This window comes from Zingiber officinale, chromosome 7B (assembly GCF_018446385.1).
Source record: "Zingiber officinale cultivar Zhangliang chromosome 7B, Zo_v1.1, whole genome shotgun sequence".
Classification (NCBI taxonomy): Eukaryota; Viridiplantae; Streptophyta; class Magnoliopsida; order Zingiberales; family Zingiberaceae; genus Zingiber; species Zingiber officinale.
The window spans coordinates 3,329,710-3,473,594 of NC_055999.1; the positions used below are offsets into that span (position 1 = coordinate 3,329,710).

The 143,885-nt window shown below is 39.0% G+C and overlaps 8 protein-coding genes across 11 annotated transcripts; 2 read left to right on the forward strand and 6 right to left on the reverse strand.

The window, feature by feature from the left end:
• Positions 1–6,007: 6,007 nt before the first annotated feature.
• On the reverse strand, positions 6,008–7,789 carry LOC122003500 (WRKY transcription factor 22-like). Its single transcript, XM_042558609.1, has 3 exons — positions 7,219–7,789; positions 6,980–7,096; positions 6,008–6,876 (listed from the first exon to the last, which is right to left on the reverse strand). The coding sequence occupies exons 1-3, from the start codon at positions 7,641–7,643 to the stop codon at positions 6,201–6,203; spliced, it is 1,218 nt and encodes a 405-aa protein (XP_042414543.1). The 5' UTR covers positions 7,644–7,789; the 3' UTR covers positions 6,008–6,200.
• Positions 7,790–15,815: 8,026 nt separating this feature from the next.
• Positions 15,816–17,310, reverse strand: LOC122007410 (indole-3-pyruvate monooxygenase YUCCA2-like). Its single transcript, XM_042563277.1, has 4 exons — positions 16,585–17,310; positions 16,254–16,502; positions 16,067–16,189; positions 15,816–15,992 (listed from the first exon to the last, which is right to left on the reverse strand). The coding sequence occupies exons 1-4, from the start codon at positions 17,308–17,310 to the stop codon at positions 15,816–15,818; spliced, it is 1,275 nt and encodes a 424-aa protein (XP_042419211.1).
• A 19,805-nt stretch (positions 17,311–37,115) lies between these two features.
• Positions 37,116–43,610, forward strand: LOC122005067 (proline-rich receptor-like protein kinase PERK1). The gene is made up of 8 exons (XM_042559976.1): positions 37,116–37,880; positions 38,456–39,007; positions 39,334–39,420; positions 39,524–39,594; positions 40,095–40,171; positions 42,492–42,639; positions 42,733–42,897; positions 43,088–43,610. The coding sequence occupies exons 1-8, from the start codon at positions 37,166–37,168 to the stop codon at positions 43,397–43,399; spliced, it is 2,127 nt and encodes a 708-aa protein (XP_042415910.1). The 5' UTR covers positions 37,116–37,165; the 3' UTR covers positions 43,400–43,610.
• A 2,462-nt stretch (positions 43,611–46,072) lies between these two features.
• LOC122005068 (rhomboid-like protein 11, chloroplastic) lies at positions 46,073–51,524 on the reverse strand. Of its 2 annotated transcripts, none has more exons than XM_042559977.1 (7): positions 51,180–51,524; positions 49,576–49,700; positions 47,242–47,327; positions 47,016–47,056; positions 46,748–46,914; positions 46,597–46,659; positions 46,073–46,377 (listed from the first exon to the last, which is right to left on the reverse strand). In XM_042559977.1, the coding sequence occupies exons 1-7, from the start codon at positions 51,385–51,387 to the stop codon at positions 46,183–46,185; spliced, it is 885 nt and encodes a 294-aa protein (XP_042415911.1). In that variant the 5' UTR covers positions 51,388–51,524; the 3' UTR covers positions 46,073–46,182. The 2 variants fall into 2 exon arrangements, with proteins under 2 accessions (XP_042415911.1, XP_042415912.1); XM_042559978.1 differs by having other exon boundaries at positions 51,083–51,206.
• An 87-nt stretch (positions 51,525–51,611) lies between these two features.
• Positions 51,612–52,492, reverse strand: LOC122005069 (sigma intracellular receptor 2-like). Its single transcript, XM_042559979.1, has 2 exons — positions 52,077–52,492; positions 51,612–51,926 (listed from the first exon to the last, which is right to left on the reverse strand). The coding sequence occupies exons 1-2, from the start codon at positions 52,398–52,400 to the stop codon at positions 51,750–51,752; spliced, it is 501 nt and encodes a 166-aa protein (XP_042415913.1). The 5' UTR covers positions 52,401–52,492; the 3' UTR covers positions 51,612–51,749.
• A 6,472-nt stretch (positions 52,493–58,964) lies between these two features.
• Positions 58,965–61,169, reverse strand: LOC122005070 (peroxiredoxin-2C-like). The gene is made up of 3 exons (XM_042559980.1): positions 60,915–61,169; positions 60,389–60,468; positions 58,965–59,362 (listed from the first exon to the last, which is right to left on the reverse strand). The coding sequence occupies exons 1-3, from the start codon at positions 61,067–61,069 to the stop codon at positions 59,109–59,111; spliced, it is 489 nt and encodes a 162-aa protein (XP_042415914.1). The 5' UTR covers positions 61,070–61,169; the 3' UTR covers positions 58,965–59,108.
• Positions 61,170–74,173: 13,004 nt separating this feature from the next.
• Positions 74,174–76,868, reverse strand: LOC122005072 (transcription factor bHLH68-like). Of its 3 annotated transcripts, none has more exons than XM_042559982.1 (8): positions 76,733–76,868; positions 76,479–76,645; positions 76,109–76,385; positions 75,943–76,020; positions 75,758–75,823; positions 75,488–75,553; positions 75,195–75,257; positions 74,174–74,763 (listed from the first exon to the last, which is right to left on the reverse strand). In XM_042559982.1, the coding sequence occupies exons 2-8, from the start codon at positions 76,637–76,639 to the stop codon at positions 74,617–74,619; spliced, it is 858 nt and encodes a 285-aa protein (XP_042415916.1). In that variant the 5' UTR covers positions 76,640–76,645; positions 76,733–76,868; the 3' UTR covers positions 74,174–74,616. The 3 variants fall into 3 exon arrangements, with proteins under 3 accessions (XP_042415916.1, XP_042415917.1, XP_042415915.1); XM_042559983.1 differs by having other exon boundaries at positions 76,479–76,648; positions 76,733–76,856; XM_042559981.1 differs by having other exon boundaries at positions 76,479–76,815.
• Positions 76,869–82,981: 6,113 nt separating this feature from the next.
• On the forward strand, positions 82,982–86,498 carry LOC122005073 (auxin-responsive protein IAA17-like). Its single transcript, XM_042559984.1, has 5 exons — positions 82,982–83,605; positions 84,476–84,702; positions 85,733–85,874; positions 86,075–86,136; positions 86,278–86,498. The coding sequence occupies exons 1-5, from the start codon at positions 83,154–83,156 to the stop codon at positions 86,313–86,315; spliced, it is 921 nt and encodes a 306-aa protein (XP_042415918.1). The 5' UTR covers positions 82,982–83,153; the 3' UTR covers positions 86,316–86,498.
• Positions 86,499–143,885: the final 57,387 nt, after the last annotated feature.

Sequence of the window (143,885 nt, forward strand, 5' to 3'; positions counted from 1 at the left end):
GCATCTGGAAGTTAACGACTCGTATCGGATGAATGAACACTCAGCTAGCAGCAATGCGCGACACTGTCCCGCTCCCTTACTAGTCAATCGCTGCCCACTGTCCGAGAATTCCCAACCCAGCTGCCAAGGCATGCAGTAGCTTCGAGTAATTTATAGGTTTAATAGCTGTTTTTTTTCTGTAGACGTTGATTTCTTCAGAGCTCAATACGGTTAGCAACACGTAGCACAACGCACAAGGATTTATAGAAAATTCTCTAATGCAACAGCAATCCATGGTATTGGTAGGACCACGTTAGGGAAGGATAAGGCCACACATGAAGCTCGCTTGTATCATTCCAAAAGCCCCAAAAAAACAGAGACTTTGTGGTGGAGCAATTAATCTCATCGAGGCTTCAAATTAATTTTCGTAGAAGTAGAGGCTTAGATATGGGACACGCCGTAGTTATAATTGAACCGAGTATTAAATGATAATTTATTAGGATTCAAAATGAAAAACACAGATATTGTCAGTCAGACGACAGAAAGCAAATTATCTACCAGTTATTTCTTCCGGCAAAACAAAACGTTTTTAGCTGATGGGACTTAAACTACAAACGTGGGTTTGCATGAATTATTGGGCTTTCTGTGAGCCATCAAAAATTTCTCAGCCCGTAACTTTTATATATATATATATATATATATATATATATATATATATATATATTCCCGTGGGATGTACGGTCGGTTACGAAGGATACATAGAGAGATGAATATCACACATTAAAAATTTTTCCTTTTCTCGTAAAAATAAGAGTAGTGTAGCAGAAAGTAACGAACACGTTTCGATTATTTGATTCGGAGTCTAGGTCGACTCTTACTCTAAGACTTGCGATTCTTGATCGCATCGTTGGATAATTTACTAAAACTCTTCTTTCCAAATTTGTTGAAAAGAAGCAATGCGTACAATATAAAGAATGTAAGATAGTAACACACTATTATCTTTTGAAAATTAAAACAATGCAATCTTAAACAAAAGTTATACCGACACTAGGTAGACGATGAAGCTCGGTCGACACTTCTGGATGAAGCCATTTGTTTGTGAAGGTGAAGTGTAGGGTAGCAGAACGAACAGGAGCTTTGCACGACGTTGACTCGAAAATGGATGATCTACCTCGGACCTCGAGCTCTGCTTATATAAGCCTTGATCGATCGACTGATAACCGTTCGGTCGACTGATCAGTTCGGTCGACCAAACTTCCTATCAATCAATTGAACCTTGTGCTTTCCTTCCTTGCTCAGATCCAATCTTCGCGCATTTATGAACTTTAATGGTTTAGTCGATCGATCACCTTGTTCTGTCGACCGAACAGTAAACTTTCCTTGTTCACCGAGATTCACACTTAATGTTTCATTAATGAGATGATCGTTCGGTTGACCGATCATCCTGGCTTCCTTCTTTGTTTTAGCTTGATCTGATCTGCGCTCAGTGTCACATCATCAAGGTTCGGTTGACCGATCTGCTAGTTTGGTCTACCAATCAAGTTTTGATCTAATTCTGCTTTGTTCTGCTCTGATATGATCTATGGTATGAGTCGATCTAGTTTGGTCGATCGATTTCCTGGTTCGGTCAACTGAACAAGCCGGTTCTTGTAAAACAGAGTTAAACTATATATATATATATATATCCCTGCAAAACAAAGGTTAACAAAAGTTATATGATGCATGAGTAGTATTTGACAATAATACTATTTTGATCTCAACTTGGAAACCTTCCTCGTTTCTTCAATTGGATCAGCTACCTAGGGTTTGTTCCTTTTCGGAATACGACCTCACTGTCGCTCCTCTCCAGTTGCTTATCTCAACCTACCTGTCAAACATTGGTCCTCTAGACCTGTTTGGACTTTACCGCTTAGTATTAGATCAGCTCACTAAGACTTTCCCTTGATCTTCAGCCCTCCAAACCTATCGAGTTTCCTTGCCAAGTATCGGGTCCTCTCGACCCACTTGGGCTTCTTGCCTGGCTTCCACGATCTGCTAAGACTTTTCCGGTTGAATAAATAGTTTGCACACTTAGTCAACTTGTTTGATCACAACAAGACTTAACTTTAACCTTTGACAACATCAAAACTTAGGTTCAATTCTGATGAACCCTGCACTAACAGGTTATATGTGTGAGATCCAGTAGTGGTCCGATCTGAGAGAATAAAATGATGGTATTACATCGTTTCGGTGAAGTTGAGGTTAGAGTTGAGCTCTATTATCTCGTTAAGATAAATTTGCTCCGCGTACGATGCTCATGAAACATGGCAATCGTCTCACAAGATAATATGACTTTATATTTGTTAGGACTAAAAGAATTAAGATATCTTTATAGTGATATGATATTGTTTACTTTAGATCTAAGTCCTTATGATTTTATTTTTAGACATTACCCAAAATGCCTCAAAGAAATATCAATAATACTGCCTCAAATGAAGGACCGCCCCCTCAAGCCTATCCGCTTGTTGTCATCTGATCTTTGACCTACTAGGACTTCCTCACTAAGATACAACAGTTTTATCTTTGTTAGGACCAAAAGAATTAAAATATCTCCATAATGGTATGATATTAATATAAGTACCCCGGGTTAGTTTTGATATAATCAACCAAGTCAAGCTAAATCCTGTTGTGTTTGATGTCTTATGTCTAAGTGTGCAAGAGCTTAGGAACACAAGAAGTTGAGCCGAAGACGCGACTAGCGAAAAGGATGGTACGGGAAGTGAGTCGACGGGTTCAGTGCATCTGAGGGACAAGGTACTACGAAAGTACACTGGTGGACGAGAAAGACATGTGCGATGTTCAAGAGACGAGAAGCCGATGAGAAAGTTTGTTCAAAGAGAAAGATGAAGTTTGGTTCAGGTAAACTCAATTCTGGATGATCGAAAGATCACCCAGGCACGCACGAAAGTGGATAGCCAACAAGGATATTGATCATTGGATCAGCTGCCTCAAATATGAGGCATGGAGGTGCCTTAGATGAAAAGGCGGGGAGGCGCCTTGGTTGAACTGAGGCACCTCCATGCAAAAGTAAGCCATAGTAATGGCTACTCACTGGAGGCCCCTTGGAGGTAATGCAGATGCCTCCATGCGTCTAGAGTCGTTGGATAGATTAGCATTGATCAGATAGAGTTTGTTGATCTGGAGGCGTCTCCCGTGCCACATAAGACAATGATAGAAAGTGTTCAAAGCACTATAGAAAGAGGAGATGTCTTCTAGCTCAAATACAACTCTTGTATTCACTTTCTTATTCTTTTTTGTGCTTTAAATTTATGTAAGAGACTACTCTGCTTTCAACGAAGGAATTTTGATAGTGAGTTTTTTAATCGTTTTGGATTAACAACTATTTAAGTTGTAACCAATTAATTTTCTGTCTCTTTTTATTTTATGAGTTGTTATACTTGTTTGATTAACTAAGTGTGTATCATTACTTAGGTTAGATAGCAAGAGATTTTCTCTAACTCTAATTATAGAATAATTCATCCTCCTCTTGCGGCTGCACCGGTCCAACAAATTGCTCCTATATAGATACATCGATTTTTTTAAAGATTTTTTATATTTTTTATAATGTCTAAATCATTTTAGATGTTGGACTACAATCGTGAAAGGAGCCTTTAGATCTCCCTTAACATAAATTGCTAATGAAAAGAATACAGATTAAATCTAATATATATAATCAGAATGCATCGACTCCTCAGACTGGACAACACTCGGATTGTATATTTTTGAAAAGAAAACAATGCTCAACTTATTGAACTCAAACATTGTCTGATCTACTAATTCCCAACAAAATGACCTTCGATTTCTTTTTGAAAAATAAAAAAAAAATATTTCATCTAATCATTTCCGAAAGTGATGAAAATAACTGGTTGAGGATATAATTCTACAACATATGAAGATTATTTTCCGCTCTGTAAAATTAAGAGCGTTAGTATCGGATCAGGGAAGAGGTCCCCAGCGTTATCCCTATACTCAAGTCAGTTATCGGCAACAATGAAAAATAAAAAGAACTATAGCAGCAACAAAAGCGTAAACACAAATAATGCATACCTCCTCCGGTACATGGACCTCTTTTATATAGTGGTCTTGTAACATACGTGCATACTTCTCAAAGTACGTGCACATTTTTCCATTTTTCCTTTGAAAATATAAGTAAGAAAAGTATCTTTAATACATTCCTTAACAGGACATACAAATTTTTGATATGACAGTGGAAGTAGGGGTGTCAAAAATGAACCCGACCCGACGACCCAACCCGAGTTGACCCGAAAAAAATCGGGTTCGGGTTGGGCATTTTCGGGTTCGGGTTGGAGGGTTGGAGAGTAAAAGAGTCTCGGGTTGGATCGGGTTGGGTTCGGGTTGACCCGGGTTGACTTAAATATAGGGTTTTGTGGGTTTTTTTGGGGTTAAATCAAATTTTATTTTAAAAATTTAGATATTTTTATGTATATTAATATCATGTTTGTATGATAATAATGGAATATTGAGATAAAAGTGAAGAATTATAGGGAAAATAGCCCAAAAAAGTCGTTTTGAATCGGATTTTCGGGTTATATGGGTCAGGTTCGGGTTGATCGGGTTGGTCGGATTCGGGTTCGGGTTGAGGTGTTTTGGGTTGAACTCGGGTTCGGGTCGGGTTCGGGTTGGGTTTAAAAAAAAAAAAAAACTCAACCCGACCCACCCGAATTGACACCCCTAAGTGGAAGCTTCCTCATACGATTTATCAGCTAACCATGCCCTGTTATCAGCAGTACCAATTCTCAGAAGGATATGATGAGCTAAGCAAGAGGTCTCACTGTTTGGCCGAGTGGGTGAGCCACTCAGCAGGGATTCCCCACTCGGTCGCTCAAGGATGTTATTCTCCACGGTCGCTCGGCTTAGTAGCTTGTTCCTCGTATGGTAGAACAGTCGGTCAAGTCAGACTAACCCTTACAGGGTCATCATAATTGTGAACATCTGTTCTCCTCTCTTTAACTATCTGGCTATCGAGGCGTTGCCTATCGTCTGGCCGAATGATCGATTTAGTCGGACAAGTTTTCGGTGGCATCCTATTCCCGTGCCCTCCTTTCGCTAAGTGGGCGACCATGCTCGATCGGCCCGTTACCACTCACTTGGTCAACTTTGATGATCCAACGATTCTATACATTTGACCATCTTAATTTTAACTTCCACATCATTTGCTTCTTCCCTCCCTTAGATTCATCCTTGGCAGTCTTTTTACCACCGTATCATCATCTATTATACATTTTTTATCATGACATGCCCGCAGGGTGTGCTCGTTTTCTTTTGTCAAAAGCTTTTTGTGAAGTACTACTTGTTTTGCTTCTCCAATTTGGCATATGATGAATCAATCATCTCCACCGCCTCCTGACGCTCAACCTCTGTGTTGCTTTCGGTTCCAGGCTACGTGGCCTCTACCACTTCATCCTTTTCATGTGATCGTATATCACTCCATGAAAAATGAGGAGAAAAAGGATTTCGCAGCCAATGAATCACTTAACACTATCTTGTATGAACACCTAAAAAGATAAAAGGATTTGGAACGAGATAAAGTCCCTCTGTCTTTCTAGTTCATAAAAGGGACAAAGAAAAAAAAAAAAACTTAGGTGTCATGTGTATGGCAATGGAATTCATATGCGACAAAGAAGATCTGATGTACATCTGATCCCAGTGCTGGCGGCAGTTGACAATTTGACATCAGCGTGTACTTTGGTGCAAGCCCTGCCGATGACACTTCATCAGGCAGGCTATTAAAAGCCCAGTACGTGTCTCTCTCGATATCTAAACTAATAAAAAGCTAAAACAAAGTATTATAATAAGACTGGGATACGTACTACTTATTGAAGAACATGTTCTGGTCATTAACTAATTCCCCGTTGACACCTAGAGGATGCCAAATGAGTGTTTAATTTAATCAAATGTGATTATAAAAGACGCTTTTTTTTATATGAAGGAGATTCCTCGTGAAGCTAGCTAGCGCTTTGATCTCTCAATGAAACAAGGCAGCAACTCGATTAAGTCAACAGTGAATCGACTATTCCTCTATTCTCTGGACATTGTCATCGTAAACAAGGGGCACAAACTTAGAGAGAAACGGACACAGAAATTTACAACTTTGCCAACGTCAGTGCGCTGCCGTGTCCTGTAGGAGGAGGAGGAAAAGGAAGTAGCGGCCGAGATATGAGCTAAGGGAGAAATGGACGGATGAGATGCTGTCTTCCGCTGTGCTTCCTCTCTCTGGCCTCTCCCAGTGGCAAAGAATGTACAGAGAGGGAGGCATCAGCTGCAGCGGCGGCATTTGTACTGTCCGACGACCATGGCGGCGCGATGAGGTGCTCGCCGAGCCCGCTTTCGTGACCGAAGAACTCCGCCGCCTCTTCCCCGGCTCGTGGGACAGCGGCTTCGTCTGCAACACCCATGAAGAGCAACTCGTCCTCGCCCATGACCTCCATGTCCTCCACTAGCAGCATTCCCTCCTCTTCTTCCATCTCCTCGTCATCTGCTTCGTCTCCGTCGTCTCCTGTCCGCCGGAAGTTAAGGAGCTCGTCCTCCATGGAGGACGTGAGGGGCGTGGTGGGGGAGAGCCCGGCGGCGGAGGTACAGAGAGGACTGTTGGAGTGGTTCTCGGTCTGACGAGGGAATCCACCGCCGCTGGATGCGTCTCCTTCTGAGGCGGTAGCAGCGGGCCCAGGAGATGAGAATTTGTGGCGGGTGCTGCCGGCGAGGGAGTTGCGGTGAGTGGGCATGGGATGGTTGTGCTCGGCGGTGTAGGTGATGATGAACATGGAGGGGTCAGCGCGGCTGCGCTCGACCTGCTTCCGAGCGAGGCAACCCTTTGAGCTGCTACACCGGTAGTATCCCCTGTTTCCCAACGCCATGAGACGAACAACAAAGCTCAAAGTTAGCAACGTAACTCTAATGATCCTCAAAAATCACAAAGAGAGGAGGTAGATAAACTGTGTACCGGGGATAAGGAGAGCCTTTGATCGGTTTCTGTCCGTACTTACGCCACGCCCACACGTCGTCGGAGGAGAGCCTGGCGGCGGAGACGTGGCACACTATCTTCTTCTGCTGGTTTCTCCTGGAATTCCCAACCAAAATTCAATTTCTAGATCAAAGTTCAGAGTTTTGCTTCCGCTCTAATCGACATGAAAGTGGCGGAAAGGAACAGAAAGACGATGTCCCAGAGATCGAATCTCTTACCTGCGTTTGGCTCGAGGCATCTGGACAAAAGAGCGGTGAGGTTGCCTCGCCGGTTGGGGCGGCGGATGCTGCCCCGCCATAGCGGCCGCCAAAAGAGGAGAGGCGGAGGCAGAGGCGGAGGCAGAGGAAGGAAAAGCTGTCACCGGCTCAGGACCCGATCGTTGCGCCTGGTGGACTCTGATGGTCAGGAAGGGCTTGCAAAGCTCCTCCAGCTCCTGATCGCCATCGCCACCCCGGAAAAGATCCGGGAAACCTAAAAAGTAGCCACCTTTAGCTCCTTCTCTCGCGTCCCCAAACTCAATCGGTGCCTCCGAGAAGGGTAAAGCAGCAAAGTCACTCCACTCCATCGTCTTTGCCGCCGCCGCCGCCGCCGCCCGGCAGCTCCTCACTACCGCGCCAAGATCCCAGTCGTTATCGGTGGTCATTCCCACTAAAAACTCGACAACCGTCCAGATCTGAGCCAAAGATCCGCCTACGCTGCTGCCTCGGAGGCGTTGACCAGGAGAGCCAGGATGAGTTGAGAAAAGAGATATAGAAAAAGGCAAAGCGAGCGGCGCTGACTTTTTTTTTGCAGAAGAGTGGTGAGGAAGACACTAGTGTATTATATACAAGGGTTTAGTATGAAAAGATGAAGGACCAGTGCTTGGTGGTGGAAGAGAAGGGTGTTTCTCAAATCGCCTAAATCCGAGGTGGTTTTCATAAAATTTTCATTGCTTTTTGGCTATCGTCCCACTTGACTTCTTGAGCAAGTCAAAGGGGCGAGAAGATAAAAAACCAGAGAATCCAAGGGGCAAGTGATAAGAAATTGGGAGGATTAAGTTGCCAATCGATGATTAATTATAAGAGTTCGCCATAAGTAAGTTATTATAACGATACAGGGACCACACGTGTCGCACGTGAAGAAGTTCGCGTAATTGTGGGGCTGCGGACCCTCATTTTACTTGCTTCAATTATGATGCATAAAATTGACAATTTCTACCGGTATTAATTTACAAATAAAATGTTTTTCAGTTTTAAGATAAACTTGTGAAAAATGTGATTTTTCATTTTAGTTGTACTCTTTTCATTGTCTTCACATGAGTTTTATTATTATTATTTTTTAACTGTGAATTTTCCCTACTTTTCCAAAAAGAAACCAATATATTTTTAGAGTTGCTTTATCTTGGAGTACATAAAGCGTCGCTTATCTTCAATTTCAATTAAGAATGGATCGATCCTAAAATAATAAAGTGTTTTTTTTTTTGTTTTCTTGAAGAATTGAGATCTAACTTGAATGTTTTTATGATAAAAGTGCTGTCTGTTAATTTGTCTTGGAGAATTGAAGGATCTTGGATTGATGCAAAATGACAGAGAACAAAAACAGCATTGGAAGCTGTGTGGATTTATAAATGTCAAGCAAGATCTGGTTGATGTGATTATCAACGACAATTTCTCCCTGTATATTTTTTAAAGTCCATCCACCTTTATCTTTGATATATATCTTTTTCCATTAATCTTGTCCATGCTAGAAGATAACAGATTTATTAAACTGAAGGAGGGATCAATTTCTAACTCATATACATCTTGAAATTTTTGTTTTTTAAGTCCATCCATTATGGTAAAAGATGAATACACTCATCCTGAGTATCCCTGTCAACTCGTCTCAAGATCAACACGGATGAAGTAAATCACGGACGGCTACTAATCTTTGGAATAGTGACTAGCACATAAAGTAGGCATTTATCTCGGCTTTGTCGAAATTCAAACCTCAGACCTCATTATAGCAACATCTCATGCGCTAACTACTAGACCCATCCGAGGGAACATTTTTTTTTTTTAAGTTCATCTATGATCTATGTCATTATGGCTTAATTACCCCCTCGTAAAAAAATAGATTGATAATAAATAGTACAAGAAAATATATTCTTTTAATTTAATTGATGAAATAAAATAGATAAATTATTTTTCGATATTTTTTTTACAATAATGTTACAAACAATAGATTAAGAATAGGTATGTATCCGGTATAAGGGATGAGACGACTCAGTTACTGTAACCATGATCGATTGGTTTTGATCAGCTGGATATAAGTCAGGTCAGCCTTCTTCCTCAAATTTATCGTCTATTGGGCAAACCGACTACGTTTAAGTTGAGTTTTGATAGATCGACTATCTTCAAATTGAGTTTTGACAAATCAAGTGCCTTCATTTTGGCATTCACAACACCGAGTAGTAAGGAAGTTCATCCAACTAGGGTCTGAAAAGACCTAAGAAAAATGTTAGGTGTATAGGTAAGTTGGAGTTTGGCTCATCCACTCTGACATTCAAGTCAAACATTTGAAAAAAAATAGATGGAGAAAAGTAAAGAGCAAGAGAGTTATCTGATTGCTTTTTTGGATGCTATAACTTACTCCCTTTAAATAGAAAGTAAAAGGGGTAACCTTTGCATCAAAGGACACGCATCTTTCTTTCATTACCGAAAGAAACCTTTTCTTGGTAATCAAAAACATCATTAAAACCTGCTTTAATAATTGTTGAGTCAGTTTTATTGAAAATATAATCAAAGTCTCATATTGAAAATATATGAAAAATATCATGGATTTAAATGATAAAAGATATATTCATTAGTATGAGACATTTTGGATAGAGTCCAAAAATAAATCCATGAGGCCTTAAACTTAAAGTGGTAATATCATATTATTGTGGAGATATGTGAATTCTTTTAGTCCTAACAATATTTGAGATGTATCTTAAGGCAATTAACTTAAATATTGTATTATTTATTAGATAAATAAAATTTCTTATTTGATTCTGTATTTATATGTATATAATATTTATCTTAGATTCAATTAAGGAAGTCTACAATACAATGCATAAATTATAATTAAATCATAATTAGTGAGTATCTCATCATGTGAAACTATATATATATTGAAATATTCCCTAGTCGATGAATTAATATATAAGATTGAAAACCATCAATTCTGTAACACTAACATATGTTATGCTCCTTGGATTATCCAAGCAGTCGATCATCACTAGCTGGAAACATTGGCACATGTCAAGAGTTAACATATGAATACTGGTTATGGGTAACTAGTTCATTGAAAATGACTTGCTATGAGATTTCATGTGGTTCTATATATGTCAATGAAGATCACATTGCAATTCGAGTACAAATTTCTTTAAACTTGAGGTATTCAAGTCATCTTGGTCAAGTGGGCTTATACTTTGACATTTTAGCAAACATTTCCTAGGAGGTGTAAGTCTAGGATGATTAGGTATAAGTCAAGATATCCATAGGTATTTGAATATCCCACAGATAATTCATCACTTCTTTGATAGAAGAGATGTATACCCTGAAACCACTTGTTAGGATTATTATACGTAAGTCTTTGGTCAAAGCATGACACATTAAAAAGATGATCTTCTTGAACATGTATTTGAGTAATTTGAATCCGCAAGACACAAAAGTAGTACTCAAGTTAGGTGTGACATAATCAACCTAGTGGAGACTAACATATAGATCATGCCCTCAACCAAGTGGATATAAGATGAATGAAATGAACAGATATACTAATAACTGTAGCTGCTGAAGGATTCAGAATAGTTCTGATGCCAACTATGATTTTTTAGTTAATTGGAGATCATAATATACTACTAGTTGTCACTCATTATCGATATATAATTAATGGTTTATTATGGACGATCAACATAAAACAAGAACTTATTTGGCCATACACACTATGTATGAGAATATCCGAAAGACATAAAATAAGTTTGAGAATGAATTCTCAAATTGAAAGAGATTAAGTGTGGTAGAACTAGACAAAGGGTAAATATAGAAGATATTTGTTGAACTGGAAGCGATGGTGAGTCACGTCGCTTGTAGTTAAGGTTGGATCCCTTTTGGTTTAGTTATGAATCAAAATTAGTTTGATTTAATAATAAACCAAGAGTGATTTGATTTTGAACCAAGTTTAATGCTAGCGATTAGGTTGCTATTGGGTTTTGAATTTGGGAGACTACTTACTTTCTAAGTCATTGTGAAGAGGTATTTATATACCCTCCATGAGAAGAAGAGTGAATTTTGATTTATTGGAATTAAATTTAATAGTGATAAGGTTTTTCTTCTCTCCCTCTCCATTGTTGTCGATGTTGGCATTGAGGTCCTTTGTTGTCAATTTTAACGTCGACACCCCTTGTTGTCAATTTTGGCGCTGACAACTCTTATTGCTATGCTGATCCTGTCCGGAAGCTGAGTCGGACGAAGGTCGGTCGCGATGTACTAGTTGTTGACGGAGAGTCGCGGTGGCTCAAGGATGACCTGGACGTGTGTAGGAAAAAGCTCCCACGGGCGACTGATGAGGCTGCAGGTCCTGCACACACTCAGACGATCCCCCCTCACGTTAGAGGCCAGAAACCAGGGAAAAAGTCCCCGGGTCAGGCCCTCCGACGCTCAAGTCAGGTACTTTTTCCCCGGAAAGTGTAAGAGAAAAATCCGAAAAAGTGAAAGATTGGTGAGGAATGACGAGTGAGCGTACCCGCGTACGAGGAATCCTCCCCTTTTTATGCACCAGCAAGGACTTCTAGAACCTGCAAGCATGTCAGAAAACGTTAGACGCTAGGCTTTGTCATGTAGTGAATGACACCTGTCTGGCTACTATTGGCTATAAAGTCATCTTCTTGTTTAGGAACCTCCGCCTTTGCGCATATCCCCTGGTGTGTGATAATTACCCCCTGACAGGTAGTTATGATTCCCTGACTCCTTTGTCGTTTAGCTCCTCCGGTCTATTATAGACTGTATCTGTTTCACATTCCCCGGTCAGACCTGCTCCACTTTCTTAGCTTTGCCACCTAAATCGGGCCTTCGAATGTGTGTCCATGTCTTCGCGTCGTATCCTCGCAGATCTGCCAAGTCCTATCTGTGGTACCTGCCCTGTGACCTGCTCCCCAGCTTTCGAACGCAAGACTGTAGACTGAGCTGCCTTTGATCAATTCTGCCGCTCCCAACCTATACCCTGTGACTTGTGCTCTGGGCCTTCGAACGCAGGCCTGTAGATCGAGCTGTCTCTGAACAGCTCTGCCTATCTCGACCTGTATTCCTTGACTCACATTTTCAGCAAACCCGTTCTCCTGAGCTGCGGTCCCTTGCAACACTTGTCCCTAAGCCCCACCTGTCGTCGCCCTTTGTCTTTTCGCTACCTTGACCCCTTGATTGACAGGTCTGCTCGACCTTTGACTACCACATATACCTGACTCTTGACCGCCTCCTATGCTTGATATTTGACCGCCAAGTCACCTCAACTATTGACTACCACATCATCTTGACTCTTGACTACCGCATCACCTTGTCCTTTGACCGCTACATAGCCTTGACTCTTCTCCTCCTTTCTTCTGGGCCCCGCCACTACGCGCCGTATCACTATGCCAATGCGTCTTTCCACTGATTTCAGCGTTGACTCGTTCAGCCATTAGAAATAGTCTCTAGCGGCACTGGACAACAGCAAAGAGGTTGTCGTCCACCTCACTTGGTGTCGTCGGGTTGCCTTGTGCCACTGGGCACCAAGTTGAGCTAGGGTTCCTCTCTTGGATCACATCGTCTCCTTTCTTTGGCTAGTATCGAAGCATAGACGTGACTTAGAGAAGTCGTTTTGAAGGTATCTTGGTACGGATATCAATAGAGGCAATCCTTGTGATGATTGCTAGTTTCCTCTACACGTCATACGACATATATAATTTCTTTATAAAATTTTATTTTGCGATTATGTTTGCGCATGTGTGAATCCTATATGTGTGTGATGTGTATGTTGTAATAATTTAAGAATTTATTACGCTTTCGTTGCATGTTTTTGAAATGAAATTTTAAAACATGCATAGAGATATCCAACATTAGTGTCATGATGCAGACCGAATATCATATGGAGTGACCTTGAGCGAAGTTGAGGGGATGTCCGGATCAGGTCAAAAGTGACGAGATGTTTATGGGGAGGCTTGGAGCATGTCAAGAGTGACCAAATATTTACAGGGAGATTCGAAGTAGGTCAAAAATGACTGGATTCATGCGAAAAAGTCTAAACCATAAAAATAATGATGGTCCTTTGTTTGAGAGGAGGATTATTAGAAATACAAATTAAAGTCTCGCATTAGAAATACATAGAAAAGATCATCAATTTAAAAGATACAAAATATCTCTATTGATATAAGAGTTTTTAAATAAAGCCTAAAAATAAATCCATTAGGGACAATACCATATCTAAAATACTTTTGGCTCTAATAAAATTTAGGTAAAATCACATTCAGATGTGACTAGGACTAAATTGACATAAGATCGAATTGATATGATCGGAACTCTATCTAACTGAATTGTAATTCAATCAGAGTCTATTTGAACTCGATCAAACCCAAGTCATACTCAGCTTGAACGCGGTCAAACCCGATCCAAGTTGATTTTATTGAATCTGAATTTACATTGACTTCGAGTTTGACTTTAACTTTTGACTTGACTTAAACTTGATTTATGCCACGTGAGGACGGCTATCACCACAGTATCAGGTATTAACAGTGGCAATAGCATGCGAAGGGGCAGTCTTTCAAGCGGGGGCCGCAAAGGAGGGCGGTGGTTGTACACCGCCGCCTAAATCGTAAGCAAGGCAGCGCAGAATGTTAAGTACCCTATCCGTTCTATAAACACACGTAGCATTAATCATGAACTACTTTGCCCATTCGACGCTTCTAGCAGAAGGAATAATATTCAAGCAAAAACTGGCAACCTTGAATAATTTTGCATAAATCAAAGTTATAGGGGAAGAATCTCCGAGCGAAAAGAAGAAGAGCACAAGCAAGCTCTATCTCACCTTGAGATCCATTAATTCGACCATCAAAAGTGCACATGCACCAGTTCGTAGTGGAGTTGCGGCAAAAGAAGGCCACAGAATAAAGGGCGCTGTGTGTCCCTAGTTGGAAAAAAGCACTCCACATTGTCTCCATAATTTTTCAGCCTGTCGTGCCCACACAATCAGTGGCTACGTAGTCCCAGATTCCCTCCGAATATAATCATTTTCCGTCCCGGGGCTCGCAGTGATAGCTAGCTTCCTTCCAAAAGCAATCAGGCTGATGGATTTATGTTTAATGTTTAGGCAGAGGAATATAATTGAACGGGTCGCTAGCTAGATAGGCATGGCTTACCAAATATACGATCGAGTCGAAGTGTGATATATAGTAAAATATTGTCTTCAACTCAAACATCTGCATGCTTCCGGAGCTACTTTCCAACTTCCAAGCTGAGTCAAGTGGCTTAAATTATTATTTATAATAAGCAATAATTATCATTACGTAATTTTTAAACTTTTCGAATTAAATGGTATACTTCTGAAACCATTTTCACGATTTGCTTCATGCTAATTAAATTCCATATCTACTCACATGTAAGTATGCATGTAACTTGAACTTAGGCCCTGATTTTAACAACACTCAGGACTGTGCCCAGCCCAGGAACAAAAAAAGAAGTGGACGCCAAGCAAGGATATTCTCCGTGTTGCTCCTACTGCAATTTGCAGCTAGCTAGTCATGAGTTGATTCTGGGGCCTCACAACTCGACTCTGTTTCTTCCTGTTCACTATGATGAGTTCTTGCTCTCCACCTCCCCTGATTCCACTTGTAAAAGTTCAATGGCTTGTCCGAGCACCAAGGAATGGATCGTCCTCAACCAACAGCCAAGGAATGGAACATGAGGACACTCTGAGAGCCTTGGGATCCATTTAGTGCCACTACTCACCGCTGGGAGCTGCCCCAGGCCCCCAGCACAGAGACTGAATCTCACTAAGCTACAAGGCAAGAGACACTGCCAAAAGTGCTGCCACCTTCCAACAATAATTACGAAGCCCAGTGGCTATGATACCATGGTACTCGTGTAGGACAGATATTTAAGTACTAGCAAGTTTTTATTTTCAATGAATTATATTCAGATTGTTTTGTCAGAAAAAGAAGCAAAATTTGTTGGCATATAACTACATAGAGGAAGACAACTAACCAGTAACGAATTAAAACTACCAAGTTAACGATATTAATTATAGTATATTTTAGAGAGTGCTTAATTTTAAGTATAAACTGTTGACTTCCAGTTGATGGAGACGAATCACACGGTTTTGCTCCCATTGATGCTAAATATTTTCAATGGCGAATTCTGTCCGAGCCACATCAGTTGCCCCATTTGGTAGTACAAGAAGGAACACAGTGTCGTTGGGACCGCGCCCCACTGAGCCCACTTGCCTATGCATGCCGCCATCATCTCAATCATTCATATCCTCTGATTCCCTTCTGGACTCATCAGATTCCACACTGCATATATGTATCAGGTCGACATCAGATCTCCGCTCTCTCATCCCTATATATGTCTCATTAATTATCTAGAATACGTTAAGGATGAATATAATTGCACATTATATTTGAGATTTCCGATCGGTGGCGATGCCTGTGATCGATCTAGGAAGTGATTGGAGCTTGCCAGATTAAGTGCGCGTGGGTCACAATTTCACAAATGCAAGTCAGACAGATTAATTTGTAGATGACAGTACTTGACAAAGAAACAACCCTAATATCATCATCAGTCTGCTGATTCTACTTCTCAACCTTGTAAGATAACTCCACATCTTGAGCGATCCTCATGGCGTCGAGCGATGCCCCGACCAAGCCACGCCTCGTGAATCCAACGGCATACAGCCCGTTCGGCCCCTTCCATCCATTCGGAAAAGGTTTCCTCGGCAAACCATCCATCTCCGAGAACATATCACTCTCCTACATCACTAGATTTCTTAAAAAAACAAGAACTCGAACAATTTTATTATTATTATTTTTAAAATGTTTTATACCTTTAACCAACGAGGTACGTTACTCTTGTATCCGGTTGCGAAGATTGTCACGTCAAAATTTTCAATTCTGCCATCCACAAACTCTGCTCCTCGATCGGTAATCCGCTTAATCGCTGGCCGTACCTTATTAAATTTGCATGCACATGAATTCAAATAAATAAATAGAAAAGTAATGATCGATGATTACCTTAATGGAGCCGGATTTGATCTTAGCCAAGGTGCCGACGTCGAGGACGGGGGTCTTCCCGGTGAGCGATTTCAACTCTAGCGGCCCGAGCTTGGGCCGGTGCAGGCCGAGACTGGCCGTGTCGCCGAGCATCAGCCGGGCGACGGTGAGCAGGAAGCGGTCCACCGTCCATACCGGAAGCCATTTCAACAGCCACGTCGACAATCCAAAGGTGGACCGGCCCAGCATCTCACGTGGCAACATGTGAACCTATTTTCTCACACAAAACCACAAAACAATTTAGAAATTAGTTCGATTCAATTATAGCAAATTTAATGGACCGATGGCTCACGGTCTCCCGAACGACGATGGAAGGGATCGCATTGTGTTCGCATAGATCGAGGGCGACTTCCATGCCGGAGTTGCCACAGCCGACGACGAGGACGCGCTGCCCCCGGTAGGCCTCGCCGCTCCGATAGGCGCTGGTGTGCAGCACCGTCCCCCGGAAATCGGCCACCCCCGGGATCGCCGGCACCATCGGCTCCGCGTTCTCCCCCGTCGCCACCACCAGCCACCGGGTCGCGAACTCCTCCCCGGTGTCCGACCGGAGGCGCCAGAGGCCGGCGGAGTCGTCGCGCTCGGCTGAGATGACAGCCACGCCGAAGCGCGGGCTGAGGCCGAACTCGGCGGCGTAGGCGTCGAGGTAGGCCAGGAACTGACGCTTGGTGGGGTATAGCGGGAGGGCGGCGGGGAAGGGCATGAGGGGGAGCTCGCAGAGGTACTTGGGTAGGTGAAGGCGGAGGCGGTCGTAGGTTTTGAGCCGCCACGAGGAGGCGGCGCAGGGGGCGCGCTCGAGGATGAGGCTCTCGATGCCGCGGTTCTTGAAGCAGGCCGCGACGGCGAGCCCGGACGGGCCGGCGCCGACGATTATGGGACCGGCGAAATATAAAACCTCCTGCTTCCTCGTCGACTTAAACAAATGGCTGCTCGAGCACTCTTCTCCGTGATTGACGATGTGGGAGAAACCGCGAGAAGGTCGGAATGGTGTCTCCTCCTCCGCGCGCCATGCAATAGCCATGAACGATCTGGGTATGGAAGACATGCATGCATTGCAAGCGGATGGTTGAGGTCTTTTATAAGTAAGTCTATCTATCCGTAGAAGGATTAGTCACGTTGGAGTGCGCGGTAGGGCTTATCCATTTGTGGATATACGAAGAATAAATTTAGACTGGATTGGCTTCGCCGGAGGAAGCGGAAGAGAACTGGTAGAGCTGGGGGATGAGTGAGGGAGGCGAGTAACGACGTGGACGGCTGGCGGCTAATTTATGCTACATCCACTGCTTGACTGACCCAGCGCAACAAATTTAAAATAATATTTAAAAGTTTAAAAATAAATAAAATAACAAATTTAAATTTATTAAACGTGAGATGTGATAAATAATTATTCTTTTATATTTTTTTTAATAATTTTATTTTAATTCTGAAAAATAAAATCAGTTGCCAATGTTAACTGCTTCTCCCAACACATTTAGCAACAATAATTAATGTTAACGACTTAAAAAATCTAGATCATTCTAGAACTTGCAACTAAATAACTAACAGGTTGCAACTAACCTCCTAGATTAATGAAAAAGGCTATCTGCATCGCTTCAAAATCCTCCTCCAAAATTTTTGGGAACAAAGTGTTTTTATTGGCTCATACTTGTTAAGTGTTTTCATTGGACAATCCATTAATAGTGTGAATAATATAGTAATGAGATACAAGTGAACTAAAAAAGATTATCGATAATAAAGAAAGTAGGGAGAACTTGACTGCTGATTTTCGGAGGAGTGTTACAACTTTGTAGGAGATTTTTCGGAGCAGCACGATGAAATGAAAGTCGTAACACTTGATGTTCTGAAGCTGCTGGTCGAAGGCTGCTTTTATAGGCCCATCCGGGTGCCTGGATCCCCTCCCAGGTGAGGGCAGATCCTCTGGACCGCTTTTACGGTCCAGGAGATGGTCCCTTGACATGCATTGGTGGAATAGATGACATCCATTTATAAAATAGGTGAGGATCATTCATCCCCACTAATGCATGTCAAGGGGCCATCCCCTGGACCGTAAAAAGTGGTCCGGAGGATCCGGGCTCCTCCCAGGTGCCTAAATTGTGCTGATATGACGAGCTCTCATCGAATCTTTATCCTCAAAGTTTATCCACCTCAAGGCGAGTTAGATCGTTGACGTGGGTTCGACCAATCGACGCTCTCCAATTTAGCTTCTAGATGAATTTTTTAGTTCAGGCCCTTGGACCATCTCCGGATGCCCAAACCGCCCAAGTGTTTGGCCAGGCTCCCACTCGAGGAAACTAGTTCAAGCGCTCGGATCCCTTTTGGGCGCCCATACCACTCTTTTTTACCTTTTTCTTTTTTGCAAAAAAAAGTTAGTCCAAGCAACCAAAATATATTTATCTTGTAAAACAAAGTTAGCACAATAAGATAGTAGTATTAATTAGGCCCAAATTGACCTAAGTGGCTAAGTTGGACTAACGTCTATTGTTCCTTCAACGAGGAATGCGTCATCACTGGATCTCTCCTTTAGTTGCTTACCTTTTACTTATCAACTGCAATAGCTTGACTTGCTTTTGACCTACTAGATTTTCTCGCCAGTTGTTAGGTTCACAGACTCAACTAAACTTCGGTCAGTTATCACCTACGAACCCAACCGGACTTCCCATCAGATATCAGGTTGCTCCTTGATCTATCGAGTCCCACAGACCTAGTTGAATTTCAGCCTGATGTCAAGTTCTCCAAATCCATCAACTCCTGCACACTTGGTAAAGTAATTAAAGCACATACATGCTAACTTTAATTGACTTTTTATTTATCAAAATCTAAGTTAGATCATTAATGCAACTTGCACCAACACGCATAGATGAATATCGAGGGCTTTGGAGCTGAGAAATGTAGGATCGAGACGTGCTAGAGGGGGGCATGAATAACACTCGTGGCTTTCTCACTTTTTCGGAAAACACAGAATAACGCAGTAGAAATAAAAAGAAAGACAAAGAACAAGGACACCAAGGATTTAGTTGGTTTGGAGCCTATGACGACTCATACTCTAAGGCTTGTGATCGTTGATCACTTACGTTGGACAATTACTATAGTTTCAAAGAATCTTTACAAATAGAGAATTACAAGTGCAGAACCTAATTACAGTAATTTAAAATTATACTGACAACATGGAATTTTGAAAGTAGAGCTTTTGGTAGCCGGAGCAATGTTACAACTTCGTTGGAACATCTTTAGAGCAGTGCGCAGGAGAAAGATCATAAAGATAAGTTGTATTCTCGGATCTGCTTGAACCAGGCTTTTATGGACTGCTGAAGGCACCTTCAACCTCATAGAAGGCGCCTCCAGCTCTGATTCTACCCCAAATCTGCATTACCGATAAGCTCTGCTTTCTACGAACTTCATCTATTCAAAGGTGCCTTCAAGTGTTAATATTAGCCCGAAGAGTCAATTATGAGATGATTAGCTTATTGGGTTAATGACTTATTGGGTTAATGGTTAATCCAATTTTCTAAATCAACCCATTAACTTATTGGGTTAATGGTTAATCTAATATACTAATCCAACCCATTAAGAGATTAATGAATATTAATAGAGATTATAGATCATTAATCAAAGAAGACTAAGAGACATAAGAGGGTTAATGTCCATTAATAGAGATTAATGGATCATTAATCAAAGGAAAACCAAAAGCCAAATGACCTTTGGTATTCCTTGGATGAGTACAAAAGGTTTGTCTCATTCATTTTCATATAAGAGAATTTGTCTTCTTCCTCCTTGGCCGAATTGCCTCTTGGTCGAACCTCCATGTGTGGTTAGTACCAAAGTGGTGGTTCTTCTCCAAATCGTGAGTTAGTGAGATGGACGGAATGTGTTTATGTGGATACCGTAGAGGTGTGAACACTTGATGGCGCTAGGATCTGCATCCAAAGAAAAATTGTTGCCGGGATTGCGAAGGGCACGCAGCAAAGGTATAACCTCTCTCATAAAACTTAGTATATGATTTTCCTTCACATAGATCTTCTGAAAAGAATCTAGTTTATTTCTGCTGTGCTTCCTGTGTATTTAGTGCACTAGATCCTTACATCAAACTCATGGAAGACGACTTCTATATGGTATCTAAGGTGCCTTCAGGTACTTTAAAGGTGCCTCTGCACCACTTCCGCGCGGGCCTTCGACCAAGCCACCTGAGGCGCCTCCAACAACCTTAGAGGCACCTTTAACATTGTTGATTCGAACCTTTTGTGTGCTTTTTCAATCACTACAAGATATATTAGTCCAACATACCCTATAAAACAAAGTTAGTACGATAAAATATGAATAATAGAACTTCTTGACAGTCTCTAGACTGTCCAATTCTAACTTTCGAATTTCTCAAAAATTCTAGGTCGAACTGACGCCTACTGTTCCCTCAACGGGGAACGCGTCCTCACCTACTCCTCTCAAGAGAAATTACCTTTTGCCAGATCGGTCTTCCAGTCCATCTAAACTTTTGGTTAGCACCCGAGACGCCAGGACTTTATGCTGAATGTCTGATCCCAACCCATCCAGTCTTCGACCTGGTGTCCGCAATCCCCAGAATTTTCACCTATTGTCATCGACACTAGTATTTTGCCCAACATCCTCGACCCTCCAAGGTTTTGCCCAATCCCCCAGACCAGGACTTCAATTTCTAATCATAGTTAGGACTTTTCATAACCTAGGGTTATCTCCCCTTTAGGACCTGGGGTTATCTCCCCATAGAGTTTTCTACCTACCTAGAATCCACTAGAACTTTTGCCTAAGAACACTTTGGGCTTTCCTGCAAGCTCATTCACACTTGTTAGACAACAAGACAACTTAACTTTGAACCATTTGCTATTATCAAAACACAGGTTTGTTCATCTGGAGCTCTCTGTACCAACAATAAAGATTAGAATTTGTGAGATTAAGTTTAGGGTTGAGGCACCTCGGATGAGGTTGGAGCCACCCTCTATTGGTGTAGTTAGCACCAATGGCCAAACTCCAATTTGACGAATGACAAATGGATTAAAATTAAGTGTTATTAGAGATGGCAACGGGTTGGGTTTAAATCTGGCCTTGTATTAAACCCGTCCCATTCGGGGCGGGTTTAAACTCGGTCACACGGGTTACGGGGTAGGTCTAAATTCGTTGATCGAGCTTAGAACGAGTTCGGGATGGGTTACGAGTTTCAATGAACCCGTCCCGTATATATATATATATATATATATATATATATATATATATGCGGTGATGTTGAAGAGCCCTACCCCGCTGCTACGGTGGAGGTCAAAGTCAAGACGATCAACGAGTGGAAGGCATCGACCGGTCGGGTGAAACGTGCCCCGACCCGTCGTCGACTTCGACATAGGGAGTATTCAAACAACCGACGCTCAAGGGAGAATGACGAGCAGAAGCCGAGCCGAGCGGCCACCCCACTCAACCAGCCAGCGAGACCTGGCATCGATAGAGTTCAACTTCGGCCGAACGGCTACCCCGCTCAGCCTAACAACATACTCGACATCAGCCGAGCACGTAGACAGTGGACTTTCAGCTGAGCGGTTATTCCTCTCGGCCCTATAACAGACAACACGTGGACAGTGGAATTTCGGCCGAGCGGCTATTCTGCTCGGCCAAGCAACACACACTGCAGACTATCTTTCGACATCCTTTTGGGAGCTAGTGCTGCTGACAGGCGATATGGTCATATAGAAGATCGTACGACAGAAGCTTCCACTGTCATTTTAGAGATATGCTCGGCCTGTCAAAGTATTGTGTCAGAGACACTTTACTGACAAGTCTTTTCAGGGAAAACTTTGAGATGCGTGCTCACCTTAGGAAGCATGCATATGCGCTACCAAAGCTCTATATAAAGGGGGGGGGTCTAAGCTTTAGCGGAGGTATGCGATATTTTACTATTGCGCTGCAGTCTTCTTGTTACTCCGCTTGCTGCTTCTTCTTCTTCGCCGGAGACTGACTTGAGCGTCGGAGGGCCATCTCCAGGGACCCTTTCCCTGGCTCGACACTGACGTCAATTGTGTTATAGGTCAGAGCGAAGTCCACAAGAGGTCAGCGTGAGCGTCACATCCCCAGCATCCATCTCACCAACTTTCGAACAGAATTATATATATATATAGTTTTGAGTTGGGTCAGGGCTGGGCAGATTAAAAAAGTAGGCGGGGCAAGTTCGGGTTCATTTTTTTCTAGCGGAACGAGTTCTGGGATTGTTCAAACCAAGCCAAAACCCATCTCATTGCCATCCCTATGTGTTATATATATCTAACCTTGTTACCACGTGTGCAAGAATTGATGAATTTAGAGGACTTGACACTAGGTTGAAGTCCATTTATGTCTGAGAACCTAATAATTGGCTTGAAGTCTAGATAGGCTAAGAAGTGACTCAATACCTGGCAAAAAATTTAGCTAGGTCTGTGAGACCTGACAGTTGATCGAAGTTCAATTGGATCTGCGAACCTGACAACTGACGAGAAAATCTGATGGGTCATAAGATGACTCAAGAAACTACAAATGGTAATTGAGGTAAGTTACTGGAGAAGAGAGATCCAGTGAGGATGTCCCAGTGGGACTATATATGTAGTATAGAAGGCGATAGAGGGGGAGGGGTGAATTAGACTCGTGTCTTTTTCACTTTTTGAAAAACACTCGCGTAAAGAGTAGTACCCGAATAAAAAAAAGAGATGCAAAATAAGCAACACGCTAATAAATCCAAGTTTTACTTGATTCGGAGCTTATGACAACTCCTACTCCAAGGTTCGCATGTGAGAGTATTTTCATTGGGCAATCAATAGTTAATCGAAAAATTACAAAAATAAATTTACAATTTAAGTACAATTAACTTTGAAATTAAACAATACCGATGACTTAGAAGCAGATCCTGAATGTAGTTGTTGTCGGAGCAGCTTTCGAGCGTCGCATAGACCTTTTTGGAGCAGTGCGTAGAAGCGGAAGATGTTTGAAATGATGTGTTGAAGCTGTTGGTCGAAGTCTCCTTTTATAGCCCCATTCGAGCGCTTGCGCCTGGATCCCCTCCTGGGAGCTTGGACTATGTTGACATGACGAGTTCTCGTCGAAACTTCATCATCGAAGTTTATCCACATCTGGACCTCCGAACGACTGGACCGCTGATGTGGGTGAGTCAGTCGTTGTGCTCCAGCATAGTGTACCGATGAGTTTTAGCTATCGGGGCGCCTGGAGCAATTCTGGGCACTTGTACATGCACCCGGGTGCCTGGCCAAGCACCCATCGAAGGGCGTTCCTTCATCGAAATATGCCTGGGTGTTTGGAGCAACTTCAGGTGCCCCGGATTGCCAAGATCACATGGATCGCTCTGATCTCCCAGGTGCCTGGCCAGGCATCTGGCCAGGGCCACTCTTTTGTCGAAGTATGCCCAGCGCTTGGAGCAACTTCGGGTGCCTGGACCCTCTCCGGGCGCTTGGACCAACATTTTTATAAGCTTCTTTCTGAAAAATAGAGTTAGTTTAGGCAATAATATATGAAGTAAAAATAATATCTGGATAGCCTCTGGACTGTCTGCTCCTGACTTTGAGTTTCACTAAAACTCTATGTCGAACCGACGCCTACTATTTCCTCTTCGAGAAACGCACCCTCACCTACTTCTCTCAAGAGATATTACCTGTTGCCAGATCGATTCTCTAGACAGTCTGAATTTTTGCTCAGGATCCGAGACATTAGGGTACTTCGTGTTGGACGTCCAATCCCTAACCTGTCCAGTCTTCCGCAGGTGTCTGCGACCTCCAAGACTTTCACCTAGCGTCCTCGAACCTAGGATTTTGTCTAATGTAGGGATGTAAATGAACCGAACCGAGTCGAACAGTATTAGGCTCGAGCTCAGCTCGTTTAAGTTATATTCGGGCTCGAGTTCGGCTCGAGCTCGAATCGAGCTTTTATCATAAGGCTCGAGCTCGGCTCGTTTTAGAATTATCAAGCTCGCGAACAGTTTGAGCTCGGCTCGTTATTAGCTCGATTATCAAAGTTAACGAGCCTAACTCGTTAAGCGAGCTCGGGCTCATTTAGAGCTCATTTTTTGGGCTCGTTTTAGAGCTCATTTTTTTGGCTCATTTTAAAGCTCATTTTAAGGCTCGATTTAGAGCTTTTTTTGCTCGCGAGCCTATAAACGAACTGTTGGGGTTGGAAGGTTGCAAACATAGTCCCATATTAGAAACACATGGGAAAGATCATGGGTTTATAAGAAAAAAGATATCTCCATTGGCATGAGGCCTTTTGGGGAGAGTCCAAGAGCAAAACCATGAGGGCTTAAGCCCAAAGTGGACAATATCATGAAACTGTGGAGATATCTAAATTCTTTTCGATCCTACAATTGGTATCAGAGCCTGGACTGCCAGAAGGTTTAACCGCCGATTGTGCACAAGAGCTATGATCTGATTGAACCATGTGGGTACAATATTTACCTCGAACAAAGAAAGGGGAGCTCCTATGTTCGGATCAAGAGGACCAGACACCAGGCAGGAAGTCCTAGTAGGTCGAGTGGACCGAGGGGCAGGAAGACCTGGTGGGTCGAGGATCGGACGTGAGAAGCCTATGGTCCTTTGTTTGAGGGGGGGATTGTTGGGGTTGCAAGGTTGCAAACATAGTCCCATATTGGAAACACATGGGAAAGATCATGGGTTTATAAGAGAAAAGATATCTCCATTGGCATGAGGCCTTTTGGGGAGAGCCCAAGAGCAAAACCATGAGGGCTTAAGCCCAAAGTGGACAATATCATGAAACTGTGGAGATATCTAAATTCTTTTCGATCCTACACGAACATGTTCGCGAGCTCACGAGCCGAATATCCTTAAGCTCAAGCTCGGCTCGATAAAACTGTCGAGCTCGAGCTCGTCTCGATAAGATAAACGAACGAACTCGAACGAGCTTTTTACCGAATCGAGCTCCGAATAGCTCGCGAACCGTTTGGTTCATTTACATCCCTAGCCTAGTGTCCTCGACCCGCCAAGATTTTATCAGTCCTCCGGACCAGAACTTCGTTGCCTAGCCGCAGCTAGGACTTCCCACTTGCCTAGCCTCAACTAGGACTTTCCTTGGCCTAAGATCACTTAGAACTTTCTTGCACGGTTAACTTGTTAGAACAACAAGAAACCTTAAATTTGAATCCTTTACCATAATCAAAACTTAGATTCAATCATCTGGTTCTTCCTGCACCAACACTATAGGCATGGTCCAACTTAGAGCTATTTGGGAAGTCTAAGCTGAGACCATGATTAGATCTTAGTCTTGGGAAAACGGAATCTAACTCATAAATTAATCATATTTTTAATGTGCTAACTTTGTTTTGTAAGATAATTTTTGTTACTTGGACTAATGTGTTTTGTAAGGAATCAAATATGCAAAGTGACTGAAAAAGAGGCTCCAGGCGCCGGGACACAGTCCAGGCGCCCAGAGTTGGTCCAAGCGCCTGGGGAGGGGCCAAACGGGTGACTAACCAAGTTGAGGTGATGCACGCTGATTGGCCAACCTACGTCACAGTTCGAGTGCCTAGATCGGTCCGGATGCCAAGAGAAGGATAAACTTTTAGTGATAGAGTTTCGTTGAGGAGTCTCCACGTCAGCAACCCAGGGGCCTTAGTGTGGTCCAAGCGCCCGGAGGAGGATAAGTCAGTGAAGTCCTAGACCCTGTTGGAGGCGCCCAGGGGTAGTCTAGGTGCTCAGAAAGGGTCTATATAAAGGATTTCGACCATAGGCTTCAGATCCGACTTTTGTTCTTACGCGCTGCTCCAAAAAACTCTCCATGACATTGAAAAGCTACTCCGACAACCAATACTCAAACTTATATTTTACTTGTTGTCAGTACATTTTAGTTTATTACATTGTACTTAAATTCTTACAATCTTTTTGAGCTTATAGTGATGGCCCAATGAAAGTATTCAACGAGTGCAGGCCTTAAAGTATGAGTCGTCGAATGCTCCGAACCAAATAAATTAAACTAGTGTTAGCGCATGTCTCTTTGTGTTCTCATTTCTTTCTTTTCCACTGCGTTGTTTTAACTCGTATTTTTGAAAAAGCGATGAACGTTATTCACCCTCTCTAACGTCTTTTCAAGCCTACACCCTCAACACTCCTTAAAAGCCATGTTTGGCTAGCAACTTGAACATAACTGACACACAAGCTCTTACGACCATTTTGTTGCTATGACTTTGCATTGCTACCGTGTTACTATTCAACGAATTCTAACTATTGCCAGTAGACTGACAACAACACACAAGCGCTTCAACTTCAATATCATCATGTTCGGTAACATTTAATTACAAGTCATTTACTTTACTATTTTAAAGGAAGTGTAGGGTGTTACACTGTTCTATTATTATTCTTTATACTTGATTACTCTACCGGGAGTTTATCGGTAGAGGATTTTGATAGATCGAATGGGTGCGATAGAGGGGGGGGGTGAATATCGCTTTCTTTAAAACTTTTCTTTTTCTTTTAAATCAGAATCGTGTAGCGGAAAGTAAAAAGGGAGATAGGTTCATTTACTTCGTTCAGAGCCTAGCTCGACTCCTACTCGAAGGCCCGCGGTCCTTGACCGCACCGATAGTCAATCATTATAACCCTTCTTTCCGAAATCTTCGGAAAGAAGCAGATCGTACAGATACAAGAAGTATAAGATAGTAACAACCCTACTATCTTATTTAATTTTAAGTGCAATACAAAAAATTATATTGACAATAGTATGCGTAGGCTGTAGCTTGGTCGGTACTTCCAGACGGAGTGACTTGCTGAGTTGATGAAGATGTGTAGCACAATCCGTGTGCGAAGAAGCACTTTTTAGATATTCAGTAGTGTTATCTGGCCGCAAACTTTGAGCCTCCTTTTATAGGTGTACTGGACGTTCGGTCGACCGATCCCACTGTTCGGTCAACTGAACCCGCTCCCTTTCTTCCCGACTGGAGTTTGACGCTGACTCAATCTTTTGCATTTACTAATCATAAAGGGTTCGGTCGACCGATCCAACTTTTTGGTCGACCGAACAGCTTCCTTCCTTGTTCGTCGTGATTTGCCGAGATCAATAGTTAATGCACCATTAATGTTGATTGGTTCGGTCGACTGATCCCTATGTTCGGTCGATCGATCCGCTTCTTTTCCTTTGCTGCTGATCGATACTGATGAACTAATGTTAAGTCATCATGGTCCGGTCGACCGATAATACTGTTCGTTCGACCGATAAATGTTTGATCGGACTCTGATCTATTTTGACCTGATCTGAAAACTGTATTGATTTTGCCTTGTTCAGTCGACCGATCCAGTCGGACCTACAAAACAGTGTTAGACAATAAACCTGCAAAATGGATGTTAGCACAACAATAATAATGCATGAGTAATATTAGACAGTAATACTGTCTTGATCTCAACTTGAAAACCTTCCCGGTTTCTTCAGTTGGATCAGCGACCTTAGGTTGTTCCTTTCAGGAACCTGACCTCATTGTTGCTCCCCCAGTTGTTTACCTCAACTTACCTGCCAAACATGATCCTCCAGACATGTTTGGACTTTGCCTGCTCAGTGTCTGATCACCTGATCCACTAAGACCTTTCCTACAATACTATATTAGCCAACAGCAATAATAGTAATACAGAATATAATGGTAAACCTAATCCTAGATTTACCGAGATCCACTGGTCCGGTGGACCGTGCGCGGTCGACCGAAAACCGTCCGATCAACTTTGCTTGGAGTTCACTCCTCCAAGACTTCTCGTTACCTAAGGTTACCACCCCCTAGAATTTTCTCCACCTAACTTCACTCACCAAGACTCAGTATTCGGCTTCCCAGGGATCAAGTCCTCCAAACTATCCACCTGACTTCCACGATATACCCAGATTTCTCTTGCCTTAGTATTCAGCTACCCAGGGATCAGGTCCTTCAGACCTATCCACCTGCTTCCACGATATACCAAGATTTCCCTTGCATAGCTTCCAACTAGGGCGTCCCTTGCCTAGCCTATAACTAGGACTTCCTTAGATCAAGATCCATACTTAAACATATTTGTCTGATATTAAAACCTTGAAGGTCGATTGCATCAACAGATTTTAGTGGATTATCCATCGATAGGTCCAAGGGGCCTGAGTCTTAGAGTAGGAGTCGTCGAAGGTTTTGATATAACTATCCACATTTTATTTTTTTTAATTCTGATGTGCATTTTGTTCATAAAACTGATAAAAGAATGAGTTTTATTTTAATACATGTGATTAATCCCCCCCTCACGCGCTCATCAATCCTACATTTTTGTGCTGGTCTTAAAAAGACCAGCACCAATGAGACCAACACCAGTGTTATGTTGGCTGGTGTTGGTTTCAAAGTAACATGGTGTTGGTGTGGTGCTAGTCTTTAAAGATCAGTACCAATGTGGTGTCCACTGGTGTTGTTTCAAATCAGTATTGGTGCTAGTTTTGAAGACTAGTACCAACGTTATGTTGGCTGGTGCTGGTTTGAAACCAGCAATGGTGCTAACTAGTGTTGGTTTTAAATTATCGTGAAGACCAGCACCAACGTAGTACTAGCTAGTGCTAGTTTTAACTAGCATTGTGTTGGTCTCGTGTGGTCGGTACGAGGAGGGTGAATTGCCCTATTAAAAAAGTCAACACTTTCTTTTGCTTTTTGAATTTAGTAAAGACAAACAAATATTCGTTAATCAAATAAACATAAAAATTAGTAATTAGAGACCAGACTGATTTACTTGGTTTGTAATAAGAAGATTGCTAGTCTAAGACTTTGAAAGCTCTGCTAAAAATCTTCTTCTGGCGAAATAGCCTCTTACAGGAATTAAGTACAGAAAAGACTAGGAAAGTAGAAAACAGAATTTAGAAGTTCATATTAGAGTGTTGTTATAAATGAAGATAGGGGTGTAATCGAGCCGAGCCGAGCCGAACTCTTGAATGTTTGAGCTTGACTTTTTTATAATCGAACTGAGCTCGAGCTTTATTTAACGAATATATTCATGGCTCATGAGCTTATTCGAACTTTTATCGAGTTTAAACGAGTTTAATAAATATAAATCATAAATTTAAATATTCATTAAAAACTAAATTATATATTTAGAGAAAATTATAATAATATTATTAAAATTTATAATTTTATTCTAATAAATAAATTTAATATATTTGTCCATATTTTTCATAAGTAGAGTGTAAAATCTATAAATTCAATATCAAAACTATTATTTTGTTATTTAAAAGTTGCTTAATGAGCTTAACGAACGTGTTCACGAGCTAACGAGCCGAATATTGCGAAACTTGAGCTTGGTTTGTTTATCTTAACGAGCCTCATTAAACGAGCTCAAACGAGCTTTTATCGAATCGAGCTTCAAATAGCTTACAAGCGGCTTGGTTCATTTACACCCCTAAATGAAGAGGACTCTAGTCGAATTAGCCGTTTTGCTGACATGGCATCTTCGGGCACCTGGACTTGGTCCGGGCGCCCCTAGCAGTGCACTTTATCTGCTCGCAACGACTATGCAACGGTTTGAGAATAAAACTTTATCCTCGCTCGGGCGCCTAGACCCGACCCAAGCGCCTGGAGTGTTGTTGACATGGACATACGACGACATTTGTTGCAACGAGTCACCAGGGCGCCCCTGCTGCACCAGGGGAGTCCAAGCGCCCGGATCCTGTCAGGCGCCTAGTCAAGTCAACATAGTGTTGACTTGTCCGGTCTTCCTCTTTGGTCACTTGGGTGATTCTTCGGCTATCCAGAGTTGAGCTCACCTGAATCCAATTCTGACCTTCTCTCCTCAAGCAGTCTTCCGCTTTAGCTTCTCGTCCTTTGGAAGAGTCATGCGTATCCTTCTCGTCTACCGGTGTACTCTTTCGCAACATCTCGTTTCTCGGATGCACTAAGCCCGTCAACTCGCTTTCCGTGTCATCCTTCTCGCTAGTTGTGTCTCCCGCTCGACTTTTTGTGTTCCTAAATTCCTGCACACTTAGATACAAGGATCAAATACAACATGACCTAACTTAACCCGATTAATCACTGTTAGTACCCCGGGGTAGTTTTGATGTGGTCAACCAAGTTCAGTTAGGTCCTGTTGTATTTGATCATTGTGTCTAAGTGTGCAGGAGTTTAAGAACACAAGAAGTCGAGCAGAAGACGCAACTAGTGAGAAGGATGACACAGGAAGGGAGTCGATGGGCTTGGTGCATCTGAAGGACAAGATGCTGCGGAAGAGTATATCGGCGGACGAGAAGGACGTGCGTGACAGTTCAAGGGACGAGAAACAAGAGAGGAAGGTTGCTCGAGGAAAAGGTCGGAGTTAGGTTCGGGTGAGCTCAATTCCGGACGGTCGGAACATCACCCAAGCGAGTGGAACAAAAATGGTTAACAAGAAAAGTTAATCATTTTTGGATGAACAGTGTTGAATGCGCCTTCCATAAGCAGTACAAGGCGTCTTCAAAAGCTTAAAGGCGCCTTCAATGAATAATATCAGCCTAAAGTAATCGTTTGTTATCGTTGAGTTGTGAATAAAACTTTATCCACTTGAAGGCACCTTGAACTCTTTTGAAGGTGTCTTCCACCCACGAATTTGATTTTTCCAAAGCTATAAAAAGGCCTATGGAGATAGGAAATATTCAAGAACTTGAACAACAAGTATTGTACACTTTCTTAGTTTTTCTTTTAAGCTATCAATTTCTGTAAGAGGCTTCTCCGCCTGCAATAAACGAGAATTTTAGTAGAGCTTTTTTCAACGCATTAGATTAACAATCACTTAACAACCACATAAATTGTAACCAAGTAAATCAAAGTGCCCTCTTATTTTCTTTTATTTAGTCGTTCAATTAATTCATTATTATTACCGTGCTACCAATCAAAAGAACGAGAAGGAGTTATTTTTTTTAGATAATTCACCCCCTCTTGTCGGCCCCATTGGGCCAACAATCACATCCAAAATAAAAAAAAATGGTTGGATGTCGCTATCCATTCCTTAGGATAAATTATACTGGGTATATAATATATATTTTGAAAAAAAAATAGCAAACTGTTTTTTTTCTAATTGAATTGATTTCGTTTTGTGTGTTAGAAAAATTCATCAATCGGTTTCGACCAAAACTGGCTGATTGACTTAGAGATTTCAAATGAAATGAAATTTGTTCCTATGTATTTGTCTAGTTCTTCTAATTGTAAAAATACTATTAAATATCAATTTGATCCAATATATTAAGAGTAATAATTTTTTAAATATGAATATGTCCAAAAAATTAATCCATGCTCAAAAAGTTACTGTTGCTAATATATTAGGTCAAATTGATATTAGATAGTATTTTTACAATCAAAAGAACTATACGAACACATAAAAATTGGTTTTATGTAATTTCGAGATCTCTAGGTCCATCATCCAATTTTGTCAGAAATTGACTGATGGACCTAAAGACCTCAAAATAACATGAAATTAGTTTCTATGTGTTTGTCTAGTTCTTTTGACTATAAAAATACTATCAAATATCAATTTAATCAAATATATTGAGAGTAGTGATTTTTTGAATACGAATTAATTGTTTAGATATATTAGTATTTTAAAAATCACTTCTCTCAATATATCGAGTCAAATTGATATTTGAGAGCATCAATATAATTATAAAAATTAGAAAAACTCCATCAACCGATTTTGACTGAATAAACCTAAATTAGTTTTATTTAGGTTTATTCAACTATAGTTTTTTAAAAAAATACTATTCTTAATATAATTTAATATCATTATGAGATCTCTAAATCTATTAATTAGTTTTCGGTTAAAATCGACTTATGAATTTTTCTAATAGAAATAAATTGATTCGGAAAAAAACATGGGTCGCTTTTAGGGTCGGTGATTTAGATATTTTGGAAAGCTATAAAGTTTATTTTGTTTCTGTTTATAAAATTTCAAAATTCTACTAATTAAAAACCTATGCAAATTTTGAAAAATCAATTTCCTCGATAAGCAAAGTAATGATTTATTTATATTTTCACCATTTAAATTCAACAAATTAAATCTAATTCCCAATCAAATCGGCCTATACGATGATCCAATTTAATATTATTCTGGGCCTTTGGCCTATGGCTTTAAAACAATTGTACGTAGCCTCCGATACTGGCATTTTGCACAGCTCAATAAGAGGTTTAATTTAATCATGGATGGTAATGAAGGAATTAAAGGTGCTGTTATGCAGAAATAAGGGGTTTACCTTCAATTTTTTTTTCCTTATGATGCTTTGCTCAATTAATTTTATCCCTAGATTTATTGTTTTCCATTTTACACCTTTACTTTACCTAAGCGTTTGTAATCAAAACAAGAAGAAAAAACAAGAGAAAAAGTAGGGAGCTGAAATGAAGAAAAGAAAAACATTTTAAAATAAAATAAAATTAATTCTACAAAAAAAAAAAAAGGAAAAGAACTAGGAAATAAAAAAGAGAGGAAGGAGGATGTGTTTTCCACAGTCTAATCTAACTATTAATTTCCACACTAATTATGCCTTCACCCAAGCAAATTGCAAAGGAAATTTGTAATTCCTTGTGAAAATTTACGTGATCAACGCAGCAATTAGTGGATACGATGGAGGAGAACTAAGTCACTTTAAATTAAAGGGATTGAAGGGCACGAATGGCAGTTTTTGTCCGAGCGATTCCCCGAATCACGGCGCAAATGATCATAATATTCACATGAAATTAAAAACCAATAATAATAATTAGCGTAAAAGTAACACGTATTATTAAAAGACTAATGATACATAAAGTAAAAAAATCTTAGGTAAAAATTCAAGTAGACATATAAATATATTGGTCCACTATATTTTTATTTTCTGTGGATCTTATTTTTTTTATGCGTATGAGCCTTTTACTAAGATTTTACTCTATGCATATTGATCAGTCTGAATGAAAAAAAAAAAAAAAAGTTGGAAAATCGAGAATGTGCGAGGACTTCAATCTTATAAAATAAAATTAAAATTAGGAAAGGAGTTCTTAGTGTTGACCTTTCGATATTCAAGTCAGAATTAAGAGAAAAGAAAATGAGTATTTGAAAAATAGATCAATCTTGCCTTTCCTCATACTTGATGTATCCTTTGATATCTTTCTTAGTGAACGTTCATCTGCCCTAATGATATTAATTATTTGAGGAAGATTTCTTTATCTTAACTTTCGTGCATGAATGATAGATATAATGTTCTTCTTTATCTTGATTTTTTCATATTTAATGATAGATAGAGTGTTCTCTTTCCTTCCGTCTAATGTCATTCATTGCACTGGACGGGCGGTCCGAGTGGCTCGCTTTCCTGCCAACTGAAACAATCCGACTACTGGTCTGTTAATTCCTCCAACCGGCGCATGATGTCTTTTTGTCTAACCAACTGGGTGATCCACTCTGCCTATATCTTTGCCGACCGGGACCGATTGATCCGTTCGACCTATGCCTTTGTCGATCAGGATAAACGGACAGTCATCTTGGCTGAGGTTTTTCCGTAAGCCCCTACGTTGATCGTCTTGACTTTGACCAATATCGTGTCAAAGTTCTTGCGTTGACCATCTTAACTTTGTCATATCAACTAACCCGTAACAGGCGGACCCTTATCATCACATCACATATCATTTTTCTTATTAAAAACTAATAATAATAATTTTTGAAAATTTTAAAAATGTTTTTTTTTTTTTTTAATCCAGTAGGTTCTGATGGCCTTGAGTTCAATTAATCCGGGAGGAGGACAACCTCTCCTGATTTATTTATCAGATAAATTTAAAAACACAGACGACTCCTAACTCGGTAGCACATCTATCTCAATTGTTCGAGCACAATGGGCATAATGTTACCCTCTAGGAGAATCAAATTCTGGGTGCATAACTAAATCACCATGCCTTTTATCGGGCTTCTGACATGGCATCCCAAGTGTCATTTGTTTTTTTTTAATAATTCAAGTTCGCGCTCTTCAAATTAAGATGACCGATTTAATTTTACGAAAATTTTAAATTGATCATTAGAATAAATTTAGGGGGTGTTTGGTTTAGGGGACTAGGAATAGGGAATGAGAATGGGAATCATTGATTGCCATTGTTAATGTTTGGATTATAGGAATATGAATGCAAATAAGGGAATAAATCCTTGAAATTGGATAATAATTCATTTCCATGTACCTCCCCTTCAATGAGTCATTACCCTATTTTCATCAATCAAAATATTTCCTTATTCCAAAAATACCCTTGACCTAAAACTAAAATTTTCTCCCTTAATACCAAATATCAAAATTTATTTATTTATTTTTTATTTCATATCACTTCTCTCTCCTTTTTTTCTCTTATCATATTTTCTCTCTCATCATTTTATCACATACTTTCTCTCTCCTTAATCTCCCCTATCACACTCTCTTTCTTCTTTTTTTTCTCATTACACTTTCTCTCTCATCACATTTTCTCTCTCCTCAATTTCTTCCATCACACTCTCTTCCTTCTTTTTCTCTCATCATACTTTCTCTCTCCGAAATCTCTCCCATCACACTATCTTTTCTTTTTTTTTCTTATCACACTTTCACTCTCATCACACTTTCTCTCTCTTCAATCTCTCTTGTCACACTCCCTCTTTTTTTTCCCCATCACACTTTCTCTCTCATCATACTTTCTCTCTCCTCAATCTTTCCCATCACACTCATTGCTATCTTTTTTCCCCATCATACTTTCTCTCTCCTCAATCTCTCTCAGCACACTCTCTCTCCTCATTTTTCTCATTACATTTTCTCGCTCTTAATCATTTCTTATCATATTTTCCCTCACATCATATTTTCTCTCTCATCTTCTCTCATCATGATCTCTTTCATCACACTTTCTTTCTCTTCATTTTTTCTCATCATACTTTCTCTCTCTTCATTTTTCCTCATCAGACTTTCTCCCTCATCATTCTCTTTCATCATATTTTTCTTTCACATTCATCTTTCTCTCACATCTAATTTTTCTCTCTTATTTTCCTTTAAGGGTAAAAAAGAAAATTTTGATTTATTCCAATAGAAAATATGCAACTAACCAAACATTGCTTTTAAGAGTAATATTCATGCTTATACCCATTCTCATTCCACAATACAATGATTCTCATTCCGATTCCTATTCCTAGGAAAGAACCAAACACCCTCTTAAAAATAGATGAGTATCTTGTCACCTAGCATCTAATGTTTTAAGTTTGTCATCTGACTAGAAGAAAATACCTTATAGTGCTATGTAGTTGAGAATAGAATTGTGACACCATAATTCGGGGAGCAAGTAATTTTTTTTTAATTCAGGTATCAAGCTGAAGATGAATAACTCAATCCTACTAAAATTTCTCAAAAATTTCTCACTATCAAAGTAAATTGAAAAAACTCATATTCATCCAAACGATCAATTTTTTAAAAAATTTCATCATACGACAGAAAAATTTCTGCACGCCATAAAATTCAAATCTTAAACGTCTTATTAATAGCTTAGAAAATTTAATTGCTGCACGTAGCCCGGCGGCGTCACTTTTGTGTTTGATTCATCAAATCCTGTCGTTTTGTATCAACTCTTTAGATTCCCAAAAACTGAGGGCCACAAGGGCAACCTTTCGTCTGTATCCCATTGGTGTACTTCCCTTCTTCAATCCTTTTTTTTATTCAATAAATAAATAAAAGAAGAGAAGAGGAGGACCCACCTCAAATATGCCTTCCTGCACTACACCACTAGTATTCAAACTCATCCAATTTACCTAATGCTTCACAATTATTAAGGTGGTTGACTGATTCCATCTCCTATAAATTATTACAAGCGTTTGACAAGGAAAATCACAATTTCATATTGGAAAATTTATGAAAAAAAAAAGAAAACTTCACAGAAGATATTCATAGTGCTTCTTAAGAATCTTTTATTACTCTATTTAAAATTTCAGAAAAATACTTTAATCGCTCTGATAATAAAATTACCACAACCTTTAATATATTAAAAATATACGTCGATTATCAGTTCGGCCGGTTGGACTTAGACCGCATCAAACATCTCCACTTGACTTACCAAACTCATCAATAATAAATATATTTTGCCAACCAAAATTCCACCTTTCAAACTCGACACATAATTTGGACAATATTTAAATTACGCGTTTCTTTATGTCAACGAGTTTTAGAAATTGAATATATATATATAACATTAAAAATTTGCTTAAGCTGCCGATTTATTAAATTAGTAAACACGGATTTGTTAATTAATCATATGAACAGGAAATTAGTCTCCATTTGGCCTGGTCTCGCGGCGTGTCTAGCTGTTCTCACATCAAAATAAGCTGTATAAAACTGTGAACATTTCTAGCAACGCCCTACCGATTAGGAAATTCTTAAAAAGTCACCGAGGAGTTTTATGGAAAGTCGATCTTATTTTTTTATATAATTATTTGGCCATAAATGTCGATGTAATTTAAATTATCATCTATTTTAGCATTCGAAGCAAGTTGGCTTCCAGATCACATTCTCATTCTAGTTTTTTTGGTGATTATTACTAATTCCACAGTTTGTCTCATTTAATTATATTTTTATGCCAACTATCACAATGATAAATAAGGTTTAATACGAATTATCAGTACGTGGAAATTCAATATTTTTTAATACATTTAAGTGAAAAATAGAAAGAAAACAAAAGTAGGTCGTAATTAGGCTGAAATGATTTTTTTTTTAAAAAATATCTTTTTTCCATTTTTTTTTTTCAAAAAATTGAGTCTCAGGTAATTTTCATTTACGGGCGAAAAAGGTTGCCTAGGGCTCCAGCCGAAGTCTTTTTTATTTTTTATTTTTTATTTTTATTTTTATTTTTATAATCCTCTTCTCGAAGAAAATCAAAGTAAGAAAAGGAATTCCACTTCTCTACTCGCCGCCCAGACGCCATGTCCTCCCCCTCGCCCAACTCCACCCCTGCCGCTCCGCCTCCGGCCACTCCCGCAGCGCCGCCCCCGGCCACCCCTGCCTCTCCGCCTCCAGCCACTCCCGCCGCTCCGCCTCCTTCCACTCCTACCGCACCGCCTCCATCCACCCCCGCCGCTCCGCCTCCAGCCAATCCCTCGGCGCCGCCCCCGGCCACCCCTTCCGCTCCGCCTCCAGCCACTCCCGCCGCTCCGCCTCCAGCCACTCCCGCCGCTCCGCCTCCAGCCACTCCCGCTGTTCCGCCTCCAGCCACACCCGCCGCCCCGCCTCCAACCACTCCAGCTTCCCCGCCTGCCGCCGTCCCACTTCCTGCCTCCCCTCCTCCACCCGCCACCCCGCCCTCCCCCTCCCTCCCTTCCCCGACTCCTCCCTCGACCTCGCCGCCTCCCCCGCCGACCAACCCATCCGCTTCGCCGCCGCCCCCATCTCCACCCTCTTCGCATTCTCCACCGCAGCCTAAAGTGCCGTCTCCACCGCCTCCCTCTTCGCCTTCGTCGACTCGGACAGGCTCTAGCTCGATCTCGACCTCGGTTGTCATCGGTGTCGCGGTTGGTGGGGTTGTGATCGTCTTGCTGCTCAGCTTCGTATGCGTTTTTTGTTGGAGAAAGAAGCGCAGGGCGCCGCCGTCGACGGCCCATTACTATGGAGCTCCACCGCCGCCTCCAATGGCAGGGAAAGGTTAAAAATATCTACTTTTATTGATTTTCTGGGTAAAATTGTTTGCTCCCCTCCGAATAGATTGACGACTTGTATCCGTGCGGTTACGCCCATGGATTTCTATTTTTCTCTCTATTTTTCCTTTATCCGTTGATTTTCATGGAAATGTACCGCACCAAGTAACCAACAAGCATAAGTTTCTTATCTTTGAGTAGGGAGCTTTTTTGACAAGGAGATAGGAGTATGGTGGTGCGAGTTTGTGTGTATAATGATCTATATCAAAAAGTTGATGTTTTGTGAAGACAAATCGTGCGTTCTACTTCATGTCGGTAGAATCTGTTAGGACTGCAAGTCGCCCCAGATTGCAATTTGGACGCTTTCTTATATAGCATCTGCAATTCACTTTTTGTATGGTTACATAACCAATATTTGCATTTCAAAAACGTTCACCAGTCACCAGCAACTATTTTGCCAGTTTTTGTTTTGAAAGAAAAATGTTGTGGCTGTCCTCTTAGCTCTCCTATTTTAGACTTTGGTTTGGACATAATGTTCTTTCAGTGAATTGGTACCAAAATGACTTTGGGGGATGCTTTCAGGTGACATCTATGGTGAATATTGGCAACAGAATGCGCCTCCAGCAGATCATGTTGTAAAGCTTCCTCCTGGACCACTACCTCCTCCTCCATATGCTTCCCGTCCACCTCACTCTCCAAGCCATTTGCCACCTCCACCCCCGCCTCCACCGCCTATGATAAATAGCAGCGGAGGTTCTGTGTCTAATCTTTCTGCTTCTGAGAGTCCACTACCTCCACCATCTCCAGGAGTTGCCCTTGGATTCTCCAAAAGCACTTTTACTTATGAGGAATTGTCTATAGCGACAAATGGTTTTTCAGATGCAAATCTCCTGGGACAAGGTGGTTTTGGTTTCGTACATAGAGGAGTTCTTCCAGACGGCAAAGAAGTTGCAGTAAAACAATTGAAAATAGGAAGTGGCCAGGGTGAACGTGAGTTCCAGGCAGAGATTGAGATCATCAGCCGTGTGCATCACAAGCATCTTGTTTCATTAGTTGGATACTGCATTGCAGGAGGCAAGAGGCTGCTTGTCTATGAATATGTTCCTAATAATACATTGGAGTTCCACTTGCACGGTAAGGCATTATGCTACTCTTGCTTCATTACCTGCTCAAAATTTTGAGCATTCTTACTTCCCTTGCTTCTTTTTGTCTAGCCATCATTTGTGTAATCGTGTATGCATTGATTCGGAGCACACATTGGGTTCCAGCAATATATTCAAGCTATATAATGAACTGATATTAGAAAAATTTAGAAAAAAAGTAACTGAAATTGTTCCTTCTTAATTACTTGTAGTAGTTGGTCTATATCCAGAGCTTGATATACATTGTAGATCTTTTTGGTATTCTGTAACAGTTTAAGATATTTGCATGGATAGTTTATGATAATAATTCTTTTTCAGGGAGAGGCAGACCAACCATGGAATGGTCCACACGATTAAAAATTGCTTTGGGTTCTGCCAAGGGATTGGCATATCTTCATGAAGACTGTGAGTTATTTTGCATTTTTGCTATTTTCCAATGTTCACCATCACTATAGACTTGATTTCCTCATTTATAGTTGGTTCTTATAATGAGTATTCTGGTTTGCAGGCCACCCGAAGATTATTCACCGTGATATTAAGGCATCCAATATTCTTCTCGATTACAAGTTTGTGGCAAAGGTAAACAAATCTACTACATCACATAATAAAATAATTTTCAGATAGAATATAATGTCTGTTTATTAATCTAAAAAAGGGATGTTACTTCTGCATTGATATTTGTCATTTGATCTCTTTGCATTCCAAACTTGGATCTCTAAGAATTGTCATTATATATCATATGAAAATCTGCAAATTAACTGAAGGATGATATATATTTTTTTTCCCAATTGAATAAGCTATAGATTGTTTTGCAATAGGATTTTGAAAAGTTACCTTAGTGTTTGTATAGTTTTTATTTGATGCTTGAATGGCCTTACTGAATTTATTTTTCCTTAAAAAAAGAAGTGGTGAAAAATATCTGGCTGTTCTTTCCTTGTATATCTTTAGATGCAGATCATTCTTTTAGCTGAAACCTCCCGAGTAGCCAACAGTTTTTGCTGTATTATGTTTCCTGGTAACTTATTTTAGTCGATTAACCATTATGTTTATTAATTTCATCTATATCTTCTGTTTTGCAGGTTGCGGATTTTGGGCTTGCTAAGTTTGCTTCTGATAATAATACCCATGTTTCCACAAGAGTCATGGGGACCTTTGGGTAAGCTTCATTCTTGTCATTACACTTTGCATATCACTTCTTCTTATCTAGGTTAGCCATGTCGTGTGTTTTCCTTTGCATATCATTTCTTCTTATCTAGGATAGCTATGTCTTGTGTTTTCCTTTGCATATCATTTCTTCTCATCCATATTTTTCCCTGGATTTATGTAAATTATCAGTATCCTTGTTGATTTTCATTACAACAAAAGTGAGATTTACGGAGATATTTTAGTTTAACTTTAAGTCTCATGAATTTGTCTCTATGGGGATATATATATATTTTTAATTTGCCCCTAAAAAATAGTGTCTTCAAAGGCAAATTTTTTATTGTCTCTAAGAAGCTTTATAGAGACAATTACAATTGCCTCTAAAGGTCAATAATTTTTTTAAGAGACAATAATTTGTCTCTAAATATATTTGTTGACACAAATATAATTGTGTCTAAAAGTTATTAACTTTTTTAGAGACATCTATTAATTTGCCACAAAAACTATCTAGAGAGACAACTATAAATGTCTCTAACAAGCCAAAGAATTTGAATTGATCATTTTCCTCATTTTTAGAGACAATTATAAATATATCTAAAAGTCAAGAACTTTTGAGGGACAATTAACAATGTCTCTAAATATATTCATAGTGACAATTATAGATCTTTGACAAAATAATATTTCTATTGACAAATTTATTTTTAAAAATAGATAATTATTTTTAGTGATAATTTATCACTAAATTGTATTAAAACACTTCTATTTCTCTAAAAGAGTGTGAATACTAAAGTGCATTAAGTAAATACAATAATTCATAAAAGGGTTACATGGTTTATATTATATACACCAATCCACAAATATATATTAACATGAGTCGAGCAGCTATTTTAAAAAGTTGACCATGAAGCAGACTCTGCAATTAACCTTGATGGCTTAAGTCTTGTGCTAATAGGTTAATGTGGAACCCACCAAGTCTCAAAAAGATGTCTCCGGTTTCCAACTTATATTTCCATTGATCATTAAATACTATTAATTTCACTTGATTCTAGAATTCAGGAAATAAAATAAATAACAAGCATATACCAAATTGTTTATAAAATAATAGTCCTGTAAAGAATTAGTTTATCACTGTTGTCATATTCTTCGGTATAGAACATTTTCAAACTTTCTTTAATTGTAGGCACTTCCAAAAGGTGCTAGTCTGATGCTTTTGGTTATACCTGTGGCACAAAAGGAAAGCCAAGGTGCATGTGAATTCAGTGGATGATGAAACCTGCAGGTGAAATAAATAACTAAAAATTTTCTAACAAAGATAAGAATACAATGTGGTGCAGAAATTTTATCTTCACTGTAATACTCACTTTCTTCTAGAGGTCATGATATTAGAATCCTTAAATGGAAAGTAACCTGCAAACGGTACAAATAGGATGACTCCACTTGACACATACTATTACCCAAGGATCTCATGATGTCGAAGGAAGTTTTTGTAGTGAAATGGGCAGAAATCTGAACCCATGACAGATGTACAGAAAGTCATTGACTGTCCTTGTGTCTTGTCTGTTGCCAGTCGCTGAGATGAGCAGCATTCTCTGCTACATTGACAATGTTAACTTGATAAATGGTGGGCGAGCAGCAGCAGTGGCTTGTTCTCTATATTTGAGACTATCCGATAATGGATTGCAGGAGAGCCTTTCTTTCTTGTCTGCCTAACATCAATCCCAAGATCTCAGCATTGGCGCTGCCAACCACTCGATTCTCTTCTAACAACCTCTCCTTTATTCTCATTCAATCACTTGGGTAACTGCATCTTGGCTGAGGATTCTTCTCAATGGCCTTGCCAAGGGAGAGTAATCGCCTCTCGGCTGACACTGCTTACATAATTCTGATGCCCTTGCTGAGGCAGGATTTGGGAGTGAGATTTAGGTTGCTGCTGCTTCCATCGTTCACTTTGTCCTCTGCTGCATATGATGGTAATTAAATGAGAGGTGTGTTTTTCACTATGGAGAATAAATAATTCACTCCGAGGGTATATTTTAAGTAGACTATTAATTTTTTAATAATAATAATATCATTTTTAGAGATGCATATTAGAATTGTGTCTGTATGTTTCCCCCTATTATTCATTTGTATTGTAGTGTTTGTATCCTTGCATCATATGTTTGAAAGGATTCCTTTATTTACATTCTGAAATTGAGCATCATTTGTTCATTAGGTTTGTTCCTACTTGTATCTATAGCTGGCAGGAATCTTTTTTGGCCTAAATGATTTGTCAAGTTTCGATGTCATAGATTTTGCTACCATTGAATTGACCTGTAGACACTGTTTTCTTGTAGTTATCTGGCACCTGAATATGCATCTTCAGGCAAGCTGACAGATAAATCAGATGTGTTCTCATTTGGTGTAATGCTTCTAGAGCTAATCACTGGACGGCGCCCTGTTGATACATCCCAAACTTACACGGATGATAGCTTGGTTGACTGGGTCAGTTTAGTGATTGCATAACAACAGTCTTATCTGGTTCTAATCATTTCTTTACTTCCGCCTAACTTTTTCAGTTTTTTCTTGTAACTTCAGGCAAGGCCATTGCTTACTCGAGCTCTTGAAGATAGCAAATACGACGGTGCTCTTGTTGATCCTCGGTTGGGAATGGACTATAACCCTAATGAGATGGCCTGCATGATTGCCTGTGCTGCTGCATGCGTGCGCCATTCAGCACGTCGACGGCCAAGAATGAGTCAGGTTCGGTCTCTTTCCTTGGTGGTTTTGTTTATAGTTTTTTTAAAGTTTATAATTGTATACCATCTTGAATTTGTGCCTCGCATTGGTGTTCGATCACATTTTCTGCTTAGTCCATTGTTAGATTCTTGTGATCTCTCAGTCATCACAATATTACCAACCTTTCACTAACTTAACAAAGTGTAACCTACAGATTGTCCGTGCTTTAGAAGGTGATGCATCTCTCGATGACTTAAACAACGGTGTCAAACCTGGTCACAGCAGGTTTTACAGTTCCCATGACAGCAGCTCTGATTACGATTCCAATCAGTACAATGAGGATATGAAGAAGTTCAGAAGAATGGCAGTCACAACTGAAGAATTTGCTAGCAGCGAGTACAGTGCACCGACTGGTGAATATGGACAGGTTCAATCGGCTTCGAGCAGTGAAGGTCAACAAACTCAAGAGATAGAATTGAGAAATAAGAAAGACAAGTATGACTATGGTTTTGGCAGCAATTTGTGAGAAGCGCCTATATCTATTCAATTGTAAAGCCCAGCCTTGTTCCACGGCTAGGAAAACCAAATTCATCTGATACAAAACAATAACAATATTTTCATAGGTGTTTGTTTCGTTGATTCCAATAATGATGAATAGCTTACTGATTCTTTTGTGATGTCTACGTTTTTACTGATTAAATACTGAAATGAAATATATTTCTTCGACAGTTGATTTACTTCTGGTTTAAACAGTGGGAGATTAGGATTTTATCAAATGACTTGTGGCTATTAAGATTTAAATGATTTTCTTGCGAGGTTGTTCTTTAATTCTACAAATACATTTCAATCTTTAATACCGTGTTTAAAGATGAAAGAGATTGAGAAGAAAGAAAGTATGACGAGGAAAAAGAGTGAGATAGGAGAGAAAGTATGATGAGAGAGGATAAACAAAGAGAAAATATAGAGAGAATAAAGAAAGAAAGAATGTGATGAGAGAAAAAAATGAGGAGAAAGAGTCTGTGATGGGAGAATTTGATGAGAAAGAAAGCATGATGAGAGAAAAGGTGGATGAAAAAAAAATGAGAGAAGAGAGTTGATGGGAGAGAAAGAATGTGGCACCGCCACCGCCACATTAGCGGCCCCCTAGAGTCGGTTTTACAGATATGGAGGGAGGTAAATATAGGTGCACATCTAAAAGCGCATGACCGGGTCACTAACCCTAGGTAATTAGACCATCTCCAATCCATAACACTATATTTGGTGTAGCTTTAACACCAAAATGATGCAATTTCAATACCAAACACTATTTGAGCTCCAATCCATCCACATCATATCACACCAAAAAAGAATATTCTATTTTTCTTAGTAATATTTTTATATGATAATTATTATATTTAAAATTAATACTTCATTAATATTTTTAGGTTAAATTTTTTAAAATTCAATATCCAACTAATATATATATATATATAATTTTTATTTTGTATGTCAGTGTAATGGATAATGTATTTTACATTTATGCATATCAAAAATTTTAATATTTTATTATATTGTTTTTATAAAATTAGTAATATAATTTATAAATGTAATTATAATTAAAATATATTAAATAAATTTAAAATAATATTTTAATAAATTAAATATTTACAAATATACATAATAAAATTTAAATATGATATTAAATACACTTAATTTAAATTTGTAATAAATAATAATTATATTTAAATATCCTATAAGTATACAAAGGAAATAATAATTATAAATTAATTATATTTTATTAATTATATAATAAAATTAACAAAAAATAAAAACTCTCTCACACCAAATATGGTGATGTGAATAGTGCATCACCAAATATGGTGTTGCACTATTGAGGGCATCTCCAACCCATCATCAAAATACCAAATTTGGTATAAATTTAACACCAAATTACTCCAACCCATACACCAAATCTCACCTCAAATATGGTGATGTGAATAGTGCAACACCATATTTAATGTTGCACTATTCACATCACCATATTTGGTGATGGAGAGATTTTTTTTAAAATTTTTATTATATTATTATAAAATCAAATGTAATTAATTAATAATTATTATTTTCTTTATCTTTATTTATAGTATAATTAAATGTAATTATTATTTATTATAAATTTAAATTAAGTGTATTTAATAGCATATTTAAATTTTTTTATGTATATGTGTAAATATTTAATTTATTAAAATTATTATTTTAATTTTATTTAATATATTTTAATTATAATTAATTATCATATAAAAATTAATAAGAATAATAGAATATTCTAAAAATATTCCTTTTTGGTGTGATATGGTGTGGATGGGTTAGAGTTGAAATAGTGTTTGATGCTGAAATTGTACCATTTTAGTGTGAAAATTACATCAAATTTGATGATGTGGGTTGGAGATGGTCTCACCACACCATATTTGATGTGGAATTTGATATATGGATTGGAGTATTTTAGTGCTAATTTGACACCAAATTTGGTGTTTTGGTGATGGATTGGAGATGGTATCAGAGAAAATAAGAAGAGAGTATATGTGGAACCGCCACATCAGCGGCCCCCTAGAGCCGGTCCCACGGATATGGAGGGAGGTAAATGCAGGTACACAGGTGGAAAGTGCATAGCGGAGACGTTAACCCCAGGCAGTGACACCCCGGGGATCGACCCCTGGACCTTTCAGCCACAGAACCATGCACTCCCCATCTGTACTACGCCCTGGGGACAAATAAGAAGAAAGTATATGATAAGAGAAAATGAGGAGAGAGAAAATGTGATGATAAAATGAAGAAAGAGAAAGTGTGATGATAGAATGAGAAGAAATATATGATGAGAGATTGAGAAGGGAAAAAATATGATGAGAGAGAATAAGAGAGAGAAAGTGATATGAAAGAAAAATTAAACAAACCCATTAATTCTCATTCTCATTCCCATCAAAACCCAAGGAAGGAGGTGGATTTCATCAATACCCTAAATTTTAGATTTTATTCTAAAATTTTAATTTCATTCTCATCATCCAAACACAAAATTTAAAAATAAATTGATTCCCTTATTCCTAAACCCCTAAATCAAACACCACTTAAATTCTTTTCCGATTTATCATTTATTTCCATTTCCATTTAATCTTATAAAGAATTGCAGCGGCAGTAAGAAGTTAAAGATTTGACCCAATAGGATGAGGGGGGCCGGTTAGAGTAAGAGATGCCTATTCCAATTTCCAAACATCAATTCATACGTATCTATAAAACCTACAGTAGAGTCAACTTCCAACTGTTTTTACAGGAGATGTCTCAAGGTCGTTTGTTCTCATGTCTAACAGACTCGATGTCTTTCTGATAGGGTTGAGAAGGAATGCGACTCACAAGCAAAACCAAAGCAGCCCCAATGAGAGCACCAGAGAGATGGGCAATGTGATTGACTGCCATGAAAGAGCCTCTCCCAAATGTCCCTGTCAGGTTTGTCGAAGCCTGTGCAGCTTCCATGACCTACACGGCATTGCCACGAAACAACTCATTCGAAGCAAAAATTGCTCATTTGATTAATCGAAGAGTTAGTTGCCCTCGTAAGCAATACATAAAGCACGGAGGTTATTTTCAGGTCATAGCAGAACAGTGACGGAATAAAACTTGGCCAAAGTAAATCTCCCAACAAATGCATGATAACGCTTTGATTTTCATTAACTTTTTTCAAGAATCTCCACGTACCTTATCAATTACAAACTGACCAAGGATAAGAACTTCAATGATTTTCCTCCAATCCCATGACATCTGCAATAATCGTGTTTGCATTTTGTGGAATATGGATAACAATGATCAGAGAGATGCTTTCAGTGAGTAAAAATCAGTAACGAATTACCTTAACTAGGACGCTTATTGCAAATAGTCCAAAGACTGCACCAGAAGCTCCTAACGATACTGCAGATCTTGGGAGAAGTAACCATGAAACAAGGTTAGCTCCAGCACCAGTAAGAATGTATGATATCCACAATGCAAAATTCCCTTCTTCCTCCTCTACTAGTTTTCCTGATAATAAGGACAAGGTAAATACAAAGTTGTGAATATAAAGAAACTCAACACGGAAAAAGAAAATTGTAATCCTTCAAAAGCAAATTACATAATCTTACCAAATATATACAAGAAAAATAGGTTGCTAGAGAGGTGGTTCCTGTAAAGTGTGAAAAGTAAATCCTACAGTGAAGCATTTATTTTGACGTTACTAATCATGAAAGAAAAATAGAGCCATTTCATCAGTCCAAACCCTGAAACCCATTAATTACCTTGCAGCTTTGCAGGTTTCAAATACAGGGAGAAAAACAAATCACTATGGCTATGAAGTTTAGAAGGGCTAACCAGCTAGCATGGCAAAATGTTGCTGTCACAAACTGGAACCACGCTGGCAAGCCATGATACAGATACAGGATTTTGATCTCCCGAATCTGTAAAAGGAGAATATATTAAAATTTTTACTAAGCACCTGTAAGTTCCGTGGATCAGGAGAGGCTTTAGGAATTGGAGACATCTAATGTAACCCAAGAACGTAAAGAAACCCTTTCACATTTCACATAGAAAGCCAAATATCCTTCATAACACAATTATATGAGTTTCCAACCATCAAATAATACATATCCATCACCATCATCCTCACCACCAAAGCCATGTTTGTCCCAGGCTCCCAGCTAGGCCAGTTGCTCCATATAATTTATTGGTTGCCTTTGAATGTGTCATACTATCCCAATTTTTTTTTCCTTTTATCATCTATTGGTGTTACATCTAATTGTTCCTACATAATAATATATTTTACATCTATCAAGTAACTTCACATATCCATCTTAGCATTTTGATCTCCATTATATTACTTTTTTTGTACGAGCTGTTTTCTAACTCCCATAAAATATTGTAGCTAGTATGACTGTCTTATAATTTATTTTATCCTAAGGGTCACAAGATCAAATAAGACTCCAAAAACTTCTTTTAGTTCCAATCACTCATTCTTGATCCTGTCAATCTTCATCCATATAGTTTTGCAAATTAAATGTAGTATATGATACATTGAAGAAACAACATATAAGCAGACAACCTAAGCCTACATTTATAGCTCATACATTGCAATTATTTTGGTATATATTAGAAACAAAGAAGGATTACCATCACAATTTTGACAAAATCAGAAAATACAGACACTAGTGCAAAAGTGCATCAGAGTTTCTCAGTTTCAAAGAGAACAGACTAAATACCTAAAAATAAAATTCACAAAAGTCTTTCAAGTTTTGATCAATTCTAAATATATTGATGATGAATCAAATCATGTCTCTCTCTCTCTCTCTATCTCTATCTCTATCTCTCTATATATATATAGTAATTTTAGCTTGCACACCTGCGTGGGCGCCCCTCACAGGTTCGAGGGACCTTGGATGATCCAAGGCATCTCGATCAAATTTTTTTCCATATCTTTTTAAGTTCCCAGTTGTGCCAATAAGATTTTGCTTTTAAGGTTTAGGGGTTGGGTTATAGTATTAAGTAAAAAAGAAATTTTAAATCAAAATTTTTTTTGGGTGTGCAGGGATAAGGTGTGGATAAGGAATCAGATCCTCTGTTCCGAGATTTCCATATCCCTGTGTCTCCTTGTCTATCGGACGGCAGGGCCGTACCTGAGTTTTCGTAGGCTTGAGTCGAAGTGTCAAAATTGGGCTCTCTCACATTGTGCGATTAATTTTTCTTAATCAAAAGTCTTCTTCATTAATACCTATAAAATACAAAGCAAAATACTAATTGATTGCAAATTATTATGGCCTTTTGAGTTCTGTCCTTCGCTGTCCGAGTCCGACGGTCATCCATAATTTGCAAAATATAATCACATTCACTTATTGTAAATTTGCAATGTTCGGAGACCGAGAGGCGAGAGACGAGATGGTTGAAAGTTGAAATGTTTAATTTAAGACTAGCTGAAAAAAAATCATATTTTAATTTGTTAATTACATTAACAGAATATTACATATGTGGGCTGACTAAGAAAATATATAGAAGGGCTGAATACTTTTTTCTTAAGCCACTTAATACAAAAGCTCAAGATAAAATATATGTATATATAATAGACCATATTTTTTGGGACCTCCTAAGATAATGGGCCCTGAGATAGATGTCTCTCCAGACTATGCTCAGGTCCGGCTCTGTCGGACGGTCATGACAACCTCGTGATGTGCACTGCATCCTTGAGATATGATCTAGCTCGTCTGATCGACAAGGAGACACGGAGACACAAGGAATCTCGGGACAGAGGATCTGATCTCGTGGATAAGGCGTGCAAGATATCAAATCTCATATATATATATATATATATCAAATAGTTTCTCAAATCTACAATATTTTCTTTCCTATTTTAGCCGAACTAGGACATAGAATTCAAGATTTACTCATTAGATAGAATGAGTTCAAGTTTATTTTAGCCCATCAGTAAGATGAAGTGAAAGATCATTATTTGACCATTCAAACCAAGATAATAAATTTGTTTACAAAAAAAAAAAAAAAAAAAAAAGAACTAAACCAAATCAAACGTTTACCTTTACTATGTAGTTTATTTTACCATTGGTGTAAAAAATATAAATAGACAAATAGCACCAACAAGGCATGAGAAATTAACAACCATGCAAAAACATTTTGGTCTAACAAATGTACAAATAAAGTCACCTGAAGTATGTGGTCTGCCACATAAATACCGAGGTTAAGCAGTAGTATCCAGAATACTCCACTGGCGGGCCGGTTTTGTCCTCTACTCCCATCAGGCTTTGCCAGCTCCAACTCTGAAGTCATATCTAATAGAAAGAAAGAATTATAAATCAACTCAATCCACAATAACAGAAGTAGAGAACCAAGTAATGAGAATACAATCAGGTATTGTATTATCATGTCATAATCATAAAAAGAAGCCGGATTTATGAAGCAAATGAAGCGTTCTGGTTTCCTTTGCTATATTACAGTCTATTCAGAATCTTAAATTCAATAACAAAATCACCACCAGATGCAGCGCCTGAATGAAGAAAAGAGTTTTACACACACGCACAAAACTATTGAGGGGCACAACCCATTTTCAGCCCAAGTTAAAAAAAACTGACGAAAAGGCCTAATTTTTCCAGAGAAAGCTGGCAAACAGGAGATTTCTCTTCTGGCTATTAAAACAGGAGAAGCCACCTGTTCTAGTAACAAAAAAAAAAAAAAGAGTGTGTGTTTAGCAATGGAATATGTGCATGATAGAGTGAGCAATTAAAGGAGGAGAAGTCACCTCCTCTAGTAGCAAGAAACAAGAGAGTGTTGTCCCCTCAGGGCGGTGCGGTGGTTGAGGCATGGGGCGTTGCCACATGAGGTCTTGAGGTTGAAACTTGGCGCGTCCGAGCATGTCCTCTCCCATGCCTTGGCCACTTACACTAGTAGTCACTCGTGATTTACCTCCTCCGTGTTGGCCTAAGGACGGATTGACGGGGGCGCAGGGGACGAGCGAATCGCCTTTTGTCACAAGAAACAAGAAAGTGTCCGAGCGAAACTCGGCGTCCCCTCGGGGTGGTGCAATGGTGGGTGTTGCCACATGATGTCTTGGGATCGAAACTCAGCGTGTCCTCCACATGCCTTGGCCACTTGCACTAATGGCTAGTAGTCACCCATGATTTATCTCCACTGTGTTGGCTTAGGGACGGGTTGGCAGGGGCGCTAGGGGTGAGCGAATCACCTTTTGCCACAAGAAACAAGAGTGTGTGTAAGTGTGTGCTTCACAATGGAAAATGTGTGTGATAGACTGAGTAATTTGTAAGTTGTTGGATAAACATCCAGTGAACAGAGAAGGGGGAAGTAGAGAGGAAAGAAAGATAGAATGAAGGAGAAACAAGGAAGAAAGAGAGGAGTTTAATTGGACTATAAGATGGGTTGAGAAGTATATGATGTTTAACTTTCAGAGGGAAAGGAAAAAGGAAGTTGTTGTTCAATAATATGATAAGCTTCGTACCTAACAAGTCATCATGTTCTAAAGGATTTTCATATTTAAAATGGTTCTTATTTGATTTTTTTGAATTTATGTTGTAGGATATAATTGAACAGAAATTTGAGCTTCAAATGAGAACATTAGGAAATTCTTGTGAACACAAGGTAAGAGTTTAAAGTAGCACATAAACTTGTAATGTTATGTGAAGCGTGGAATTACAGATACCTTGTAATGTTATTCGAGGAACCGCAGACCCAACCAAGAAATCAAAGCGATTCTCCAATAACTGCAGAAGTGGAAGATAGACGAAGTAACAACGAACCTGATCCTTTAATTGCGAAAAGGCTCCGCCGGCGGGACAAAAGAACCACTTTTGGCCGAGAGGGGTAGCACCGGCGACCTAACGGGGCAGGGAAAACGACGGAGGGAGGACGAGAGTAGCAGAGCGCCGAGAAGCGAGTTGGGGCGACGATGAGCCCGACGCCGGCCGGCGGACCCGTCAACTGCGCGAGGCCACGAAGATGGCCCATTTCTTCCCCGATTCGGAGCGACGGAACGAAGCTAGGAGCGTCGACCGCCTGGACGCTCAGATGGTATTTTTATTTGGGCCAGAAGCTTTACAATAGCGGGCCGTGATCGAATCCCTAATGCCCGGGCTCAACGATTTACCTCGATTCGTGGCGTGTGAAATATTGAACATTTTAGAACGTTTAACCAACACATTTATGATGTTTTATACAACCAAAAACCCACCTAAAGAACTCGATTGTTCCTGAATAGTCCAATTCCATTTGCAAAGAAGATTGTTCAAACATAAAATCTAACAGGTAATTTGTCAACATCAGGATATCAAAGAACAATAAAAGCAGTAACAGGAAGCATCTATCTTCAATTAGGTCCTCTTCTTCTTGTTCCTTCCTGAAGCGGCATGAGATGTAGAAGCAGGGATACGTCGAGGAAGCAGTCCTCGTATGATTGCGAAGAAGGCAAAAACCATGAACGGAGCATACAATCGAATCAACTTATCTGATGCTTTCCCAGAACTTAGCAACTCTCCCATTATAGCAGCCTGAAAAATGATTACAGAGTTCCTAATCAACATAGAACCGCAAATTTTTGATCGAGAAATTGAGATAGGGGGTGCGGATCCATGCTAGAAGTGATATCATTCTCAAAGATGTAATTTTTAGGGTTTGGGACATATTAAGATGTCGAATACCATTGTCGTGGCGACGTTGACGCCCGCCATGAGGGAGGTGGTGGTTGCCCATGGGCGGCGAGAGACGATGCCGTAGATATTGGCGACGGAGAGGGGCCAGAGGAAGGCGATCTCCAGCCATACGAGTCCGGTGAAAAAGCCGGGCTTCTCAGCTACCAAATAGTCTCCGAACTCCTCGGCGTACCACCGCTTCAGCTCCACCAGTGGCGCCGGGTAGAGCAATTTAGGGAGGCAGGTCTGCGCGTCGAACAATGGCGCCGTCACCGTCAGCACAGCGGAGAAGACCACCACCACGGCGTCAATGAGCATCGAGATGAGCCCCATTTCTCAGTCGTGTACCCTTCGTATCTTCCCCCTTTCTGATAAAATAAAGGGGAGAAGATCCAGATTCAAGGCTGCGTTTCTCTTGTTAGAGAAAGGATAAAATAAAATATTTATCCATCAACTATTAAATAAGCTGTGCCACTATCCCTCAGTCAAATTATAATTTTGGTCATGTAACTTATCTGTTTTCTAATTTTCATTCTGTTAAGAGTTAATTTACACTTTTAGTCCCGTAATTTAGTAATATTTTTCAATTTTAATCCTTTTTCCTAAAATTAAAATTTTTAACCGGTAATAGCTAAGTTGACAGCCATTAATTACTTATGTGGAAAAAAAAATATTAAAGAACAATAAGACGATCTTAAACCTACGCTAATAGTCTACGCCGATCTCCATTCTCCCTTCTCATCCTCGACTCGCGCATGAGGCGCGCCTCGGCCTCCAGTCGCGCGCTCTCCCACTGCGCCATGTGGCTGAGGTTGGCGGCACTCCGGGAGGGTCAGGCGTCGGCGGCGGAGCCGAGGGCATCGCTCTTCGCCTTGTGCGTGCATGGGTCGATGCCCATCTTCGCCAGCCGCTTCTTCAGGTGCGTGTTCCCGTAGTTCTTGATCTCATTGTCCGTTCTCTTCGGCAAGTGTATCGCGATCGCAGACCACCTGAAACGAGGCATGCAGTTGGTCTTCCTACGCCGATCTCCATTCTCCCTTCTCATCCTCGACTCGCGCACGAGGCATGCAGTTGGTCTTCCTCCAGTCGTGCGCTCTCCCACTACGTCCAAAAGATGCTGGCCTACGTCGAGAAGCACGACCATGGGAGCTGGAGAGCTTTGCCGGCGAAAGCCGGTGAGCTTCCTCTGCCGCCGCTACCTGAATTGCGCTTGAGAACGGTAAAAAGGACGATGAAGTGTGAATTGTGGTGGTGCTTTTGCAGGGCTGCAGCGGTGTGGGAAGAGTTGCAAGTTGAGGTGGACCAACTACCTGAGGTCGGACATCAACAGAGGGGAGTTTAGTTCGCAGGAGGAGCAGACCATCGTCCAACTACATGCCCTGCTCGGGAACAGGTTCAATCTGCTCCTCGAATGCTGCATTGTTTTTCTCTGCGTGAGCATGATGTTGTTGATGGTTTGGAGGCTTCTTCGTTTCAGGTGGTCTGCGATCGCGACGCACTTGCCAAAGAGAACGAAGATGGGCATCGACCCATGCACGCACAAGGCGAAGAGCGACGCCCTCGGCTCCGCCGCCGACGCCGGACCCTCCCGGAGTGCCGCAAACCTCAGCCACATGGCGCAGTGGGAGAGCGCGCGACTGGAGGCCGAGGCGCGCCTCATGCGCGAGTCGAGGATGAGAAGAGAGAATGGAGATCGGCGTAGGAGTATTAGCGTAGGTTTAAGATCGTCTTATTGTTTTTTAATATTTTTTTTCCACATAAGTAATTAATGACTGTCAACTTAGTGATTACCGGTTAAAAATTTTAATTTTAAGAAAAAAGATTAAAATTGAAAAATATTACTAAGTTACGGGACTAAAAGTGTAAATTATCTCTTAACAGGATGAAAATTAGAAAACTGATAAGTTATATGACCAAAATTATAATTTTCTCTATGCATATGGATTGTCAACTCATTTATAATATTTTTTTAAACAAATATTTCAAAACTGATTAAAAAAAAAAATCAAAAAATGCTAAATCGAGCAAGCTTCAACTTGACAGTCGTGGTGCGGTGCCAAATCACATCAGAGCATTTAGGTTCGTCAAAGTCAACTTCTCATATCTAAGGGTAACTTGACCACCAACTTTGATCCAGCCGCGAATTCCTAAAAGGCACTCTATATATAACTTTAAGAAGTAATCTTCTAAATTTATTTATTTTTAATTTTAAAACTTTAATAAAAAATTAAAAAATGTAGAAAAGTTAATAAAACATTTAAAATATTTTTCCTATTTTTTAATATCTTCAATTTTTCTATATGTAATTATAAAAAAGTAAAAAATAAAAATAAGATTAATAATATAAAAATAATAAAGAATCATTTTTTGTTTTTTTTTACAGCACCATAGTGGTATTTATTTATGAAGACCAACATTACAGTATGAAAGTTTCAAACCATTTTATAAAATATTGGAAGAGCTTTAAAATAATAAAAGAGAATTTATTTATATTTATGTTCATCAAATAAATCTACTGAAGTTGAAATAAGCCCGATCGTAGTTTTTTAGATTCATCAATAGATTTCGATCGAAAGCCATTAATGAACTTAGACGATTTGGATTTTTAAAATTTTACAATGAGTGGAAGTGTGAAATATATAGAAGGTAGATATGATGAAAAATCTTGATCCTAAGTCTCCTAAATGAGTTATAGGCCAGTGCCAAGTTGCACAAAGTATGAAACTTTTTAAACTTTTTGAGCAATGCTGAAAATCCTTTACGATGATAATGGAGGGCACATTTGGACTCTTGGGCACTGCAGAAACCTACATGAGTTGAAATGAGCCTGATCAGAGATTTCTAAGTCTATCAATAGGTTTTCATTGAAAACCATTGGTAGACTTATATGACTTGGATTTCTAAAATTTTACAATGAGATGGAAACGTGGAGAGTATAGAAGGTTGATATGGTACGAAATCTTGATCCCAAGTCTCCTACACAAAGTTATAAGCCCGTGTCAATTTGTACAAAGTCTAAAACTTTCTAAACCTCTTGAACAATATTGGAAATCCTTTACGATGATAACGGAGGACACATTTGGACTCTTGAGCACTATAGAAACCTACATGAGTTGGAATAAGTCTGATCAAATCTCTCTAAATCCATCAATGAATTTTGACCGAAACTCATTGATGGATCTAGGATATTTGGTTTTTTAAAATTTTGCTATGAGATGAGAGAGTTTAGCGTGTAAAAGGTATATATGGTGTCCAATCTTGGTCCTAATACATGTAAGCGAAGTTATGGCCGTATGCTAACTAGCACAAATTGTGGAGCTAGTTTTTGAAGACTAGCACCATAGTGTTGGTTCTGATCACATGCTATGGTGTTGGTTTATAAAGATTAGCACCACTATGGTGCTGGTTTTTGAAAATCAGCACCGTAGTTTTTGCTAGTTAGCATGTGATCATAACTTTGTCTACGTGTATTAGGACAAGGATTGGGCACCATATTTGTTGGAGCAATCTAGGTGCCCTAGGTTTTGATGTTTGGGCAAAAGTATAAGTTAGGTTTATTGTTGTATTTGATATGCATTGTGAGTGTGCAGGATACAGGTACAACAAGGAAAGTCCAAGTGTGATCTTGGCAAAGGAGGAAAGTCCAAGAATGAGTCTTGGCGGTGTAAGTCCAAGCATGTAGTCTTGGCAACGTAAGTCCAAGTGTGACTTGGCAATGGATGAAGCCCCAGAGGTGAGGAGCCTCTTGGCAAAGGAAAATCCGACAATATGGACAAGGCCGAAGGAAGCTCCAGAAGGCAAGACGTGAAGGATGGGGCGACATCCGAGGGACGCGAGGCTGATGGAGGAGGCTAGAAGGCTAGGTCTAGGTTGGTCGGGCGAGAACGAGTGCTGAGTGAATGTACTCGAGGCAAAATTCTAAAATTAGGGTTTACTGTAGCGTTACTGTAGCAGTCGACTGATGATTGTAGCAGTCGACTGATGCACTGTAGCAGAGAGCCGTTGAGATAGCCGTTGGCACCAGTCGACTGGTGCATTGACCAGTCGACTGGTAACGGGCAAATCGGGTTCTGATTTGTTCCAAGCTCTATAAGAAGGAGCTTGGTATGGCCGGCCAAGGTGACGAAATTAGACTTGGTTAAAGCCTAATTAGTAGTCACCAAAGTGCTCAAGAGATCTTTGTGCCAAGAGGTCTTGGTTGGAGTTGTGGTGAGGTTTCTCCACCCACAAGGAGGTTGAGCTAGCCGGAGTTTGCCGAGGACTAATCCACCGACGGATTGAGGGATCGTCCACCTTACGGACACGCCGTGGAGTAGGAGCAAGTTATCTCCGAACCACGTACACGCCTTGTGTTAGGGTTTGTGTTTGGTTTGTTGTCTTCTTCCTTCTTGTTTTAGGTTAACTTTCGTATTTGTTAGTTTGCTTTTGTATTCCGCTGTGCACTAACATTATAGGAAGTAAAGTTTTGGGTGAGACGCTATTCACCCCCCCTCTAGCGGACGTCAAGGTCCCAACAATATTTATCTTCTACACATTTCATATTTTTATCTCATTGTAAAATTTCATAAATCCAAGTCCTTTAAGTTCATCAATGAGTTTCGGTCAAAACTCATTGATAGACTTAGAGAGATATGATTAGACTCATTCCAACCCCGGTAGATTTTTATAGTTCCTGAAGTCCAAGGGTGCCCTCCATTATCATCACAAAAGATTCTCAGTATTGCTTAGAAGTTTAGAAAGTTTCAGACTTTGTGCCAATTGACACGGACCTATAACTTAATGTAAAGACTTAGAACCAAAATTTCTCACCATATCTATCTTCTACATACTCCACACTTCAATCTCATTATAAAATTCAAAAATCCAAGTCATCTAGGTATATCAATGGGTTTTTGTCAAAACTAATTAATGAATCTAAAGAGCTCTGATAGGACTCATTCCAACTCTCATAGGTTTCTATAGTTCCCTAGAGTCCAAGGGTATCATCTGTTATCATCATAAAAGATATCCAGCATTGTGCTTAGAAGGTTTAGAAAGTTTTAAACTTTTTATCAATTAACATGGTCTATAACTTCGTGTAAGAGATTTGGGACCAAAATTTATTACCATATCTCCCTTCTACACACTCTACACTTCCATCTTATTGTAAAAAATTTAAAAATTTAAGTCATCTAGGTTCATCAATAGATTTTGATTGAAACTCATTGATGGACTTCTAGGACTCCTATTAGCCTCATTCTAATTCATATACGTTTTTGCAATGCCCAATGTCCAAATATGCACTTTGTTATCATCGTAAAGGATTTTCAACATTACTAAAAAGAGTTTAAAAAGTTTCAAACTTTTTGCAAATTAACACATGCCTATAACTTCATGTAAAAAACTTAGGATCAAGATTTCTCACCATATCTATCTTTATACATTCCACATTTCCATCTCATTATAAACTTTTAGAAATCCAAGTTATCTATATATGTCCATCAATGAGTTTCAATTGAAATTCATGGATGGATCTAGAGATCTCCGATCAGGATCATTCCAACTTCAATGGATTTATTAGGTGAACATGAATCCAAATAGATTCTCTTTTACTAGTTTAAAGCTCTCCTAACAATACTTAAAACGATTTAAAACTGTCAGAACATAGTACTAATTTTTAAAGATTAATACTACTATGATGGTCTTCAAAAACTAGTATCACTATGGTGCTGGTCAAACCAGCACCAAAGTGATTTTTTTATTATTTTTATTAATAAAATCAATTCTTGCCATTAATCTTATTTTTATTTTTTACTCTTTTATAAAAACATATTAAAAAATTAAAGATATTAAAAATTTGAAAAAAAAATATTTTAAATGTTTTATTAACCTTTATTTTATATATTTTTAAAATTTTTATTACATTTTAAAAGTAAAAATAAATAATTTTATAGGATTATTTATTAAAGTTTAAATGGTGTTTAAATTAATTAATTTAGGAAGAAAGGCATACATTCAAACATGTATGCATACAAGTAAAAGTATAATTTGTGGGGCTGGGTAAATCCTTTGAGCATGGGCGGAGCCACCCTTGGTAGGGTGGGCTCCAGCCCTATCAATTTTTTTTTAAAAAAAATAAAATTAAAAAAAATTCAGGCCCATAATTTTTTCTTAATTGTTTTCCTGTTGCACGTTCCTGCCGCATGCGCTTTTTATTAAATCAAAAACTTTGATTTGATTTAATTAAAATTCAAAGCACACCTCACTTTATTAGAAATTTTAATTAAATTAAAAATTTTGCAAGACCCTTCGCTTCCGCGGAGCCATAGGTATGAAAGATTTTAGTTTTGATCATGTTTTTTTTTCACTAGGTTCGAGTAGATGTGTTTATCTTTGAAATAGATTTCCTTCAAACTCCTTTCTTGACCGCGTAATCTTTTAATTTCTTGAAAATCTTTACATTATCATTCACATGATATTTTATATTCATGTATTGTACAAACATTCGACAGTGACTCAACGAATACAATCACGACATCCCTTCTTTTAAATAGCATATGATATCGGTGCGACCATCGTCATAAGTTTATATCTCGACAATCAGTCTCAGATAAATTTAAATTCTGACTACCCTCCTACCTTTGAGGATCATAATTTTACCCCTACCTTTGAGGATCATAATTTTAAAATTTCACGTGTGCTGTTTGAGAATTTACCGTTGATCCTGCTCCATCAATCCACTCAGAAGATACGAGCCATCGATCAGTTTACAGATGAAATCAAAAGCAGTACAAGTTAAACAATTCTACAAAAAATTGCCCCAAGAGTTGGTGTCTCTTGAACTGTCAGCAAGACTGATGGCTCCTGAGTAACAACAGAATGACTAGCAGAAAGCAAATTTACTTGTTTTAAGTTCAGTTGCTCAAAAACAGATCTTTATTTAAGCGATAGTTGCATCAGTCACACGTCATGATTCATAAAGGAAACCACCACAAAACATTGCTAGGTTGACCCAACTAGTAAACTTGACGTACAGACACAAACAAAGTGACCATAATGATCTTAGAGGGCCTTGAGGATCTCTTCTGCACCGGAGATGGTGAATGCTCCTCCTTCTTCAATGTTTGCAACCTTCACCACGAGGTTATCGACAAGGAGAGCAAACCTTCGTGACCGAATCCCCAACCCTTTATCTGCAAGATCCAATTCCAAGCCAAGAACATGGGTGTAGCTTGCAGAGCCGTCAGCTAGGAATTTCACATGCTTATTGTCGGGATATGTCTTTGCCCACGCCTTCATAACAAAGGGGTCATTAACTGCAAGAGATTTACACAAATAAGAAAGAGCTCAAATCACTTTTCTATAGCAGAATGTCAGTCTGAATTATAATCAATTCAATGCCTTCAAACTGGAAGGACTTGCATATTTGATTTAAGTGACGTGTGCAGATCATATTGTGCTAAATGTTTAAGATGCGGGCAGTGCCAAAGAGGATTTTTCATGTAATCAAGCTTCATATCCTTCATGTTGAACAAGATTGCCAGTAATCTCAAGAGCAGCTTTGATGTTTGAAAGAGAACAAGTAGTTTTTGTGGACTAATCTAGTGATGAGATTTTGTTTTTCATACTTTGCCTAGTAACTTAACTTTTCCACCAATAAATGTGTTAATAGATACTTCATCTTATGAACGTGTTCTATAAGAGTTGTAACTACTGCATCATTGGTTGTCACTTCGCTTTCTTAGTTCTTGCTACGCGATTTCTTTCACTTCATAAAGCTCGCAACAAAAATATATTGGTCCTTGATGCTTGTGAATTTGCTAAACAAGCCTAAGTCATACAATTGTTTATATTTTTCATATAAATGCTAAGAGACCCATATTGTAATAATAGAAAAACTTATATTTCTTTCACGTTTTATCTACATTTTGTCTTTATTATAAAAAAGAACATTAAGTTTAACGAGTGTCAAACTATTTGATCATGAGGTGCAAGAACTATGACAAAGTTAATGAAACCTGAAAAAAACAGAGAAACCAACTAGTTAACTAAGACAGAATCTGCAAGTTGTTTGATCAATAAAATTGCATTTTGTCAGAGGCTCCTTAATTCTTTGGGATTGGAGACCTTCCAATCCATTGTAGCATAGAAGTCTTCACTTAAAAGGTAAAATTCTTTCCTATTAAGTATGAAACCAAAAGTATTACGATGAACACACAATCCAAAACATGTGAAATTAATCTCATCTAAATTGAATACTAGTGCATCAGAACTAACGCAATATTGTCAAATTGTCCGTCAGTGTGAATCATGCTCGCTAAGAAGATAAAACAGATGATTACCGCTGATGAGGAGGATCTCGTCAACGCCCTTGGATTTAAGTTCCTCGGCACTTTCAATAAAGCCAGGCACATGCGTCATGCTGCAAAAGGAAAAAGGATAAAATCAAAGATCTCCTGAGGAAGCGCAAATGTCACGAGCAAGATCGCGTAAAGGTTCGAGCATAATAAGCGTCCTGATAGTGGCGATCTTGACTGGCCGAAATTAATTTCTATGACCTTTACATTCCCCCACTTTTTTCCCTTCAATTCCTTTAAAACATTTTTCCGCTTGCATATGAAGAATATCTCTCACGCCAGAAAAAAAAAACAATCACAATCCAAAGAGGGCAGAGGAAGCCCATGGCTTTGACATGCTGGTGATTCGTCTGGTAACTGAGCGTCGAACAAAGGATTCGAAAGTGAATAAAAAAATTAAAAAACATCAAAAAAACCCAAAACAAACAAACAATCTTTTGCTAAGAGATTTGGGCATAGAGCATCTATTGGACAGAGTACTGGGAGATAAGAAGGGAATCGGTATGCTTACCTGCAGGTAGGCGTGAAAGCGCCGGGGACGCCAAAGAGGATGACCTTCTTACCGGCGGCGAGGGAGTGGACCGACACTGGCTGCAGCTGGTCGTTCTCATCGAACCACGCCAACGTGCCGTCCGGAAGCGCATCTCCAACAGCGATTGGAGCCATTCTCTTCTCGATCTCGATCTTGCTCTCGCTCTCGGTCAGCCGATCTCGCTCTCGATATCTGCGATAAATTTAACGGAGGTTGTTTGCCGCAAAGCATGCCGTTCCTTTATTACTTGCCTTTTAATGTGCGGGTTTTTCCATAACTCTTCGCAGGCAGGAAACATCAACCTCTGATAGCGTGATAGCTCTCGTGACGTCATATTTCGAAATAACAAAGAGTAGGTTGGAAAAATATGATGTTTCGTATCTCATACCAGACAGGCCATTTACATTTACCCTGGCTCCAGCGCGGACATCGAGAAGAGAGCGAGTTTTTTGGACTTTTGGAAACGACTGAAGGACGGCGATGAACATTACACATGTATTATATTTTTTTTCTTTATTTATTTATTTTTAATGCCTTCGGTCCAATTAATCGGTGGATAGATTAATGTCCCAGATTTTATGCCCCACGTTTGTACCCACAACTGGTTAATTTCATTTAACACATTTCGATTTTACTCGGGAATAAATTTCTACTGACATGAAAACTAAATATAAAGTTTCAATTAAGAATTTAAAGATAATTTCCAGTTTAAACTATTTAACTCTACGACATTGTTTAAAAATGTGTATTTATTTATGAATAAAAAATTGATTCTATTTAGTAAGAATAAAACTCCATACCGAGGCTATGTATGTATGATCTTGAATATCTTTAAATTTGATAGGTCGTACATATCCCATTGGTTTAGTTGCCTAGTTTTCTCTTATATAAAAATTTATTATATACCATCTTTAATAAAAAAATAAAAATAAATAATTACCTTACGATTTCTTTTACTTATCACCTAAAAATAATTACCATTTATATAGGACCATATAGGTAAGTTTTTCAAAATTATTAAATTATGTTTCATAATTTTCAAATTATTAAATTATATATCCATTATTATTGGTTCAAATTGATATTTGAGGGTATAAATATAAATATAAAAATTAGATGAACTCAGAAAACCTAATTTCACATGATTCTGAGTACTTTAGGTTCATCAACCAATTTTGATCAAATGAAACTTAAAAGTTTCGATCGAAATTGACTGATATAGTTAGAGATCTCGGAATGATACGAAATCAGTTCATATGTATTCATTTAACTCTCTTAGTTGTTAAAATACTCTCTGTTGGTGCAATCATGGCCTGGAAGTTTCAATGTGTTGACAATTATTTAAGTTTAGGTTAATACGTTGGAACTAACATGCATTGTGAGTTTGCAGGAGGAGTTTCTTGCAGGTCGGAAGACCAGATGCAAGAGAAGTCCAAGAAGGTCGAGGACTGGATTTTTGGGAAAAAGATTTCTTGCAGGTTAGAAGACCAGATGCAAGAGAAGTCCGAGAAGGTCGGGGACCGGATTCTTGGCAAAAGAAGCTCCTGTAGGTCACAAGATTATATGTGTGTTAGGCTCACTATCAGAGATCAATTGGTGAATCGATTCAGACATGACTGTGAGGCAGAATGCCTTTGAATTGATCAGCCGATCGATTGAAGGTAAGTCAATCGATCGGCCGATCGATTGGAAAGGATCTGCGCGAAGCACCGAATGCTTCTGAATCGATCAGCCGATCGATTCAAGTATTGAATCGATCGGCCGATCGATCCGTGAACATTCTGTGCGAAGCATAGAACCCTTCTGAATCGATCAGCCGATCGATTCAAGGTATTGAATCGATCGACCGATCGATCCGAGAGCATTCTGTGCGAAGCACAGAACCCTTCTGAATCGATCAGCCGATAGATTCAAGGTATTGAATCGATCGGCCGATCGATCCGTGAACATTCTGTGCGAAGCACAGAATCATCCTGAATCGATCAACCGATCGATTCACAAAGCTGCGATTTCATGAGCAAGCGGTTGAATCGATTCAAACTTTGCCCCAATCGATCCAAGTCAAATAAAAGAATCTGCACCGTTGATCTTGACGCGATGACTTCCAACGGATACTTGTGAATCGATTGGAACATAATCTCAATCGATCCACGGCGACGGCAGCGTGAGAAACGGCTAGTTTTCTTGATGTTTAAAACGCTGGAATAAAGAGGAACAAGCATCTATCAACGAAAAATACTGTTCTATTGCTCTTGTGGTAAGAATCCTTGAAGTGCTCAAGATCTCTCAAGCGTTGGGAGTAAAAGCTCTCAATCTCTCCAAGCTTTCAAATCTCACGCCACAAGGAAAAAGCTATTTCAAGTTTGTAAATCTCTTCTCTTCCTCATTGTAGTGAGTGTGAGTTATTTCCTTTTGGAGAGGAAGTATTGTAAGTGTTGTAAGGTTTCCGGTGTGTTTCCGAGAAGGAGGGTTTTTGGATAGTGGAAGTGTGGTGAGTGGCGTGGATCCTTGAACTAGTCACCTTTTTGAGGAGGTGGATACCAAGTAAATACCGGAGTTAGCATTGGCTTCAAGTTTCCGCTGTGCAAAATCAAAGATCAAGAAAACGAAGTGAGCCATTCCCCCCCCCCCCCCCCCCCCTCTAGCTCAACCGATCCTAACAAGTGGTATTAGAGCATTGGTTTACTTTTGAGGATTCATTGTCAAGAAAGCACAAGTTAAAGAGCTACAAGATGTCAATGAAGGAGGGACATAGTACTTCACGACCACCATTCTATGAAGGCAGCAATTTTGCTTATTGTAAGAGCCGCATGGAACACTATCTCATGACCGAAATTGATATGTGGTTCTCAATCACGGAGGGTTTCATGGCGCCAACTGAAAATGGAAAAATGCTTGAGTCATCAAGGTGGACTGTTGAACAAAAAATGAAGGCTCAAGCAAATGCAAAGGCGATTGTGACTCTTCAATGTGGATTAAGCTCGGAACAACTCAACAAAGTTAGACCTTTTAAAAGTGCCAAGGATTTGTGGGATAAGCTTATTGAACTAAATGAAGGCACCAAGGATTCACGAATTGCAAAGAGAGATTTGTTAATAAATCAACTTCAAAACTTCACCATGAAGGATGGAGAAATGGTAAGCTCACTACATGGGAGATTCAAGGAACTCCTAAATGGTCTTCATTCAGTTGGAGAGAGTGTGGAGAACCGAGATCTCATAAGGTATGCTTTAAAATCTTTCCCAAGAAACTCTTTATGGTCATCCATGGTGGATGCTTATAAGGTTTCAAGGGATTTGTCAATAGTGAAATTGGATGAATTATTTTGTGAACTTGAATTGTATGAGCAAGCTAACACAAGCCATAAGGAGAAAGGTATAGCCTTGGTTGCAGGTGAAAAGAGCAAAAAGAAGCACAAGGAAAGGAAAAAGGAGAAGAATGAGCCATCTTCAGAATCCGAACGAGATATTGATAATGATAGTGATAAAGAGCTATCATCAAGTGAAATGGCAAACTTCGTTCGAAGAATGATGAGACATTCAAGGAAGTTTGACAAGAAGGATGTTAAGAAAATCTTCAATGATGAGAAGAGAAAAGGTAAATCTCTTGTGGATTCTAAGAATAAGACTGATGTAATATGCTATGAATGTAAGAAAAAGGGGCACTACAAAACGGAGTGTCCAAAGTTGAAGAAACAAGAGGAAAAGATCAAGAAAAAGAAGAAGGCGTTGAAAGCCACATGGGATGACTCGTCATCAAGCTCATCGAAAGAAGATGAAAGGAAGAGCTCAAAGCACATGACTCTCATGACCTTAACCATGTAAAAGATAGTGAAGATGAAGATAGTCATGGAGAAGATGTGGAGTCTTCAAGTGAGTCATCATCTAGTGATGATGAGGTAATTTCTCCCAAACTTGATAAGATGTATGCCACCATTGCATGCTTAACCAATGCACTAGCTAAATCAAAAGGGAAGGTTAAAAGATTGCAAAATGAATTGAAATCACTCAAAAAAGAAATTGTCCCATGTGAAAGTTGCATGCTTCATGAAAATGATAAAAGTGATGTTGATGATCTTGAAAAAGAAAATATATCATTGAAATCACAAGTTGATGATCTTAGATGTGCTCTAGAAAAATTTACTTCAAGCTCAAAATACTTATACATGATTCTAGGAGCTCAAAGAGGCGTGTACAATAAAGCGGGACTAGGTTTTAAATCACAAGATAAGGAAGTTAAATTCATGTCTCTAATTAGTAGAAATCATGCTTCAAGGGTTAAGGTTGTTCAAGCTTGGGTACCCAAGCAATTTGTTATTGATGCTACCGGACCCAAAGTGTGGGTACCAAAACATTTGGTTCATCGTGTTTAAACAGGCATGCGCAAAGGGGGAGCATCCAACAACATGGTTCGTAGATAGTGGATGCTCTAAGCATATGACGGGGGACTCATCAAAATTTTCATCATTTAGACACAAAAGTAAAGGTACCGTTTCTTTTGGTAATAGTGATGAGTTAAAAGTTATAGGAATAGGAGATATTAGAATTTCCGAAAAATTTGTAATAAAAAATGTGTTACTAGTAAAAGGCATGGCTTTTAATCTTTTGAGTGTTAGTCAACTATGTGACTCGGAGTATAGAGTTGAGTTCAACTCATCTCAATGCCTAGTCAAGCATAGTGAACTAAACACCAATGTTCTCATAGGCCATAGAAAAGAAAATATTTATCAAGTTGAACTATTTGGTGCTACTAATGTGTTTGCTAAGTGTCTCATGTCCAAAGAAGAGGAGACGTGGCTTTGGCACCGGAGACTCGCTCACACCAACATGAAGAATATCAAAAATCTTTCAAAGAATGAGTTGGTGCACGGATTGCCAAAGTTGAAGTTTCAAAAAGATAAAATATGTGATGCATGTCAAATGGGTAAGCAAACCAAAGCTACTCATAAAGGTAAAAATGTTGTAAGTACCTCAAATGCTTTAGAGTTCATTCACATGGATTTATTTGATAGTAGTAAATATATTTCTTTAAATGGTAGTAGATATTGCTTTGTGATTGTGGATGATTACACTAGATATACATGGGTATTTTTCTTGAAACATAAGGATCAAACTCTAGATACCTTGATTGCTTTTTGTAATAGAGTAGAAAATGAAAAGGCTCATAAGATAAACAAAATAAGAAGTGATTATGGAGGTGAATTTGAAAATGATAGATTCACAAGTTTTTGTATGGAAAAAGACTACAAACATGAGTTTTCAACCCCTAGAACACCTCAACAAAATGGAGTTGTTGAGAGGAAAAATAGGGTGTTGCAAGAGGCCGCTAGGAGCATGTTAAATGAATATTCACTACATAGTTTCCTATGGACCGAAGCAATTAATACGGCTTGTTATGTCCAAAATCGAACTTTAATACATAGGTTTCTAGGAAAAACACCTTATGAATTGTGGTTTGGTAAACAACCTACAATTAAGCATCTTAGAGTATTTGGGTGTAAGGTTTATATTCTAAACACCAAGGATCACTTGGGAAAGTTTTCCGCTAAGGCGGATGAGGGAATTCTTGTAGGTTACTCAAGTCATAGCAAGGCATACCGAATTTACAACAAAAGATCAAAACTAGTTGAAGAATCACTAAATGTTGTATTTGAAGAAAATTCTTCTTTAAACTCTATAAGAACAAACGATGAAGAATTACAATTTGAGTTAGAGAAACTAACACTAAATGAGGTAAATCATCAAGGAGAAGAAAATCAAGAAAGTGATGGTGAGAAAACTGAACCTTTGCTACTTGAACTCGAAATTATAACAAATCAAGATTCAAGACCTACTAGGACTCATGTAAATCATCCCTTAGATCAAGTAGTAGGAGACATTACTCAAGGAGTGAGAACTCGATCTTACTTTAGAAATGACGGAAGTCAAGTTGCCTTAATATCTCAAGTAGAACAAAAAATCATTGATGATGCCTTATTTGATCCGGATTGGATTTTAGCAATGCAAGATGAATTATCTCAATTTGAAAGAAGTCAAGTTTGGGATTTAGTTCCTAGGCCTAACAACAAATCAATTATTGATACAAAATGGGTCTTTAGGAACAAACTTGATGATAAAGGGATAGTGGTGAGAAACAAAGCTAGATTGGTCGCTAGGGGTTTCAATCAAGTAGAAGGGTTGGACTATGATGAAACTTATGCACCCGTAGCAAGATTGGAGTCAATTAGAATGATGTTGGCCTTTGCCGCCCACAAGGGTTTCAAATTGTACCAAATGGATGTAAAATCAGCATTTTTATATGGTGTTATAAAAGAAGAAGTATATGTTGAGCAACCACCGGGATTTGAGAATTTGGAGCATCCAAACCATGTATATAAACTTAAAAAGGTCTTATATAGACTAAAACAAGCTCCTCGGGCTTGGTATGAACGATTGTCAACATTTCTAGTATCAAAAGGGTTTCATAGAGGAAAAATTGATCCTACTTTATTCTTAAAAAATAGTGGTAATGATATGTTTGTGGCCCAAGTATATGTAGATGACATTATTTGTGGTTCCACAAATAAAGATTTTTTAAATGAATTCATTAATCACATGGAGAGTGAATTTGAAATGAGTTTGGTTGGTGAGTTGACATTTTTCCTAGGATTACAAATTAAACAAACAAAAGAAGGCATTTACATTCATCAATCCAAATATGTCAAAGAGCTATTTAAGAAATTTGGGATGGAAAATGTAAAGGAAATATCTACCCCCATGGCCACAAATACTAAGTTGGATAAAGACATTGAGGGGAAAGAAGTTGACTCCAAGGTGTATCGTAGTGCTATAGGAAGTCTTCTCTATCTCACGGCTAGTAGACCGGATATACTTTTCGCCGTAGGTATATGTGCTAGGTATCAATCTTGTGCCAAGGAGTCACATTTGAGTGTCGTTAAGCGAATTCTTCGTTATTCTCAAGGGGACTCAAAATGTTGGTCTTTGGTATCCTAGAACCGAAACTTTTGACCTAGTGGGCTATACCGATTCCGATTATGCCCGATGTAAATTGGATCGCAAAAGCACTAGTGGGAGCTGTCAATTTCTAGGGTCCTCTTTAATAAGTTGGTCAAGTAGAAAACAACATTGTGTAGCTCTCTCCACAACCGAAGCGGAATATATTGGCATGGAAGAGTGTGTATCACAATTATTGTGGATGACTCATACTCTAGAAGACTATAAACTTACCTATAACAATGTTCAAGTTCTTTGTATAATGTGAGTACAATCAACTTAACCAAAAATCCCGTTCATCATTCAAGAACGAAACACATAGAGGTTAAACATCATTTTATTCGTGATCATGTAACTCGAGGTGATATCATTTTAAATTATGTTGGATCAAATCAAACTTAGCCGATATCTTCAACAAACCTCTTCCCGAAGTTGAATTTAGCTTTCTTAGAAGGGAGTTGGGAATGTGTTGTATTGATTAAATCACATCCTCCATGATCACTTCATCAGTAGAGTTCTTTAAAGTTTGTTCACCTTAACATTGCCTCTCACAAGAACATGGATTGTCCTCTTACTATGTTTTAGATGGGATGAGAGGTTAGGGACATTTATCTTGGTCATGATGCTTGTTATGATGTATTATTTTGGTCAAGATAAGTGGTTTTCATATGAGCATTCATTTGTCCAATCATAGGGAAAGCGCGTGTACAAATCATGTGCACGTTGCCCTACGATTATGATTGAAAATTTTTAAAATCACCATAGGCAACATACTTATTTTTGAAACCTTGATAAGAATCACTCGAATCATTGATCTTTTCAATAATTTTTAATTTTTTGTCAATCTTGTCTAGGGAGTGTTGTTTTTTTGTCAACCTTTATTTTTCCTCGATAATACGAGACATGAATAGTATTTACACAAAATTTCGTGATTTTTAGAGGTATATACAATTATTTGTGCATTTCCAAATCTTGGATCTGAAAGGATTTCGGAAATGCAGAAATATCAGACTTCCCAATCGATCGGTCGATCGATTGGGAGGTTCATGTTTCACTCCAGAGAGCATCTGAATCGATCAATGGATCGATTCAGATCGTTTGGATCGATCAATGGATCGATTGGGACGTTCTTTCGACTTTCACAGAAGGCATCTGAATCGATCAATGGATCGATTCAGACCTTTCAAATTGATCAATGGATCGATTGGGACGATCTTCACAGAAGGCTTTTTAATCGATCAACAGATTGATTTAGTGCATTTGAATCGATCAATGGATCGATTGGGACGCCCTTTCGATTTTCACAGAAGGCTTTTTAATCGATCAATGGATCGATTCATCCCGGTTCAAATCAATCGTTGGATCGATTGAGACGCCTGTTCGAATACTCACAGAAGCGTAGTGAATCGATCGACCGATCGATTCACTTATTCTCAATCGATCGGTCGATCGATCGAGACCTTAAAACCCATTTTAAACCCCTAAATCTGAATCGATCCACTTACTCTATCTTTTCCCTTTTCTCTCTCTCGACGCTGTCTTGCCCTAGGCGACTTCCCAGGCGACTTTTTCGCCTGCCTCGGTCGTTCACTCCGGCGTGCTTCTCCGGCGAAGGGAAGCTCTTCCACTTCTCTTCCAGTTCTCTCTCGACGCACTGGGCAGCTCTTTTCCTCGTCTCCGCGTCCTCACAACATGCGGACTCCAAACCCTAACCCTAAGTAATTTTCTTTGCTCTACTCTTTGTTGCTCTTTTTGCTCCTATTTTTGACCTAATCTATATGGTTCTTGTGTGTCTTTGTGCATTGCATTATCCCTCATGCATTGCATTATCTGCGTTGCCCTTGAACTTTTGCATATCCTTCCCGTTCACTGTCAAACCGTGTGCATCTCTTGTATTTGTTTTCTATCCCTCAGAAAGAAACAAAAGGTTCGTGAAACGGGCGAAGAATCGTCTGTACCTTCCTCGCGTCCTCAACCTCCCACTGATCCGAGATTTCCAAATGCTGTATTGCAACAAGCTTTTAGCAAAAACACCTTCAAACTTATACCCCCTAGATCAGTTGATTTGCAATACTATAGGACATCTTATTTTGATACCTATAATAGGTTCAAGCATTATAAACTTGACTCCTTGTTGACCTGTGAGAGGGACATCAATGTAGGTCTTGTCTCCGAAATTTATAATAATTTACACACTTCCGATGGTGTAAATTATCGCACTCGTGTTGCAAAACGGAGCCTGGACTTCTCTTATGAGATTCTTCAATCTTATCTCGAATGTCTACCTTCAAACAATGATTTTGTCTTTTATCCCAATCTTTCCGATGAGCTGTCTCCACCTTTTGAGCATATTAGCATTGCATCTATGCATCAATTCTTCTTTGGTCGTCCTCGTCCGGATGGGCCAAATGCTCAAATCACAAAATTTTCCTCGCTTGAGTTGTCAGCTGAAAACAATGCCTTGTTTAAAGTGATCATCAACTGCCTTTTCCCCATTGTCTCTCGTGCCCTAGCCACTCTACGACCGCCTCATATGTTTGCTCTCTATGCCATTCGTCATTCCCTTGACATCAACATCGCTCTGAACATCTTTCATTGCATCATTCATTTTACCCATCCCGTGCAACAGACGATACATATGCCTTTCGGGCATCTTATCACAGATTGGCTGGAGTCCCAGAAGATAGATGTCTCCCGGGGGACGGCTGGAGCACATGACCGTGGCTTATTCTCGGATTTCTTCCCGCTCTTTCAAGAAGACAGGCTTGATTGGTGGTCCAGCTGGAGTTCGATGGATCGATGGCCGTGCTTTTGGTGAGGGACCCCAGGCTCGCCACAGAGGGGATGCACAGGCCTTGGTCCCTGCAGCGGATGAGGCTGAGGAGGATATTCCCGAGCCGGCTTCTCCGACATTTGAGGAGACTGTCGACACTCGACTGGAGGAGCTGTCCATGGAGGTAGCCGACCTGCGTTCCATGATGGAGACCATGGTCCATCGACAGACTTCGATGCAGGCGACCATGGATACATTAGTGGATTTGGTGAGCTCCTGGGCGACGGGTAATCCGTCTCAGTCTGCTCCCTCCACTGTTCCCGTTCCCCAGGCTGAGGATGCTGCTGGTGCTGACACTGAGGCGGTTACTACTCCAGCTACTACTTCGGCTCCTCCTGCTGCTGCTGTTGTTGATCCCCCTCCTTCGGGCGATGATCTTATCGAGTTCTTTGTCCCGCTATGACATGTTATTGTATGCTATATGGATGGTTGTTGTTATGGAGTCCCTGTGTGAACTTCCTCTCTTTTTTGAATGTATGATATACTCCTTATGATGTATTTCATCTTGTTTATATATATATGTCTCTATTTCAATATTGTTCTATTCTGTGGATATATGTGTTTTAGGGGGAGCTCCCCTCGGATTTATCGTATTTGCCTCGTGCACTTATTGAGGGAGAGTTCTATTTTTTTTTTATTTTTGACATAGGGGGAGATATATGTTGAAGTTTACGCGTAAGATAATTAAAATCAAACTTACTGCTTAAATATGTTCATGTTTATTGCTTATGCTTAATTTAGACTTACTGCTTAAATATGTTCATGTTTATTGCTTATGATTAATTTAGATGATTTTCAGCGTTGTTGCAATCATTATCTATCATTGTATCATTATGATATTTTGGAAGTTAGCCTAAACTTAAATAGATTGTCAAACATCAAAAAGGGGGAGATTGTTGATGCAATCATGCCTTGGAAGTTTCAATGTGTTGACAATTATTTAAGTTTAGGTTAATACGTTGGAACTAACATGCATTGTGAGTTTGCAGGAGGAGTTTCTTGCAGGTCGGAAGACCAGATGCAAGAGAAGTCCAAGAAGGTCGAGGACTGGATTCTTGGGAAAAAGATTTCTTGCAGGTTAGAAGACCAGATGCAAGAGAAGTCCGAGAAGGTCGGGGACCGGATTCTTGGCAAAAGAAGCTCCTGTAGGTCACAAGATTATATGTGTGTTAGGCTCACTATCAGAGATCAATTGGTGAATCGATTCAGACATGACTGTGAGGCAGAATGCCTTTGAATTGATCAGCCGATCGATTGAAGGTAAGTCAATCGATCGACCGATCGATTGGAAAGGATCTGCGCGAAGCACATAATGCTTCTGAATCGATCAGCCGATTGATTCAAGTATTGAATCGATCGGCCGATCGATCCGTGAACATTCTGTGCGAAGCATAGAACCCTTCTGAATCGATCATCCGATCGATCCGAGAGCATTCTGTGCGAAGCACAGAACCCTTCTGAATCGATCAGCCGATCGATTCAAGGTATTGAATCGATCGGCCAATCGATTCAAGGTATTGAATCGATCGGCCAATTGATCCGTGAACATTCTATGCGAAGCACAGAATCATCCTGAATCGATCAACCGATCGATTCAAGGTATTGAAACGATCGACCGATTGATTCACAAAGCTGCGATTTCATAAGCAAGCGGCTGAATCGATTCAAACTTTGCCCCAATCGATCCAAGTCAAATAAAAGAATCTGCACCGTTGATCTTGACGCGATGACTTCCAACGGATACTTCTGAATCGATTGGGACATAATCTCAATCGATCCACGGCGACGGCAGCGTGAGAAACGGCTAGTTTTCTTGATGTTTAAAACGCTGGAATAAAGAGGAACAAGCATCCATCAACGAAAAATACTGTTCTATTGCTCTTGTGAGAAGAATCCTTGAAGTGCTCAAGATCTCTCAAGTGTTGGAAGTAAAAGCTCTCAATCTCTCCAAGCTTTCAAATCTCACGCCACAAGGAAGAATCTATTTCAAGTTTGTAAATCTCTTCTCTTCCTCATTGTAGTGAGTGTGAGTTATTTCCTTTTGGAGAGGAAGTATTGTAAGTGTTGTAAGGTTTCTCCACCTTCGGTGTGTTTCCGAGGAGGGTTTTTGGATAGTGGAAGTGTGGTGAGTGGCGTGGATCCTTGGACTAGTCACCTTCTTGAGAAGGTAGATACCAAGTAAATACCGGAGTTAGCATTGACTTCAAGTTTCCGCTGTGCAAAATCAAAGATCAAGAAAACGAAGTGAACCATTCACCACCCCCCCTAACTCAACCGATCCTAACACTCTCAAATATCAATTTAACTAAATATATTGAGATCAGTTATTTTTTAAATATGAATTAGCTAAAACAACTTACAAGAAATCGATTCGATTGCTAAAAAAAGACACTCTATTGGGAACATTAACAAGGGTAAAAAATTGAGATAATTATATGATTTGATAATTTTAAAATTAAGATAGATAATTTAATAAATTTATAAATTTATTTATAGGGTTCGGTAAAAAATTAAAAAATGTATTATATTTTTAGTAGCTTTCAACCGGCTTGATGATGACCAAAAAATATTTAAAATCATGGATAAAAAAATGTTAAGAAACGAGTAAAAATACAGTTTTCTGTGAATCTAACATCAGCAGAAATGTAACGGTGAACTATGAGTATATACTTTTGAAAGGCTATAGTATAATTTGTTAAAGGGAAGGAAGCTAATTAGTATATTGTGTATTTAAAAAAAAGATTTTATTTTATCATTTTTGTAATATAGGTGTGCCATATAATTTAATAAAATGCTATCGTAGAAGAGGATTGTGTTGTTTAATTCCATGTCCCTGCATCCATGTTGCCTCCAAAACCCTAGTAATTAATTAAGGATGTTGCCCTTCCCACCCTTGCAAGCGCTATTGCAGCATGCAACAAGCTCATTGTGAAGCTCAACTCTCGTAGATATTGGCTCAACTCAGTGATTCAATAATCAATGAATGATGTGATTCTTCAACTAAATCTATGCTTTTTTAATGAAAGAGGCTAGCTAGATTTTCAACAACTATGTACGTAGTACTCCAACTCTGACATGATGAAGATCATCTTGTTTTTTGCTTGCTACATCAGAAAAATCTCTTCTTGCCTTAGCAATATAACAATATAGTCAATTTTTGTGGTAAAGAAATAATAAACTTTTTCAACTAAAATACCCAACTGTTAGCAATACTAAATGTCTATGTAGTCTGTGATCTCCCCAAATCCGCATCAACGAAGCTTTGCTACTGGCTATATATAAACAATAGTAGAATAATAAACAAATCACAATAATTTAGCCCCTAATATCGTGAAATTAATTACCCAAATCATGCTTCGGAGATTCTCAAATCAAGTTCTTTCAATTTACTAGACTAAAATACTCTTATCCAATTTACTAGAATGAAAATCCTGATATTGATATACTTCAACTCAAACAAAGATAGCTCTAGGCATTAAAGAGTGCTAGTACTCTTCTGTTCAATTACTAATTACAGTTTTCTCGTGCATGCTTTAATAACGTACGCACGGCAGGCATGCATCGCATGCAGCTGCCTGATATATACGTTTAGTAAAACAAATATAACAATAATCTTGCTCATAATGTCTGCCGAATTGCATGCCGTGCTACGTTTCATGCATGCAATTGACCAACTTCCATAACATCATTAGCGATCAGCCTTCACTTTGAGCAGAATGACGGCTAATGATGCTATGTCCATCGTGAATATAATTAAGTCCGAAGAAGCATGCATGAAAGCTAGTTAATTTCAAGAGCATATATATTTATTACATGCATGTGTATGAATCTCCTCCTGATCATCCGGATCTAGCTATCAGAATCCTCCACCAAGAGCAGCAGCCCACAAATCTGCACCATTGTCACTTCCTACGTGCATGGTGAAGGAGACAGGGACAAGGCACAGCCCTCGACTCCTCAAATCCTTTCTTGACTGTTCATCACCATCACCATTATCATTCACCTAATCAAACAAGTACATGATTAACTTATCATCCAATAATCTAAGATCTGCATGCATGAGTGCATAAACTTAGCGCAAGGAAAAGAATTAGGTGTGATTTGAAGCTGTAAAGGTAATGCAACTTTAATTTGTTCCAATCCAATGCCTTTAATTGTGTCCATCGTAACGCATCTTTCCAGTGAGATTCTTTAAATATATACTTTTTATGCATGTTGGGCAGATCAGATCCAGATGTTTGTGATAAACATACCTGTCCCAAACTGATAATCTTAAGGATGAAATATATATTAGATAAGAATTTCGCCTATGATTTTTTCCTTCTTTTAATTTAATTTTCTGATAGGAAATATCACCGACATGTGTGCATCCGTCAGTGAGCTCGTGCGAGCTAATATGTTGGGAATGGTAACAACATAGATATAATTACTCACAGTCTTCTGCTGCTTCTGTTGCCTCATGGCCTGCGGCTGCTCCAGGTACGGCGAGCTCAGAGCCTACAAAATTACAAACAATACACACCAAAGAATAACCGATAATATGACTACAAGACAACAATAACCAAAAGATATAGTGCATTCTATAATGCCTTCCCTTTTACTGCGTGCCTGTACATCTCCCACTTTTTTTTTAAATAAAAAAATAAAAAAATTGAAAATTTCACTTGATTTCAGTGTGGAAGTTAAAGGTCAGAGATATTAGAGAAGGGTGAAACATTTTGATTGACCTGGATTTGACTGTGGAGGAATCTGATGTAGCCAATGGCTTCTTGCAACACCGACGCTGTGTCAGTCTAAAAAGGAGTTCGTGTCAGGTTTCCTTTATTTGAAACATCAAAATAAGCTAATTATTGAGTGGCCAATTACACCTTGACTAGTAGGACTTAATCAATAATTTTTTGTATTATTAAAAACAAATATGTAACCAGCATTAAATGAAACACAAATGGGGGATGGAATTTGTGTTCCATTTAAAAGCTGCAAGAAGCATTAAGTACCTTTCCAAATGGGGACACTAACTGGTGCAGTGTAGTTATTCTATCCCCTAGCTTCTCCTTCCTCACCTGAAACCAAACCCCACATATATAATTCTCAGTTATTTAATTTGGTTACTTAAGACTCCTTTAAACTGTAATCACCTAGCTAAGTAACTAGTAATGAGGATAGAGAAAAGAGTTTTAACCTTGAGAGTAGATTTTGGAGAGGAACACCCAAGAACCTTAGCTTTCTTCAAAGCTGGAGCAGTTTCTGTGCTGTTTCCCTTCATAATTATATAACATGGTTTCAGTAAACCAACAAGTAGTGAGATTTGATCAGTTCATGTGATCAAACCTTACTCCTGCTATTACCTCAGAAGAGTTGTTATCAATTTGCTGCCTGGGCTTGTGTGAGAAATCCAACATGTTGCTGGAGGTGACGCAGGACCTGGGAGATGAAGCTGAAACAATAGGATTTTGATTCCATGAGGATGACACTTGATGATGAAACCCAGTTGCTATTTGTGCTTCAGACGGCGATGGATGCACCATCTGCTGCTCGAGTAGCAATTGATCCAACACTCCACAATTGTCATTAATCCCCATCCTCTTGAACCCATGCTTTTCTTCTTCTGCGACCAACCCTCCGCTGGATCATTTCTTTGTTGTCAGATAAAATTACATACATACATACATATGTGTCATGTGTATAGGGATTGAGAAGGAAAATATATTGGCTTACAGTAGAAGTTGGCACCATGACTCTGGCAAATCTTGGCTTCCATGATCCGGATGCCACATCTCAGGATTACTGGAAGGTTGAGGAAAGGGTACTGGCATCGTGTTGCTCAAGCTCCACCAAGTCGGGGCGGCAGAACTACTACTACTACTGCTACCGTCCATGATCACCTGCTGCATCAATCGGAGCTCTCAAAGTAAACTTAAATCGAGAAGAAATTTATTTACGAGAGAAGAGAGTCGGAGGCAGCTTAGTACATGGAGGTATAAAGCCTTCTTGTTTTGGGGTCTGCTTCTCTCTCTTTTATCTCCTTTTTAAAAATATTTTAGGGCATAATTTTTCTACAATTTTCCCCCCTCTCTTTTGCTGCTTTGGCTTTGTGTTAAAGTAGCTCGAGCAAAAAGGGAAGGGCAGTGCTTTCAGACCAGGAAGTGGGTTGAGACTTTAATTGATGAGGGGCCTGAGTGAATAAAATTTATTATTAGGCCAAGGAGTTGGCAGCGTGGGCTTAGGGATTTGAGCAGCAGTTTTTTTTTTTTTTTAATGTTGGGATATCAAACTCATCTAATGGAATAAAATTTAGCTAGCTAGCTAGACAGGATGAGACCTTAACCGAATTTTTATTAAAGACGGTTAAAGCAAGGTTGATAATTCCAGTAGTACTGTGAGAAAAGCTAGCAAAGATGATTCTACTGTTAGGGATGGGCTTCTAATCACATCATTAATCTGAACTATTTAATTAATTGCATGGTTGGTTTATTTATGCAGAATGTTAGTTGAGGCCTTGAGGGGAAAGTGGAAGAACGAGTGAATCTCACTGTCCATTGACTAGTAGTCTTTGAAAAATAATTTATTTGCTCGATTATATATAAGAAACAGAGTTCAATTTGCATGTACAAAGGAATAATAATCACTTCAAGCCACACACAGACGCAATAGCAACACAAAAGCAACAATACAGAGAATTATAAGCCGTCGGTTTGCCTAAGTAAACACGAGAATTTTAATTATTATTTTATCCTCAACAACAACCCTTTTGCCCCCACCCAAGCCACACTATTAATTAGCCGCGCCCCCTCAAAAAACGAGCCCGTGGCGGGTTTCCGGGATGGGTCGAGAATTTGAGTTCTCATTTATCAAAATCCGTACTTTGCTTGCGATCTTTGTCGGGAGCCTCGTGGCCTTTTTTTTATTTAAATTTATTGTGGAATTATTAATCACGCTTTTTAGGAATTAATATATATTTATTAAAAAAACGTGTGTTTTTTTTAATAAAAGAGTTTGCATCAATAAAAGTAGTTGCTCTCTGGTTTGTCTTGTAGTGAGCGCTGGCTTATTCCTTTCTAGTGGTGTGAGTTGTCACGGCGTATTTTTAAGTGGACGGGATTTGAATGGTGCGCTTCTCGATTATGCTAATCTCATGTGTTACTCCAAATTTAGTAGAAAATAAATTGAATTTTTTTTCCAAAAACACGTGTCCATAAAAATAATATCCCTTATCGCCAAAAATTGATCTTTCTCAGGTACCCATTTTGTATAACAGAGGATGAAAATTCATCCCACCTAACTACCTAAGAGGTTGTTTATTATCATAATTTATCTTTCTTCCCCAAAGTCTTGGGGTGGACAATGGATGAGTGCATAGAATGAGTATTATCAACTTTTGCATTATAAAGGATAAAATTTTTAACTCCCCGCAGGCGTAGTTAAGTTAATACTCAGATGATAAATTTACATCTCAGGAGCAAAGGTTGAATCTCGTGGGATTTACTCCGGAATAAGTTTCTTTGACTTAGGAGACCATGGTATTCAATACCATGATTTATCTCCCTTCCATAATGTTAAAAAATTATTAATGTAATCATTCTCAAAGTCAAAGTTAACTAAGCTCGAGTGGATTCGAGTGGATAACATTTTTGGACAACATGTGAAAAAGGTCAAGTAGGTCAAGGAGGACGGGTACTTGATTGGTAAAGTACTAACTAAAGGTTAGGCAAGGTAAGTCCTAACTCGAGAGTTAGGCAAAAAGAAAGTCTAAGTGAATTAAGAAGGACCGCACATTGGCAAGGAAAGCCCTAACTGCGGTTAGGCAAAGGTAAAGTCCAAGCGTGTTAAGAAGGACTGCACATTAACAAGGAAAGTCCAAGTGGGTCAAAAATGACTGTACATTGGCAAGAAAAGTCTTAATTGCGGTTAGGTAAAGGAAAGTCTATGTGAGTCAAGTAGGACCGTATCTTGGTAAAAGAAAGTTCAAGTGGGTCAAGGAGGACCGCACGTTGGCAAAAAAAGTCTTAACTACGGTTAGTATTTGGTGATCAAAAGTCCAACGAAAAGTCCAAGTGGGTTAAAAGGTTTATCGGACATTTGCTAGAGAAGTCCTAACAGGTCACGATTGATCGGAAGTTGAGCAAGGGAACCCTGGACTCGGGTTAAGTGAGTTAGGGCTGGGCAATCAATTAGGTAATTGATTGTGCCAAATCCAATCGATCAGTGGATCAATTGAGAGCATATCTTACGAAGCAAAAAGGGCTCGGAACAATTGGGTAATCGATCAAAGTCAAACTTAATCGATTAGGTGATCGATTGAGAGAAGAAGTTTGCGAAACAGAAAGTGGCTGGATCGATTGGTTAATCGATCAAGATCTGCACCAATCGATCAAGTGATCGATTGGGCGAGTTTCTTCGCGACAAACAATAGCTTCTTGATTGATCAACTGATCGATCAAGAGGAGTTTTTCACGAAGCACAGTAGCTTCCTCGTGAGAGCATGATCGTTTGGGTAATCGATTGGGATAAGCTCATAAGCGAACAACGAACTTCATAATTGATTGGGTGATCGATTAAGAAGACCCGTAATTGATTGACTAATCTATTAAGTGACGAAGAAAAGATCCGTTGCAAGGTTGGATGTGCTCGGACTTGACGTGGCAATCAATTAGGGATAAGACCAATCGATTGAGAGCATTAATCCACAGGATATAAAAGGTGACGATGAAAGTTCAAACGTAACCCCTCTTCTCTATTCTTCACAGTCGATCCTTGAGCATTGGAAAACAAGTGTTGCTACACTTTCCAACTGATCAAAAGGTATTTACAAGCTATAAGAAAGAAAGTAAAGTTTTCATTTGTATTGTTTATTTTCTTCTTGTTTGTATTATATTTCTTATTTGTAAGCTTGTACCAGGTTTCTCTACCACCGGAGTATTTCTAAGGAAGAATATTTTTATACTGGATAGTGTACTCTATGTGAATCCTTGAATTAGTCACCTTATTGTGGAGGATACCAAGTAAATCTGAATGTTTTACATTGTTTCGAGTGTTTTCTGTTGTACCTCATCATTAAAGAAACGATTGGAGCTAATCATCCCCTTTAACTTGCTGGAATGTTCTAACACATAAAACCTTGGTGTGTATAATGGAGGGGTGCCAGATGAGTATTATCACCTTTTACATCCTATAGAATTAAAATTTATATTCAAAATAAAATAAAACTATTTATTTATTTATTTATTATTATTATTGTAAAAGGATCATAGGAATTGTCCAAGTACAATTCACTTTCGGAGTGAGATATTTACAGTACATAATACGATATTTCGTTCCTTATACTGATGATTGCCAACAAACTACAATCCAATTAGAGCCTTGATTATTGGGATTAATACTGCCAATAGATCATTATAAACATTAATCTTTTCCTAGTGTGTAGGTTATATAGATGTTTGAATTTTCATTTAAATACGGGACCGTTAAAATAATGGATCTATCTTTAAATTTGTATTCAAACATGCTATATAAATCTAAATCCGTCGCCAGACTACAAAAACTAATTAATCTTGTTTCTATGTCGCAACATATATATTTTTATATAAAATTGTTGACAAATACCTACACATATTAGTTAAATTCAACCCTTAAATGATGGTTCTCACTGACTTCTTAAGACCATTGTCAACTTGTCCTTGTACTCGAGAAGCTGAATCAAGAACCGAGACAAAGTTACTTTGTTAAATTTCTTGGTCGAGTGCTTTATGTTTGTCGAGAGTAATGGTGAGAAAAACTTTCTTTTTCTTTTGGAGAAAGCATAAATTAATCCCCATTAATTTTTGTCACCAAATAATTATTATAAAAATAATTATAGGGGTTATAATTATATTCTTCTCGATCGGTATATAGAAGAAATTATATATATATAATTTCTCTTCAGATATATATATAATTTTTGTCACCAAATATATATATATATATATATATATATATATATATATTTCTCTTCAGATAAGTCCAAATTATAGAAGAAAAGTTAGGACACTAAGCACGTGAACTGATCCTCGAGGATCTTACGTTACATGAATTAATCCATTTGTTCCCATGAGTCACTTTCAGTGCATGAAATGTGGAATTTTATTATTCCCTTTCTTTACAACACCAACAAAATTAGCATCTATCTATATATCGTTCTTTCAAATTGTTTTTCCCCTGGAAAACACCACTAGTGTTGACTTATGATAGTTTTCTATAATGTAATTAATGGATGCCTTTGTTCCAAATTCGTCCTATTGCTTCTTTACTTTCCAATTAAAAACAAAAGTTAACTAAGGCGAGCTCATGATTACGGTTCTTAATGAAGCCTTTCGACCTAAACCACCCAAATCCGATTCAAAATTATTTTATGTCAACCTTTTCCGTGGAATTTCCCCCTCCTTTTGTTTGATATTGGTGCCGAGCCCTCATAGGCTATTATGATAATTTGGAATATTTTGCTTTTTAATTGATTAGATCTATGAATAATTAATCACGTAAATTTACACAAAAAAAAAAAAGAAAAAAAAAAGAAAGAGAAAGAAACGGAGCATGTGTTGACTTCCCTGACATTCGGGCTAGGGAGTTTTTGGGCTTCTAGCCCAATAAGAGCCCAAATGCGCTCCATTTTGATCAAAAGGTTCACCTTTAAATTCCAAATTAATAATTATTATAGTAAATAATAATAATAATTTTTTATAGTAATTCAACTGAATTGAAATATGTTTGTAATTTGATATTTTTTTTCACGACGGCAGTTGCCGTTTTGAAGATGAGGATGCAATAAAATAAGAAAATGGGGAGAGAGGCGTCCTTGTCTGGATGTGAGACATGGCGAACGAGTTACAGTAGGCTGTCGGTGGGGCAGGCTCCATCCTGCCACAAAATAAGTTAAAGTATCAAAATTTATGCCCCTCACTTATTGCTTTTTTTTATTGCCCCGACAAAGTTACTATCCTTTCTCTCTCTCTCTCTCATTCAAATATCCAATAATACAAATATTTTCTTTATATTTCAATAGTTCTAAATTTAGTTTTTATTGCTCCTTTAAATAGTCTAGTATGGTCCCAATAATATACAGCCACATTAGTTTTTGGACCTTTGCAATGACAATTTACTCTAATTTTAATGGAGAAATCGATATCCGAGAATATAGAAAAAATATTGATATCGGACTCAGATACCTAATTAAATTATACATAGAAATTTTTTTCCTAAAATTTATAAGTTAATTTTTTTTATTAAAATTAAAAGTAGATTATATAGATATTTAGTTTTTTTTTATTAAAATTAAAAGTAGATTATATAGATATTTAATTTATTTTTTTAATTATATATATATATATGATGTAATTATATATATTTTTATCGAATAATAATAATAGAATGAAAAAAGAAATTATTCCTATATATAAAATATCTAATTTTTTTTAATAGATATAAATATAAAAATAATAATACGAAGAAAGATATAAATGTGATCCGAATCGTTAGGGATGTAAATGAACTAAACGGTTCGCGAGCTATTTGGAGCTCGATTCAATAAAAAGCTCGTTCGAGTTCGTTTATTTATCTTATCGAGCCGAGCTCGAGCTCGACAGTTTTATTGAGCCGAGCTCGAGCTTAAGGATATTTGGCTCGTGAGCTTGCGAACATATTCATTTATAGGTTCGCGAGTCAAAAAAATAAGTCTTAAAACGAGTCAAAAAACGAACTCTAAAATGAGTCAAAAAAATGAGTTCTAAAACGAGTTTTAAAATAAATTTTAAAATGAGCAAAAAAAATGAGTTATAAAATGAGCCAAAAACGATCTCTGAGCCCGAAAACGAGCCCGAGCTTGCTTAACGAATTAGGCTCGTTAATTTTGATAATCGAACTAATAACGAGTCGAGGTCGAATTATTCGCGAGCTTGATAATTCCAAAATAAACTCGAACCTTGTGATAAAAATTCAATTAACAAACTAAACTCAAGCTTAATACTATTTAACTCGATTCGACTTGTTTACATCTTTAGGAATCGTGACCCCTAACTATGAGTCTGGGAGTATTAGAAAAAAAAACTAATTGTATATTATAAATTTCAGCAAAATTACATTTTTTTTTTTTTAATATAGTATGCTACTTTTGGGTTTACAAAAAAATTAATGCAAATAAAAATATATCAAGAGAAGCGCCTTTATACAAATTTCTGGATCTAAATAAATGGAGACAAAATACAGCAGGCTTCTCTCTGCGCTGACGCAGATACCCAAACTCAACTCTCAAAGGTCGCTCCTTTCTGCCTTCTCGCTCGTTGCTTCTCATCTTGCTGTCTTCTTCTCTTCTCCTTCGTCTCCTCGTGTGCTAATGCTCGCTGGTGGCCTTCGAAGAGGCTGATGTCACCACCTCTGGAGCACGATTGCATCGTCCTAACGGAGCGCACCTCCTCGGCGACCGCTGCCGGGGATGGGATTCTCAACCTGAAGGAGACGGAGCTCCGTTTGGGCCTCCCTGGATCGGAGTCACCCGACCGGTTTGACAAGGTTGGCCTCACCCTGGAGTTGCTACCGCCTAAGAGCTTCTTCACAGGCGCGAAGAGGGGATTCGCTGATGCCATAGATGCTGGAGCCGGGAAGTGGGGCCTGGCAGCCGGTGGGGATGACTCTGAGAAGGAAATGTCGAAAGGCGGTGCCTTGTTCTCTCCCAAGAGGGAGGGGGCTGGCGGTGGGAAGACGGCTGTGCTAGGGAGTGCCGCTAAGGATGTGGGGACAAAGGCGGCCGGCCGCGATTCGAAGATCTCCGTGGGAAATTCGGACGAAATCCAGCGTGAAATTCCTCCTGCTGCAAAGTAAGTCGAGTAAACTGAGGTTTTTTTTCCTTCCTTTTTTTTTTGTTTGTCATTTTACTAAGGCTTTTTTTTGGAATCATTTTTAGTTGGGGAAAAAAAATTAAAAGAGTTCTTAAAATTTTTAACTTCAATCATTTTGTTTGGATTAAGTGAGAAAATGAGAAGTGAAATTCTATTTTGTAATCATAAACTTGATATATCTGTGTGTCAGTGTGTGTGAGAGACTGTATTAACATAGAGCTGTTAGTCTTATGAATTTTCAAGAATTCTCAAACACAAATCCATGAATTTTTATAGGATTTAAATCTCAAAATATTTGGGATAATAAAATTCTAACTTTGTACGGAGCACAGGAATCTACAAATAAGCCCATAGTTGCATCGCTTAGTAAATAGAGAAAAAACTTATAGTCTATGAGAAAATTTTACCCCTTAAGCTTTTACATTGTCCTGTGTTTTCCTATCATTTGCTTTGTTCCCTCCTTTTGTCTTAATCATCTGATTTGATTTTTTTCCCCCTTTTCTTTTGAATCGTTGCACTAACTTTAGGAGCATCTTTAATCTTCCTTGAAGTGTTCTTAGTTTGTGTTGATCATGATTTTCCTCCATTTCTATTCTACTTTCTTGAACCTAATTTGTAAACAAGTCTGTTTATTCTAAAATTTAAACTATGCAAAGAATCCCGTTTACAATGCTCTTCCTGATCTACATGGTTATGGAATATTTTGGTTATCTTAGTTAGTGTATGTATACATGTTTCACTTTTACTTTTAAGGATCAAATTGTTTCTGGAAATAATGTGCAGAGTGATGCTTTATTGGTGAAAATGTCTGTTGATACATTCATCTAACTATTTCTTTGTTCGTGACAGGGCACAGGTTGTTGGTTGGCCACCAATTCGTAGTTACCGAAAGAACACAATGGCTACTAATCCCCCAAAGAACAAAGAAGTGGATGGAAAACATGGGTTCGGTTGTCTTTATGTCAAGGTTAGCATGGATGGCGCTCCTTATCTCAGGAAAGTTGACTTGATAACATATAGTGACTACAAAGAACTTTCTTTGGCACTTGAAAAGATGTTCAGTGGTTTCACCATTGGTAAGCTCTCTGTCTCCTCTTTGAAATTCACAATAGACTGGCTTATGTATTTGATAAGACAAGAAAATTATAACTAGAATCTTTCCAAAATATCTGAGGGTAACACGCACTTGTTCTGGACATTGAACTCTATATTAATATTTAGTGATTCAATCGATAGATTTAAGGGTTGAAAAATTATTTCTAACTGATCTTTTGGTCCTTTTATACCTTTCCGGGAGTAGCTGTATTAATTTGTCTTACCTTCTGTAATTCATAATTCTTTGTTTTCAATTTTCATACTACGTTGAACATAAAACAAATGATTTCCCATCCTTTATCGTCCTCCCTAGTTCTAGAATTTGAACATTTCTAACAATAACCTTTTGTCATTCTCAATCAATCTCTCATCTTGTTGGGTCTGGATTTTATGATTGCCAAACATGTTGTTTTGTAAGTAATTGGCCATGAAACTCAAGAAACTAGATGCATTACCTCTATTTGGTATTTTCTTGGCCTATCTATCCTACATGCATTATAAAAAAAAAAGGTAGATCCGCTACCTAAGCGGCCCCCCTAGTGCCGGCCCCACGGATATGGAGGGAGGTTCATGCAGGTACACAGGCCATAGGCGCATGGCGAGATAAACCCCAGGTCGTCAGTTCCTGAGAATCGACCCCTGACCATTACGCCAGAAATACCATGCGCCCACCGTCTGTGCTACGCCCTGGGGGCTATCCTACATGCATTATAACTTGGATGGAACATGGATGAATTCCATAAAGAAGGAAATTTCTGAGACTGCCAAAGCTTACTTAGGTCTCCCACCTAATACTGTTATAGAGTATATACTTCCATATATTTATATTTGACAGATGACTTATTTGATTGTACTTTGACATTTCTTTTAACCCATTTATCTAGATAAAGTAAGAGCAAATTTTATCATATATATGCTTCATGACAGAGTAGATTTTACCCGAACTACCCTATACATTTTACCCACTGGTTATTGTAGCATATAAAGTTTTCTTCTTTATTGGAATTTCAGGGCATTGCAGCTCTCAAGAAATTCCAATGAGAGACGGGCTATCTGAAAGCAGGTTGTTGGATCTATTAAATGGATCTGAATATGTCCTTACTTATGAAGACAAGGATGGAGATTGGATGCTTGTTGGTGATGTGCCATGGAAGTAAGTTGACTATTTACAGTTGTTTGATCTCTTCACGTGATGCTATTGCAATATAAAATTGAGATTTACTTATTCTTTGTCTTTTCTATAATGCATATTAATTGCATTGAAGTTTGTTTAGATTTGCAGCCTCTCTTGCTTTTGAATTTTGCCAGATCCTGAAAAGTTAATTTTGCACTGTTGATCTATTGATATGTCAGGATGTTCACTGACTCCTGCAGAAGATTGAGGATCATGAAGGGTTCTGATGCAATTGGACTCGGTCAGTTCTTGACATCTATATAATTCCAAAATATAAAATTTGCATATATTTGACTGAACAAGATTCCTATATTTGAATACTGTTTCAGATTCAATATGCCATCATTTTTATGCTAAATGAGTTCTTATCATTCTCTTACAGCTCCAAGGGCCATGGAGAAGTGCAAGAACCGGAACTAGGGGGAAAACGATTAATATTATAGCACATAGGTTCTCCTTGGGATCAGAAGGGTTTTAGTTAGCAAGCGTTCTATATCTGTTATCTCTGTGATTCGAGATTTAATATTGACCAAGGCGTCGTTGCCTAAGACGTTGATGTCTCTATGACATTGTTGGAGTCATGCATGCTTAATTTCTCTGTTATATCTTTAGCCTATGATCGTGTATTTCTTTGCTTTCTCTTTAGACTCTCATGATCAGTTTTCCACTTCTAAACAATAATGATTCGGCATGTGTGTTTTATTTCTTTTCTAACCCATATTTGAGATTTATCGAAATATAGATGAACATCGAAGAGTGCAGCTAACTGCAGCTTAAATGATTAGTCATTTGAAGATGAAATGAATTCCACCTTAATTCGATCATTTTGCCCAATTGTCTCATGTGGATGCCTATTAGAAATTTGTCCCTTCATGAACATCTCTGCAATTCAATAGCATTTACTGCTTTGATAAAGTAGCTGCATACCCTTCAAATTGTCACTCGTGCAGTCCTCAGTTTGCCTTCGTCCAGTGGAGCAACTAGCGAGTCAATGCATGACCTTTATGGCCTGGCATGTTTAGCAAGAAAACAAGCTATAGACTCTAAAATGCGTGTCCTATTCTTTTGCTCGCAAAGTGGCTTTAGCAGATTGATTTATTTGACTGTTGATCTAAAAGTTACTGGAAGAAATTGTATGCTACTCTCGTGCCATCGTCGGATCGCTTTCATGCAGGCTTTCTTTTTCTTTCAGCATTGTACATGCATGTTGAAACCTGCCCCCCCAGGCAGCTTTTCCGTGAAGCTCGATGAGTGGGGGGACCTCTACTATGTACACAGATGTTCGAGCTTGGTGAGTGTTCTCTATTGAAAGATACTGAAGCCAATACCTGATCCATTTAATCTACTTCTTCTGGCCCTTCTTGAGTCATCGATTGTCCTGATTCTTTGAATGACAGTTCTTAAATCTTAGAACATCATGCTGATTCTTAAGTGGAGAACTTTGCCATCGCTGAACAAATTTAGCCTTCTTTTCTTGAGAATTTTACCAGGAAAATCTCAAGGCCTCAATTGTTATATGCGATAAACACGCTTTGCACAGATGGATAAAAGATGCTGATGACTAGATTATATTCGCATGCATGATTTACTTCAAGCACTGAAATATAATATGATTGGGAATCAGGTCCTACTTGATCGATGATCATTATGACAAGGTATGATGGAATCAGAGAAGTTAAATGGCATTATTGTCTGGATTATTTATCAATGAGGGAGGGCCTGTTTGCCTGTCTGCCTGTGGGTGAGGGGACAGCATCGACTCAATGGAGGGAGACCCCCAAAGCAAAGTTTTATTTATGTATTAGGCTTATAATCTAAGTTAATCCAACATTGCCATCTAAATTCTGCCGACAGGCGTCCTAGTTGTCTGCAGCAGTTGTAAGTGTTCATTACTGTGTTCTTCTTTTGCCAAGATCGCGTACCTGAAGCCCAGGGATTTGGCTTCTCAGATGATTTCTGCCAGAAGTGGCTCTTCCTTCGATTACTTTTTAAGCTAAATCGTTAGGAAAAAAATGCTTAATTTTAAGTATTTGAATCCGGTCCGGTTTTTGGGAACACTGGAGGAGCAAAGTTACTTTGGATTTATCTTCTTGGATTACTATAAAATAAGAGAAAAGTAAGAATATTTTCCTCGTTTTACCGTTTGTCTCCTCCAAATTTCACAGCGTCACTGTGTTCCCTACTTGCGATAATCACGACGAACCTCAGTTTTTTCTTCAGAAAACTTCAATAATAATTTTTTTTCACCGTTTCCCGTCTCGTTGCTCGATGGAGACTTCTCATGGCCGACGCACTCGGCGAAAGACGACGAGCGGAAGCAAACAAAGCACGATCGGGTCGATGCTGCGTCGTCGACCAGGTGTTCGATCAAATGCACGAGATGACTCCACCAGCTCCGCATCACGTGCACGACGGAATCACGATGCAGGAAAAGAAGAATTGTGATGCGGCACGACACAGGATTCAGCGATCTGCCCGCATCGGGATGAGAGCTCGCGGTTGTTCGCACTCTCCTCGAGCGTGACCCGACAACGTACTAAAGCTGCCGCCCTCGGGCCTCAGTTCGGTCCCAGCCACGAGTGGTGGCGAATCGGGTGCGCATGTACGTGAGACGTTGATTGAAAGGGATACAATCATACCATCTGTATTTTTTTTTTCCTTTTTGTGTTTCCTATAGTGTTCACTGTTCTAATTCTTCTAATTCGTCATTTATATCAAAGGCACAGTTATATCAATCCTTGGACCTCGAATCAACGAGCTAGTTTAATTTGCTTTTAGATGCAGTGCATCATCTCGAGAATATTCGGCTGCTGGTGCCTGAAAGTAAGCCTTGGTGTTGAGACTATGGCAGAGCTTCTTCAGAAAAAATGTGCAACTTATCAGGAGCACAAGTGTACACAGACATGCAGGAGAGAGCTTTTTCAAAGACGACGTTGGACTAGCTGAGTCAAGGCCTGAGACTGCACACCATGCATCGGCCATGTCGAACCAGGCCCAAGTCCTTTACATGCTCGGGCCCCTCCGGACAGTATGTTTATAGTGTGTATATACATGCGTTCAAAAATGCACATAGACGTGATCATATCAGGTGCCTCTTCAAAGAGCTGTCTAAAGACCGACTGAACTTATATTGGTATGATGGATAGAACTGAAGAGTATTTTTAGACACTGATGAAGGATGTTACATGACGAAGATGCAGATTATTATGATAAAAAGAGAAACAAACCAATCTGCAATAAGAGATCCAAGAAACATGGTTAGGACCAATCAAGTTGTTGCATCTTTGTTTATGCGTCACAGTATACATATGGACCAGGCCGGCTCCGAGACCCTATAGTCTATGCCTAGGGCCCTATAGCTATTTTATTAGGGCCCCAAAAGTCTTAATATTTTTTAATATTATTTATATAAAAACTTTTCTTACTTATTTTCCAATTATATATATAAAACTAGCAAACATTACTTCTTTCATATTGATATTTTATTTTTCTCTTTCTTTATAGGAATAGAAAGTAGGAGTTCCTCATCTATTAGACATAAAATAATAATAATAATAATAATAATAATAATAATAATAATAGAAAGTAAGGTTCTTCATTCGTTAATTCAATGCAAAACATCAGTAGCCCTCTTCTTTAAATCTTAGCAATTTAAGAAAAATAAAAATAAAAATTCAAGATCACCGTTCTTATTTTATAAGCTATTTGATTTTATTATAATTTATTTATTTTTATTGATATTTGTAACTAAAGTATCTATTAAAAAATAATAATAAACTCAATTAGTCTCATCGATTATTTTTTGGGATAATCGACACAGTCCCATGAATTTTTTTTACCAGCCATCAAAATAAATCGGAAAGCACGCACGACGATGACGATCAACCCATAAGCTTAGCATCCGATTCAATCCCACAAAAATTTTCTATCTGTCACTGGATAAATCGGGAAGTGCACGCAGCGGCCAATCTAGAAGCTCAACATCCTTTGATTGTACATCCTATTTAGAGGAAAAATTTCTACAAATATATCATATTTGAGAATCAAATCATGAATATTTAAATGACAATTTAGATGCCTACTGTAACATTGTGATCCAATAATCGAAGTATCCCGTCAACAAGATTCTAGATGATTATTGTTATTCAATATTTGAGAATGTTTTTTTAAAATTTATGCTCATTTTAATTAGTTTAAATAAAAATTAATATTTGTTTGTTATTTATCTAGAAAATAATGTTAAATTTGAAAGATCATCAAATTAGAATAAAATAATAAAATCTTATTTAGGCTAAAAAAATTAAATAATTTAATAATTTTATTAATTAAAAATATTATCAAATTTTAAATATAAAATTTTAATTAATATTTTTCATCTCAAAAGTTAATGTGGGGCTAACTGCTAAGAGGGCATATTTGGGACTCTCACAATGTATAGATATTAAATCTCTTACTCTATTATATTGAGATACTGAGCCATTAATGAGTACTGTTAAAAGAGCTATCTAAGTCTCCGTCTTAGAACATTCACAACGACGCTAATGCCTTAAGTATTAACATCAACGTGGACATTTTTTTTTTTTGATATTGTAGTATTAATGTGTTTAAATCTTTGAATACATCTACGGATTCCAAAAAAAATTAATTAAAAATAAACATTAACTTATTTCACGCTAAAAATATTGCGGATGGTCTTAGCATAATGCTAGATTTTCAAGGTTTGTCATAAAGTAGTCATGCAAGAAAAGCAAGCGACAAGTTACAACTTTACTTGATAAAAAATATTTACAAGGACAGATGCAAAATAAAAGAGAAAAGGATACGATAATGCAGTCCAAGGCTCCTGAAATTATTTTTTCTTCTCATGAGTTGGTTGAAAGATAGGTATTCCAGCAAGGGGTATTGCTTTTCTCTTGATCCTTTTGAGTCCTTTGTGCTTTCTTGAAGTCAATTTTGATCTCCAGCAAGGGGTATTCCATGTAACATTTTCGAGCGGCGCTTTGATCTCCGATGACTAACCCAACTCGATCCGAAATTGAAAACTTTAACTTCCGATGAAAATTAAAGACCACCGCACAGAATGAGCACCGCACAGAATGAGCTGAGAACGAACCTTCCTAATAAGACATTGTAAGATGAGGGAGCATCGACCATAGTGAAGACGGTGCTCCGAGTTCGTTTTAAAAGTTCTTCCCCTAGTGAGAGAGGGAGATAATCTGTCCCAATGGTTATAACTAGGGGTGTAAACGAATCAAGTCGGTTTGCGAGTTTTTCGAGCCGGCTCGATAAATATTTGATTCGTATTCGAACTTATCGAATTCAAGCCGAACTCGAATATGTTCAAATTTTTTTTTGAGCCGAACTCGAACCCAAATTATTTATTTCGATAATTCGTTAGCCATAATATTTTATTAATATAATATAATTATATATTAAATAAATAAGTTTTGAGCATTTCGATTACTTTATTTTGAGAAATAATTTAAATAGCTCACGAACATGTTCGAATCTTTCGAACCGAACTCGAACCCGAGCCAAAAATTTTAAACTTTTTGAGCTTCAAATCGAGCTCAAACTCGAATATAACTAATTTGAGCCAAATTTGAGCCTTAGTTTTTTCTTTATATTTAGCTCGGTTCGATTCGTTTATACCCCTAATTATAACTCATGAGCGGTGAACTAAATAGGGCAGTTGACATAAGTTGTAGCTCCTCTTGGTCGATTTGCATTTGGTCAAAGGTTTCCTTGTATGTCACATTTACTAAGCTCCCTATGTGTATGAACACTCTCGTCATGTTGTAATAGCTATAATGGCACGGATCATTAAGGCATCGTCGTGCGGGGTGACAACTCCTTCTAAGTCTTGGGAGTCCAAAGTTGATAAGAGGATTATTTTCTCAATCTCTCCTAGTGCTAATGTTGTAGTTTTCCAACCTTCGTCGTTGAGCCTTCTTGACTTGGCTGGAGTCTTCGTCCATGGAGCCATTTGTGATCATATTTATGTCACCTCGAGAGGCAACGTTACCTTGACGATCTCGACGATCGTCCTGACAATCATCTTGGTGGTCATTTCGGCAATCTTGGGAGTGACTTTGAGGTGGTTCTGGCTCTTGTGTAGGGATTGAGTTGTCTTATCGCTGGGTCTGCTAGTCTCCTGCATCATCGCATTGAGTGTATCTAATGGGTTTATGCCTGATAACTGTAGGAACGTTGCGACCGACTAGAGGGAGGAGGGGGGGGGATAGCCTGAAATTAGAGTTAGAATAATCTCTTACTTTTCAAACTAGCAAGGATAAACAGTTAAATAATTATAAATAAATTAATCAACAATATAAAAGAAAAGAGGCATAATTTACTTGGTTATAACCTAAAGTGGTTGTTAATCCAAGGTAAATGAAAGCTCAACAAGAATTTTCTTCTTTGAAGGCGGAGAAGTCTCTTACAATCGTTGATAACTCAGTATGAAGTATACAAATTGATTACAAGTTGTTGTTCTGAACTCCTGGGACCAGAGCTCTATTTATAGCTGTAAATACCTCATAGAGGTTTTGATGTGATCAACCAAGTCAAGTTAGGTCTTGTTGTCTTTTGAAACCTTGTGTCTAAGTGTGCAGAGACTTATATAGGAGCACAGGAAGTCGAGCGAAAGACGTAGCTAGTGAGAATGACGCTATGGGAGAGCTGACCGGATAGCTGGCACGAAGTCCAGATGGGTCGAAGGGCTGACCTGACGTCTGGCAAGTAAGTAAAGGTAAGTCACTGGAGGGGAGTGACTGTGAGGACGCGTTCCCGGGAAGAGAACTTAGGCGCCGATCCGACTTAGAACCATTTCGGAACTCTAAGTCGAGATCTTGACTAGATTCCGGTCTCAGAGAGACGGAATCTAATTAACACTATTTCTGTTTATTATAACTGTGCTAATAATCTGTTTTGCAGGAGATATAAGTGTGCCTCAGACTAACGTTTTCTTGCAGGAAGGAAGCAGCTGGAAATCAAGGTTCGGGCGCCCGGGAGGTATCCGAGCGCCTGGAGGTCCGGGCGTCTGGGAGGTACCCGGGCACCCGGAGGCGAAAACTTATCCCCAACGTCGCTGTGTCATGTGGAGTTCACTGGTTGCCTCGGCTACGCCATGGTCGAGGTGCCTTGAAGGTTCCAGGTGTTGGTTGGTTCTAGGAGGATCGTACCGGTTCCACTGTACAAAAATTTTGTACAAGTGTCGAACCTTTTCCTAAACAACCTATTGTGTTCTTTAGAAGTTAAATTAGGAATCGCAAACGGAACTTAACATTATTGATTCCAAATTTAACTTATCTGTTCTTAATGGTTTAGACTTGGATCGCAAGCGGAACTTAACACTATTGATCCAAATCAACCTATGTTATAAATTCAATTAAATATTAATTTCCAAAATTGGCTTCCAGGACTGCATGGCGAGGCACATGACCTTCTTGGGTATGAGAGCATCCACCACCGCTTAGACAAAGCCTTTTAAGGAAAGCTAATATTTAATTTCCTTATATAACTCTAGGTTTAACCAAAAGGAATAATCAAATCACAAATTAAAAAAAAAAAAAATACAAACTCGAATCACAATTCGAAAAACTAGAATCTAATGCCTCTTGTATTTGGAATTCATACAAAAGGAAAACTAGTATGATGCGGAAAATAATTACTAGTTATACCTTCCTTTGCATGCAACGACCTCTTGATCTTCTACCGTATTCCTCTTCTTATCCCGGACGTTGTGTGGGCAACGATCTACCGAGATGAGAACCACCCAAAGCCTTCTTCTCCTTGCAAGGTTCGACCACCACAAGTACTCCAAGAATAGATGAGGTTCGGCCACCACCACCAAGCTCCAAGGGATGCTTCCTTTCTCTCCTTCTTCACCAAGCTAGAATCCGACAACCTTCAAGCTCCAAGAGATGATGAGGTTCGACCAATGAAGAAGAAAGAAAAGGAAGAGGGAAAAGCAATAGGGCCGGCCACCACCAAGGAGGAAAAGAGAGGAAGAAATAGAATAGAGTTGTTATCCATGAAGGCACCTCTACCCCCTCTTTTATAATCCTTGGTCTTGGCAAATAAGGAAATTTACATAAAAACTTCCTTAATTCCTTTGTCATGAAAAGGAAAATTTATTTAATAAAAAAAAATAATTTCCTTTTCATTATTAACATGGTCCACCTATTAGCTCCAATCAAGGAAAGTTTAATTCACACAAGAATTAAAACTTCTTAATTTGTTTCCAGAAATTTATTAAAAATTTCTCTAATAATTTTTTCCTTCATGGTTGGTTATAAAAGGAAATTTTATAAATTAAAAATTTTCTTTTAAACATGTGGATGATTTCCAAAAAGGAAAGCTTTCTCTAAAATTAAAATATATTTTCAATCTACAAATAAGGAAAGATATCAAATCTTTTCTTAATCTTTTGTAGAAACTTATAAAAGGAAATATTTAATTTAAAACTCTCTTTTAAAATCATGAACATGGTTACAAAAAAGGAAAATTTTATCAAAATTAAAATCTTCCTATCAATCTACAAATAAGGAAATATATCAAATTTTTTCTTAAGAAAGCTATAAAAGGAAAATTTTAAATTTTAAACTCTCTTTTAAAACCATGAACATGGTTACAGAAAAGGAAAGTTTTTATCAAAATTAAAATCTTCCTATCAATCTACAAATAAGGAAATATATCAAATCTTTTCTTAATCCTTTGTAGAAAGCTATAAAAGGAAAGATTTAAATTTTAAACTATCTTTTAAAACCATGGAATCCACATAAGAAAAATTTTTAAAAATAAAATCCTTTTAATTAATTATGGCCGGCCACACCAAGCTTGGACTCAAGCTAGGGCCGACCACCTCACACCTTGGTTTGGCCGGCCCTAGCTTGGGCTCTAAGCTAGGCTTGGCCGACCACCTTAAGGTGGGTATGAGTGGGTATAAATCTCTATACACAAGAGGCTACGATAGGGACCGAGAGGTGGAATTGGTTTTGGTCTCCCGATGAAATTAAGCTTCCCGTGTTCGCCCCGAACACTCAATTTAATTTCATCAATAATAATTCATACCACTAAAGAATTATTATTGAACTATCGCACCAATCCCAAATTACGTTTTGAGCTCCTTCTTATTATGAGTGTGTTAGTCTCCCTGTATTTAAGATGTCAAATGTCCACTAATTAAATGAGTTACTGATAACTCACTTAATTAATATCTTAGTCCAAGAGTAGTACCACTCAACCTCATCGTCATGTCGGACTAAGTCCACCTGCAAGGTTTAACATGACAATCCTTATGAGCTCCTCTTGGGGACATTCTCAACCTAGATTACTAGGACACAATTTCCTTCTATAATCAACAACACACACTATAAGTAATATCATTTCCCAACTTATCGGGCTTATTGATTTATCGAGCTAAATCTCACCCATTGATAAGTCAAAGAAATAAATACTAAATATATGTGCTTGTTATTATATTAGGATTAAGAGCACACACTTCCATAATAACTAAGGTCTTGTTCTTTTATTAAATCAGTATAAAAAGAACTTACCTTAAATGGTCCTACTCAATACACTTGGAGTGTACTTAGTGTAATTTATTAGTCAAGATAAACTAATACCTAATTACACTACGACTATTTCAATGATTTGTTCATTTCCATCTTAGTCGTGAGCTACTGTTTATAATTTACAAAGAACCGATAACACGATCTTCTGTGTGTGACACCACACACCATGTTATCTACAATATAAATTAATTGAATAACTACACTTAGCAGTAAATGTAGATAATTTGACCAATGTTATTCTTAAATGTTTATACAAAAAGCTAGACTTTTAGTATACACTCTAACACCAGGCGCCCCGAACCTCCTATATAAGGAGGGTCAAGGCTGAAGCTCCAACAACAACTGACAGACTGCTCTCTTGTGCTCCTGCGACGCTGCGAAGCTACTCCGACTACGCGCTGTTCTCTTTTTCCTTTTTGTCGGTATTATTATTGTTTTTTATTAGCAATTCTTGTACTTTAATTTGTAATCAATATTCGAATTGCTAGTGGATTGCCCATCGAAATCACCCTTGTGTGCGAGCCTTGGAGTAGGAGTCGCCAAAGGTTATGAACCAAGTAAAAAGTTCTCGTGTTAGCATTGTTTCATTTTCATACATTCCGCTGCGTACTTTTTCTGAAAAGTTTTAAATCGATATTCACCCCCCCTCTATCGACTTTTACGATCTAACAAGTGGTATCAGAGCAGGTACCGCTCTGATTTGGTGCAACCACCAATCAGACAAGGGGGTGAAACTTTCCTTTTATTCATTTTTCAGCTTTCAATTTTTCGCATAATTCCAAACTGGTATTATTACCTTTTTGGAATTTTTTTTCGTTGCAATTAAATCCAAATTGGTGCAACACCAATTTAGTTCCTTTTTATTCTTAATTCTTCCCGCACTATTAATCCAAGACTAAGTCTTGGAATTTTGTTTGCCGTTGCGTTATTGTGTGCAGGGTCATCATGTCTCAGATCGAAGGTTTCAGTACGGTACGTCCTCCCCTATTCAACGGGGACAATTTTCTGTACTGGAAGAAAAGGATGGAAGTCTACTTGAAGACGGACTTCGACCAATGGCGCAGCGTCACAAAAGCCTACAAACCACCAGTTGACAACTTCGGAAATCTACTTGATCCGGAACAATGGACTTCGGATATAAAAAAGAAAGCATCGACGGAGAACAAAGCAATCAACACGATACAATGCAGACTAACAAGGGAAGAGCTGAACCGAGTAGGACCGCATCAGAACGTGAAAGAACTATGGGACAAGTTGATTGAGCTGCACGAAGGAACCAGCGACGCTAAGGTAACAAAACACGATTTGTTATTAAATAAAATATTTAACATAAAAATGCAAGAAGGAGAAACAGCAAGTCAGCTCCACGCGATGATCAAGGACATCCTCAACGGGCTCCACGCGATAGGCCACCAGATGGAAAACAGGGATCTAATAAGGTACGCGTTAAATGCTTTTTCGCGTAATTCTTTGTGGGCATCTATCGTGGATGCCTACAAAATTTCTAAAAATGTATCAAAATTAAAATTAGATAAACTGTTTTGCGAATTAAAATTACACGAGTAAACTAACGCTAGGGCCGAGAAAGGTATTGCTTTGTTTGTAGGTTCCTCCAAAGAAAAGAAGAACAAGCCTGAACCTGAAAGATTCTGATCAGGACTCTGAAGACGAAGAGTACCTGGTGAACCTGGTAAGGAAAATGTTCACCAGTCGGAAGAAGAGCTTCAGTAAGAAGGATCTACAAAAGATCAGTTCTCCAACAATTTCGGAAGAAGAGTGTCCGAAATTGAAGAACGACAAAACGAAGCCTACCAAAAAGAAGGCCCTCAAAGCAACGTGGGACGACTCATCTTCGGAAGATTCGGAGGACGAAGATCAGAAGAACTAGAGTTACCTCGCATTGATTGCCCGCGAAGCAGAGTCGGAGGACGAATCAAAAGATGGGTCCGAACCCGAATCGAGTCACGAGTTCATACTCGTTTCCGAAGGTCCCGAAGAGGTATACCTAAAGTTAAATAGAAAGTTCTTTAAAATTATTTCTTGTCTAAATAGTAAATTAATTAAATCAAAAAATGAAAATAAATTGCTCCTTGAGGAGAATCAAAACCTCAAGGAACAAAGCACAAATAATAATCCAACTCAAGATCTAACACTCGAGGAGGAAAATTTGACACTAAAATTAGAAATTAACAAATTAAAAGATATGTTAGAAAAATTTACAACAAGATCTAAGAACTTAGATCTAATCTTAAATAACCAAAAAGCAATTTACAACAAAACCAGACTTGGCTATAAGTCAAGCTCAAATAAAACATTTAAATCATTAATAACCCAACACAAACCAACAAGTAAAGCTTGGGTTCCGAAAGCGTGTTTAACCACGCAAGTAGGACTTAACCAATACTACATACCCAAAGACAAAATATATTACGTAAAGTCAAATAAATCAAATAAAAAACCAGAATACAAACCTAGACCAAAAAATTTAAAATCTGAATATCTTAAAACTCACCAAAACTCAGACTATCATCAAGTAAATTATAACTATAAAAGAAATAGACATAAACCTAGAACGAAAAATTAAAGGCTAATAATTCAGGGGGAGGCTCCAGAATAGCTGACACCTCCAAAACTAACATACCTGGAAGGGTAACCCAAACTAATCTACCCGGCATGGTACTTAGGATTAATTAGAAAGGGGTTCAAGTCTAACTTGAAAAATAGTACTGGTGAAGTTTTGGATGATAGTACGTCAGGGAAGCTTAGTCTATGCATGTCTAGAAAGATATGACTTCGACCTAGTGCATTTGGCTAAGTGGAACTGACCGAAGCTACCCTTTATGGATCCTAACCAGTTAGACCAAGGTTTTGTACTAAGTCCAGTGGATAGGACTATTTGGAAAACCTTGAAGACATGGTTACTCTAATGATGTCCAAGTGACTCACCATAACCCAGAAGTTTATCCAGAGAATACTTATCTATTGAACCTAAAGCTAAACCTGAATCTAACACAAAGTTAAATCAAACCCTAAAATTGAATCTAATTCATCTCACAAAATTATAGGATTCCCTGATTGAAAACGTAGATCGGGTGAAATGACTTAGGACTCAATTTTAAATTAAAATAAATTAAAATAAAAATATTAAATTAAAATAAAAATATTAAATTAAAATAAAATAAAATAAAATTAAAATAAAATTAAAATATTAAATTAAATTAAAAAATATTAAATTAAATTAAAATTAATTAAAAAAAAAACTTAAAAATTTACTTTAAAAATTAAACTTAATTTTTTTTTAACTTTAAAATTTATTTTAAAATTAAACTTAATTTTTTTAACTTAAAAATTTATTTTAAAATTAAACTTAAATTTTTTTAAACTTAAAAATTTACTTAAAAAATTAAACTTAAAATTTTTTAACTTAAAAATTTATTTTAAAATTAAACTTAAATTTTTGTAACTTAAAATTTATTTTAAAATTAAACTTAAATTTTTTAACTTAAAAATTTATTTAAAAATTAAACTTAAAATTTTTTAACTTAAAAATTAATTTTAAAATTAAACTTAATTTTTTTTAACTTAAAAATTAAACTTAAAATTTTTTTAACTTAAAAATTTATTTTAAAATTAAACTTAAATTTTTTTAACTTAAAAATTTATTTTAAAATTAAAGTTAATTTTTTTAACTTAAAAATATATTTTAAAATTAAACTTAAATTTTTTTAACTTAAAAATTTATTTTAAAATTAAACTTAAAATTTTTTAACTTAAAAATTTATTTTAAAATTAAATCGTAAATTTTTTTAACTTAAAAATTTATTTTAAAATTAAACTTAAATTTTTTTAACTTAAAAATTTATTTTAAACTTAATTTTTTTAACTCATAAATTTATTTTAAAATTAAACTTAAAATTTATTAAACTTAAATTTTATTTTAAACTAAAAAAAAAAATCGAAGTCAGAACCATGGGCGGGCGCCCCTGGTATTCCCTTCCGGGGCGCCTGGAAGGGACCCCGGGCGCCCCGCCCTAGCCAACCCCGGGCGCCCGGGAACGGTCCGGGCGCCCGGAGCCCCTTATAAATAGGGGGGGGGGGGCAGGGGCGCCCCCAACCTTTGCACCATCTCCCTTTCACTCTTGTTAAGACTCTTTCTGAGCTTTACCGCGAGAGTGACCAAATTTAAAATTTTATTCTGCGGTTATTACGTTGGTACAATTCAACCGAGGTCGTCATCTCTAAAAATTCTTGTCACGATGCCTCGGTAAAACCTTTCCTCCTAAGTTTTTAAATATTTCATTGATTCGTGCATATTATAGTTTCTTTTTACTTATTATTGTAGAAAACGTTCTAGATCTGGTGCTGGGCCCTCGACTGCTAGTATAGACCCTAGGTTCCCCACTGACGAACTTAGGATTAAGTTTGAGTCGACCATTTGCGTAGCTATTAGGACTAAGTGTCTAGATAGAGAGTTCTTCTTATGTTCTTGTGTTCCAGTTATAGAGGTTATTAGCCACTATAACTTACGGAACATTGTTTACTTTACCAATTCAGTAAACATAGATTTATGTGCTAAATTTTATAATAACTTGGTTAGGGTAGATGATCTCACTTACGTTACTAGGGTAGCCGGTACGGATATTACACTATCTCCTACCACCATCCAGAACTTCTTAGGGTTACGACCATCTGAGTGTCATTTTCAGTGTTACCCTTAGGGATCTACCATTTGGTGATCCCTACTCACACTGTCACACATTACTCTGGATACAATTTATTGGTATTTTTCAGAGGGGAGCGTGCACCCACTGTCACTATGTTTAGGTCAGTTGGCCTTCGAGTTCATGATTATGCACTCTATAGGGTCCTCGTTTACTGCATATTACCACTATCCACTCGCGACATAGCGATGATGCGTCCATTCCATTCCTTTTTTTTGTACGCACTTTCTCATAGATTAGATATAGATATTAGTCTACATATATTTCAAACCATTATCTACGCAGCTGGATATGTCACCAACGCTAGAGTTCATATGCCGTATTGCTATATTTTGACGGCATATTTCTGTTGGAACCCCAAGGTTGTTTTGGTGTGATCAACAAGTTAAGGTAGGTCCTGTGTGTTTTAACCTTGTGTCTAAGTGTGCAGGAGCTTAGGAACATAGGTAGTCGAGCGGAAGACGTAGCTAGCAAGAAGGACGGCAGTCTGAGGGACGAGGTGCTGCGGAAGAGTACACCGGCGGACGAGAAGGAAGCGCGTGGTGGTTCCGAGGGACGAAAGCCGGAGCGGAAGATTGCTCGGGGAGCAAGAGACGCAGCTAGCGAGAAGGTCGACGACCGAGGGACGAAGACTGCGGATGAGTATGCTGGCGGACGAGAAGGAAACACGCGGCAATTCCGAGGGACGAGAAGCCGGAGGGAAGCCCGCTCAAGAAGACCGGAAGTTGGGTTCGGGTGAGCCCTTTTCCGGAGGGCAGAGATCACCCAAGTGAGCGGATCCGGAGGAGAAGAACCGGACCGAGGCGGGACTGAACCAGAGGAGAGGTCCCGGATGAAAAAGTCAACGGCTGTTGACTTTGGGCTCCGGGGCGCCCGGAGCCCTCCGGGGCGCTCGGAACCCTTCCGGGCGCCCGGACCCTGATTTTGACCAAGATCGCGATTTACGCGATCTGAACATTGGGGAATAAAGTTTTATCCCCCCAGGGCGCCCGGAACCCTTCCAGGCGCCCCGACCAAGGCTATAAATATAGCCTTGGTCCAGAAGCTTTTCATCAGTTCAGAAATTGTAACAACACTTGTGTGCTTCCACTGCTTTGATTAGCTTCTTTCTTTTTGTGCCTACACTGCTGTAAACGAGGTTTCTCCGCCTGAATGAGTTCTTAGTGCAACCATCTTCCTTGGATTAACAACCTCTCCGGTTGTAACCAAGTCAAATCCGGTGCCTCGTTTTTAGGCTTTATTTTCTGCTTAATCTATTTTTTCAAGTGTTAGCTTAATTGTTCGAGAAAGGGTTGTGTTTTATTCAAGGCTATTCAACCTCCCTTCTAGCCGGCCCAACGGTCCTACAAGTGGTATCAGAGCCAAGGCGCTTCAGGAGGACTCACCGCCGAACGAAGCAACGAGATGGCCGGACCAAGCATTCACCCGCCGAAATTCGAAGGGGATTTCGCCACTTGGAAAAAACATATGCAGGTATTTCTTACAATAGATATTGAATTATTTTTAACAATGAAACTTAGCTTTCAAGCTCCAGAGGACAAGGAGATAGATAAATGGACAAAAAAGGAGCAGGCCGACTTCGTAGCGAACGACAAAGCAGAATACCATCTGCTAAGCGTTCTTCCGCCTCAAGAAGTCAACAGGATCGGTAAATACAACTCTGCAAAGGAACTTTGGGAGAAGTTCCTCGAGCTGCACGAAGGAACGTCCGAAGCTAAGCTCGCCAGAAGAGATCTGCTTCGCAATCAGCTCACCAGCCTGTTGTTGGTGCAACCTTAAGGTCAAGGTTGACCAGGTTGACCTGACTCGGGTTGACCTGACTCGAGTTGTGTTTTGATGTTTGACGATGTTTGACGAGAAGAGAGTTGTATTCTTGATGTTTGACAAGAATAGGTGTTTGGGAGATTGTGGGTGCAACCTTAGGTCAAGGTTGACCTGGTTGACCTGATTCGGGAAAAGTCCAAGCAGGTAGTTTGGCACGCGGAAAGTCCAAGTATGGAGACTTGGCACGGGGAAAGTCCAAACATGGAGTTTGGCACGGGGAAAAGTCCTGGTGAGTGAAGCCAGGCAGTCGGAGAAGTCCTGGTGAGTGAAGCCAGGCAGTCGGAGAAGTCCTGGTGAGTGAAGCCAGGCAGTGGTGAGTGAAGCCAGGTGAAAATCCTAGTGAGTGAAGCTAGGTGAAGGTAAAAGTCCTGGTGAGTGAAGCCAGGCATTCGAGAAAGTCCTGGTGAGTGAAGCCAGGCAGTTTGGAAGTCCTGGTGAGTGAAGCCAGGCAGATTGAAAATCCTGGTGAGTGAAGCCAGGTGAAAATCCTAGTGAGTGAAGCTAGGTGGAAGTCCTGGTGAGTGAAGCCGGGCAAGGGAAAATCCAGATGGATCAAGGATGATCGGACATCTGGTGTTGAGAAGATCAAGTAGGTCAAGGGAGTGACCGGATACTTGACACGAAGAGAAAAGTCCAAGTGGGTCAAAGGGATTGACCGGACACTTGGTGGGGAGTTTTAGCAGGTCAAGGGAGTGACCTGATGCTAAGCATGAGATACCAATAGGTCAAGGTTGACCGGATATTGGTTTGGAAGGCATGAGACTTGGTTTGGGCAAAAACCAAGAGCTGGATCGATCAGTGGATCGATCCAGTGATACTGTGGTTTCCTGATCGGTCCATGGTCGAAGCGGTTGAGATTCTCTTGATCGGTCCATGGACCGATCAGATGTGAACCGATCGCGTGAGGATGCCCGATCGGTCCTGGACCGATGAAGGCTAGGGCCTGATCGGTCAGACCGATCAGGGGTTAGCCTGATCGGTCCCCATGACCGATCAGAGCACGATCAGTCGAATGGAGCTGATCGGTCCAGGCCTAGCCGCTGAGTCACAACGGCTCGCTTTCTTTTCTTCTTCTTCGCAGTTATAAAAGGAGATCGAGGGCTTCTGGACTTCTTCTTCTTCCTTCTTGCCCCTGCTTCTTGTTTGTGCTGAGCTCTCTGCTTCGTGAAGCTTCGTGTGAGCTTCCCCGACTGGTCAGTTGCTGCTGTTCTTCCGTGAAGTTGCTACTTTGTCAACGGAAACCAGTCGAAGGCAAGCAAGGTGTTTACATTCATATTGTTTGTATTTCTTGCTGTATTTCTATCTTGCTGTTGCAAGTTGTTGTGGCGAGGTTTCTCCACCCATAAGGAGTTTACATTAGCCGGTTCTCCGGGGTCTCATCCACCGACGGATTGATAGGATTCGTCCACCTTACGGACACGCCGAGGAGTAGGAGTTTCATCTCCGAACCTCGTTACATCGACGCGTTGAGGTTTGATCTTCCTGTTTTCGTTTCTTGTTTTTATTTCCGCTGCGCTAACCCTAGTTTGTAGAAAGAAACGCGAGCATTTGGGGTCGGCTATTCACACCCCCCCTCTCTAGCCGTACGAAGGATCCTAACAAGTGGTATCAGAGCAAGACCGCTCTTCGTTGGATCAACACCCGGGGGAGCACAAGCGCTAGAGAATGGATCGGTTCGGAGAAGATGTCACAATTCCACCTTTCTACGATCGCGACGACTTCGCGTTTTGGAAGGTAAGAATGAAATATTTTCTTATGACTAATCTTGAAAATTGGAGTTGTGTTCAATTAGGGTTCAAGCCTCCGATGGACAAGAAAGGAGAAACCCTAGAGAAGAAGAAGTGGACCAAGGAACAAGTCCACCAATCCCTAGTCAACGATGAGGTATTGAAAATGTTTGAATTTTCATTACCTAATGATATATTGTGTAAGATAGGTGGTTACAACAATGCCAAGGAATTGTGGAACAATTTGGCCAAGCTTCATGAAGAAAGCTCCATTTCAAGTCATGAAGAGGAGTCAAGTGAGCTAAGTAGCTCACACCATGGGGATGTGGATTTAGAAGTTGAGGGTCACTCAACATCTAAAGAAGAAGAGGAGGAGATTTCTTCTTCAAGTTCGGAGCAAGAAGAAGAAGTTTCTACCTTCGGAAGGGATGAAGGAGAGAGCGTTCATCCATCCTCAAACCTAGGTAACTCAAACCATTTAATTTCTAGCAAATTACACATAATGTGCTTTGAGTGTAGGGAGTATGGACATTACAAGAGTAAATGTCCAAAGAGGATTAGAAAGTCTCCACCGGCGCCAAAGGTCAAGAAAGCCGGAGTCCCGATACGCAAGAGCAAGGAGCATGTGGTGTGCTTCCAATGCAAGCAAAGGGGACATTATCGGAGCCAATGTCCGAGGGGGAAGCAATCTCACAAGGACAAGAGACCGAGCACATCGATAGGGGGAGCTAAGGCAAACCCTAAGGTAATCTCTAAGGCATATTATTGCAATACTAGTAAGATGCATGCTAGTAGTTTGATTGCAATTGACAATAATGATAAGCATGATAATTATAGAAATCGATACACATGCTTAGGTGCCAAACATGTGAGCCTAGATAAGGATAACACTAGGAAAGCCAACCCTAGGATCAATTCATCTACGGTTAAGGATAATCTAGGTAGAAATCCCAAATCATCTAGACATATGCCTAGGAATACCTCAAAGACAAATGACAAGTTAAAACTTGAGGTATTAGAGAAGGAAAATCAAGTCTTGAGGTCAAGACTTGATACTTTGGAAAAGGCTCTTAAGAACTTGGAGAAGTCATCTTTAGGGTTTAAGGGTCAAAAACCAATGTCCAAGGACAAGAAAGGTTTGGGTCACAAACCTAAGTCCCAAGTGGTCAAGCCCACTTATCACAATGTTCCATTCGATTATGGAACAAAATCTAGGGCTAGGAAGACCATCACCAAGGTCACAAGGGGAGTCACCCCTAGAGTTGATCTTGATGAGTCCCAAATGACCAAGGCTTTAAAGCCTAAGAGGGTCATTAGGAGGATTGCTAGGGAAGTCATCCCTAGTGAATATTTAGTGAACCCAATGAGCTCCAATAGGTATTGGGTTCCTAGGAGCGTGATTTCATCACACTAGATGAGTTAGGGTGTGCCAACCTTAATTGAATAGGTAGTTAACCTAATCATGGCAAAAGGTGGCACTTTAGGATTTTTCAAGGTATAATCAAGCCTTGAAAATGAAATTAAGAATTATTCCTAAGGTGATTAGGATGTGCCAATCTCATTTGAGGAGTTTTCTAGGATCAATCTAATTGGCACATGGTGATCTAAAAATCTTTAGTATATGATTTTAGGTCTATTACACTTAGGAATATAGAACCTATGGCAAAATGATCAAAATTATCAAAAATGGCAACTAAGGCTAGAATTAGGTATTTTCTATACCTTTATGTGCTATTTTCCATATATTGTTTGCCATATGCCATGTCATGACATCATATTTAGTTTATGATCATTTAAAATGTCATGATAATGCTTAGGTTATCTATATGTCATGCTTTATTTAAGTTTCATACTTTATGCCATGACATCATGATATTGGCACATGTTGTCATTTATGATATCTTTTTATGCCATGTCATCATTTCTTGCATTTATAATCAATGAAATTGATCTAAGGATAAACAACATAATTTGATATGGAGATCAAGTTGTTGTTTTAGAAAATGCATGAAAACTTAGCCTAAGATAACCTAAACCCATATCTCACATCAGAATTGACTTGGATGTGTTTTATGCACCTTAGATGTGTATGAGATATTAGGATCATGAGTTAGGATCAAGGTGCATAGTTCTTGTACCTAGATGAGCCCAATTCGAAATTGGGGATCATAGGGAAAGCTTATGTACAAGTCATGTACATATAGCCCTAAGATTGTGGTCCTAAATTAAAAGGTTTAAAATCATTTTGAAATTGGTTTGAAAAACCTTGATGAAGCTTTTCTAGTGATAGCATTCATCATTGAGCAAATTGATACAAAGATGAGTTAACTTTGAACTATTTCAAAGACTTTTGAACTTTGTATCAAGATTTGAAAATGGAAGTTATTTTCATAGAAAACTATTTTTCCTTGATAGTATATGGTATGAGGAATGTATCCTCAAAATTTCACGATTTTTCAAATTTTCTGGAATTTGTTGTGAGTTTCTGAATTTCGGGAGAGAAGAAATCAGAAACCGCCTGATCTGAACTTGGATCGGTCACTGGACCGATCGTCTGGGGACCGATCCAGAGGGGTCCTGATCGGTCCGGTGACCGATCAGGCGTGCTGAATTTGCTGAATTTCGACTGTGGTCTGAAATTTCAGCTGTGGGAGTTGAGTTTCGGGTTTCTAAAGGTTTGAAACTCTCCAAGACATTGTTGGTGCAATGGTCAAGGGGGAGTTGACCTTTAGGGGGAGTCTTAACTAATTGTCAAGGGGGAGTTGACTTTTAGGGGGAGTTTTTACTCCTTAAGACTTTTGAGGATTAGTGATATGGGATTGTCACTAAGTTGAGTGTTGAGTTTAGTATCAAGGGGGAAATTAAGGGTTTCAATGAAAGGTATGAGACTTTCATTAGGAAGAAACTCTTGACCTTGATTCCCTCTTTTTGATGTGTGTCAAAAAGGGGGAGAGATGTCCCAAGGGGAAGAGTGTAGGTTTTGGAAGAATGTTCAAGGAAGAACATTGGAAAACCTAAGTTAGGTTATCGGGTTAACCTAACTTGATTTTGGATTTTGTCAAACATCAAAAAGGGGGAGATTGTTGGTGCAACCTTAAGGTCAAGGTTGACCAGGTTGACCTGACTCGGGTTGACCTGACTCGAGTTGTGTTTTGATGTTTGACGATGTTTGACGAGAAGAGAGTTGTATTCTTGATGTTTGACAAGAATAGGTGTTTGGGAGATTGTGGGTGCAACCTTAGGTCAAGGTTGACCTGGTTGACCTGATTCGGGAAAAGTCCAAGCAGGTAGTTTGGCACGCGGAAAGTCCAAGTATGGAGACTTGGCACGGGGAAAGTCCAAACATGGAGTTTGGCACGGGGAAAAGTCCTGGTGAGTGAAGCCAGGCAGTCGGAGAAGTCCTGGTGAGTGAAGCCAGGCAGTCGGAGAAGTCCTGGTGAGTGAAGCCAGGCAGTCGGGAAATCCTGGTGAGTGAAGCCAGGTGAAAATCCTAGTGAGTGAAGCTAGGTGAAGGTAAAAGTCCTGGTGAGTGAAGCCAGGCATTCGAGAAAGTCCTGGTGAGTGAAGCCAGGCAAGGGAAAGTCCTGGTGAGTGAAGCCAGGCAGATTGGAAATCCTGGTGAGTGAAGCCAGGTGAAAATCCTAGTGAGTGAAGCTAGGTGGAAGTCCTGGTGAGTGAAGCCGGGCAAGGGAAAATCCAGATGGATCAAGGATGATCGGACATCTGGTGTTGAGAAGATCAAGTAGGTCAAGGGAGTGACCGGATACTTGACACGAAGAGAAAAGTCCAAGTGGGTCAAAGGGATTGACCGGACACTTGGTGGGGAGTTTTAGCAGGTCAAGGGAGTGACCTGATGCTAAGCATGAGATACCAATAGGTCAAGGTTGACCGGATATTGGTTTGGAAGGCATGAGACTTGGTTTGGGCAAAAACCAAGAGCTGGATCGATCGGTGGATCGATCCAGTGATACTGGGTTTCTGATCGGTCCATGGGACCGATCGATAACCAAACAGATTCTGTGAAGTTACCGATCGGTCCATGGACCGATCAGATGAAGCTGGACCGATCAGGAGGATGCCTGATCGGTCCGGACCTTAAGCACAGAAAGGTCACCGATCAGGGCTTAGCCTGATCGGTCCCTATGACCGATCAGGAGCTCTGTGGACCGATCAGGATAGAGCCTGATCGGTCCAGCTCCTAGCCGTTGAGTCACAACGGCTCTCTGCTCTCTGTGTTTTCTTCTGTCTTCTTCGCAGGTTATAAAAGGAGATCGAGGGCTTCTACAGGGTGAGATTTTCTTCGTCCTTCTTGCCCCTGCTTCTTGCTGTGCTTGAGCTTTGCTGAGCTCTCTGCTTCGTGAAGCTTCGTGTGAGCTTCCCCGCTGGTCAGTTGCTGCTGTTCTTCCGTGAAGTTGCTGCTTCGTCAACGGAAACCAGTCGAAGGCAAGCAAGGTGTTTTACACTCATATTGTTTGTATTTCTTGCTGTATTTCTATCTTGCTGTTGCAAGTTGTTGTGGCGAGGTTTCTCCACCCATAAGGAGTTTACATTAGCCGGTTCTCCGGGGTCTCATCCACCGACGGATTGATAGGATTCGTCCACCTTACGGACACGCCGAGGAGTAGGAGTTTCATCTCCGAACCTCGTTACATCGACGCGTTGAGGTTTGATCTTCCTGTTTTCGTTTCTTGTTTTTATTTCCGCTGCGCTAACCCTAGTTTGTAGAAAGAAACGCGAGCATTTGGGGTCGGCTATTCACACCCCCCCTCTCTAGCCGTACGAAGGATCCTAACACCTGTAACTTGGGGAAGACGAGTCAGTCACACATCTACACTCGAGAATAAAAGAAATTATCATTGGTCTTTCGAATCTCGGAGAAAAGGTAAGTAACCGAGATTCGCTCAGGTATGCTTTAAATTCCTTTCCTAGAAATACCAAATGGGCATCATTAGTAGATGCATTTTACATTTCTAAAGATTTAGAAAAGATTTCATTAGAAGAATTCTTTTCAACATTTGAAGTGCATGAGTCAAGATGTGCAGGAATGAAGGAGCCTAAAAACAACGTCGCCCTCAAAGCCTCGAGAGACGAACTAGAATCAGAATCCTCTCTCGACGACGAGGAAATGGTAATGATGGTAAGAAGATTCAAGAAACTTTGTAAATCCAAATCTACTAACCATCCGCAGGGAAAGAGGAGAAGAACGATCCGCTGCTACCACTGCGACGAAGAAGGACATGTCAAGGACAACTGCCCCAAGCTGAAGAACAAGGACAAGGAGAAGGGTAAGAAGCCTATCCAAAAGCGAAAGGCCCTAAAGGCGACGTGGGACGATACATCGTCCGAATCGGAAGTCGAAGCTTTCTCCGGACTCGCACTGATGGCGAGTCATCAAGACGACGACTGTGATTCAAGCTCTTCCGAAATGAGCATCGAGAGCATCGATGAAGGGGGAGACACGTAAGAAGAAAGCAGCAGCTCAGGGGGAGAAACGGACAACGAGATCGACAAGGTAAGTCAGGTACGATCTCTTCCTCTCGATAAAATGTTTAAGTTCGTTAAACTTTTAACAAAAGATTGCTGCAAATTAGAAAGTGAAAATAAAAATTTAAAAGTAATTCTAGCTAAGTCTTGTCCCTTAGAAGAATTAGATAAATTAAAACTAGCAAATGAAAAATTGAAACTTGAAAATGATGATTTGAAAATTTAAGTAGATAACTTGAAAAACTATGCATGTTCATCTAAAACTAATTTTAGAAGATTTAATAATTTAAATTGGTACTTTAAATATCACCCGGGACAAATTAAGAACATTTCAAGAAAATATGTCCCTAAAAATTTTTTGGTTAATCCAGTAGGCTGGAACCTATATTGGGTTCCGAAGTCATGCTTAAATTAATTTTAAAATTAAAATTAGCACTTTAAGTGAGAAAATTAAACAAAGAATTTCTTTATGAGGTTTTGTCTAAGGAAGTGGTTGTTGCTCCAATAACCAAGAAGGCCTAGTGCCTCGCCACGACCTGGAAGCCAAAATAATTGAAATAAATGTTTAATTAACTTACTAATGAAGCATTAATACAAGATTTAATTAGAGCTTTAAAAAGGGTTATTCGAAACATTTTATTTCAATTTAGAAATCTACTTACTTAGACATTTTTAATTGACTAAGTCATGTGTTTTAAAAATGTGCTTAAAAAATTCTCAAAAATCATTTCTTTCTTAAGTTAAAAGATTTTTTGAAATTAGAAATTTATGTTCAAATTACTTAGAAATTTTTTTTTCTAAGTCAGATTTTTTAAAAACTTTACTTAGAAATTTTTTTTGGAAATATTTCTCAAAATAATTCTTGCAAAAACTTAAAATTGTTTTTATGATTTTTTTTCAAATTTACTAAATCTTTAACCCTTAGATTGTTTTTCTTGGAACCCCATTTTTTTGTGATCAAAGGGGGAGAAGGGAAAAATATAAGTCTAGGGGGAGGTAGATAGATTTAATTTGATTTTATCTTTTCTATATTTTTGCACTTAAATTGAAATTTAAGTTAAGTTACTTAATTCTATTTTATGTCTATGTTAACCCTAGCTTAACTTGGGTTGATCACACCAAAAAGGGGGAGATTGTTGGAACCCCAAGGTTGTTTTGGTGTGATCAACAAGTTAAGGTAGGTCCTGTGTGTTTTAACCTTGTGTCTAAGTGTGCAGGAGCTTAGGAACACAGGTAGTCGAGCGGAAGACGTAGCTAGCGAGAAGGACGGCAGTCCGAGGGACGAGGTGCTGCGGAAGAGTACACCGGCGGACGAGAAGGAAGCGCATGGTGGTTCCGAGGGACGAAAGCCGGAGCGGAAGATTGCTCGGGGAGCAAGAGACGCAGCTAGCGAGAAGGTCGACGACCGAGGGACGAAGACTGCGGATGAGTACGCTGGCGGACGAGAAGGAAACACGCGGCAATTCCGAGGGACGAGAAGCCGGAGGGAAGCCCGCTCAAGAAGACCGGAAGTTGGGTTCGGGTGAGCCCTTTTCCGGATGGCAGAGATCACCCAAGTGAGCGGATCCGGAGGAGAAGAATCGGACCGAGGCGGGACTGAACCAGAGGAGAGGTCCTGGATGAAAAGTCAATGGCTGTTGACTTTGGGCTCCGGGGCGCCCCGGACTGGGCTCTGGGGCGCCCGGAACAGTCCGGGGCGCCCGGAACCCTTCCGGGCGCCCGGACCCTGATTTTGACCAGATATAAAGTTTTATCCCCCCAGGGCGCCCGGAACCCTTCCAGGCGCCCCGACCAAGGCTATAAATATAGCCTTGGTCCAGAAGCTTTTCATCAGTTCAGAAATTGTAACAACACTTGTGTGCTTCCACTGCTTTGATTAGCTTCTTTCTTTTTGTGCCTACACTGCTGTAAACGAGGCTTCTCCGCCTGAAGGAGTTCTTAGTGCAACCATCTTCCTTGGATTGACAACCTCCCCGGTTGTAACCAAGTCAAATCCGGTGCCTTGTTTTTATGCTTTATTTTCTGCTTAATCTATTTTTTCAAGTGTTAGCTTAATTGTTCGAGAAAGGGTTGTGTTTTATTCAGGACTATTCAAACCCCCCTTCTAGCCGGCCCAACGGTCCTGCAATTTCGTCCACCTACATATTGACGTCACCCGAGGTAATGTTCGGGCCATGACTGAGTTTGACGTCATAGTAGGGATGACAATTTCACCCGAACCCGATGGAGAATCCGACATCCGACCCGAATGGAGGAGGGTATGGAAGGACTATCAATACCCGATACCCGACCCGAATACCCGATTAAATAATATATATACATATATTAAAGAAAATTTTCTTTTTTCAAAATCAACTTACTAATTTTGTTGATATTAGGAGGAGACTATATATATGTTTAATCTATTTTTTAATTATATATGTATTTTTTAATAGGTTATTAATTTTAATATATTTTTGTTGGATGATAATAGTTGGATATAAAGAAGAAAAATTATAACTATAGAAGATATCTAATCATTTAATGGGTATGAGTATACCCATCGGAGATCCTATACCCGATGGGTATGGGGACGGAGGATATAGAATCTGACCCGAACTCGACCCATTGCCATCCCTATGTCATAGGACCTAGGAGCTTCTCGTTAGCGGGTGTCCACATAGATGATGATGATGGTGTCATGTCTTGGCGGAGGGGGCCACAGCACCAGCCAAACCCAGATGCCCAGGAGGCGGTAGAGCAGGATGAGTTCATGGTTGCACTATTTGGCGAGGATGCTCCGACTCCGGTACCACCTCCACCTCTAGGCCGAGCACCTCATCCTGCACATCGCACTCTAGGCGATCGAGTTGCTAGATTCGAGCTATCCATGACGAGTCTTCGACAGGAGGTCTCTGATCTGAGACGAGACATGAGATAGGATATCTCGGACCTTCAACGTGACCTATCCAGTTCTCGAGAGGATGCCCGGACCTGTCACACTGAGCTGATCGAGATGTTCCGTTCCTTCGGAGCTGGACCACCCGGACCACACCCCTCCTCCTCATCTTGATAGACATCCCGACCACTATGTATATTTCATCATGATCATTGTACCTTGACTTTGACATTGAGTTATGATATTCTAGACTACACTTACTTAAGTATATATTAACTTTGAAAATGATTTAGTCTGTTGTGTTTAATAGATTAGGAATTTTAAAATTATTTTCAAAAATTGGTTATTTTCAAATTCTAAGGTAAAATACTTTTATGTTTTCAAAATTTCCTATTTCTAGAATTTCAAAACAGTTTTAGCCTTAGACTAGAAAAATTTCATAGAAATCATGTTCCCCTAAGGCTAGTACATGAGCATCTCACCAACACCCTAGGACTCCCTTGTTTGTGATTGCCAAATATAAAAAGGGGTGAGATGCTGGTATTAGCCTTTTTGCATGTCACGTGGCACTCCAAATTAATAAAGATTAAAACTCATTAAAATTAAAACAAGTGTTGTAGTAACGAGTCCCAAGTCGTATTTTTTTCCAAGGGTAACTAGCGAGTGTGTACAAACTCTAGAATTGATTCAAATTTAACTCTCTCGTAAACAAGGTCAATTTAGCACCTCCTTTTGATTAACATTACAAACTGAATTCTTATACGATCAAAAGTAAATCAAAGAAGATTCATAACTGATTTAAACATGGTTCAACTCCACCTCATCAAGCTTACACAACTAATTAAGCATCATTGATTCAAATTCTTCAACTTAACTAATTTACTAATCTCATACATGATCAACAACCTTTCACTGAGGTAAACAATCAGTAACTCACATTGACATCCAACATTAAATCTTTATAACAGTGACAATAAATCCAAGCCATAGAACAATTGTTTTTTCTGGACTTTTGAATTGAAACTAAGCTTTAACTTGTAGAAACCGAAACATGGAATTAAAAACTAGAATTAGATTGCAAACTAAGTTAATAGCTAAACACTGATTTGGATTGCAAATGTTCAAATGAAAGCAAACTCGTAAATAGAAAATTAGAAACAAGATTGCTTATTAAAACTAAACTCAAACAAACGAAATGACAAAGTAGGGGATCAGATCTGAAGATCTGAGCAAGTTTAAGAGCAATTCAAAGATAAAAAAAAATGAAAACCTAATCTATAGCATTCCATAAACCAAAACCGGATCAGATCTTCCTCATTCTGCTAGAAATAGAGCCACCTCTAGAGAACACCCTTCGGGTGACCACCGGCGACAAACCAAGCTCTCAGCTAATGCAACCTTCCTATCACTGGCTCTGGGAAACGCCCTTCGGGCTCACGGATCAGCTGGCACTCACATCACACAAAGTCAGTAGCTCAACTCTGGAAATTTGCGTTACTCGGCTGATTGATCATATCGGTGCGAATTCAGCAGATGGAATGGAGATGGAATGAAATCCGGATGCTTCTAGGATCGCCCTTCGAGCTCCGGTGGCTAAAGAAGATCACATCACTTGGGAATCACCCTCAGCCTGGATCGCGGACTATGAACCAGCGTTGAACTCATGGACTGGGAAACACCCTCGGTCGCGATCTGACCTTGGACGATGAACACCGAAAGCTAGGAGATCGCTGACGATGAAGAAGGACTGCTCACAGATCTGGAATGTAGAAGGGAGCATCGGCGTCGCGACGGAGAAGAAGAAGAACTGTGGAGAAAATTGCGAAGCTGAGCCTAGGTTCACTGTAGCTTCTCAAGCTATTTAAATCCTCCTCATATTTGATCCAACGGTCCAGATCAATTCGAGCTTGATCAACGGCTGTGATGAACTCAGATCTGGATCAAAACCTCTGGATATTCATCGATGGACGAGATCTACTCCTCATTAGGTCGAATGAACCAGATTCTTGACGGATGGCTCAGATCTCTCCGATCTTTAATGGACGGTCCAAATCGCTCCCAAGCTTGATCGCTTCGTTTAGCCCTAGATTTGAGCCCAAGTGTGGTCTAATCTGATCGGGTACATGACCCTTTTGATGCCTATAAAATAAGAATCAAATATTAGCACCAAATACCATGATAATAAGTCAATTTGCAATTAAGTCCAAGATAAAATGAAATTATGAAATGTAGAGTAAATATGACTTTAAGCTATGAAAATATCATTAAAAGCATGCATTATGAACCAAACTAATGTAGCAAAATCATGGTTATCAAATCCCCCACACTTAGTCTTGGACGTCCCGTTCAAGTCAAGAAAACTAAAGATCATTTTCACACAAATTCCCTAGCAATACCTAGAAGATGGTAAAAAGAACTTAACTAAGATCATCTAAAGATCACAAACAATTATAAATACAATCCAAACAATAATCAGTAGGTATAGTAGTTTCAATTCAATTGAAAAAAATTGAGCAAGTTGCAATCTCACAAGGTATTTGCCTATTCTATCTCTCACACTCAAACATGCATATATGTGGAGCTCACTCAATGTAACTCACAACATTTCACTACCATAAGCTTACTTATTTTCTAATTCTCCACCACTATAAAACATAACATACATGAATCAAAAGGATTTTATCAACAAGAATTGAAATGGAATAAAAAAGAACAATGAAAATGAATAAAATAGGCAAAAGAAAAGAATTCAATGAAGTATATGAGAAGATAAGAGTATTGGAGGAATATACTTGATGATTTGACCATTTTGATGTGAAAAGAGATGAATACCATTTGTCATTACCAATTCAACATATCAAGCTAATATCTCCTTCAATTTGATGGTCATCCAAAATTCTTGATACTCTATCTTCCACTTGATACTCTTTGATTTGTCAAAATTTTTTTCTTACTATTTTTCACTTCAATTCTATCACTTGGAAGCTAAAACAATCTTGAATTACCTTATGGAGAAGAGTTCCCTCCCCCACACTTAAAGTATTGGCCGTCTCGGGCAATAGAACACACCATGAGATCAACTAAGACACTTCTTATTTCTTTCTTCATTAATTCTGTTTGTGGCAGATTCAATAAAAAATATACATCTCTATTGCATTGTTGGAACACCAAATCAAATTCCAATAACCATCAATAGCAACTTTGATCACAAAATTCAGCAATAATTAATTATAGCTACAAAACCAATAATTTAAATCTATTCCTGTGACTCACAATATCAGAATCAAGAACTTCAGTTCCCATTAAGTTCCTGTATTTCAGCAATTAATTCAATGTATCATTATAGGTTTTCTTCAAAATTTGCTCTTATCACTAATATGACACACTAAGAACTTCCTCATCATCAACTACATCCACTATCAGCTGAATTCCAGTGTCTTTACAAGATCTGCAAAGTTCTACCAACAGATTCCAACTTATCAATAGGAATTTAATTAGCCAAGTTGCAACAGGAATCTAATTAGTCTTTAAACTTAAAGACTTCTGCATTAAAGACATCAAATTTTAGTTTCCTCTTCCAGATTTAAATCTGATACAAAACTCCCACTTGGTACTTAAGTTCCTGTCTCTGAAATTCCTGCACTCAACTGATTTCTCTTCCTTACATAACTCACTGTTTAGCTTTCCTCAAGAGCTTTGTACACCATTAAATATTCTTCATCTTCTCTCTTTGCTTAACAGTTATGGTTTATGATTCTCCAAAAATCTAAAGACAGGCTTCCAATTTGGCACTGAACAATTTTTATCTTCCTTTGCAAACATTAGATGGTAGCAACCTCCGATTATCAACAATGCATTGAAGCTATGTATTTTCAAAGTAGATTTTAATAGCAATGATCAGAATTATCCTTGTGCCACTTAACAGTGAAGAATCTGCTCTACAAATTCAAACTTTGTTTCCTATCCAACAACAACCTTCTTCCATGTCAATTTTCTAGCTAAAACTTATCATGCAACATTCAATTCCTCCTCAATCCTTTGCAACTATCAACACTGAATTAAAGAATTCACCATTGGATTAACTTTCAGAATCTTACTCCTGATCAGCAAATAAGTTGAAAATTTTTCACCATTGTATTCCTACACTTCATCACTTACCTCCTTGGATTTTTTTTTTAGCATATATGAATCAAAAGTAGCCTCTAAACCAAGCCAAAAGTAGAAACTTAAATAAGAACTCCAAATTCATTTCAATTACTGCACATTGTATCAAGCAACAATAATCACAACCATGTTTGAAACTCCCACATCACTCTAGAAAATCACAATTCAATACTTATGAAACCATCCCTCTTCTTCAAAATTCTTGAGCATACTAATTTTCCCCCACACTTAAAACTTTGTCCATCATCAAACAATCTAACTCATCAAGATAGTCAACCAAAACCCTCAATGAAATGGACCAAGCAAAAGTAATCAAAGGTTAAAGTGCAAGAGAAAAAATGTTTTAAGAAAATTATGAAGAAAAGAATTAGAATTTATGAGGGATCAAGAATAAACATAATCCTTCATCTCCATACATACATATGCTATTGTGACTTTGAAAAGAAGAAAACCAAGTTCTAGAGTTTCAATTGTTGTAAGTACATGTCATACAAAGAAAATAATAGAGTATAGGCTTAAAGTGGTCCTCTCTAGGTATTTTTATATGCAATAAAGCTCAATTGATCAAATTAGGATCCACCACCAAATTAACCAATATCATGCAAGAAAAGCATCCAATCATATTAAATGACCTAAAATTGATGATCAAATTTAAGAAGCTTTTACCATCTTAAAAGCATTACTTAGAAAATTTCCATGAAGATTTTTATTTAAATGAAATGATATATACCAAACAAAATGCAAAATATGAAAGCAAAGTGTGGAAGTAAAATGCAAATATAGGAAAATGAAACTAAGGAAACGTATAAAGCAAAAAGAAATAAAAGCAAGGAACAAACTCCCCTTAACTCCGGGCGGTTGAAGAAGATTAAGAAGAAGAAGCCACGCCGGTAGTGGAGTATCCTTGATTGCAATCAACTTCTTTTTATTGACCATTTTTCCATTGTAAATTCTTTCTGGAGGTCTTAGACAGTTCAGTTCAAGCATCTACTCTGGAAGCTTGTATTCTCCTACAACATCAATAAAAGACAAGAACTCCCATACACATGTGGGATAAAAAGAAAATAGGAGAATATTAGTGTGGGTAGAAAATTTATCAAGAAATGAATCACACCTAATTAAATCAAAAATTGGTACCTCTATTAAATTTTCTGAAAAATCACAAAAAATACTCACCTTATCATCTTGAAAGGTACCTAGAGTAGTGATTGTTACCTCTTCCTCATCAACTAATGGCTCAAGTTTTGGTTCAAGTGATGGTTCAGGTGGATGTACAACTTCATATAGTGATTCTTGGGTGCGTGGCAACATAGCACAAGTCCCTACACTTTCATCCTCACTTCTTGGTGATTATTGAGGTAATGCTTCCAGTAAACATTCCCCTACACTTAAATCATCTTCAAAAACATGTTCAGAACCTGAATCACTAACAACATCTTCAACAACAAAATCATTAGGATCAGAAATTTGCATAATTACATCATTATCACAAAAAATACTAGAAAAATCATGTGAAGTGATAGAAGTAGGGTCAGGCCTGACAGAATCGCTACTTTCCATCTCTCCACTGGAATTTCGTGCTTGCAGCTGATTGATGGATGATGCAATTTGATCTAACTGAATCTGTATGTTCTGTGTCCTTGAAAATTGTTGTTCTTGATGCTCACTCATTTGTTGCATGATCTCTCTGAGTTTCCATGTTGACTCATCCATCTGAGGATCGTTTTGTTGAAAAGAATTCGGCAAAAATGATGTTGAAACTTCTTGAAACCCATATGAATTCTGGTAGACTGGATATGACTCAATAAATGGTCCTTGTGCACTTTCATACCTGAAACACGAATTATCCACCAAATAAGCATTAAAACCATTTGAGAATGACTCATACCTATTTTGTTGATCCATGTTTGGGTAAAACTGATACTCAGGCTGAAAATATTGATTTTCTATTCCACCTCCAAAATTCTGAAAAATATGGATCCATACTTCTGAAAATCTCCTGTTCTTCACTACAACACTAAAACTCAATGTTAAAAGACTCAAGAGCATAAAGTTTCAAACTCATGAAATTGTGAACAGTAAAGTACTCAAAAATTCAAGAATAAGTCAACATGAAAATACAAAAAGAAATAAGCAATCAAATCAATCAACATGCTAACAAATAAAATCAATCAATGCACAATCTAAAATTAAACACACACTACTAATTAGTTGCTCCCCGGCAACAACGCTAAAATTTGGTATTAGCCTTTTTGCATGTCACGTGACACTCCAAATTAATAAAGATTGAAACTCATTAAAATTAAAACAAGTGTTGTAGTAACGAGTCCCAAGTCATAATTTTTTCCAAGGGTAACTAGCAAGTGTGTACAAACTCTAGAATTGATTCAAATTTAACTCTCTCGTAAACAAGGTCAATTTAGCACCTCCTTTTGATTAACATTACAAACTGAATTCTTATACGATCAAAAGTAAATCAAAGAAGATTCATAACTGATTTAAACATGGTTCAACTCCACCTCATCAAGCTTACACAACTAATTAAGCATCATTGATTCAAATTCTTCAACTTAACTAATTTACTAATCTCATACATGATCAACAACCTTTCACTGAGGTAAACAATCAGTAACTCACATTGACATCCAACATTAAATCTTCATAACAGTGACAATAAATCCAAGCCATAGAACAATTGTTTTTTCTGGACTTTTGAATTGAAACTAAGCTTTAACTTGTAGAAACCGAAACATGGAATTAAAAACTAGAATTAGATTGCAAACTAAGTTAATAGCTAAACACTGTTTGGATTGCAAATGTTCAAATGAAAACAAACTCGCAAATAGAAAATTAGAAACAGGATTGCTTATAAAAACTAAACTCAAACAAACGAAATGACAAAGTAGGGGATCAGATCTGAGGATCTGAGCAAGTTTAAGAGCAATTCAAAGACAAAAAATATCTATAGCATTCCATAAACCAAAACCGGATCAGATCTTCCTCATTCTACCAGAAATAGAGCCACCTCTGGAGAACACCCTTCGGGTGACCACCGGCGACAAACCAAGCTCTCAGCTAATGCAACCTTCCTATCACTGCCTCTGGGAAACGCCCTTCGGGCTCACGGATCAGCTGGCACTCACATCACACAAAGTCAGTAGCTCAACTCTAGAAATTTGCGTTACTCGACTGATTGATCAGATCGGTGTGAATTCAGCAGATGGAATGGAGATGGAATGAAATCCAGATGCTTCTAGGATCGTGCTTCGAGCTCCGGTGGCTAACGAAGATCACAACACTTGGGAAACACCTTTAACCTGGATCGCGGACTGTGAACCAGCGTTGAACTCACGGACTGGGAAACACCCTCGTTCGCGATCTGACCTCGGACGATGAACACCGGAAGCTAGGAGATCGCCGACGATGAAGAAGGACTGCTCACAGATCTGGAATGTGGAAGGGAGCGTCGACGTCGTGGCGGAGAAGAAGGAGAATAGTGGAGAAAATCGCGAAGCTGAGCCCAGGTTCACTGTAGCTTCTCAAGCTATTTAAATCCTCCTCATATCTGATCCAACGGTCCAGATCAATTCGAGCTTGATCAACGATTGTGATGAACTCAAATCTGGATCAAAACCTCTGGATATTCATCGATGGACGAGATCTGCTCCTCATTAGGTCGGATGGACCAGATTCTTGACGGATGACTCAGATCTCTCCGATCTTTAATGGACGGTCCAAATCACTCCCAAGCTTGATCGCTTCGTTTAACCCTAGATTTGAGCCCAAGTGTGATCTAATCTGATCGGGTCCATGACCCTTTTGATGCCTACAAAATAAGAATCAAATATTAGCACCAAATACCATGATAATAAGCCAATTTACAATTAAGTCCAAGATAAAATGAAATTATGAAATGTAGAGTAAATATGACTTTAAGCTATGAAAATATCATTAAAAACATGCATTATGAACTAAACTAATGTAGCAAAATCATGGTTATCAAATGCATAGGCAGATTGTCTAGACTTAAGATGCTTATGTCAGTGCATCAATATGAGTCTGGGCGTTAAATACCAAATATATATTAATCAAATTAAGTCAATCAGTATAGTCAAACACTAACTGATGCTTAGACTTAACTTGACTAACCAAGTAAAAGCTACTATCTTCTGAATAGTCAGTAAGTAGCTAACCGGTTAGACAGATTTAATAATGTCAGCTTCAAGGGGAGCAATAATTATTCACATTTTTTAAAAATATTTTTGAAATTAGATTTTGGAAAATATTCTTCTAACAATGTTTTAGAAATGTGTTTACGAAACCTAACCTTTGAAAAACTAAGTTTTATGTTAATTTTTTTTTAAAAAATTAGTTTTGAAAATTGTATGTTATAAACTTGGTTTGAAAAATTGGTTATGAAAATCGAATGTTACAAACTTAGTTTTGAAATCATGAGTTTTCAAACTTAATATTGAAAATTAATTTAAGAAAATAATAACTTAGTCTTACAAATTAAATTTCACAAACTTAACTTCGAAAAACTAGACTTTGAACATTGAGTTTTACCTGATTTTTGAAAATGTTACTTTTGAAATTTTTTTTATAGAATTTATGTTGAAAAAATGTTTCAAGTTCAAGTTTATTTTGAAAAATTTTGGAACATATAAACTTATGTTTGGAATTTTGGATTTTTTTTAAACTTATACCTTGAATAATTAACTTTTATAAATTTATGATTACAATAATTATCTTTTAAAAATGAATCTGCAAACTTACTACTAAGATATGTTGCTAAATTAGTTATCTTTCTAACTTAGTCATTTTTTTAAAAACTTAGCTATTTTGGAAAAGCTATTAAAAATTATTCTTTCTAATTATTTAACTCCCCTGAGTCGATCTGATTTGTGTTTGCATTCTTTTTGCAATGATTTTGTATTTATGATTATTTGATCCATATTTATGTTTGATGAATGCCAAAGGAGGAGGGTTAGGTGGTTAAGTTAGCTAAACAAATTGAAAATAAAAACAAACTTAAAAACCTGTTAATGCTTGTTTCACTTACATTTAACACTAACTTAACCAAGTTGTCATTCCATCAAAAAGGGAGAGATTGTTGGTGTGGTTAGCACTAACGGTCTAACCCAGGTTTTGATGAATGACAAAATAGGTTAAGTTAGTTTTGTTGTTGATTTAACACTTTGGCCGAGTGTGCAGGCGAAGTCCAGATAGGTCGACGGCTGACCGGATGTCTGGTATGAAGCCCAGCTAGGTCAACGGGCCGATCAGATAGCTGGCATGAAGTCGAAATGGGTCGACGGGCTGATCGGACGTTTGGCACGAAGTCCAGCTAGGTCGACAGGCTGACCGGATAGCTGGCACGAAGTCCAGACGGGTCGAAGGGCTGACCTGACGTCTGGCAGGTAAGTAAAGGTAAGCCACTGGAGGGGAGTGACTGTGAGGACGCGTTCCCGGGAAGGGAAATTAGGCGCCGATTCGACTTAGAACCATTTCGGAACTCTAAGTTGAGATCTTGACTAGATTCCTATTTCGGAGAGACGGGATCTAATTAACACTATTTCTGTTTATTATAACTGTGCTAATAATCTGTTTTGCAGAAGATATAAGTGCGTCTCATACTAACATTTTCTTGCAGGAAGGAAGCTGCTGGAAATCAAGGTCCGGGCACTCGGGAGGTACCCGGGCACCCGGAGGCAAAAACTTATCCCCAACGTCGCAGTGCCACGTGGAGTTCACTGGTTGGCTCGGCTACATCATGGTCGAGGTGCCCTGAAGGTTCCTGGCACCCGAACCTCCTATATAAAGAGCGTCAAGGCTAAAGCTCCAACAACAACTGACAGATTGCTCTCTTGTGCTCCTGCGACGCTACGAAGCTACTCCGACTACGCGCTGTTCTCTTTTTCCTTTTTGTCAGTATTATTATTATTTTTTTATTAGCAATTCTTGTACTTTAATTTGTAATCAATATTCGAATTGCTAGTGGATTACCCATCGAAATCACCCTTATGTACGGGCCTTGGAGTAGGAGTCGCCAAAGGCTCCGAACCAAGTAAAAGGTTCTCGTGTTAGCATTGTTTCATTTTCATACTTTTCGCTGCGTACTTTTTCTGAAAAGTTTTAAATCGATATTCACCCCCCCTTTATCGACTTTCATGATCCAACACCTCGAGGGCCAGTTCAGCCCAGTCTGGCCGCCCAGACCTGATCCAGTCGCCTGAACCAGAAAACTTATCTGCGCCATGCTGTCGTCGATCCGTTACACCATGGATAAAATTTTATCTACACTCAGGCGCCTGGAACCCTTCTAGGTGATTGGATCAGGTCTATAAATACAATTCTGATTTCTGTAGTTATAACACAACACTTGTAAACGAATTCTCTTTTTGTTCTACTACTTTTGTAAGCTGTCAAAGTTATAAAGAGGCTACTTCACCCTAAAGGAGATTTTAGTAAGCTTCATTTGTCAAAGATTAGCAATCCTATGATTACAAACCTAGTAAACACTCTTGCCTCTATTTTTAATTTATATTTATTTTTATTATTATACAAGTGTTTGCCTAACTTAGTTTGAAGATCGAGAAAGGGCATTCGTGTCTATTCAGGTTTATTCACCCTCCCTAGCCGGCTGCTAGGGGATCAACAATTGGTATTAGAGCAAGGACGCTTCAGAAGGACTAACTGCCGACTGAAGCAAAGGAATCAATGGCCAGACCAAGACTCATGCCGCTAAAATTCGAGGGGGAGTTAGCGCACTAGAAACGACAAATGGAGGTATTCCTAAAATCTAACTTTAATATTCTTTTAATAATCAAGTACGAATTTTGTTCCCAAAGATTACAGGGCATAGAGAAAGAAGAGTACCTCTGGACAAAGAAAGAGCAAAGCTATTTCATAGTCAACAGTAGAGCGAAATATTACTTATTAAGTTTATTATCGCCTCAAGAAGTAAATTGCATCAGAAGCTACACATCGGCAAAAGATCTCTGGGAGAAGTTCCTAGAACTCCACGAAAGCACATCCGAAGCGAAGCTTGCATGATGGGACATTCTTTGAAGCAAGATAACGAACATATGTCTGGAAAAAGATGAGAAGATAGCCCAACTATACGCGAAGATCAAAGAGTTGATTACCAGACTGGTTAACCTCGGTGAAACGGTAACCAATTGGGACTCGATATGCTACACACAACGCTTTTCCTAGAACTCCAGAATAAACTTCGATCATAGATGCCTACTACATCTCGAAGGACCTGGAGGTAAGTACCATAGAGGAACTTTTTTCGACTTTGGAATTACATAAAACTCGATGTGCAGGTACAACAAAAGAGTCAAGCCAGAATCTGACACTAAAATCTATAAAAAAGGATGAACTTGAGTTAGACTCAGATCTGGAAAGAGACCAAGAAGCTTACATGGTAAGGAAGTTTAAAAAGTTTTTTAAATCTAATAAATTTAAAGAAATGCATAATAGAAAACGTCCAAGAAATAGAAAAGTTCGATGCTATTAGTGTAAAAAAGAAAGACATATAAAAGAGGACTGTCCAGAACTCAAAAAGGAAAAAGACAAGAGGCCCAAGCAAAACAAACACAAGAATCTCAAGTCCACTTGGGATGAAAACTCATCATCCGAGTTAGAAATAGAAGCATATGTCGGACTAACATTGATGACTAGCCACGAAGAACAAAGCACATCAGGAGCTAACATCGATGAAGGGGGGACTACTTTAGACGAATACAGTGAAACAGGGGGAGAATCAAGCTTCAGATCCGATATGATAAGTGAGGTATGCATCTTATCTCTAGACCAACTATATTATGGTATTAAATCAATATGTAAATTAAAAACTAAAAATAAAAAAAAAGGAGAATTTAGAAATAAAAGGAATATTGGCAAAATCTTGCTTAATAGAGAATTTTGAAAAATTAGAAATTGAAAATGCTAATTTAAAGGAACAAATAGAAAATTTAAAAAATTCGGCATGCTCAAATTTTAGATATTCTCAAAGATTAAATTGGTATTATAGATTTCACAAGGGCCAAATCAGAAAGTAACAAAAACATATACTCCTAGAAAATACTTGATCAATCTAGTAGGAAGGAACCTATATTGAGTTTCAAAATCATGCTTAGTTTAAATTGTGCATATTTTTAATTTTAATTTGGTTGAATATGTGCCTCTTAATTGCCTACTATGATAAAATAAATTTCCTTGTATAATTTTGTTCAAAATTAATTACGTATTAATTATCCAAAAAAGGATTTTATTTCTAGAAAAATTTTAAAATTTTTTGACCATTGTATTATTTTTTATGATTTTTGTTATAAATATTATATTTTTTAATTTAAAAATATTTTGTAGAGTTATTTTTATAAAATTTATTTTTTTAAAAAAACTTATAATATTCTCTATCCAATAAAATATTTTTGAAATTTTTTTGACCAATATTTAATTTTCTATGAATTATTTATCCAAATATAAATTTTTAATATTAAAAAATTCTCAAACAATAATTTTCAGAAATTTATTTTTTTTTTGTAAAAATACTTACTATAGTACAGTCTTAGAAAATTTCTCAAGGTTTTTTAAACTTGAAAACTATTTTTAAGAAAATTTTATTTTTCTGTAGTAAATAATTTTTTTACTACTTAAATTCATTTTATGAAATTTTTATTACTTCTTTAGGATATGTCTGCTTAGCTTTTATAAAAAGTTTCAGAATTTTTTCAATAAATAAAATAATTTTTAAATTATATTTTTGAAAATTACTTTTTAATTTAAAAAAAATCAGAATCTCGAGAATAAATTTTAATTTTTTTTTAAGTGTTAGTTAGAGCTGCCAAACGGGCCAACTCATGGCGGGGCGGGTCGGCCCGTGGTGGGCCAACCATTTGGCAGGGCGAGGCGGGCCGACCCGTCAACTTGGCGGGTTGGGAAATTTTCAACCCAACCCAATCTAAGGCGGGTTGTGGGTTTGGTGGGCCAACCTGCGGGCCCATCAATCTAAAAAAAAAATTTAAAAATGTTTTATATTTTCAACGTTTTACTTCAGAAATGTTTCATCAACCAAATATATCCATAAACATGTATTTTAAATATAAATGAACACAAATGAGTAGTTATATGAGATGAATAGTACTATTTTTATTTCAAAATTATAACACAAAAAGATAATAAATTGACAAAAAACTTAACTTACATGTGTTTTTCAACTCGCGGGCCAACCCAAGCCCATCGCGGGCTGACCCGCGCGTGTCGAGCGCCGACCCGCGCGTGTCGAGCGCTGACCCGCGCGTGTCGAGCGCCGACCCGCGCGTGTCGAGCGCCGACCCGCGCGTGTCGAGCGCCGACCCGCGCGTGTCGCGGGCCTAGGAGGGTCGGCCCGTGGCGGGCTTGGGTTGATAAAATTCCAACCCAACCTGCTTAAATTGTTTGGCGGGGAGGGCCAACTCGAAGGGTCCAACCCAAATTGACGACTCTAGTGTTAGTCACTGTACATGTATTCCTTGGGCTTTAATTTCAATTTAATTTAGTAAAATCTCTATTTTAATGTGAAGAAAGGGGGAGAGTTAGAAGTTAAGTTTAAGGGCAAGGTACATGGTGTCGGCCTTTTTGCATGTCACAAGGCGCTCCAAATTAATAAAGATTGAAACTCATTAAAATTAAAACAACACGTGTAGTAAGAAGTCCCAAGTCATATTTTTCCAAGGGCTAACTAGTAAACGTGTGTACGAACTCTAGATTTGATTCAAAATTGATTTCTCACATCGACAAAGTTTATTAGGCATTCTCATCAATCAAGAATCATAAAATCAATTTCTTCAACTAGCAATCACAGCTTCAAGTAAACTCAAAGTTTAGACATCATTTAAATGACCAAACTACATACAATCCTTAATTTCAATCACTTCAACAACCATTTCAAGAATTCATTCACAATAACATAGAATAGAAGTAGCAATCCAACATCAAATTAAGCATCCAACGCCTACACAATATCATAGTCACAAAGATTAAATTGCTAACTAAATTACAAAACTCTACAACCTGTTAGTATCAGAATCGCAAAACTAATCAGAATTAGATATAAGATGGGGTTTATAAGCAAGAAATTGAACTTGGAAACACAAAATCTCAAACAGAAATTAAAATTGCAAATGAAGGTATCAGATCTGAAGATCTGAGCAAGGTTTGAAACTAATTAAAAACAAAAACAAAGAAGATGAAACCCTAACATTCCATAAACCAGAACTTGGATAAAAAACTCCTCAAATCTGCTGTTAAACAGTGATGCTATTGTTGGAACCCCAAGGTTGTTTTGGTGTGATCAACAAGTTAAGTTAGGTCCTGCGTTGTTTTAACCTTGTGTCTAAGTGTGCAGGAGCTTAGGAGCACAGGTACTCGAGCGGAAGACGCAGCTAGCGAGAAGGACGACACGTGGTGCGTCCGAGGGACGAGGTGCTGCGGAAGAGTACCCCGGTGGACGAGAAGGAAGCGTGCGGTGGTTCCGAGGGACGAAAGCTGGAGCGGAAGATTGCTCGGGGAGCAAGAGACGCAGCTAGCGAGAAGGTCGACACGCGGTGCGACCGAGGGACGAAGACTGCGGATGAGTACGCTGGTGGACGAGAAGGAAACACGCAGCGATTCTGAGGGACGAGAAGCCGGAGCGGAAGGCTGCTCGAGAAGACCGGAAGTTGGGTTCGGGTGAGCCCTTTTCCGGATGGCAGAGATCACCCAAGCGAGGGGATCCGGAGGAGAAGAACCGGACCGAGGCGGGACTGAACCAGAGAAGAAGTCCCGAACGAAAAAGTCAACAACTGTTGACTTTGGGCTCCGGGGCGCCCAGAACCCTCCGAGGCGCCCTGAGCAGTAAAATTGACCAGATTGAGTTTTGACTCGATCTGAACGTTGGGGGATAAGTTTTATCCCCGCAGGGCGCCTGGAACCCTTCCAGGCGCTCCGACCAAGGCTATAAATATAGCCTTGGTCCAGAAGCTTTTTAACGAACTCTAAATTGTAATTCCAAACACTTGTGCACTTCTGTTCTAGTTTAGCTTCTGTTTTCTGCACTTCAACGCTGTACGAGACTTCTCCACCTGAAGGAGTTTTTAGTGAGCTTAATCTTCCTTGGATTAACAACCACATCGGTTGTAACCAAGTAAACCTTTTGTGCCTCGCTTTTTGTTTATGCTTTTAATTTATCAGCTTACTTTATATATGCAAGTGTTAGCTTAAAGAGTTCGAGGAGGGTTTGTCTTTTTGTGTTCACAGGATATCCAATCCCCTCCTAGCCGGCCGCAACGGTCCTATAAGTGGTATCAGAGCTGAGTACGCCTCAGAAGGACTAACCACCGTCTGAAGCAACAAAACAATGGCCGGAGCTAGCGACTACCCACCAGCATTCGAGGGGGAGCTTGCTTCTTGGAAGCAACAAATGACGGTATTTCTTAACTCTGATATTGGTATTTCTCTAATAATGAAAATAGGTTATGAAGCACCAAAGACAACGAATGGAGAAGAACTCGATCTACGCCTATATATGGAACAAGAAGCAACGTGATGAGTCAATGGCAAACGGTCGGGCAGAGTTTCACATTTTAACTGCAATACCAAAATAAGACTTTGATAGAGTTGGCGAATACAACAACGCAAAAGAACTTTGGGAAAAGTTCTTAAAACTCTAAGAAGAACCGATTGAAGACGTCCCCTCAATAGACATCGAGCCGTCATCAGAAGAATCCGAGACGAAAGAAATTACCGAGACAGCCCCAACAGCCGAAGTACATCCCGAGATCGATGAAGGGGGAGAATCTTCGGAAGAAATTAATTCAATAGGGGGAGAACCAACGGCCAACGAGGTAAGTAAGGTATGGTCTCTACCCTCTGAACAACCGGTTAATTCAATAGAAAAATTGTCTGAAGATTTTTACGATTTAAAAATTGAATTACCGAAAAAGTTTTTTGAATTAGAAAATCAATTGTCAAATTTGTCTTGCAAATTAGAAATATTATCAAAAGAAATTTGCAAATTAAAAAATATTTTGACAAAAGAATTATGCAAATTAGAAGAATTTTTCGAATTACAAATTACTCTCTCGAAAGAATTTTGCGATTTAGAAATTGAGTCACCGAAAAGGTGTTTCGGATTAAGAAATCTATTGTTAATAGATTTCTGTAAATTAGAATTTTTGTTGTTAAAAAATTCTTACAAATTACAAAATATTATTTCGAACGAATTTTGCACATTGCCGAAAGAATTTTTTATATTGTCGAAAAATTTTATCAAGTTAGAATCTATGCTATTTGAATATTTTTGTGAAGTTGAAATTCAAAAAATAATAGAAATTAACATGATACAAATTATTGCATGTTAATATCTGTGGCTTTAAATTTGAAAAAGTGTAATTTGAGAAGTTATGAAAAATTGAAATGAAAATTTAAAACTTGCTGATATAAGTATCAGTATAAAATAAATAAATAAATGCATAGAAAATTTTTTAATGCTATCCATTTTATTAAATTTTCTTGCATAAATTTTTGGGCTTAGAAAGATTTATTTTTGGTGAAAACTTAGAAATTTTTCAAAAGTCATTCTTTGACTTAGAAATTTTTTTCCTTTAACTTGGAAATATTTTTTCTCCGAAAAACATTGAAATAGATTTCTATAATTTTTCTAAGTGTCAAACCCTTAGATTGTTTTTCTTGAAACCCCATTTTTATTATGATCAAAGGGGGAGAAAGGAAAGTATAAGTCTAGGGGGAGGTAGAAAATTGAAAATTAAAATTTGAAATTTTTGAAATTCAATTTTTTCTATCATGTTGCATGTTATTGCAATAAATTGTTTTTATTCTATGTCTATTTGTAACCCTAGCTTAACTTGGGTTGATCACACCAAAAAGGGGAAGATTGTTGGAACCCCAAGGTTGTTTTGGTGTGATCAATAAGTTAAGTTAGGTCCTGCGTTGTTTTAACCTTGTGTCTAAGTGTGCAGGAGCTTAGGAGCACAGGTACTCGAGCAGAAGACGCAACTAGCGAGAAGGACGGCACGTGGTGCGTCCGAGGGACGAGGTGCTACGGAAGAGTACCTCAGTGGACGAGAAGGAAGCGTGCGGTGGTTCCGAGGGACGAAAGCCGGAGCGGAAGATTGCTCGGGGAGCAAGAGACGCAGCTAGCGAGAAGGTCGGCACGCGGTGCGACCGAGGGACGAAGACTGCGGATGAGTACACTGGTGGACGAGAAGGAAACACAGCGATTCTGAGGGACGAGAAGCCGGAGCAGAAGGCTGTTCGAGAAGACCAGAAGTTGGGTTCGGGTGAGCCCTTTTCCGGATAGCATAGATCACCCAAGCGAGGGGATCCGGAGGAGAAGAACCGGACCGAGGCGGGACTGAACCAGAGAAGAAGTCCCGAACGAAAAAGTCAACAACTGTTGACTTTGGGCTCCGGGGCGCCCGGAGCAGTCCGGGGCGCCCGGAACCCTCCGGGGTGCCCTGAGCAATAAAATTGACCAGATCGAGTTTTGACTCGATCTGAACGTTGGGGGATAAGTTTTATCCCTCCAGGGCGCCCGGAACCCTTCCAGGCGCCCCGACCAAGGCTATATTTCCCCGACCAAGGCTATAAATATAGCCTTGGTCCAGAAGCTTTTTAACGAACTCTAAATTGTAATTCCAAACACTTGTGCACTTCTGTTCTAGTTTAGCTTCTGTTTTCTGCACTTCAACGCTGTACGAGGCTTCTCCACCTGAAGGAGTTTTTAGTGAGCTTAATCTTCCTTGGATTAACAACCACATCGGTTGTAACTAAGTAAACCTTTTGTGCCTCGCTTTTTCTTTATGCTTTTAATTTATCAGCTTACTTTATATATGCAAGTGTTAGCTTAAAGAGTTCGAGGAGGGTTTGTCTTTTTGTGTTCACAGGATATCCAATCCCCTCCTAGCCGGCCGCAACGGTCCTACAGCTATCGGAAATCTCCCCTCAAGCATCCAACAACAATCACCAAGCATACAACTATCATCAGAAGGTGCTCACGGCTCTTGGAAACCTCCCCTTAAGCTCACATCTACCTGATAATCCCATCGTCCAAGAAAACAGAGCATGGATCTGTTAATTCGCAAACCAATCCGATTGATCAGATCGAGCTAGCTTGCTATGGAATGACGATTAGAAAGATGATAAGAGCTCTCAGAAACCTCCCTTCAAAGTCTGTTGACTGTGAAAATCGTTGAACAAGAAACCTCCCTTGCACAAGATCGTGGTGGTGGAACAGAACCAAGGCGCGCCGAGAAACCTCCCTCTAACACTCTCTGATCACCGGAAGATGGACGCCGGCAGCTCAGTATCACCATTGTTGAAGAAAGTCTGCTCTCAGATCTGAATTATGGAAGGGGATCTCGACGACGCGAAGAAGAAGAAATAGCTACAGTAGAAATGTCGCGAGCCGAGTCCGACGAAGACACTGTAGCTTCTCAGGTTTTAAACATCTCCCTCTCTGATCGGACGATCCACATACTTCTGGGCTCAATTAACGGCTGGATGAACTCAGATCTGGATCAAAGTCGTTGGATCTTCATCAATGGCTCAGATCTACTCCTCATTAGGTCGGATGGACCAGATCCTTGACGGATGACCCAGATCTCTCAGATCTTCAATAAACGACTACAAAACACTCCAAGGCTTGATCGCTCCGTTTAGCCCTAGATTTGAGCCCAAGTGTGGCATGATCTGATCGGGTCCAAAACCCTTTTGATGCCTACAAAATAATAATCAAATATTAGCATCAAATACCGTGATAATTAGCTAAATTGCAATTAAGTCCAAGATCACATGCAATTTATGAAATGTAATGTAAATGTGAGATTAGGCTATGAATAAACCATCAAAAGCATGTGATCCGATAGTTAGAACAGGGGGACCCCCATTCTGAGGGGTCAATGCCACGTGGCAATCAAAAGGCCAGGTGGCCGACCGGAGAAGGATGGGCCGACCTCTCGGCCGGCTGACCGCTGAATAACGGACAGCAAAAGGCGCCCCGACAGAAGTCGGGGTTCCGACGCTCAATAGAATAGTAGAGAAGAGCCGAGCGGGAGGCCGTAGACATAAGGTAACATACTGCTAGCAGTCCCCACATAGCACCTTACCGAGGATCTCCCCAGCATACCGATGCATATGGAGGGCCGGACGTGATGTGAGTGCTGTCCGGCCGGACGGGAGATGAGTGCCGGCCGGCAGGACGGGAGATGAGTGCCGGCCGGCCGGACGCCCAGGCATGGAGTAGGGAGAGAAGGATAAGAGACATCTTATGACAGCTGTCAAGTCCTATGACTAGGCCATACTCCAAATCTGGCGGCAAGGTGTTCTGCTGTCCCATCGAAGATGTGCCTGGACTGTAGCAGTATGGTGTCAGGTAAGCTTTCTGACAATCACATACCGAGGTATGATCTAAGGACACGTATTTGCCTCGGTAGGTGTGCGTGAGCTCTCTCACCGCTCTATATAAAGAGCCTTATACTTCGCCGGAGGTACGCATTCTACGATTCTTGGAGCCACTTCTTCACTATTAGCTTGCCTAACTTGAGCGTCAGAGGGTCGCCGCCGGGAACCCCTTCCCAGCCCGACTTCTGTGCAGGTTCACCGGAGGTTCGGGCTGTAAGACCGTTGGATTCGATAGAGGGGGGGGGTGAATATCGATTCGAAAATCTCGAGTTAAAACGCAGCGGAAATGTAAAGAAGTAAAGAGATGAACACTGTTGATTTTTACTTCGTTCGGAGCCTGTGACGACTCCTACTCGAAGGCCCGTACTCGTTGAGTACTTTCGTTGGGCAATTCACTAGCAATTCGGATAATTACAATTTACGTACAAATATTGCTAATGAAAGGAAAGAAAACAAAGCTAACCGACAAATAATAAATTAAAAGGAGAGCCGGAGTGAGTCATCGGAGCTTTGTGAACGTCGTTGGAGCGCAGAGCAGCAGAGTGATTGGACTCAGAGTTCTCAGAAGACTGATATATGGAAGCCCGCCGGGCTTTTTTATATGCCGCCCGGCGCTCGATTCTCCGGCGCTCGAATGTGACGAACACTCCCAACCAAGATGCTCCAAGTGTCAACGCCGTCCTGGGGATAAAATTTGCCTCCGGGCGCCCATCGCCTTTTTCCTGCAAAACAAGTTAGTCCGAGGCAATAAACCCCGCAGACATTTGTTAGCACATTTTACGATACGCCAAGAATAAAATTAGCATCCGAGTATGACTTAGATTTCGCCTTCCGAGACCGAATCTAGTCACGATCTCGACTTAGATATCCGAAATGGATCTAAGCCGGATCGACGCCTAATGTTCCTTCCGGAACGCGCCTCGCAACTCCCTCCAAAGGACTTACCTCACTTACCGCCAGACGTCCGGCCAGCCCGCTCGACTTCTCGCCAAGCGTCCGGCCAGCCTGTCGACCCGCTTGACTTCTCGCCAGCTATCCGGGCCCGTCGACCTAGCCGGACTTCTCGCCAAGCGTCCGGCCACCACGACCATTGACTTCTCGCCACTATCCGTCACCCACGACCTAGTCGGACTTTTCCGCACACTTGATCAAAGTGTCGGACAACATAACTAATCTTATTTGTCATTCATCAAAACTGGTTAGACCGTTAGTGCTACCCGCACCAACAATCTCCCCCTTTTTGATGGAATGACAACCTGGTTAAGTTAGTGAAAGCATATGCACAAATTTAAAGTCATGCATTTGTGTGGTTTTTAAGGTAGTTTGTGTTTTCAATTTGGTTTAGCTAACTTAACCACCTAACCCTTCTCCCCCTTTGGCATTCATCAAAAAAAGCAAGGGTAAACAAGCATAGTGTTTAAGTTACCTAATCATGAAAAATAACTGAGTTTGGTTCAAAATTCAAGGATAACAGTACAATCTTTAAAACCAAGAAAAATCAATTTGACTTTGGGGGAGTTTAAAGTTTTTTGAAAACTTGTTTAACGCATTTGTTCTTTAGCTTTTGAAAAATTGCTAAGTGTAGATTGTCTAATTTTCAATCATAAGTGTATAAGGTCTAAAGTTTCAAACATAAGTTTTTAACACCAAATTTTCAAAACTAAGTTTGAGAAAATATATTTTTCAAAACTGATTTATTTTTCAACACTAAGTTTGTAAAAGATTCAATTTTCAAAATTAAGAAAAATTAAATTGTCAAACTCAAGTTTTAAGGACTAGATTCAGTACCATTTTTCAAAGTAAAGTTAAATCAAATTTAAATCTTTACTTTCAGTTGTCAAAGGAGTTTGGTAAAAGTAAGATCATATTTTTAGAATGTGTTTGTAAAATCTGTTTTCCAAAATCAAATTTTTAAAAAGGTATTAGATTAAAAAACCATGGTTTAAAATACTTGAAAAGGTCAGTTTTCAAAGACTAGGAAAAAAAATTGTGAGTTAAAAGAATTTTATAATTTTAAACAAGTTGTTTTTAAACTTTGATTTTCAAAATTAAGTTTAAAATTCAATTTGGAAAACTAAAGTAGTTATATTTCTCCCCCTGAATTTGATACCTACCTCTAACCAGCTGTCTAACCAATTAGGTACTAACTAACTATCAGAAGATAGTAGCTTTCACTAGGTTAGTCAGATTAAGTTAATTATAATCAGTCAGTGTTTGACTTGACTGATGAACTTTAATCTGATTAATATCTGATTTGTATTTAACGTCCAGACTTATGCTGATGCACTGAAATAAGCATCTTAAGTCTAGACAGTTGGCCTATGCATCTCACCCCTTTCTATGTTTGTCAAACACAAGCAAGGTAACCCTAGGGTGTTGGTGAGATGCTCAAAAACTAGTCCTATGGGTACATGCTTTCTAAGGATGTAAACCTAGTCTAAGGCCAAAACTGTTTTTGAAAGTCTAAAAAATGGAAATTTTGAAAACAAACAAGTTTAGCCTATAAGTTGATAAAATCATTTTTGAAAGTATTTTTGAAATTTCCTAGTCTATTGAGATAGAACATATTCAATGTAAGTTTGAAATGTCACTAGATAAATCCAAAATATTTTACAAATAGTATAGCTACAGAAGTAGGTCATCACTAAAGCTACTGAGATGATGAAGGGGGTGGTCCAGATCCCAAGGATCGAAGAAGTGCCATCAGCTCAGTGTGGCGGGTGTCCCCGGCAGCTCGTAACTCGGCAATCTCTCGCCGTATGTCCCGATGAAAATCGGAGTTCTCCTGCTGGAGACTCGCCATGGCTCTCTCTAGTCCGGTCATACGGTCGGCTAGAGTGCGGGGAGCGTGTCGTGGTGCTCGAGCTGGGGGTGGTGGTGGAGCCGGTGCGGCTTCCTCCGGAAATAGTGCGAGCATGAACTCGTCCATCTGTGCGTCTGGATCGGGCTGGTGCTGTGCCCCCCTCCGCCAAGTCATAGTCCCGTCATCTCTATCTACGTGAATGCCGGCTAAGGAGAAGTTCCGAGAGGATATAACATCGAACTCGGTCATATGGGCAACGTCTCCTCTAGTGACATCAATGTGCAGTGAGGACATATAGGCTGTCAGAATGTGACCAAATGGCATATGGACTCGACTGTCAGTCACGTATCCGGCTGCGTAAATGATGGTGGAGAAGATATGTAGGCTAATGTCAATCTCTAACCTATGAATCAGGGCATAAAGTAGGAATGAATGGAATGGGCGCATCACAGCGATGTCCCGAGTGGTCAGTGGTAAAATGCAAAGAACTACAACCCTATAAAGAGCGTAGTCCTGGACTCTAAGTTCTACTGACCTAAACTGTGTCACAGTGGGATCTCTCTCTCCCCCAAAAAAATACGAATACATCGTATCGAGAGTAATATGTGAGTAGGGATCGTCGAACGGTAGATCCCTCGGAGGATAGCACAAAAAGGAGCAAGTAGAAGGACGCAACTCTAAAAACTCTCGGATAGTCGTAGGGAAAAATACGATATCAGTGCCTGCTGCCCTAGTGGTATAGGTGAAGTCGTCTACTTTTACTAGGTTATTGCAAAATTCGGCACATAGACTTATGTTTATTGGACTGGTACATTCGACAAGGTTCCTTAAATTGTAGTGGCCTATAACCTCTAAGGCAGAGGGACATGACCTTAGGAAAAACGCTCTATCTATGCAGGTAGTCCTAATGGCCTTATAAATGGTGGACTCAAATTTAATCCTAAGTTCGTCTGTGGGAAACCTAGGGTCTGTACTAGCATTGGAGGGTCCAGCACCAGTATTTGTTCGTTTTCTACTGTATATAAAGAATATTAAAAAAAATTTAGAAGACAACAAAAAAATATTTTAGAGAGGGGAAGAATATTTTACCGAGGAGCCATCGAAAAATATAGATTTGACGACCTCGGTTGAATCGCAACAGCGTCTTCACCGCACGAAAATTTTAATTTAGAGTACTTTCGCACTGAGGTTCAAAGTGAACCTTAGTTATAGGGGACTCGGGGCGCCCGGTCCCTTATGGGCGCCCGGGGTTGCTGGGGCGGGGCGCCTGGAACCCCTTCCGGGCGCCCCCGACGAGAATACCAGGGGCGCCCGCCCCTGGTTTTTGACTTCCCTTTTTTTTTTTTAATTAAAATTTGAAATTAATTTAAGTTTTAAAATTTTTAAGTTAAAGTTTTGAAAATAATTTTTAAGTTTAAAATTGAAATTTTTAAGTTAAAATTTTGAAAATAGTTTTTAAGTTTAAAAAAATTTTTAAGTTAAAATTTTGAAAATAATTTTTAAGTTTAAAAACAAATTTTTAAAGTTAAAATTTTGAAAATAATTTTTAAGTTTAAAAATAAATTTTTAAGTTAAAATTTTGAAAATAATTTTTAAGTTTAAAATTAAAAATTTTAAAGTTTAAAATTTTGAAACCAATTTTTAAGTTTAAAATTAAAATTTTTTAAGTTAAAATTTTGAAAAATAATTTTTAAGTTTAAAATTAAAAATTTTAAGTTAAAATTTTGAAAATAATTTTTAAGTTTAAAAACAAATTTTTAAGTTAAAATTTTGAAAATAATTTTTAAGTTTTAAAATTTAAATTTTAAGTAAAAATTTTGAAAATAATTTTTCTGAAGATCCTGTTTGCTGAAGCTTCTCTTTTTCCTGGTGAACATTTTCCTTACCAGGTTCACCAGGTGTTCTTCGTCTTCAGAGTCTTGATCGGAATCTTCTTCAGATTCGGGTTTGTTCTTCTTTTCTTTAGAGGAACCTGCAAATAAAGCTACACCTTTCTCGACCCCGGCGTTAGTTTGCTCATGAAGTTCTAATTCACAGAAGAGTTCATCCAATTTTAATTTAGATAAATTTTTTGAAATTTTGTAGGCATCTACAATTGATGCCCACAAATTATTTCGCGGAAAAGCATTTAACGCGTACCTTATTAAGTCTCGGTTCTCCATTTGGTGGCCTATCGCGTGGAGACCGTTGAGGATATCTTTGACCCTCGCGTGGAGCTGACTTGCCGTTTCTCCTTCCTGCATTTTTATATTAAAAATTTTATTTAACAACAAATCTCTTTTGTTACCTTCGCGCAGCTCGTTCAGTTTATCCTTTATCCCAAAGCTCCTTAGCTTTCTTGCGGTCCAACTCGATCATCGTGCTAGTCCGCAGTGTAGAGTATTGATGGCTTTGTTTTCAATTGATGCCTTTTTCTTTAAATCATTTGTCCATTCTTCAGGGTCTACTATTTTCCCGGAGTTGTCTACTGGAATTTTGTAAGCTTTTGTGACGCTCATCCATTGGTCGTAGTCTGTCTTCATGTAGACCTCCATTCTCCTCTTCCAGTACGAAAAGTCATCCCCATTGAATAGGGGAGGACGTACTGTGCTGAAGCCTTCTTGTTGAGACATCTTATCCTGCACACACTAAATTAACTGGAAAAAAAATCCCAAGACTTCGTCTTGGATTAGCAGTGCGGGAGAAATAGAAACTCTAAGTTGGCGTTGTACCAATTTAGATTTTAAATGCAACGAGAAAAAAATCTTCCAAAAAGATAATAATATCAGTTTGGAATTGTTAAAAAAAATTATTTCACCCCCTGTCTGATTGGTGGTTGCACCAAATCAGAGCGGTACCTTGATTCGATAGAGGGGGGGGGGTGAATATCGATTCGAAAATCTCGAGTTAAAACGCAGCGGAAATGTAAAGAAGTAAAGAGATGAACATCGTTGATTTTTACTTCGTTCGGAGCCTGTGACGACTCCTACTACTCCTTGAGTACTTTCGTTGGGCAATTCACTAGCAATTCGGATAATTACAATTTACGTACAAATATTGCTAATGAAAGGAAAGAAAACAAAGCTAACCGACAAACAATAAATTAAAAGGAGAGCCGAGTGAGTCGTTGAGCTTTGTGAACGTCGTTGAGCGCAGAGCAGAGAGTGATTGGACTCGTAGTTCTTAGAAGACCGATATATGGAAGCTCCCGCCTGGGCTTCTTTTATATGCCGCCCGGCGCTGGATCCTCCGCACTGGAATGTGACGTAACACTCCCAACCAGATGCTCCAAGTGTCAACGCCGTCCGGGATAAAATTTGCCCGGCGCCGGATTCCGCGCCCGAGCTATTCCGCCTGACTCCATCGCTTCCTACCGCAAAACAATGTTAGTCCGAGGCAAATAAATAATGACAGCCTTTTGTTAGCACATTTTTACAGATACGCTCAGTAATAAAAATTAGCATCCAGAGTATGACTTAGATTTCGTCTTTCCGAGACCGGAATCTAGTCACGATCTCGACTTAGATATCCGAAATGGATCTAAGCCGGATCGACGCCTAATGTTCCCTTCCCGGGAACGCGTCCTCGCAGTCACTCCCCTCCAGTGACTTACCTCACTTACCTGCCAGACGTCCGGTCAGCCCGTCGACCCGTCTGGACTTCTCGCCAAGCGTCCGGTCAGCCCGTCGATCCGCTTGGACTTCTCGCCAGCTATCCGGTCAGCCCGTCGACCTAGCTGGACTTCTCGCCAAGCGTCCGGTCAGCCCGTCGACCCGCTTGGACTTCTCGCCAGCTATCCGGTCAGCCCGTCGACCTAGCTGGACTTTTCCTGCACACTTGATCAAAGTGTCAGACAACAACACAACTAACTTAACCTACTTGTCATTCATCAAAACCTGGGTTAGACCGTTAGTGCTACCCGCACCAACACGGGCAACCAGTCGAAGATCTACGTCAGCAGCCGGGGAGCGCCACGTGCCCAGCGTCCGTTGATTCAGCATTCGGACAGGATCAGCATGCATTATGAATTAAAATAATATAAATAAATCATGGTTATCATTACATTTTTCAAATATTGCATATTTAATGCTTTAAACCTGCATAGTAATTTAATTTGATGTCTTGTTTTACCCTAACTTAACTTGGGTTGATCCACATCAAAAAAGGAGAGATTATAAGTAACCCGTGGAGGTTTTGATGTGATCACCCAAGTCAAGTTAGGTCTTGTTGTCTTTTGATACCTTGTGTCTAAGTGTGTAGGGACTTAGGAGCACAGGAAGTCGAGCGAAAGATGCAGCTAGCTGGAAGGACGACACGGGAGAGAGTCGATGAGCTTAGTGAGTCTGAGGGATGAGGTGCTGCGGAAGAGTACATTGGCGGACGAGAAGGAAGCACGCGGAGCTTCTGAGGGAAGAGAAGCTGGAGCGGAAGATTGCTCGAGAAGGTCGGAAAATAGGTTTGGGTGACCTTATTCCGGATAGTCAAAATCACCGAAGCGAGCAGAGCCAGAATGAGAAAAATCAGACAGTCAACAGGTTGTTGACTATCTAACCCGATCCTGGTGCCCTGGGCTCGTGCCATGGTCGAGGGCCAGTTCAACCCGGTCAGGGCGCTTAAACCTCGTCTAGGCGCCCGAACCAAAAAACTTATGTGTGACATGCTGTCGTCGATCCGTTGCGCTGCGGATAAAATTTTATACACACCCGGACACCAGGATTAGCTCTATAAATATAATCCTAATTTATGTAGTTAGAATACAACACTTGTAAATGAATTCTCTTTCTGTTCTACTACTTTTGTGAGCTGTCAACGTTGTAAAGAGACTACTTCACCCAAAGGAGATTTTAGTGAGCTTCATTTGTCTAGGATTAGCAATCCTTTGATTGCAAACCTAGTAAACTCTCTTGCCTCTATTTTTAATTGATGCATTTACTTTTTGTTATTATATAAGTGATTGCCTAACTTAGTCCGAAGATCGAGAAAGGGTGTTCATGTCTTCTCAGGGCTATTCACCCTACTCTAGTCGACCGCTAGGGGATCAATAATAGCCTACTGGTCAAATTTATCTATTGGTTGACGTGGTAGCTCCGGGGTACTTGGAGTGGGCCCAAGCGCCCCCAGCAGTGCACCTTATCAGCTTCGCAACGACTTTTTAACAACTTGATGATCAAACTTTATCCTCACCTGAGCTCGTGGACCAGTCAGGGAACCTAGAGTGTTGCTGACATGTACTCCAAGGCTTATCCTCATCGCAACAATCAAAGAGGCGCCTATTTTGTACCAGGGTGGTCCGAGCGCTCGAAGTCTGGGTGCCTGGACTTGGTTCAGGTGCTTGGACAAGTCAACTTCGTGTTGATTCGTTCGGCTGCTGCTCCGATCACTTGGGTGATTATCTAGCCATCTAGAGTTGAACTCACCCGAATCTAACTCCGGTCTTCTTCTCGTGTAGTCTTTCACTCCGACTTCTCATTCTTCGGAAGTGCCGCACACGTCTTTCTCGTCTGTGTATGTACGCTTGACAGTATCTCGTCTCTCGGATGCACCAAACCCGTCGACTCGTTTCTCATATCATCGTTCTTGCTAGTTGCGTCTTCCGCTCAACTTCCTGTATTCCTAAGTTCCTGCACACTTAGACACATGGATCAAATAGAACATGACCTAACATAACTCGATTGACCACATCAAAATTATCCCAGAGTACTTACAATCTCCCCTTTTTTGATGTGCATCAACCCGAGTTAAAGTTTGGATTAAACCAAACCTAGAATTTATTTTGAAAAATAATTTAACAATTTAAAACATGAATATTGCAATAATTTAAACATAAATTTTAAATTTTGTAATAAAGTCCTCTCTTAAATTTAATCACGTATTTCTTCTCTTTTGATTACATAAAAAAATATGAATAATAATAGTAAAAATAGATAAAAATCTAATTTTTTTATTGGGGTTGTAACCGGTGGATCAAAAAGTTTTGTGATTTTACTGGAATTATTTTGTAATGACAATAATTGTTTAAGATTTAAACTCATTTGCTAAAAGTAATTTGAAAATTATTTTTAATCTTCAAAAATTCTTAAAAATTTTGTCGGAGAATCATAAATCTTATCATAGAAATATTTGGCATGATAAAAAGATATTTATTTTGGTCAAAATAAATATTTTATCAACAGAAGTAATATTTTTGAAAATTAAGTTTCAAAAAATATTATTTTTTCTGTAAAAAATTTACTATTTTTTTAATTTTCAAAATATAACAGTGAAAAATCAATTTTTCTAAAATTAAGTTTTTGAAAATTTTTTAAATTGAAAATATGATTTTTAATAAAATATTAAATAACGGTTGATTTTTTTTAAAAAAAAATTCTATCAATAGATAGCATTCATGTCTATCATAGAAAATTTGAAAAGGATAAATTTGTACATTATACTTGCAAAAATAATTTTCCAAAGATAATTGCAATTTCAAGCAATGTTAACAAAGAGTTCTAGGAAAAAAAAGAAAAATATCTGACAGGTCAAATTTAATTTTGGAATCCAATATAAATTTTTACCTATTAGATTTATTAAGTATTTTCTTAAAATATTATTTTTAGGTACTTTTGTAATTTTACTCCTATAATTTCTTAAATATCTATTAAGTTCTCTATAATTTGTATAATTTGAAAATTTTGAATTTGAACATACAGAATTCTTTTTCCATAACTCTATTTGATCCTTTTGATTTTCATTTTAAACCTTTATTTTTTCAAAATTTTCTAGCAAACAAACAAAATTTTTCTTTGATTCTAAATATTTTGACCTAATTTTATACAAATATTTACTTAGCATTTTAATGCATTTATATAGTTGATATGGAGGAAGCTGACAAACCTGACTTACCGTGTTGGATTCGTCAATTGATACTCCCCCTTCATCAATGCTTTCTTCTGAAGTACTTTCGTCATCTTTAGGTAGGTGCTCGACAATTAGTGTTGTTCCGACAATCTCCTCGGTTTCAGACTCTTCTAAAGATGAATCAATATCCATTGCAGAATTAGATTCTTCTTCTTTTGTTTGTTCATAGAGTTCGAAGAACTTTTTCCAAAGTTCTTTTTCACAGTGGTAATTGTTGATTTTGCTGAGTTCCTGAGCGGGCATAACACTTAGAAGATGGGACTCGACCTTACCATTAGCCATGAATTCATCGCGTTACTTCTTAGTCCAAAGATGCTCCTCGAGTTCTTTTCCATCTTTACTTTTGGACACTTCAAAACCAAATTTAATTGAAAGCATTATATATCAAAGTCAGTTCGAAAAAATACCTCTATTTTTCATTTTCAGAATGTGAACTCCCCCTCAAATGTATAGATAACTGCTAGATCCGACTATCTTCTTGTTACTTCAGTTGATGGTTAGTCCTTTTAAGATAGTTGAGCTTTGATACCAATTGTAGAAATGTTGCAGCCGGCTAGAGGAGGGGGGGGGGGTGAATAGTCCTAAAATTAGAGTTAAAACAATCTCTTACTTTTCAAACTAACAAGGATAAATAGTTAAATAATTATAAATAAATTAATCAACAACATAAAAGAAAAAATGAAGGATTTACTTGGTTACAATTTAGGTGGTTGTTAATCCAATGCAAATGAAAGTTTAATAAGAATCTCCTTCGTTGAAGGCGGAGAAGCCTCTTACAATCATTGATAGCTCAGTAAGGAGTATAGAAATTGATTACAAGTTATTATTATCAACTCCTAGAACCAGAGCTCTATTTATAGCCTACTGGTCGAATTTATCTATTGGCTGACATGTCAGCTCTGAGAGCTTGGAGTGGGTCCGAGTGCCCCCAATGATGCACCTTATATGCTTCGTAACAGCTCTTCAATGGCTTGATGATCAAACTTTATTCTCGCCCGGGCTCCTGGATCGGTCCGAGTAGCAAGAGTGTTGCTGACTTGGACTCCGAGACTTATCCTCATCCTAGGCTCTTGAACTAGTCTTGGGCGCTAGGAGTCAGGGTGCTTGGACTTAGTCTAGGCGCCTGGACAAGTAAACTTAGTGTTGACTTGCCTGGCTGCTACTCCAGTCGCTTGGGTGATTCTACAACCATCCAGAGTTGAGCTTGTTGGAGCAATCTGGGTACCCTAAGTTTTGATGTTTGGGCAAAGGTTTAAGTTAGGTTTATTGTTGTATTTGATATGCATTATGAGTGTGTGGGATACAGGTACAACAAGGAAAGTCTAAGTATGATCTTGGCAAAGGAAGAAAGTCTAAGGATGAGTCTTGGCGGTGTAAGTCCAAGCATGCAGTCTTGACAACGTAAGTCCAAGTGTGACTTGGCAATGGATAAAGTCCCGGAGGCGCAACCTCTTGGCAAAGGAAGACCCGACAACAATGACAAGGCCGATGGAAGCTCCAGAAGGTAATACGTGAAGTATGAGGAGGCTAGAAGGCTAGGTTTAGGTTGGTCGGGTGAGGACGAGTGCTGAGTGAATGTACTCGGGGGGTTAAATCCTAGGATTAGGGTTTTACTGTAGCATCACTGTAGCATCACTGTAGCAGTCGACTGATGTTTTCATTAGTGGACTGGTGTGATCGACCGAGCAGTCAACCAGGAGTGAATAGAATGCTTCTGTTCGTTCAATTAGTGTGGAGTAGCCGACTGATGGAACTATCAGTCGACTGGTATATATTCCGTTGGGTTATAATGGTCGAATCTCCATAGATGGCGGTTGACTGATGGTTTAGCAGTCGACTGGTAGGCGGGATTTTCCAACTATATAACCAAGCATTGGAAGCTTTGTTAAGGTTGACGAAATAGAGGTGATTAACCCCTATTAGTAGTCTTCCAAAGCCTCCATGCTCTTTTTGTGATCTAAGAGTATTTAGATCAAGGTTGTGGTGAGGTTTCTCCACCGAGAAGGAGATTTGAGCTAGCCGGAGGTTTTCGGAGAGTCATCCACCGACGGATTGGGATCGTCCACTTTACGGACAGTCGTGGAGTAGAAGCCCTAATCTCCGAACCACGTAAACACCTTGTGTTACGGTTTGTTTTGGTTTATTGTCTTTCTTTATTGTTTATAGGGTTTAGCTTTCTTCTTGTTAGTTTGTATTTTTATTTTCCGCTGCGTACTAACAAGTGTAGGAAGTGACGATTTTGGTGAAACGCTATTCAACCCCCCTCTAGCGAACATCAAGGTCCCAACAGAGCTCACATGAATCCAATTCCGGCCTTTTCCTAGAGCAATCTTTCGCTCCGACTTCTCGTCCCTTGAAAGCACCGTATGCATCATTCTCGTCTGCCATTGTACTCTTTCGCAGCACCTCATCTCTCAGATGTACCGAGTCCGTTGACTCGCTTCCTATGTCATCCTTCTCGCTAGTTGCATCTTCCACTCGACTT

Bases quoted from the DNA above. Each gene is read 5' to 3' on its own strand.
- LOC122003500 (XM_042558609.1), bottom strand. From the start codon at position 7,643: ATGACCACCGATAACGACTGGGATCTTGGCGCGGTAGTGAGGAGCTGC. The intron at 7,097-7,218 runs GTAAGAGATTCG...TGGGAATTCCAG, and splicing joins ATGCCTCGAGCCAAACGCAG to GAGAAACCAGCAGAAGAAGA. The intron at 6,877-6,979 runs GTACACAGTTTA...GTTGGGAAACAG, and splicing joins AAAGGCTCTCCTTATCCCCG to GGGATACTACCGGTGTAGCA.
- LOC122007410 (XM_042563277.1), bottom strand. From the start codon at position 17,310: ATGGCTATTGCATGGCGCGCGGAGGAGGAGACACCATTCCGACCTTCT. The intron at 16,503-16,584 runs GTGAGCCATCGG...GTGAGAAAATAG, and splicing joins CCATCGTCGTTCGGGAGACC to GTTCACATGTTGCCACGTGA. The intron at 16,190-16,253 runs GTAATCATCGAT...AAATTTAATAAG, and splicing joins TCAAATCCGGCTCCATTAAG to GTACGGCCAGCGATTAAGCG.
- LOC122005067 (XM_042559976.1), top strand. From the start codon at position 37,166: ATGTCCTCCCCCTCGCCCAACTCCACCCCTGCCGCTCCGCCTCCGGCC. The intron at 37,881-38,455 runs GTTAAAAATATC...GGATGCTTTCAG, and splicing joins GCCTCCAATGGCAGGGAAAG to GTGACATCTATGGTGAATAT. The intron at 39,595-40,094 runs GTAAACAAATCT...TCTGTTTTGCAG, and splicing joins ATTACAAGTTTGTGGCAAAG to GTTGCGGATTTTGGGCTTGC.
- LOC122005068 (XM_042559977.1), bottom strand. From the start codon at position 51,387: ATGGGCCATCTTCGTGGCCTCGCGCAGTTGACGGGTCCGCCGGCCGGC. The intron at 46,915-47,015 runs GTAAGATTATGT...CCTTATTATCAG, and splicing joins ATTTTTCTTGTATATATTTG to GAAAACTAGTAGAGGAGGAA. The intron at 46,660-46,747 runs GTAATTCGTTAC...CGATTATTGCAG, and splicing joins CAATAAGCGTCCTAGTTAAG to ATGTCATGGGATTGGAGGAA.
- LOC122005069 (XM_042559979.1), bottom strand. From the start codon at position 52,400: ATGGGGCTCATCTCGATGCTCATTGACGCCGTGGTGGTGGTCTTCTCC. The intron at 51,927-52,076 runs GTATTCGACATC...ATCATTTTTCAG, and splicing joins TCAACGTCGCCACGACAATG to GCTGCTATAATGGGAGAGTT.
- LOC122005070 (XM_042559980.1), bottom strand. From the start codon at position 61,069: ATGGCTCCAATCGCTGTTGGAGATGCGCTTCCGGACGGCACGTTGGCG. The intron at 60,469-60,914 runs GTAAGCATACCG...TTCCTTTTGCAG, and splicing joins GCTTTCACGCCTACCTGCAG to CATGACGCATGTGCCTGGCT. The intron at 59,363-60,388 runs GTAATCATCTGT...AATCTCTTGCAG, and splicing joins CGAGATCCTCCTCATCAGCG to TTAATGACCCCTTTGTTATG.
- LOC122005072 (XM_042559981.1), bottom strand. From the start codon at position 76,654: ATGCAGCAGGTGATCATGGACGGTAGCAGTAGTAGTAGTAGTTCTGCC. The intron at 76,386-76,478 runs GTAAGCCAATAT...GAAATGATCCAG, and splicing joins TCATGGTGCCAACTTCTACT to CGGAGGGTTGGTCGCAGAAG. The intron at 75,258-75,487 runs GTCAATCAAAAT...GTAATTTTGTAG, and splicing joins TCCTCCACAGTCAAATCCAG to GCTCTGAGCTCGCCGTACCT.
- LOC122005073 (XM_042559984.1), top strand. From the start codon at position 83,154: ATGTCACCACCTCTGGAGCACGATTGCATCGTCCTAACGGAGCGCACC. The intron at 84,703-85,732 runs GTAAGCTCTCTG...TTGGAATTTCAG, and splicing joins GTTCAGTGGTTTCACCATTG to GGCATTGCAGCTCTCAAGAA. The intron at 85,875-86,074 runs GTAAGTTGACTA...TTGATATGTCAG, and splicing joins GTTGGTGATGTGCCATGGAA to GATGTTCACTGACTCCTGCA.